Source organism: Nelusetta ayraudi, unplaced genomic scaffold, assembly GCF_046127955.1.
Source record: "Nelusetta ayraudi isolate G7.1 ecotype Tasmania unplaced genomic scaffold, CSIRO-AGI_Nayr_v1 ptg000031l, whole genome shotgun sequence".
NCBI classification, from domain to species: Eukaryota; Metazoa; Chordata; class Actinopteri; order Tetraodontiformes; family Monacanthidae; genus Nelusetta; species Nelusetta ayraudi.
The window spans coordinates 5,348,083-5,478,615 of NW_027466081.1; the positions used below are offsets into that span (position 1 = coordinate 5,348,083).

Genomic DNA, 130,533 nt, shown 5'->3' on the forward strand with positions numbered 1-130,533 from the left:
CCAGAAATGAGGAAAGCTCTTTTTTTTTTTTACTTCGGTGACCTCGTCCGCTTGTCAGCAAGTGTGTGCGGCAACAGACAGTTCTGTAAATCAGCCCTTTGTGATGTCATTAAGAGCAGGCGACAACATCCCCCGCCACGTGTGTCCCCCTCTGCCGCCTTGATTTTTGTCTACTTTCAAACATAAACCATCAGGGTTTTTTTTTTAGCAGGAAGATAAACTCCAGCATTTCAGCAGAAAGCTACAAACAGAGGGCTAACCAATACTGTTTTCTGGAAGTCAAAATGAAGATTCTCCACTGGAGAGAAAATAAAGATCTGAAAAAAGAGGGAAAAAAACACATTGAATTTACATTTTTAAGGTTTTTGTTCTGTGGCGTCATTTAAAGAAGCTACGCGCCTCATCCCAACCACTTTGCCAAGCAGCAAACTCGCAGCATCGTGGCATCTGTCTGCCTTAAAAGCGCGCGAGCCGCTTCATATTAAAGATGATTTAAGGAGGCCACTGATCGGGGCGTGTAACAAAACTGTATTTGCTGTGATGTCATCTGACCTGACTGCTGATAGGCCAGTAAACCAGCCAGGTCATTGTGTCCCCCCCCCACACACACACATACACAAACACACACACATACACACACACACAAATCTTGGCGCTGCGTAGCCGAGTTCAGGCCAAAGAGCTTTTCATGGTCGAGCGAGCATCACAAAAGGCAGAGAGAGAGAGAGAGAGAGAGAGAGAGAGAGCGAGAGCGAGAGAGGGAGCACTGGCATAACCGTTAAGACTCTGTGTGTGTGTGTGTGTGTGTGTGTGTGTGTGTGTGTGTGCGTGAGAGAGAGAGAGAGAGGTAGATGTTGATTTAATCTTTAATCAGTGTTACAGCATCCTGTACACTGATATGGGCACACAGTGTGTAATTACAGCTGCAGTGCGTGTGTGTGTGCGTGCGTGCGCGCGTGCATGTGCGTGTTTGTGTTCCCTGTCTAACGTGACATCGTTATCCCAGTTACTTCAGTTCGGCCTGTTTGCGCGTCTCCGGTTTCTACAACTACTGTTCGGGGGAAATTACTTCAATTTCCATAATCCGTCTTTTCAGTTTTGGAAACGCGTGTCAGCGGCAGATCTCGCCACTGCCAACACTTTGAACTCTGATCGACGGGAAGCCACTTTAAACCGCGTCTCTGAGAAAACGTCAGCGCTTTCGGGGGGAGGGGGGGGCGGCACCGCACTTCCGTCCCAGTTAGGCGACCCGCTGCCGCCTGCCCCACTTCCTTGTCGCCTCGGCAGCAAGTTTGCGGTCCGTCGTTTGACTTTTACTAAAATAAATTGGGGGGGGGGGGAGACAACACTGAGAGGACACTCTGCGGTCGCGTCAAAAGACGAACAGATGTTTCTCCACGGAGAGGCCCCCTTCACCTCCGCTCACCCATCTCCCAACATCGCCGCGCTGCAACAAAGGTGCCACTCACGAGAGTCTGGGCAGACGCAGCAGGTTTATTTTCCTTGGCAGGGTTTTCATCCGCCGCCTTCACCCTGCGCTCGGGTTAGAACGAGGGCAGCGTGGACCCTGGGCAAGTCGCAGTGCATCGCTGGCTGCGTTTACGTTAGCCCCAGAATTGCGCGAAACCTAAATATCGCAATAAAAAACGGGGTAATGGGGACACCTAAATTTCGAAAAAAAAAAAAAAAAAAAACGCATGTGACGTACGATCAGTGTTGGCGAGTAACTACTAAGTAATCCACTACTGTAATTAAACTGCTTTTTTAGTAACAGAGTAATGTAATGGGACTACTCTGGCAAAACTGGTAATTATATCGTAATTACTTTACCAAGTAACAATTGCATTACTTTTCAAAAATATTTTGCGAGCTAAAGAGGATTCACAAAATGTGTGAAAATTTAGAAAAACAACCGAAAACAATGACGTCGCAGATTGATGATGCAGCTGTGCATGCAACATCGCCGATACGGATATGCGACGGTGCACCAAAAACAAGCATGGCGGCGCCAAAAGAAAAAACAGCAACTGTGTTTGATAGCTGGATATACAAACATTGTTTTGAGTTCATCTCGTCTAAGTGAAAGAATATTGTGGTTCGTCGTACGTCATGTGCAGGAAACAAGACGTTCTCAACTGTTACTTTATCTTTTTTTTTTTAAACTAAAGTAATTAATAATTGATTACTTATGAAACAAAGTAGGTAAAGGAGTAATCAGATTACTTAGTAATTAGCAATCGGTGGTTGGATTACTTTTATGGAGTAATCCCAACGACACTAATGCTAAGCGCTAATGCGCTTCACACCATGCAATGGAAACACCTGCAAATCGCAATTGTGCTCTGTCGAAATTTTTGAAATAGAAATATAAATTTCGCAAAAAAAACTGGAATGGAAACGCAGCTACTGACTGCTGACGCTGCCACGCGTTGGCCAATGGGTTGCAACCAGCCATCAAATGGAAACGCAGCTACAGAGACAAACGTCCATCCAACCTCAGATGTTATTGCACCGAGGCAGGTCAAGCAAACAAACTTCTCTCTTCTCCTTTCTGGCAGACAGGATATGGATGAATTTCACGTGACGTAACTTTCAGAGGCTAAAATGATTGCGACGCAATCAGATCAAGTCGCCCCAACCAGCAACAAGGCGGCTCAACTCGTGGCTAAACGCCGCAGCTTACCAGCGTGACGGGCGGACAGGTGTTTGGGCGGAGCTAACTCTCACAGAGGCCACCCCGGGGGCGGAAAAGTGCAGCAGAGATCTGGGTTAATGCGGGGTCACTTTATCTTTTTCAGGGTCAAAATGAGATCCTCCACACACACACACATACACACACACACACACACACGCACGGTCGCCAACCCCCTCCGAACCCTCCCAGAGGGCAGCAGCTGTTGACGACGGATGACGCAAACTCACTCTCACTCTGCAGACCATTAAGGTTCCCCCTGGTTCCCATGAGAACCAGAGTCCTGCCGTGTTGTTTCCAGAAGGGGCAATAGAGTGCTTACTTCCTGCCGTCAGTTTAGAAGCCTGTCAGCTCGAGCTTGGCGCTCACATTAAAGTTTTAGCGGGAAAAAAAACCCAGACAGGAAGTAGAATCGGAAGAGTCTGTGACAGCCGCGGAGAAGGGAAGGAGGTGGTGCTCCTACCTGCAGTGGAGCCGGACGTCACGGTCGTGGTGAAGCCTGGGGAGGGGCCCGGGGTCAGGGGTCGCGCTGCAGGCTGAGACCTGGACTGAGCCACGGCTAAAACCAGAAAATAGAAATGAATCGTAGATAAACAATTTGGATGTTTGTACCGAGAATTCGGCTGATAAAAGTGTTTCTCCTGCTACTTGAAGCTCTTCCAGGCTCAACAAATTTGTTGCGACGTTAAAAGGAGGCCCGGGGCTCAACTCTGATCTCGGTTATTTTCAAAAGTAACTTCTTCAGTTGTGTGGGTTTTTTTGGGTTGTTTTTTTTTTTTTTTTATTGCGTGGCCACCTCATTATAGCACAGACATAGCTTCAGGTTTTGGGTCACAACCCTCCGATTCGGAAGCAGAAGCCAGACTGAATAACGTCTGGATCTGGATTTCTTTCAGTCCTAGTCTGGGAAAAACAATTATTCCCTTCTCCCCAATCCCAAATTTAAGTTTTGATGCTCTGAACAATACAGATTCCCGCCAAGCTCAGCTGTAAACTACTACTGTTGCATCCGTGCTCGTCTTTCATTGCCATTTCAAAATCGTGCACTTTCACAAGTGCTTTCAGATTGTCTCAATCCCAAATGGTTATGTGAAACACATCATCAAGTACATTTTGGAATTTTAGTGAATTAGTAGATCAGAAAGTGGAATTTTAGGATTCATTTCGATTTTAAGCTTTTTAAGTATTTGCATCTTTTATTTGCAAACTTGAAAATGCACTTGACTTCCTCATATGATGGAATGCATCATATATCATAAAAGCTCTACACGTTGACGTACCTGCAGCTCCCGTCTCTCCGGCTTGGAGCTGTCTCACCCTCCGCAGGTGAGACTTGCCATTGTAGTGCAGCTGGGCCTGGGCGGCGGAGGTTAGCTGCAGGTTGCACACTTTGCACAGGGAGTAAGCAGCTCCCTGACCTGGAAGGAGACAAACACGGACAGGTCAGCACTGCTTGTTAAAGAGAGAGAGAGAGAGAGAGAGAGAGAGAGACAGAGAAATACAGCTGAATCTGTTCCCTCAATCTCTCCAATGCGGCGATGCGCAGTTGGATTTGTGGGTTCGACGGCTGGACATTTTAGTGTGATTGAGGGAAAAGGAAGGTGAATAGTCACCGTGGTGCAGATCAGTCACCTGCAGGTGGTGTCTGCTGCATTGAGGGGCTGGTGGTGGTGGGCATGGGCCGCTCCATCAGCTCGTGGCACATCCCTCCAAAGGCCAGGATCGGCCCACCGTCCAGGAGCTGGGAGGGGCCGAGAGGAGTCTTCATCCCTGGGCAGGAACACACGGACAGTTTGGTCAGTGACAGTGGTATACAATTTAGTAAGCATCTCGCCAGAGCAACTTTAACATTGTGTCATGAATATGTTCAGAGGAATGTTATCAACGAAAACATATCATATCATAACATAAACATTTTACTAAGAAACCAGGCCCTTGTGATGTCACAAAGGGCACCGATTCCTCTCACAGATTAGCGACAACACAGCCATCCAGATGCCATGTGGATTGTCAGCCTCAGCAGGTGTTTGTATTGATGTATATTGCAGGGGAGAATGAGTGAGTGAGCGCATGTTTCATATCATATCAATACAATATTGGATTATGGAATTATTGCATTGTATGGTGTGCTCATCATAATCAATGTTTTATATTGCACTGCAACTTTTAAAGCCAAACCGGCAACTCAAGTAGAGAATTAGCATGAGCTATAAACTCTATATGCATCACATCAATCAACTCAATCAATCAACTTATTTGTACGGCGCTAAATCCCAACCAAAGACGTCTCAATGCGCTTTGTACAATCAACTGCAGGCCTGTAACGATGTTTGACTGTGCTGTCCCTGTCAAAGAAAAACAAATGAAATTATTAATAAATAAATAAAAAAAATCAAGCCAAAACTGAGGCAGGCTGCAAACACAGGGCTAAATGTACTGTTTTCTAGAGGGTTTCTCTGGATAACCCATCATGATAGGGCTTTTCAACCGGAGTCCAGGATGGAAAAATTTACTAATTTAAAAATTGGCTATAATAAAACAACCTTTAAATAAGAATAATAATAACCAAAGAAACATAAAGGGTGGATTAGATGCACTAACAATGTCAATCTAAGACATGCACTGAACATATAAATACAAAAATTGGAAGGTTGAGAAACCCAATGATGATATTGTGCTTTTAATTAATGTAAAAAAAAAATTTGACGCACCAGAGCGCAGGTGATCGCTTAGAACCCAAAAGATTTTTTTTTCAAAAAGTGAGAGAAAAAAAAAAACGACCTCGGAGCAGACGGGCGTCTGCGGAGCGCAGAGGCAGATGGACGGACAGGAAGGCAGGAGTGAGGCCCCAGTGAGAGCGGATGCAGCGAGAGGAGGACCCATCCATCGCTCTCAGGGAGGATGATGAAGTAATGAGTAAGAGCAGAGAGCAGCCATGACCGTGTGTGTGTGTGTGTGTGTGTGTGTGTGTGTGTGTGTGTGTGTGTGCGTGTGAGTGGAGGTCAGTCTATGACTGTGTCCATCTGTTGGCCTGGCAGCTCTGCCCAGTCACATGACCATCGACGGTCCACACACACACACACACGCACACACACACACACACACACACACACACACACACACACACACACACAGCACTGTTCATATCTAGTTCTAACACGGAATAATAATAAATGAAATCAGCAGAAGTAAGTCGTCTGGGTCTGTTCAACCAATCAGGAGGCAGCACACGGTTTTGTTGTTGCTCGCAGCAGTGAACAGACCAGGGCTGTCGCAGTTCATCAGTCGACTGAATGTCTAGATGCAAGAAAAAAACGACTTAATGATCTCACAGACGGTACCTCAGTCACTTTACAAGCAGTGATTTCATAATCATCCAGCCAACTTAAAGTAGGGATTTCAGTGTTTTTATTATCATCATCTATGGCAGAAAGAATATTGTCAACCTAGAGCAGGACTACAACACACCCAGAGGGCGCTGTGTCATCGCTCTCTACTGTGCATGTCATCGTGTCACTATTTCTGTGGAAAAGGCACTTTCTGGAAGCTTAATTGTTCCTCACAGTCCTTTTAAATTAATTGTAGCTTAGGTGCTACTGCTAATGCTAACAAGAAACCAATGCTTTTTATTTGAATAAAAGGTAAAAGGGAAGCTGTCTTAACAAAATAAATGAGCAACCGTTTGGTTAGAAGGCATGAATTCAATGGAGGCTGGTGGTCACATGACACACTAAGGTGTCATGTGACCTGTTATCCTTTCAAGAGGACTTGTTTTGAATTTCAGCTGATAGTTGGACTACAGTATATTTCTAAATGATTTTCATCGAGAACTTCTTTCCATGCCACAGAACATATAAATGAACACAAGTACTTCCTGTAGGTCCCCGCCAGTACAAATACATTTGCATGACTTTTCGTGAGAGAACCAACTTTCATTACACACTTTCAGGGCTGCAAGTGTCGATATTTCACCGTCAATCCAGTACAGAGGCACAAGTTTTTTTTTGCACCCCGGTGCAAGGAGGACGAGTCAACAGTGCTTCTTATGTATCATTCAGACCGGGGGAGGCGTCCAATATGCAGAATTGCAAAAAAATATGGAGGCTCCGATATGCCAAGTGAGAAGGTGAGACGTTCTTATCCCAGCCCCCCTCCCCCGCCCGCCACCGCTCTCTCCCTCCTCTCTGTCTGGTGGCTGCTGCTCGCTCCGAGTCGATTTTATGTTGTGCAGACAGCTGGTTAATCTGCCACCGAGATGAATTAGCTGGAAAAAAATGCACGCAAACGGACAGAGAGAGAGCGAGAGAGAGAGAGAGACACACACACACACACACACACACACACACACACACACGCACACACAGCCAGATGATGCTGACATCAGCTTTAGCAAGGAAGGATTAAATATATCTGCTCCATTGAGCTGGGAATTACACAGCAGACACATTCATACACACACACACACATGCAGGCACAGCCAGGTAAATACACACAGCACACGCACGCACCCACACACACACACACACACACACACACACACACACGCACACACACACACGTAGTGAGACACAGACAAAGAAACAGCAAAGCGGGTGAAATGAGTATTTAGCTTCAAAGTGAAATGGAATACGGGTGGGTTTTTTTTTTCTGGTGTGTGTGTGTGTGTGTGTTTGTGCATGTGTGTGTGCGCGCGAGTGTGTGTGTGTGTGTGTGTGTGTGTGTGTGTGTGTGTGTGTGTGTGAGTCTAATCCAAGCTGACCAGGCAGCCGGTAATCAGAGAGGCCAGCTGTGGGTTATAATCCTGCACACATAGACACGCACACACACGTGCACGCACCACACGCACACACGCACACACACACACACACACACACACACAATGTGATTTGTGACTGAAGTGAAGAGAGCGTCTGATGAAAGCGGGTCAGAGATTCGCGGGAATCGCAGGAAGCAAAACGTTTCCATCTTTTTTCGGCGACTTCAAAAAGACTCGGCGGATTAGGCGACGGCCTCCCCGGACTTTTGATTGAAAGGGAGTTTACGGATGACTCAAGAAAAAAAAAAAAATTTTTTTCACCCTTTCAGATGTCGCATTTCCCCGACGAGGGAGGTGCCTCCGGTGGCGACAGCCTCCAAACAGCCGCCGTCTCTTTTAAAAGTGGGAGCCGCGACGCCGCTTCTGAAGTTTAATACGGAACAACGTTATCTCGGTTGAGTTTTTAGGCGGAAGTTTTGCACAGTCGGCCCAGACATCCGTCTGCCTTGATCAAATTCAACAATCTGGCACTAGAAAGAAACGTGCCAGGAACAACTGCAACTGAAAAAAAGTCCAGTTTTCAATATGAAGCAGCCAGTGGAGCCACAAACAGAAGCTCGTCTTCGCATTTAGACTGAAGGCCTGGTCGCACTGAGCAGGCATTACAAGTCAGATTGCATGCAAGTGTCATCAGCCAAGGAGAAGAGATTTGCATGATTAAGCATGAAAGAAAATAGCAGATTTAGCCCTCTGTTAACAGCCAACTGTCCAAATTTTGGCCTTTAACTTCCTCCTCAAACTGAAAAAATGAAAATAAACTGAAGTACAAATGCCTTGTCACACCTTTTACGTGCTTGGGAATGTTGTTGGTATTGGTGCCCTTTGTGACATCACAATGGGCTGACTTCCTTGACTGAGAGTTTCTGCACACTCTATCTGGGATATGGAGAGAGTGAAAGAAGCAAAGGACGGACGCTTTCTCATTTTTGAGGAATTCATTGACGCACAATTGCCACAAAACAGCGATTTTTAATTATTTGCTTAAGATGCTTAAATTATTTGCTAGTTTTCTGCAAAGAACCGTCCACCATAGCTCTTGTCACCTCCCAAATTACGAGGCCATCCACAAGAGGTAGTTTGGTGGGGTCTTGGTTAATGAAGAGAGTCAAAATGATGAGTGTACAGTTACAAACAGGAGGAAACAAAATGGTAACGAAAGATAAAAGATTTTGCACTATGTTGGATAATTTACATTATTTATGTTTAATACAGTTACATTGGCAAAAAAGACCATGTGTTACTTAGCAGGTGTACTGTAAAAAATTGGATGGTCTTTTTAAAAATTCATAAATTTAAAGTATCTACAGCCTGATTTGGCTTCCTCAAAAGTGAAAAATACTGTACTGGATAACAAAGATGTAGCACCGCCTGGTTGTACCTTTGCTGCGGCTGTGACTTAACTGTGCGTGTGGCTGATTAAAGGGGTGACACACAAATCACTGCAGGAGCGCAGCATCGCCGACCTTATCTGGACTTTTGTGGCATCCTGGCCGTTTGTGTGTCAGCGAGCGGGGGGGGAAAACCAAGTGCAGATAAAGAAGAGGGGATACAGAGGAGGGCACTAATGTATGTCCTCGTTCTCCGAGAGGACAACACACACGCGCGCACGCAGGCACACACACACACACAGAGTCTAACCTGAGGGGACGAAGGACAAAGAAACTAATGGAGATGTATAAAGACAGAGAGAGAGAGGTCTCAAAGAGGCTGTCTCTCAGCCTGGGGTCACTATAGCTGGTAATGGCGGTGGTCAAAGGAACACACACACACACACACACGCAGGCACACACACACACACACACACACACACACACACACACACACACACACAATGTCCAGCAGCAGTAGCAGTGATGCAGGAGCAAAACAAGTCGATCCAGTGGGATCTCTGCACGTTTCATCCCTGCAGCATCCAGAGATTCTTGCCATCAGACGAAACATTTCATAAACTCCACTTCTGCCAGGAGATTAATAAGACGGTTAACCATCACACTTGCAGGGATTTTAGGAAGAAAAATGCCCGTACGTGTTCTATTTTGTCCCAAAGAAACCCAGAAAGAAATGAGCCAGTTTATCCTCTTGGTCCTCTCTGTCTCTTCTCTTCAGTCCCGCTCTGTGTCTGACCTCCATCAGCATCAAACCTCATCAAACCATTTCAGCGTTAACCTCAAAACCTAAAAAAAAAAAAAAAAAAAAAAGCAGTTCTGCCCTCAAAGCAAAGCGATAAGCATTTCTGCAAGGGAGACATCATCCAACAGGCTGAAGGGACATTAGTAATTTGTTCCCTTGACAGACTTACAAGCGATGGCTGGAACTCAGATTTACAAATAAGAACGACTTCTGTTGCATTTATAGATTTTATTTTATTCCTTCCAAGGTAAATGACATCAAACTTAACTAAAATTGACGTTAACTCAGAATTTTGTCTGATAAGTACAAAAAAAGATCAATTTCCTGACCAAGATGTTTTTTTTCAATTGAAGCGCATTGCTGCCACTATTTTCATGTTATAACGTGAAATCATCACATTATTTCCTGATAACTTTCACGTTGTAATATGAAACTGTCACGTTATTTCATGATAGTTTCATGTTATAACGTGATACTATCAGGTTATAACGTGATACTTTCACGTTTTTACGTGATACTTAAGTATGATGTTATAACATGATACTATCAGGTTATAAAGTGATACTTTCACGAAATAACGTGATACTTTCACATTTTTACGTGAAAGTATGATGTTATAACATGATAGTATCAGGTTATAACGTGATACTTTCACGTTATTACGGGATAGTATGATGTTATAACATGATAGTATCAGGTTATTTTGTGATATTTTCACGTTTTTACGCGAAAGTATGATGTTATAACATGATAGTATCAGGTTATAACGTGATACTTTCACGTTTTTACGTGAAAGTATGATGTTATAACATGATAGTATCAGGTTATTTTGTGATATTTTCACGTTATAACGTGAAAATTATCACGAAAAACGTGAAACTATCACGTCATAACGTGATACTGAGACCTGTTTTTTTTCTAGGGTGGCAGCAATGCGCTTCCGTACTCTTGCAAGCCAAACTTTAGGTGATGTCACAGTTGCGGTAGAGCCAAAAGGGGATTCAATCAAGGCAAATACCTCAAACTCATTAAAGGGGCTAAATCCAAAAACAGCCAGATTTTTTTCATGTGACACTCACAAAAGCAGCCTGATTAATTTACATTCCTTCGGCTTGAGGCTGCGGCTCCGACCCCGCAGGAGGCCGTAACCCGAAGACGGTGCGAGGACAAATAAAGTGCGTTCCATTTAGCTAATGACGCTTCCCGCCAGGTGGATTCAGCCGCGGTGCGTTCGCTGCGTCTGGAACGACATGAGAACGCTCCTCCACGAGCCGATTCCCCCTTTTTTTTTCCTCCCCAGCCAAGAGCGTTTTGGCAGGACGGGCTGAGGCTGAGTAGCCGACTGGATGCAGCAGCCGTGCGAGTCGCGCGTTTTGGATGCTCCTGTGTCGCTAATTTATTCCAAACTGACATTTGACAAGATTCCATGGTTTTTTTTTCACCCGCTAATGACGCTCAATGAGTCACAATGAGCTGTTTAAATTAAAATTTCCATCTAAAATGGAATCCAGTAGATGCCAGAACTGTTTATGTATGACATGAAGATTTAGTTCTATTCATTTATATTAATATCTTTAAATATACTGACTGAAAAAACAAGTGTTTGCTGTCAAATATGCAAACTGAATTTTGCAGAAAATGATTTGCATGTATCTATCTTTCCACTTATCTATCCATCTATGTCTATATATCTATCTTTCATCCATCCATCTATCTATATTTCCATCTATCTATCTATCTATCTATCTATCCATCTATCTAATCTTTGAATATTAATTCAGTATGTCAGCAATCAACTGCCTCGCTTTCAATTTCCTCAATTGATTCCCAGTTAATCAGGCCCAATGCAAAAGTTTCATTGCAAACGCATCTCTTATAAGCTGTTTACATGAGCGGTTGCAAGAACTCAGAAAGTGATCCACCAGATGCAAGATTATATAGATCCAAACTCGCACACGCGCGCGCGCGCGCACACACACACACACACACACACACACACACACACACACACATACTCTAGGAGGCCCATTGAGGTCGTCCTCGCGTCTCACTGTCACTCCAGGACGCTGCGACTTCTCCTCTGTCTTTAAATAGCAGCTCTGCTCCATCAGGACCTGACACTTCTCCGTTCCAAGGTGAAACCGCGCCTGCTGCGCGCGCCGATCCGGTCCAGAATGGAGACCTCTGCGCTAATGAAGCAGTGCACCGTCGGATAAACGTCCTCGGGAACAGCGGTGACGGCAGTGAGGACGCAGCAAGCAGCGGCTCCCTTCTACAACGTCCAGATTTGGGTGGCCCGTTAGATTTAGACGTTCATTTTATGCAGCAACGATAATGAAATGTTTTAGAAGCGAATGTGTTTGGCTTCTTGCTACAAGGTGAGATGAGCAACAGAAAAGCCGTAAGCTAAAGGAGGTTTAGTTTCGGCTAATTCTCTTTTTCTAGCTCTTTAACAATGAGAAGCGCTGGCAGAGTCAGAGGAGGAAGCCTCAGAGAACGGCCCCATGGGACAGAGACATTACGCACTTTCATCCAGACTTCCACAAACACGTGCACAGCAAGGCCTACTCTGTTTACCTGGCAACCCGAGTGGATCGCTGAGATTTTAGGTCTCGAAACGAAGAGATTTATCTTCGAAACGTCCAATCTGAAGCGGGGTTTCGAGAGTCTAGTTTAGCGAAGGACTCAGTTCAACTGCGGACTGAAGATCAATGGTCTTGGTAGTCGTTGTTGCGGTCTGAGAGATCCCAGGAGAGCTGAACTTGCTTCAGAAGCCGACCAATCGGAATCGATATACCTCACACAATCACTTGTATCGATTCTGCATCTTTCCTAAACGGGAAGCTGCGGTGACGAACCAGATGTTCCTTCACGGCAGATAGACAGGGATTAGTTCACACACCCCCGCACACACTTTGGTTGCCCGGCGGCCTGTGCAGGATTTGGCGGGACGTGATTGGGTGACCCAGAGGGGGATTGTGGGAACTGGGATTATAATCCGCAGATAAGCGTGCAAGCGTGTAGGCACATCAACGACGGTGTGCGCCGCACTTACACGGTGAGTGTGTAATCTGGTGGGTCCGATAATAAAGATTACCGCTCGCAACTCGCCCGAACGTCCACTGACAGCCATGTGACAACAAGAAAAGAGTGGGGGGGCCGGGGGGGGGCTGAACTTCCGTGACCTCCTGGTGACTCAGCCTGCTGGATGCCACCGTCAGCGACTGAGCGTCCCAATCCTGATGTGAGATTATAATAAAAAAAAAAATAAAAAAAAAAGTCAGACCAAAATGCCGCTTAAATCCAGTTTATCCGAACAAAATCTATGATGTTGTTTAAGGAAGACAAAGACAAAGACGAACTCAAAACCCCTGCCGGAAAAGATTGACCCGACCTGAAAGGCGAGAAGACTTTCAGGTCGGCCGTGACTTCGCTTCCTTCTCAACGCGCCGACTCATCAAACTTTCAGCGCCTTCGCCACTCAACTAATGGCAGGAGGGAACATGAGACAGACTTGTTGGGAAAGGCAGAGCATTTCGGCGAGGACCTCACCTGCCGGGAACGTTCAGGGGGAGGGAAAAAAGCAAAAGGGAATTGAGTTTAGAGATCCACTGGTGGCAACACTGTCTTTGCAGTTGGATTCGCATTTATCACAACTTCAAACGCAGCATCTTTCTCACTCTTCACTGTGGCGTAAATCCGTCTTTCTTGCCAACTTTCAGTTGGCCTTAGAACTGAACCGAATGGCATAACCAATAACCAATCAATTCCGGTTTTTATTTCTGACAAAGCCGGAAAGCAGCTGTTGCTAGCGGCCCGAGAAAGAAATCCTGGAAGAAGACAGAGAAGAAGAAAATGAAGGAAGTGACTTCACGCCTAAAGATATTTGCCTATTTTTTTTTTTTTTTTTGCGGCACTTCTTTGGCAAAAAAAAGAATTTAGCAAAATATCACAAGGCATCCAAGTCACACGGTGGTGGTAACGTGAAGCTAATGTTGAGCCGCGCACCAAAAGTCTTGGATTGTGACGACTTCCTCAATACTGAAGCTTCACTTCCTGGTTTGGATCACTTGACGATCGCTTGATGAAAAAGTAGCGCGTGTCTTACTGGCTTACGTCCGCAGAACCTTCTGCCGCTGCCCGGCTGATGGCAGAAAACTTACTAAAGTGTGTGTATGACAGAGTGACCTTGAAAATCCGCAAGAGTGACCGTGCGCGCGTGTGTGTGTGTGTGTGTGTGTGTGTGTGTAAGAGAGAGAGAGAGAGAGAGAGAGAGAGCAAGACAGCGACTGTAATACCTCAGAGACAGAAGCCTCAAGGAGCACTTCATCACTGCCGTCCTATTTACACGCGCACGTGCGCGCGCATGCACACACACACACACACACACCTTGTCAGTTTTGGTTTTTTTTACACTCACCCAAATGTCATTTTTTTCTCTCCAGTCTTTCTACACCTTTCAGGGTGCTAATTGTGTTTTCTAATAATCTCCCGATCACATGTAATGAACATTATTACTTCCTCTTTGTCACCTGACCGCAAGATAATAATAAAACTTGATAACATATTACAAGGGACAGGTGCACTCACGCACACGCACGCACACACACACAGACGCGCGTGCATGCATGCGAAGCTTCATAAATCACAGCAGACAGAATGGGAGTAACAAAAGTAGCTGGCTAGCTCTTGGCTCTCCGCTCAAAAGGTAACGCCTCACCTTGGGCTAACTTAGTAAATTTAGTACACTGTTCACCTCAGTGTGCGCACAACACATCAGTGCTCTCAGTAAGGCAAATAAAAGACAAAAAATAATGGCTACTTTTATTGTTTTCTACCAAAATTTGACATTTTGGTTGAACTGGATCCTGAGCACGGCTAGCTTTAACTTAGCTTAGCATCCAAAGCAGCCTTCCTGGAGTTACAAAGTGCTGTTTAAATGCATATCATGTAATGTTGATCTAATAATATGGATATTTTAGTTTTACTGGACACAGACGCCTCAGCGATAAGTAATCTCCAGCTGGAATTTCTCTCAATCTTTTTTTTTATATAAGTAGAAAGCGCATTTGTGCAAAATCGGTCCACGTAAATGTATGTTTTTCCGGTGCGCCGTTCACTGACGCAGCGACGCGGCTCTCCTCAACACCGAGCGCAGCAGGCCCGCTAAATATCAAAAGACGCCTCATCTCTAATTCATGCTGGCTATTTATCAATTCTGACAGAAAACCGTGCATTGTTTCTGTTGGCCTCCGCTTATGCGCTCAACTGCCCCCACAATGGGAAAAGGTGTTTTTTCGAAAGAGAATCGAACGCTAGACAACCACAGAATTACATAATGATGTATGCAGGAGCACAATACAGACTGACAGCGCGACAGGAATGCGCATTTTGTAACAACTGTTTGTACTTGCATCCAGGATTGTGTGTGTGTGTGTGTACGTGTGTGTGTGTGCTAGCTATACTCTGCAGGTTTCCAAACTAATCTGTCCTGACGTAACAACATGCTGCTCCTCAATCTGCCCACTGCTTGAGTCCTGGCGCACACTCACTCACTCACTCACACACACACACACACACACACACACACACACAACGCACTGTTCGGTAATGTTGTCGTGTCCTATAAATAGGTAAAACGGGTGGAGGGGGGGGGTAAAAAAAAAAATTGATTTGCGTGGAGGAGTGCAACAGAGAAGCGTGTCACACTCGGAAGCAGGTACCTTGGCGGTTACGGCCGAGCGGCGAGCGAGAATGGGCTGCCACCCAACGGAGCACCTTCACTGCAGTCCAGCACTTCATTAAGGCATCATTAACACACTCCCGGCAAGCCAGCTTTGACTTCTTTTTTTTTTTTTTTTTTTTTTTTACGGCCTCACATCTTGTACCGTAACTAAAAAGGGTGGTTAACCGCCCGATGGAATGTTTCCTAAACCCACTTATCGCCCTCGTCCATCTGGTAAAGAGCCCATAGAAAGCACTCACGTAGGTGAGGCACAATACTGGGAGGTGATTCAAGCAGACTTTCCCCCCCCCCCTTTTATTTCACTGCCAGTTGAGCCAGATGTCTACATCAAGAGGGATTTCTATGCTCGAGTGGCCACATTCTGAAAAATACTGAAAAATATTGCAAAAACAACCCAGGATACGTGGAGACGAGCTTTAAATTCAGATATCAAAGGAATCAATCTTTGCAGACGACACTCAACGCTTCCCATCAGTTACGACCTCGGCGAAAAACTGCTACTTTTTCTACAATTCATCCGTAAAACTATATTTGTGTTGAGAAAAAGTATAATTTTTGATAATTTCTTTGACAGTTTTGATCTGACAGCAGGAGCCATCTGGGGGTTTTTTGTGGCATCATCTCGCATGTATGCCAGTCGCCCAGTGCAGCACTCATAGCATAGTCTGTAATGCAAGCTGAACCAAGCCTGGACATTTTAAGGAATTTTATAAACCCCCCCCCAATAAAAGGACGGCTGGTCACTCTATCCTACACTAGACTTGAGTGGAAAACCAGAAAAGGCCTTCAGTGCTGATTGTTTGTTTTTTCCTGGGATTTATTTTCTTTGGCCCTCTTTTGCTGTCAAACTGCAACCCGGTTCTGATCGTTAGGTTTGACCCCAGCGTTCACGAGGGACCGAAGCCCCCCCACCCCCCGTCGTGACCAGTTCCGCCTGTTCGCAACAGAATTCCCGGCATAAAAGAGACACGGTCATCGCTCTAACCCAGCTCATCCCGTAGTAATGACAGAGGAAAAGATCAGGAGAAAAAACCCACTGCTGCATTTCCGTACTGAAATATCAGCAATGCGGCCGCCAGATCAGGCTGGAACTGATGGCTTGCAGCTGCAGGACGCGTTAATCACGGTGAAGCACAACTTCACAATCAAGTCGGTGCCGTCGCTCAACAAGTGTTTTTTCATGCTGTTGTGCAAACATGAACGTGAATGATGAGGAGTGTCTATAGCGGGCACGGGCAAACTACGGCCCCGGGGGCTATTTGTGGCCGGTTGAGCTTTTAAATCCGGCCCTTCTGTCACATTTCAGAGCCCGCTGTGGCCCACAGGTCCAAAAGTTTTCCCACCTCTGCAGTTGAGGACGTTCACCTACGTCTCCTAACAGTGTCTGGTTCAGTTGTGCTGGACTGATATGGGACGCACACACACACACACACTGAAGATTGTCAGCCTCCCTTCTCGCCCCTTTATCAGAACACATCAGCTTTAATTAAGTCAACTCGCATTAATTAAGCTCACGGAGGGCCTGAGAGAGACACACGCACGCACGCACGCACACACACGGACGAACGGACGGACGTCTAAACAAGGCGTGGCAGGTGGGATTTGAACCGGCGTGAGCACGCAAGAGGACGACGCCTCTGTCTGTTGGGAAGGGAGGGCGGGAGGGCATGAAGGACGGGCAGAGGAAGCGGCACGTGGCAGCTCCAGAGGAGGCAGCGTCCACATCGGCTGCGGTGTCACAAAGGAGCAAAGGAGTCGTTTGTAAGGCGGGAAAGCAAAGGAGGGGGAGGGGGGCGGAGGGGGGAAGGAAGGAGAGAATGAAGAGGAAGTAAAGAATGAGAGGAGAGGTGAGTGAAGGATGGGAAAATGGAAAAAATAAGGAGAAGAAATGAATGTTTTCAGGTGTCAAAAAGCAGGGGGAGTGCAATTATTGAGCAGCGCACACACACACAGTCAGTCAGTCACATTGTCACCTATGTGCAAATTAACATCATCTCTGTGACAGAAAAGAGGAGGACAGAGCACTGTGCGCGCGTGAGTGTGCATGCACGTGCGTGTGTTTTGGTATTGTGAGGGATTATCATCAGACAAGAACCAAGCGTGTTCCACGCCGGCTGTCCTCCGGCTGTCCTCCTGCAGCAGCGACAGCCAGTCAGACAACGCAGATTTTACTACTTTTGATTTTCCAGCAATCCATTTTTCACACACTTCAATATGCAACCTGGATCTAAACTGCAAAAAATAAATAAATAAATAAAAAAGTCAAAAAGCAAGCAAACAAACACAACAGAAATCATCCTTGATGTTATCAGTGATGAAAAATAAAGCTTATTTAAGCTTATTTAAAGCTCTCTTTTTATTTAGTTATTTTTTCTTCTTCTTTCTTTCTTTCTTTCTTTCAGAGAGTTTTAGCCGAGAACTACCTCAAACGTCATTTCGTTATGCGCACATAATGACAATAAATAAATAATCTTGAAACTTGAATCTTGAAAGAAGCAGGTTTGGGGTGATAGTTTCCCAGTTTGGGATCAATAAATTACATCTATACCATATTTTGTACTGTTTTTTTTTAGTGCTGCAACAGTGTTGTTTACCAATTTGGGAATGTAGAGTACACCTGTCTATCGCTCTGTCGCTCTATCTATCTATCTTTTCTACATGAGGGTCACATTTTGAGTTGTCATCAGTGTCAAACAGCACGTGGTGTTAACTTAAACTCATTCTAATTCTTTTTTTTCTTTTTTCTTTGTTTTACATTTTCTAAATGTATTTTTGGTAACTTTAGTAAGTCAGATCATGAACGTTGAAAGACAATAACTGATATTTGCTTTTTAATCACGGTCCAGTCGTCCATCTCAGTCACAGCACACAGTGGATACATCCAATAAACAGCGTCTATCAGGCAGAGTCCAGATGTTACTCAGTGCGACTCTAAGATTCTGCAGCCGAGGCTCCACTCACACACATTCTGAATGAACTCAAGTCCTGCCGATCTCCTTCTCTTGCAACACTGCAGGCGTCGCTGGCAGGATGCGGCACACCTGTGTGCGGCCAGGTGGCGGAGGCTCATGGGAAACGTAGTCTCGGTGAGATAATCGTTCTAAAAACCTCGTTTTTGTTTTGTTTTTTCAAAAGCACTATGGAGCTAAAGGAGAGGAGACGGATCGATCAACCGGAAGAAGCGCGATATTGACGTAACATGACCAACACAGACAGGAAGCGTTGACAAAAGTCAGACTTTCGACTTTTTTTGTTTTAGGAGGATATTCTACTTTTTTTTTTTTTTTGCCAGTTTTCCATTCACGCGTTCCTGTCACAACGCACCAATGTCACCTGACAGTTACAGCGGGCAGACTTTCACTGATGATATTTATTTATTTATTTATTTATTTATTCCAAGAAGAATCTATTTTCCCCTCCCCAGTGGATGCAGACCAAGAGAAACTAAATGCTGCCAAGAACCTGCGAAAATATTTAAGACATTTTTTGTTGTTGTTTTTTTCCTTTTTTATTTTTTTTAAAGGATGATTTTACTGGTTGACAGTAGGTTTTGTTTTTTGGGGTTTTTTTGGGGTTTTTTTCTTGTTAATTGCAACAATGGGTCTGAAACGGTGTTGAGGGCAAAACAACCGCAGACGCGCCGGAACCGGGTGTTTTAAAAAATCCGCCTGTTCTGCCTGCAGTGCGCTTCATAACGGGTGGTGTGGGGGGGGTTATTACAAGAGAGGAAATAAAAGCAGACAGGAGGCAACGAGGGGAGGAAGACGAGGAGGAAGAGGAAGAAGAGGAGGAAGAAGAGGAAGGTGCCTTACCGGGGGAGATGAGGTGATGGACGGATGGATGAAAAAAGTCCAGCCCGGTGCGTCTGAAGCGCGGAACTCCAGCTTCGAAACGAAAGACACGAGCCGAAACGCACGCTCGCTCGCTCGCTCGCGCACGCACGCACAAACGCTCGCGCGCTCCGTCGCTAAGTGAGTGATGGACGGATCGATACAGGGGTCTGACTGACTGACTGACTGAGTGACTGACTGGCTGACTAGGGATCCATCCTCCGTCCAGGTGCCGACACACTGAGCTGCAACTCCGGCGGAGCAGCGGAGAGCTGCGCGCTCCGCGACGCACAGCCGAGCGAGTGCGCATGCGTAGGACACACACACACACACACACACACACACACACACACACATACACACACACACGCGTGCGCGCAAACAGGAGGTAGTTCAAAACCAAGTACAAAAAAAAAAAAACAGGGTGAAATTTGGATGGTTTTCCAAGTGTGTGCGCGCGTGCGTGTGTGACTCAGAATTATGTCTCATTTTCTTTCCTCTCCTGTACATGACAGCGAGCAGCAGGTTACGCGGTTGACTCGTTTCCAGTTTCTGTTGGCAAGAAAACAGACAAAGCGCAGCTAGATTCTATTTTAAAACTGTAAATACTGGCCGCACAACACACACACACACACACACACACAGACAGACACACACACACGCACAGGCAAAACACTCACAGCCTCTCACCACGTCTCATTATTTTTCTCCCCGTTCGTCTCTGTGTTTACTGTAAACCCGCCTGGTCCTGGAGGATTCAGGGACATGTTGTCCATTGGGAGGGTCGTTGCTAATTTTCTAGCTAAAGGTAAAAAGAAAAAAACGTTTAATTTGGAACACACTCAGATGTTTTTGCTTTTCCAAAAATACAAATGTGTATTTTTGAAATTTTTTCCCCATCCTGCACACCTGATGGTTCCCAGGTGTAACAGTAACAGATTAAACCTCTAGTACAGCCGCAGTCAACCGTTAAACTAGCAACTCTAAGCTAACAAACAGCTCTGCCTAACTTATACCCATTTTTCGATGATTCACTGACAACTTGGGGTGAACGTTTGCGCCTCTGTTACTCCGTCCATTCAAACTGCACAGGCACGTCATCGCAAGCACTTGCGAGAGGGTGCCGGGCAGGCGACCAAGGTTATTCGGTCCTGTGCGAGGTCACGGGGGTCAGGTTGTGGAAATGAGCTGGTGTGCTATGTCGCATGTCACAAATCACCGAAATAGTAAAAAGTAATTTTGAAGCCATCGTTTTCAGGTGGAAGAACAACAGAATGTCCCTTTAATCTGACTCAGTGTTGATACTCAGCTGTCAAAACCAATTGAAATGAATTTAGGGGATTGTTAAAGGTCAAGATGACTCTGCTGTGGATCTCATCACCTCCGTCTGCTCTCCTTTTGACTCACTCACACCTTCTTTGGCATGATGTCAAACAGCTGAGAAATTCCTCAGCGCCGTGCTGCCCCGTCCGGGACGGACCAACATCAAGCCGATGAAGCGCATAAGAATGAAGCACAACTCTGTTTTAAGCTCTGCTGGAGCTCACACGGATTTGGAGTACCTGTCTGGGCTGGGACTGGCATCAGTGCCCTTTATGACATCACAGAGGGGCGGTTTTTCAGAAGAAAAGTGAAAGCAAGCAAAAGTGGAGCAAGAATGGGAAGTAAAATATGGATTTTCTAAGGGAATTTACTGGATGTTTTTAGAAAACATCAATGAAGTGACTTCTGCAACAAAAGTGCATGTGGATGTTGTAGTTGGCCCCTTTTTGCAGACGTAGGACAAAACAGATTGTCAAAAATGTGCCACATCAAAGAAATGTGTGCTTTGTAAATGTACTGTATATCCCTCAAGACTTTAATTTTTAAATTCATTATTTTTTCATTCAAAGTCACAGATTGAGCAATTTTGCAAAGCCTGCCTGTCTCTCTCGGACTCGTCACTCTTCACCTCATTTCCCCAGTTTCCATTCACTCTCTCACTCCTCCCTCTCAGTGCCTTTTCCCAGAGTTCCTTGCGGCGGCTCCCGGGGTCTCGGTGGATCTGCTCCTCTATTTGCTGCGGCGGGGCCAACCGAGCCAGTTCCTCTACACCTCGGGAGGCCCGGCCAATCACAGCCGGCGCCTGCGGTGACCCACTTACACTCGCACACTTACACGCACACACACACACGCACTTGCTCGCACACCCACATAAATGTATGCATCTAGACCTCTCACCTTGAACGTGACGTGAAGGTTGCTGGAGGATGCAGTGCAGTGAGGGGACGGGGGAGGGGAAGGCAGAGAGATTTCAAAGATTTATGAGTAAAACAGTTTTTCTTGGCACAAACTTCCTCAAGTTCTGAATGAAGCAGGCTGCTGTTGGTTGTTGTTACAGTTTGATATTCGGAATGTGAAAACCAGTCGCAGCGAGGACATCAGCCTTCCCTGATTGCCGTGCTTCACAATCAGGACCGTTCTCAGCGCTGAGGTGCCAGCCAGGAAATGCTTTTGCAATAAAGCTGCAATAACATTTGAGTTAAATGGTGACGACGCGCGTCCGGCCTTTCCCAGCAGGAACCCGCAGTGAAGAAGGCAGGATCGATGGTAATCATTTTAACGGGTGCTGAATTTAATGCTGCTTATATTGCTCAGCGGCTGAGTGAAGCAGGCGTCTGGGACTGTGGACGCGGATCCTTGAATCCTTCGTAGAAGCAGCGGAAAGCCTGTTTGAAGGTCCTCCACTTGCGCTTCCTGACAACAGTCTGCGTTTCGAGTCTTGTTATTTCGATTGTCCAGCTTTATAACAAGTGCACGTTAAACCTTTGACCATTGTGATGTCACAAAGGGCACCTCTACATCCTACCGGTTCGTGACATTGCCCTCAGCCAGATGTCAGTTCCATTTTCCTCAAAACGTGCGCGAGGCCATCCAAGCATCAGTTTTGGCAGGGAGCTAAAATCAAGGTTTTGCAGGAGGCTGTAAACAGAGGGCTAAATATGCTGTTTTATTTTTTTTTCCTGTGCCACTCCAATCTGGTGTGGAGAATAAAGATCTGAAAATGTCTGAACTGTGAGAGGTTTAGCACTTGACAATATGGTTCAGTATTATTACTGGCGATAAGCAAAGATGAATATATCTTTGATTTTTTTATTTTATTTTAATAGCTAATGATTAGCATCGGTTCATTAATAGGAGCAATGAATGAATGAACGATGATGATGAATGATTAAAAGCCCCAAACAGGCATTTGCACATCTTTCTTGCAATTTTCCGTCCAAACTTTGCAAAGGCACCTTTTCATATTCCTCCATTCTTTGAAGCTCTCATCAGCACCGGATCGTCTGCAACTTTCTAGTCTGGGAACAACTCTTTGAGAAATTTAGAAACTAATCATTAGCACGCCGACTCCCTAGATATCACAACCACCGAGGAAACAAGAGAGATTGCTCCTCTGCGTGGAGACACCAAAGCGGAAGAGCTGGGATCTGAGACGAGTGCAGCCGGGGCCGGGGGAGTGAGTGGAGGTGCTGCAGACATCAGCAGAAGCAGGAGTGTTTGCTGTAAACACGGCCTCCTGACAGGCCGCGTTTTAAGTGGTAAAACCTGAAACCACCAGGGGGAAGGTGGAGCAGACGTCTCCAGCAGGCCTGTCTTCTTCACCCATCCTTCTGCAGGTTCTTGTGATCAGTCATCGGGGTCGAAGTGGGCTTCCCCTTCAGAAAGGAGGGTTGAGCAGCGTGCACTTTGAGATGATCGTGCCAAAATATTAGTATTTTTTTTATGATTTTATTTCAGTATTTTATTCAAGGAGGATTGAACTTTAACGTTCCTGGACTGGGACATGAATGAGAACCATTCTAATGTAAAACTAAATTGCTTTTATTTCATCTTTATTAATGTAGTTTAAGCTTTAACGTGTGACTTGTCTCCGGGTCAAGAACAAAACAGAAACAGTTTTATAAAAACATCTTTAACAACGTTAATGATTTTTTTTTTTTTTTTTTAAATCACATTTATCGACAACATGACTCACTAACAGTGAAAATAAGAGAAAAAAAAAACTGAAACAGGGAGGGCAGGAATTTCATCAGTTCATCCCAGCTGCTGCTGGACGGCAGACGATGCTCTTCACCTCCTCCTGCGCTCCTCTCTGTTCCTGTCCTGGTTCTCCTTGTTCCTCTCTCTGTCTCGCTCTCCGTCCCTGCCCCTCTTGTCCTCTCTGTCTCTCTCTCGCTCCCTCTTGTCGTCCCCCTCCCTCTCTCTGTCCCCCTCCCTCTCTCTGTCCCTCTGTCTGCCCCTGTCAAAGGCCTGAGCCTCCACCCTCCTCCTCCACTCCGCCACCTCCTCCTCGTGGCGCTTCTTCTCCTCCGCTTTCTCTTCTCGTCGGCTCCGGTGGCCGTCCTCGCGCTCGCCACCGCCGCCGCCGTCGCGGCCCCTCCTCTCGCTGCGAGCCTTGGCCTCGTCGCCGCTGTCCTCCTCCTCTTCGTTGCGCTTGCGCCCGCCCTTCTTCCCGCCGCCCTTCTCCTTCCGTTTGGGCTCCTTCTCCTTCTTCTTCTTCTTCTTCTTGTCCTCGATGGGCTCTTTCCGCTTCTTCTTCTTGCGGTGTTTGTTGTCCGAGTCTGGCAGGAGGAAGAGGAGACAATCACGTCAGTTACTTGATTGCTTGGTTGCCTTTTTGAACCTGAGGGCTACTTCGTGGGTACAGAGTCATGCGGAGGGCGTAAAGTGTTCTGAAATAGCACATTCTCTCAGTTTGCCTTTGGTTATATGATAATGATACTCGTCTGTGTGAAGACACTCATCCCAATCATGATTTTTCACAATAATTATCAACAATGGCTTAACAAGGTTGGCTACAGATGATATCAAGATTCAACTCTATTTGTATTAATTCCAGTCATTATTGAAATTCTCAGATAGACAGATAGATATATAGAGGTACTTTATTAATCCCAAATTGGGAAACTACATGAGATGAGCCCTTCAACAACATTTAATGAGGAAAATGTGCCAATCAAAGTGTTTGTCCAGGTGAACGAGGCCGTTACTCTGGAGTTCTACAGCACCGGACGAGCGCTCTCACAAACCTGAGCTGCTGCTGCTGGAGGACGAGGACGACGAGTCGGAGGAGTCGGAGTCGCTGGACGAGTCGGAGGAGGAGGAGTCAGAGGAGGACGAAGAAGACGAGGAGGACGAATCGGAGGACTCCACGTCCTGCTTCTGGGTCATGATCATCTTGGGGGCGTTCTTCAAATGCTCCCTCAACTCGTCCCTGGAGCACAGAGACGGAGAGGTGACTTTCACTTTACACTCATTCAATCAGAATGTAAGAAGGCGGCTTTCAAGATTTCGTGAATGAGCTTACGTCAGTCCTCCCAGACCAATGGAGGTGAAGAAGTTGATGGCGAAGCGGGTGTTTCTGGGGTTGTCCCGAGGGAAGAGGCCTTCGAAGAACGGCTGCAGGGTCCTAAAAACCACAACACATCAAACATCAATCAAAGAGTCTGGGTGTCTCGTTTTGGCCTTCGGTGACCACAACAGCAGTTCTTGGATAACATCAGCATCAGTATGGATCAGGAACCACAGCCGCCCCTGACATGCTGTAGTCTATCACAGCCACGGATTTCAACATGGGCCAATTTGCTGGTTGATTTTCAGTTTAACCGTCCGGGTTTGACTCTGAGGTGAAGTGGTGTAACGAGCTCACTGTTAAAGGTCAGGAACAGGAAGTCTGAGCTGGAGCTTCCTGTGACCTTTAAAAGTGTGTGTGGTGTGTGTTTGTGCGTCGTACATGTCCTTCAGCCGCTGGTTGAGTCGAGGGAGACCCATGTAGGCGCAGAGCTCCTGGAAGAGGATCTTGACGAAGATCCTGCTGGAGGACGTGGTGGTCTCCTCGCTCATCTTGACGCACTCCAGCACCTGGTGGACACACACACACACACACTTGGTTAGACTCACACGAGTTGGATTCATCTTTCTACTACCCCAGAGTTGCTCTGACACAAACTACAGTGGCGTTTTCAATGTCAGTAGTAGTTTAGTAGTTTCCATCACGACTAAAATTGTGCAAAACCTAAATATCACAATAAAAATTGGATTTGGTTTGGTCGCTTTAAACTAATCCCAGCACTTGGTGGAAAGAAGGCGTCAGTGTGCGAGTGTGTGTGTGTGTCCTTACACTCCAGGGCACCGAGTCGGTGTAGAGGAGGTGAGCAAACAGCCGGGCCACGTTTCTCAGTTTGTTGGTCTCCAGCCGGTGGATGGTCTCGTACTGCTCGGCAAAGATGGCTTCGAAACTTTCCATGTACTCTTTCTTCAGCAGACAGAACCTCTGAACACACACACACACACAGACACAGACACACACACACGTTAGCGAGGATTTTACGTAATAAATTAGTTTAAAACTGGAGTGCTTCGAGCGTCTCACCCCGGCCAGCAGACCGAAGAACTTCTCGTAGGTTCTCTGCTGAGCGCAGCAGTCCAGGATCATGTTGCACAGCTCTTTCTGTTCGCACAAAGAAAGATGGGATGAGTTGGCACATGAGCAAAAAGTACATACATTAAAACAAAAACTCATACACAATCAGATGAGAGTGGCTCCCAGCGGGATTGATACGACTCGAGGGGGGAGGTGGGCTTTGGAAATGTGATGAAGATCACCTGCAGGGCCTCGGTTTGTTTTGATCGAGTGTGTGTGACGTGTGGAGAGCAGCTGTGACGGTGCCCTCGGATGAGAGGAACCTCTTTAAACCAAATAAATTAGAACTCTTCATGCACTTTTAAAAGCTAGAAACTAGGGATGTTAGCAATTAATCGATTATCGATTAATCGTCGATTAAGAATTTAATCGATTAAATTAAATTAGTTGGAATTAACATTTTTACACGGGCAATTAATATCATGTTAACAGTGTAGTGGCAGGAAAAAGCAATTCACCTGTAGATACTGTGATGGTCATAATATACCTACACTTGGTATGGTCATAATACTTACTTTTAAACACATTTTTTTTTTGAAAAAAGAGTTGAAATGTGACCCATTAGAAGCCAACTGAGAGTGAGAGGATAAATGTTTAGGGTGTTTTTACTGTTCTCTAATGTAAAAATGGGTCACATTGGACTAAGGGTTAAATAACGTGCTCCAAACACATTTTTCATTGTGACATTTAGGTTCTCGGGAAAAATTGCCGCTCATCAATTAATCGTTAAATCGATCGACAAGGTCAATCAACTAACGGATTAATCGATAACTTGCTTCCCTACTAGGAACAAAGTGTTAAACAAAAGGTTTAAACAGAGGGACATTGAGTGTCTTGTCAAACAGCTGATGCGCCAGATCCCGTCCAAAAAAAAAAAAAAAAAAAAATCATCTCTTTTATTGCCAACACTAATATCTTAATCTCCTGCAGTGGGAGCGGCGGCTGCTAATTGTGTTGTCAGTCATCGCTGCGCGGTCGGCCACAACAGAGGGCGCCCAAGCCAAAATTTGATTCTCGGTGAAACCGTTTCTGTGGTTAAATGAGCGAACATTTTCCTCAAAGAAGATCTTGTTTAGTGTGTGTGTGTGGAATGTGCTGGAGGAGTGTTCCAGCTGTTGTATTGAATGATTCACTCCTGATGGTGATGAAAGCCTGGCTGACAAGGTTAGCGACCTTTAGTGCGCGGACACACACACACACACACACACACACACACACACACACACACACACACACACACACACACACACACACACACACACACACACACTTGAATCTTCACAATTTCACCAAAACAGGAAATCATAAACTTTGACACACAAGAGTTACAAACGATCCAATGTGCGCAGCAGAGGACAGCGCAGAGCTACTACACTACGCGGTGCCCTGAACTATTTTTTTTGCAACATGCTGCGCAATGCCTTCTATTCAGGCATTCACTTCCGACGCCAAGGTGGACTCAATACGTCCATTTGTCGAAAAAGTCAAATACAAACTTAAGAGTCAAGACGTTGAGAGAAAAAAAAGTATGTCCACTGATTACAAAGCACATAAGGGCAAAAAAAAGTAATACAACGAATGATAGATTGAAAAACCATTTGCCTGCTGGCGTCTCCAATTCCAATATTCACTGCATTCAACAAAAAGCCAACCTGGCCTTTGTCTGCCATTAGGTTGGAACAGGTGTGTTCGAACCTTTTATTTGTGATACAGAACACTGCCAGCAGGGGTCATGGACGTGATGACTTGACTTAAAGGGAAACTAAAAATAACATTTTTAAATTAAATTAAATAAATACAAAACGGCTGCTTTCTGGGACACAATCCCTGGAATTTGATGTGTGTGCACTCACAAGAAACTGTGAGTGTAAAGAAGTTAATAATCTTACTCTTCAGTGCCCCCCTCTGGTCATTGTGCAATAGTACAACACATTTAAGGAACAGTGTGAGAAATGCTGAGGAGATGCTTGATTTTTTGTTTTGTTTTAAATTGTGTGTGTGTATGTGTGCGTGTGTGCGTGTGCGTGTGTGCTTACCGTCTGGCTATCAGGAAAATCCATCTTGATCAGTTTGTGAGCACATTCCTCAAAATCCAAACTACAAAAAAATAGAAAGGAAGTCCGTCAATAAAAACAAATAATCATCGACCATCCGACTTATTTATTTAGAACAGAGTTTTTCACATTTAAATATTTACTCCCCAATTACCCAAACCCAAAAAGTGTGCCTCAGTTAAATAACCATGGAAACTGGGCCACACTGTTTTAAATATTAGTGTCAGAGTCCATTAATTATACAGGGATCTGTAAATAATTTGCACTCAGAGACACAACTAAATTACAGCATGTGTGTGTGTGTGTGTGTGTGTGTGTGTGTGTGTGTGTGTGTGTGTGTGTGTGTGTGTGTGTGTACCTGGACTGGATGGCGAGGTAGATGGTTCTTCTGAACGCGACGAGGTTGACCTCCGTCTGATCAAAGATGGTCACCTTCTCCCCTGAGACACAGAGAGACCAACTTCATCATCAGCCACTGAGGAGCGGTTAGTCTGCAGTTTCAGCCATCAAAGCTCCCATTTGTGACATCACAAATGTTTTTTGTTTTTTTTTCATGTGTTTTAGGAACTACTTTCAGAAAAATGGGGCAAGAAACACAGGATGAGATGGATTTTTCTGGAGGTGGATAACAGTAGAGACACACATCATAGTTAGATCATGGTCTCTGGTTAAGTTGATTTCACACAATATGAGACTTTCAAAGACGTCTTTGCAAGAAAAGTGACTCTGAATCTAGATTGCATGATTCTTAATGATTTGACTGACATTACAGCTCATTAAAAAAACATAAAATTTTGATTAGCAAAAGCTAAAATTTTAGTTTTTTACTTTTCTCGCTTCTCCTCCCCAATTAAAGACGTTTCTGTCTCACCTTCGGCTTCCTCCTCGTTTTCATCATCCTCCTCATCGTCGTCGTCGCTGCCGTCTCCCTCCTCCCCGGAGTCGCTGCTGCCCTCATCCAGGATATCTGCCAGGAGTTTAAACCCGATTGGTCAGACTGTGAAGGAGGCGATCTGATTGGACAGACACCGGGGGACGAGGGGTTGTTTCGTTCTTACCTCTTTTGATGGTTTTGTACTTCTCCTCATTTTCCAAGAAGTCAGGATCCAACTTGAACACGTCTGATGAAAACATAGAACCGACGTGTGAGATATCACACAGACACACAAACACACACTTCCGAGTGCTCCTCAACTCCTCCCTCCTGCTGCTGGGACTCACTCAGGAGGTCCTCGGGGTCGTACTCGTCATCCAGCGGCAGCATGTGCGTGAACTGGTCCTCCTCGTCCACCAGGTCCAGGCCGTCCTGGACCACAGGGTGGTCCTTGAAACCGTCCTTCCTGATGGCGAACATCACCTCAATCATGTATTGGACCCTTTTGTCGATGGCCGACTCGTGCAGGATGTTCCTGAGGCGCTCGAATATGGCTGGAAAAACAGAGGCAGGCGGAATTAAAACTTGATATTCTGAGAAATCTTCAGAAACAATGAAAAGAAAAGATTTTCCTAATTTAACTGAACAGTTTCGCGGGTTGATTAGTGCAGCTACGACGCACCGTTGATTCCTCTCGGGGACACCTCGGTCAGTTTGAGGCCGCACTCCTTCAGGAAGGCGATGGAGACCTCCACGCTGTCGTCCGTCGGACGCTCCAGCAGAAGCGTGAGCATCTCCAAGCACAGAACCTCATGGGCCTGGATGATGAGAAGAGAGAGTGATGGCGCGTTAACGGAGCCGGTCATCAAAAACTTAAATCCGGCCCGTCTTTGAGTGGCAACGTCAGACAGCAGCAACTTACCACATTCTGGTTGATGAGATGAGCCACAAACTTTGAGGCTGTCAGGCACTGTTGCTGCAAAAACACAACACAAACAGACGCTTATGTGATTAAAAAGTACCACAACTGCTTTAATAAAGCCAACAACGCAACTGGTATGAATTTATACAATGGTTTAAGGGTGAAACACTACTGATTGGTGTTGACAATGAACTTTAGAACCTGGATCTACTTTCTTGGCAAACCACAGACAACAGACAGGTACCTTGAGGTTGCGGCGGTAGCTCTTCCTGAATGTCAGGATGAGCCGCTTGAGGATCAGCTCGCCGATCTGAGGGAACTTGGAGTTGATGATGGAGACGAGGGCGGCGTAGACGTGAGTGAAGATGGGCGACGCCGTCTGGGCCTGGAGGATGGAGCGGGCCAGCGAGCCCCTGAAGGACGGAGAGGGAGGAAGACAGGGGAGATGTGAGGGTGAACACATCATCACCGATCAAAATTCTTTGCAAAAACTACAATTAGTTCCAACATTGATTACTATGAAGACGATATTGTCGTTTACCTGCCCCTGACAATGTTTTCCTGCAGCAGCTCCTGAACGATGTTGGCAATGTTGGACACGTTGACCTTGTTGATGAGACCATTGATGGACTTCTTCAGAGCCTCCCAGCTCATTCTCTGATAGGCAAGACTGCATGGAGGGAGGAGCATCGATTAAAGCAAAGAGCAGTGACTGGAATAACATGCAACTAATATGAGATAATCGCTCAACAGAGACGACGCCGTGATGATTATTACTGGATTAAATCTCCTAGAGCAAATTTTATGTATTCTTAAGAATTATTATTTAGAATGTAGACTGATTATACTGTAGCGGTTTATACTTTTAGTTATATTAAGTTTTATATACTATAAATATTATAAAAGTTCTAGTTTTTGTTTGGTGTTTAAATAAATAAAAAAAGACTTAATATAAAATTTACAAACTCCACAAAGGATGACAAGTATAAAGCTTAGCAACCAAGATTAAAAATGAAACACATTCCTTTGACTCTTCAAGTTATATATATTGAACCAAAACAACCAATGGGAGGACTTCAATCAGCCTGGACTTTATTGGTGCCACCAATGCTGTTGTTGGCAGCCTCACCTGCTCTTGTCAGAGATCTGCTGCTGCATCATGCGCAGCTTGGCAGGGGGGATGTAGGCTCCACCAGTCCTGGTCAGGATGGGGTCCACCTCCTCCTTCTTCTTCTTCACGGGCGGCTCCTCGCTGGGCACTGGCTCGCGGTCAGCCGGAGGGGAGGCGGAGCGACCCCGCCTCCTCTGGTCCCACTGATCGCCGCGGCCGCCCCTGCTGTCGTGCCGATCGCCGTAGCGATCCCTGACCGAGGGAAGAGGAATCAACATGAGCTAACAGTCAACAGTGAGTTTAAAACCCAAACGCGGTTCCTGCGAGTTACCGAAAATTATGTCCTCGGTTGTAGTAATCCCGGTCTCTTTCTCTGGACCTGCGCCCTCTGGACCGGGATCTCTCCCTTTCTCTGGACCGGTCTCGTCTCCTGGACCTGGAGCCGGATCTGTCCCGTCTTCTCGACCCGGACCCGGACCTGTCAGAATCTCTGGATTTGGACCCATCGCGTCCTCTGGAACGCGATCTGTCTCTCTCTCCCCCTCCTGATCCATCTCGTTCCCTGGAAGCGGATCCGTCTCGTTCTCTGGACGCAGATCTGTTGGGCTCCTTGGGTGGGGATCTCTGAGAGAGAGAAATAAGGCCTGTCAGCAGTACCTTCCAACAAGGGACACACTCTGAAGACAAGACAGAGAACATTATCTCAACTTACCCTGATTTGAGCCACACTGCTCCTGATTTTCCTCAGCGCCCCCACATGTTCGTCGTCGCTGCTGCTGGTGTCGTCGTCGCTGCTGGAATCTGACCTGTCAGAGGCGGGTCCACCCGAAGGACTGGCTCGGGGAGATGGCCTCTCTTCAGGACTTTTTTCAACCGTATCATCTTGCTGAGGTCTCTCAGCTGCAGGACTTAGATTTTCTTCTGATGATTCTAAAAAAATAAAACAGAAAGAGAACAGTGACGACCTCTCAGAGCTACAGCTTCCAGCACTCACACCGTAACCACAATATGAAATAATCTCACCCACCTCTCGTTTCACTCTGTACGGGGCCAGGACTTTGACTAGAACCTGGTGAGTCCATATCTAAAAGCACATCATCACAAACATGAGCGTCACAGATGACCATTTCCTGTTATAGTTTTCAAAATATTATCTTCTGATGGAAACCCCCACCTCCAAAAAAAACCCAACCAATTCACAGCAATAAAATAGCAAAAGGGACGTTTTAAAAAAAGTAATCGGAAACGTTTCTGTTTATTTGGCAGCAGGTCGCTCAGCTGTTGCAGTTCTGCTAGTTGAACAGTGGTGTACAACAACGCTAAATCCTCCCCGGTGTAAAAACAGACGACCGCCAAAACGGAGAACACACAGTCCAACTAATTCCCGTTTTTCTCGACAAACTTTTTGTCATTCGGAAGTAACTTTTAACCGACTGAAAACTTAAGACATCCCGTCCACAACTGTTCAATTTTATTTCTTGTTTCACATTTAAGTCTAGCTTGCGCAGGCCTCAGACTTCTTTCCGGATTTATACGGCCATAACTATTAACCCAAAAAAATACTTCGATTTTATTTACTCGACGTGAGCAACGTTTAAAACGGAATATTAATCAATTTGATAATTAAGTACCGCCACACATTTGTTTCAACGCCATGTGTACTTGAGTGGGCTAACGTTTGTTAGCTACGTGGCTAAGTCCAACTTTTCACATAGAGCTGCTCGGATAAATTGGTATTAGTTAGCCAGCCTCTGGCTATAAACGGTGGAGTTTAAACCTCGGCTTTTACGAATGAGCTCCGTTTATTTTATTTTAAATCCTTACCGTCCAGATTATGGCCCGCAGAAAGAGCGTCGTTGTTCTGGCGGAAATCTTACTCCACGATCCACTCCAAGCACTTCCGTGTCACATACGGCTTCCGGATTTCACAATAAAAGGTTGCAAAAATGAATCGTATATTTTGTATCGCGAACTGTTGGCATTGTTTTCGCTCATAAGGGGTTTCTTCTAAACTGTGTCTGTAACGTCCACGTAACATCCTTTAATTTGTAATGTATGACATAAACATCTGATCTTTTCCCAAACAACTCTATTTCAACTATTTGAGACTATGAATTCGATGCAGTCACATAAAACAATACAAACTTCGAGCAGGAAGTACTGCATTGATGTACTATTTTTAGATGAGTGTTTTTCAACCACTGTGTGGTGAGATAGTGTCAGCCATGACAAATTTCACTTAACTCTTACATTTATAATAAATAATCCATTGTTGGTGATTCAAAAGAAATGGAAGCCTGTTTTCCTCCCTCAATTCCTCCCAGAATATCAGCTTCACACTCGATGAATATAAATAAAAATTAAGAGACAATGTTGTCATTATGAGGCTGGAAAGTGTCATTTTATAATAGTTTTGGTTGGTGGTGCACCATGGGATTTTTCTTTTCAATGTAAAGAATGTGGCGTGGCTCAAAACAGGTTGAAAACACTGGTTTAGATCATGTCTTGCTACATGTAACAAACATACAAACACAGACATAACATCAAAAGACAGGAAGGACTCCGCTATACTGAAAATAAATACATCTTTATTATTCTCATCTCTACACAGTGATCTTTCCCCTGCAACGTGCTGACAAGACATCAATAAAAAATACACATTATTATTATCATTATTATTATTATTATTAGACATCAATAGAAATTAGGACACCAACAGTGATGTGTGTTTAAAAAGGTGTGAAAGATTCATGATCCGTTAAAAAAAAAGCAAGAAAAAAAAAAGAAAAAAGGCAGGTGGAGCTCAGGGGCTCACAGTGAGTGTTGGTCCAGCAGAGCAGTGATCAGTGAACATGAAAATAAGGTTCTAAACAAACAACATGTCAATAAACGGTGAAAAGAAGCAAAGGTCAAAAGGCCCAAATTACAAAAGAAGGAATATTGATTTAGACTATTCACAAAATTGAAAATTCACATTTAGGTCACATGATGAAGCATTAGCCAATTTAAATGGCCAATTACAGCCTGGCTTAAGAGCACCTGGCATAAGAAAAAGAGTGCACCTTTGAGCTTAGAATCTTTTCACCCTCTATATTGTCTCCCCAGTAATAAAAATAATAAAACATACAAACACAAAACAAAACAGAACAACATAAAGTCAATACATTTTCAGTAGATTTTTTTGTAGGTGAATCTGCATGAAATTTCAAAATCATTGAACCTTGGGTTACAAATCTAATACAGGAGGTATTGAGGAGAGTGTTTCCTTTGACTGACACACCTCTCAGCCATTCCTACACGGTTAAATGCTTGTTTCACCTCAGTTTACTCCCTCCCGGAATTTCAGATTTTTTTTTTTTTGCTTTGCCCTCCTTTCACAGAAGCGCGTGCCAGTGCCAGTGCCAGAAGCCACTCAAACACCACACGTTTACACTTAAGAGGGCCAACGTGAATACGGACTAATTACTAAGTGACACTTGAAGTGAGAAGGAAAGAAAGTCAAAGCTGCTCTGCTGCAGGGTTGGTTTGCGTCAGGGAGAGAGAGTGAGAGTGAGAGAGAGAGGCAGGTAGACAGTTTGTGCTCAAGTGGTGCAGGATGATCGATCCTATCTTGAAATGTAAGATGCGATTTACTGAGACACTCGCAACTAGTCGCAGTTAATAAGTCTGTCTAGTCGTGTTATTGCACAAAGACACGCTCCCAGAGAGCTAACATGCTAATGCAGCAGGCACGCTAACGTAGTTTAGGTTCGGGCTTCGCCATCCAACAATGCCTCCCACCTTGTCAATACACCACCGTCATCATCATCATCATCATCATCACTGCTGCCCCACAATTTACCTCCGTGCTTTGTCAAGGTACCACGTGACGTCGCTCCCTTATATCCTCACCTGCTCATTGACAAACGGCACACGTGCACAGTAAACACTGTTCGCAAAAAAACTCCCACATTTTCTGCAAAACATTCACCCACGTTTGTTTGTTTTTTCAGCCTCGCTTGGCGGAAGAAGAAAAAAAATGACAGAACAAAAAAATACCTCCTACTACTGTCAGTTGACATTCTGTTAAACCTCTCAAACTGGCATGTGGCACAACAGTGCATTTCAAGCTGCCGTTTCCAATATTTCCTGCGGCAAATAGAGCTTCATAACCTGTGTTAACCAAAGTCTTTCGCCTTTCGTACGAAGCTCATTACATACCAGGAAGGAAGCCTAACTAAGAAAAAAATAATAATAACAATAATCCCAAATTACAACGCTAAACCAGTTTCACTTGATTGAGAATGGCCAGTAGGGGGAGCCTTACAGCAGCGAGCACAAGGAAATTGAGTGACCAGACAGTGCGGAAGGTCTGAGGACGAGCCAGTGGCAGCAGTGATGGTGATGACGAACAAATGCTGACAGTTGTGAGATTGTAGACCTTCCCTAAACCTCGTCAGTGAAGGTGAAATGTAGACGTAGCGCAGAACTTGGAGGCGTAAAAGTAGGCCCAGCAGGCCTAAAGCAGTATTGGTATATCTAAGGTCGTCAATTTTCTTGAGGAAGAAAAATCGTACTGTATTAATCTTGTAAAGTCTGAATTCAGCAAAAAAACATCTCCCAAAAAACAAGTTTTCAATTATTATTTTCTTCTGTTTAGCAGCATACGCCTCTGAGATTTCTGCTCCCCTCCCGAATGGGAGTACTTAGTGAGTTAATGAATTGGAGCTGTGACAAATACACCGTACACAGCGATGTTCAACCTTTGAAACACTAAGCCTTTAGTGAACCCTAATTTTGATACGACTCGTGATCAACATTAAATAACCTTTTACGTGTATTTACAGTTTGTCTTAGCTTCTTCTTTCTTTCAACCTGCTTAAGTTTACAGTTGATGGCAACAAATGCCTGCGTGAGATTCTTTCCATCGACTATATTAGGACATCAGCTGTTTGCTTGCCACACGTCGCAGCAGGGGCGGAACTGTTTCATTAATATCGCTTATGCAATTCTTTTTTTCTAGCCATTTCTGAATGGCTCCTTGTGACAGAGGAAGGACGTCACCGTTTTCCTTTCATAATTCTTGACTAACTGAGGTCAGTGCACCTTCGCTGTGCTCGGGCCTGACACACGCTGCCACTGTCACTGTATTGCGAATGCAGCTGATGTTTCCAAACTATTGTGCAGGAAAGTTGTCTTTGCATCCCGGTTGGATCACTAGTAGTGTTGGAGCAGGTAGAATACTATTCGTTTTTTCTTTTTTTTTAGTAGTAGTATTAAGTCATTAAAGTTATTTATATGGCTACTATTATTATTTATCTGTGCATGTTTTTGATCTGAACGCTTTTAAATTTTGCTTTTGTTTTGTTTTGTTTTTTAAAAAAAAAAAAAAACCTTGTTTCAGACACTGGCAAAGTGTCCGACTAGCAGACTTACAGTGGCGGCGTGAGTAATGACTGTTCCGATGGAGAAGAAGGAAGCAGAAAACGTGAGGAAAAGGCCACACGTCATCGCCGCCGTCCTCGTCACGCTCAACGTCCCGCGTCTGAAGCTCCGCCCCCTCGCTGCGTACAGTGAGGCGGCCCGACGGCCAGGAAGCGGCGAGGTCTCTGTTCGTTTCACGGTCAGCGTTACAGACATACAGTGATACTCATCTATACAGTGTTTTTGCACTCGGGCAGCAGCTGCAGCAGCAGCAGCAGCAGCAGCAGCAGCAGCGGCAGCTGCAGCAGCTCAGGCTGTGGTCGCTACGGCTGAAGAAGGATGGAAGCTGCGGGCGGTTCGGGATGCAGTTCAGGGGTTATTGCTTCGGGGGCAGAAGCGGCTGGCGCGGCGACACGGAGGCCAGAAGCTCGCTGTAGATCTCCTGTCGGACCTCCTGCGCCACGCTTTCTCGAATCTTGAAGACAAGAAGATAAAGTTTCCTTTAATTTCAACTTCAACCGATAAGAAAAAAAAAAGCTGCAGTAAAATGTGGAAATGTGCCTTTAATTATATTTAGGCTTGTACAGTTGGCATGTACAGTGGTGAAAAAAAGTTTTTGGACACTTGATGCATTTGTGATGTATTGCACAGGAATCGGTCTTAAGCCTCCAAGTGCAGTTTATTTCAGTGCTGTCAGACAACATCCATCGCTACATATTCAGAGTGAAAGAGTCCAAGAACTTCAAGAATTAAGTTTTCTTTACTTTATCTTATTAACATCCATCCACGCATTTTCAACACCCGCTTCATGCTAATTTCCATTTGTCTGTTGGATTGAGTAAAATTTCAACGGTGTCCGAAAACTTTTTTCCACTACTGTAAATCCTTTCCACTGCACTGCAACCTGCAAACCCCCGAGATGTTCCACCAATCACCTGCTTGATGAGCTGCTGCAGGTTGTCCATCTTGGCTCCGCCCACTGCTCCGCCCAACTCAGACAGACTCGCTTCTAGTCCTCCGTCCCTCCTGGCTTCCTCATTCTTCTTCTCCTCCTCCTCCTCTCTCTCCTCGGCGTGCGCGTTGGGCCGCGGCGGCGTGGCGGGGGTGATGTTGATGGATGCCCGGTACGTGCCTCCCCTCTGCTCGCCTTCCTCGCCACGAAGCGAACTGGAAGAGCGGGAGGAGTGCCGGCTCGGCGTGTCGCCGCCGTCGTCGGAGATTTCTGAGCGGAGGAGGAGCTGCTCCCTCAGGAGTTCGGATACCTGAAGGGAGGTTTAAATTGTTCATATTTTTCTATATTCCTTGTTTGTCTTGCCGATTTGCCATTGACTATCTGTTTGTTACTGATGCTTCATATGTTTTGCTGTCCACTTTGCTGCTGTACTGGCGGATATTTCTTACTTTCTTACTTTCTCATCTCATCTTTTATATTGCATCTATCCTCAGATCATCATCCCAACCCGACATGTGTTGTTGCTTAGCCAGGAGAGGCACCAACGCCCCTTTCTGACATCACAAAGGGTCTGCTCTAGCACACAGTTTTGGAAAAGTTGAGCGCGACAAGACACCAAAGATAGAGTGCAATGACGAGATAGAAACACTGACAGCTGTTTGAAAAATAGGAGTGAAATGAATTTTGTACAATGTGTCAGTAGCTGCATTTCCATCACAGTTTTTTCGCACAATAAAAGTGATATTTCTAAAATTTCGATAAAGTACAATTGCATGAGAATTACGTTTGCTTTAGTTTGTGAAGGTTTGTTCGCTGTCAAGAATACATAACAAACATAACGCGCCATTTTCACTTGAATTGAACTGGTCACGTGACCCCCAGTACGTCACATCCGGTGACGCGTAAATGCGGAATACCTCTACATCGATACATCTGAAAAACCACCACATGAGAGCAGTGTTTTTCCAACTTTTTTCCATTACCACGGTTTTATTGCGATATTTAGGTTTTGTGCAATTCTAGGGGGAATGGAAACACAGCTACTGTGTGTGTCATTGTGTGTGTGTATGTGTGTGTGAGAGAGAGAGAGTATGAACAGACCGGCTCAATGGCTCTCAGGGCGGAGGCGGTGGACAGACTGTCAATGCTGCTTTCTCGATGGAGGCCCTGCGGACAAGAGACAGCCGTGCATTAAATCTGAGACAATACGCACTTTGCAACGACAAATCACTCTTTGATGGGTGTAAATGTGAGTCGTAAAAATGCCTGTGCGGCCTCTCTGCACAACTTTTTTATTAATGGCAAGTAAAGCAGTTATGGCTGCGCAGACGGCTTGGAGTCACCGATCACAGACAGAGGAAGTGCACAGAGTTTATGCATTCTGTGCTATTGTAGTGTCCATCTATCTTGTGCCGTGTATGTCACTGTGCATACCTTACATATTTCAGTGTGTACATGTTTATAGCATGTCTGCAGCTCTGTGTATACCCCGTATCTCGTTTGATGCGTCAGCTCCACCAGTCGGTCCTCCAGCTGTTGCTCCAGCTCCTGCAGCTCCTCCCTGACGGCCGACCTGAGAGACTGAAGCTGCTCCAACTCCAGCCTGTAGCAAGACAGAGCACACAGCACAATACAAACACCGTCATCACGGCGTAACAACCTCAAAACCCTTGTAACTGAGAAGCAAGGCCCCACCTCTCGCCGGGGCTCAGATGTCTGTAGACGGAAGCCTGTTGTTGGATGATTGACAGCTCCAGGTCCAACATCTGGCTCCGGAAAAGGTTCAGACTTTTCCTCTTCTGCTGAAACTCCTCTGACCAACACTGGAAGCGAAAACATTTGGGACAGACACTGTCAAACATGGCAGCGACAGAGTGCTGCTGAATGCTGAAAATCTCATTTCATCTGACTTAACATTGCCACTCTTTTTCTGTGGGGGCAGTAGGCTTTTAAAATGCTGCCGCTGCGCTGACAACCAAACATCTTGATAGCGTTTGTTACTTTATATCATGATGTACTGTTGGAGATTCCATTGCATTGCATGAGCCAGACTTTGCTGAGTTGCTTTGATAAAGAGGCATCTGCATTTTTTTAACAGAAAAAAACCCCATAATTTTAGAACTGTTTATACCCTTGTAACATCCTCGCTGGTCTAAGCAGCATTTGCTTCCATTTTCTCGTCTTGAGTAGAAGTTTATACTTTCATTGTCAAGATTTGTTTCTGTGTATCAAACACATCATTTTACATACATCTTGACTGAGACTAAGAGTGTTATGAATTTTTGCTTCCATGTGATAATTATTGTCTCTGCCTCGTTGTGAATCAGGGAAACAGAGGACAGAAAGAAACAATTTCAAACTTATTTTAAAAAGGATTTCTCAAGATTTAGACATGCAAGACGGGAAGACGGACAATGTAGAGGAGTCATTCTGGATAACAGTCTCCGGTAGCTTGGCAGAGCCGGTTTGTGCTCAATAAATGAAACACTAAAACTCTGATTTTTAAAATTTCTGAAATTTTCCATGCTGTCTTGAAACAATATGAAACAATGAAACAATATAAAAACCAAAAAAAAAAGTTTTTGGATTGAGGGAACCGACCTGGTTGAGACTCTGCACAGTTCCCCGGATGTCGTGGAGAACTTTCCTCAGCTGCGTCTCGGTGCTGGACTGGACGGGGCTGTGGCCCAGGTGCAGGCTGGGAGCCGGGCTAAAGTTGGAGGGGAGGAAGGCCGGGGCGGAGTGAGGCGGGCCGTGGTGCAGGTTGTGCTCCGGAGCCATCGGAGGCGCCGGCGGATACGGCGGCAGTTGGTGCGGGAAGGCGAAGCCCGGGTTTGGGTTGTAACCCTGGAAGCCGTGGTAGAGCGGGGCGGCCTGCGGGCCCAGCGGGGTGGAGTGGTACGGCGACTGCAGGCCGTGCGGATGGCCGTAGCTCTGAAAGTGTGTGGCCGGCGTTGCGGGACTTGGGTTCCCAAAGCTGGCGTGGTGGTGCAGGTTGGACAGGCTGTGGTGGAGGTGGAAGTGGGGTCCCGCCGACGGGTGGTGGTGGAGGCTGGAGAGGCTGGAGTGGTGACTCATTGAGGGGGCGTTGTAGGAGAAGAGGTTGGGGAGGCTGGCGTAGAGGTGGGCGGGAGAAGGGTACTGCAGGGGCGGGTTGGTCGGGACCGGGAAGGGGCTGGGGCTCGGCCTGGGGCTCGGGCTGGGGTTGAAGTACGGCACAGGCGGGTTGGGGTAAGGCGCCGGGTGGGGAAACATCGGCGTCGGGTTGCCGTGCGGCCAATTCAGCTGCTGCTGCTGCTGCAGCTGCTGCTGCTGCTGAGTGGTGGTGAGATCGGGGTAACTCTGAGTGTTCCAGGCGTGAGGGGGGCCCCCTAGTGACCAGTCGGGAGGAGGGCTGGCGCTCTGCAGGGAGTGAGAGGTGCGCAGCGGGTATCGCGAGGCGGCTTTGGGCTGGACGGGAGCCTCGGATGGAAGAACTGGTGGCTCCTCGTTGGAGGAGGAGGGGGAAGGTTTGCTGGTTACCGGAGGCAGGCTGCTGGTTTCTCCCTCTGTCTCCGCCGCTTCACCCTCCTCGCCGCCGCCCTCCGTGTATCTGAAGGAGAAGCGGGGCTTGGCACTGGAGGAGGCCTGGCCCCGCCCGAACTGTATCCTGACGGAGGACACCACCTTGGAGGGGGAGAGGAAGGGGGAGGGCAGCGACGAGGACCGCTGCATGGGGAAGACGCCTCGCCCTCGGCCCCTGACCCGGCCCCTCCCCCGCTCGGGGACCTGCTGCGCGCCGGCCCGGCTCAGCTGCTGCTGCTTTGCCCTCTCCAAGGCGCTGAGGACCGGGGAGGAGGACACGGGGTAGTTCAGCGAGCCTGGGTGGACGACAAACTCCCCCGGGCTTCCGTCCACAGCGTCGGCCTCTTCCGCCGGCGCTTCAGAGTCTCTCGTGGCTTCAGAGTCTTCGGGGAGATCCGTCGCGTCTTCCTGTTCTGCAGCAGCCGCGTTTGGCGAGAGCTCGCCGACCAGCTCGGCGTCGGCTCCGCCCCCACTACTCCGTACCTGATCCTCGTCTCCCGGCGTCTCCGCCGGCCCGCTGATGGGGATCTGGTGGGCGGAATACTGCGGTACCTCTTCCGAGCCACCGTCAGCCCCACTCTCGTGCACGGAGTCACTCCGCTCATGGGCCTCGGCGGCACCGTCGGGCCCGGCCAGCTGCTGAGGGCAGTCGGGCAGGACAAACTGCGGCTGGTCCAGGGCGAGGGGCGTGGCCACATCTTGCGAAGGGTGTGACGTCACAGTGGTCTCGCTGTCGCAGCTGTCACTGCTCTCCTGCACCTGGTTACAACGGATGCAAATGTGATTGATTGTGGTGAAACGGCTTGAAGAGATTAATCATTACGCTCTGTGTGCATTACAGATCTTTATTATATGTATATTGTCACATCTTCATTTCATCCTCTCCAAGAGAACTCGCTAAGTAATATCAGAATTTCAATGGACAACCCAGTGTTGAACAAGGTCAAGCAACGTAGGAGTGATGAAATCAAGAGAATCGTTTTTACAAGTCATCAAAGAGAAAAATATAGATGCAATTCTTGACTGCAAACAAACAAAAGCAAACGTAATACTCCCATCGAAAAAAAGCAAAAAGAACCAACAAAATTCGACCAGACAAGAACCAAAAGGGAAAAGACAGCTCTTATAAACACTTATAAGAGACTTATACACTGATAAAAGGGGAAGAATATTGACATCATTCAAAAGACCGACCTTGAGGTAGCTGTTGGAGTCGACCGAAGGCTCTTCAGCAAAACCACTGCTGTCCGACTGCTGACTTGTCGTCCTCAACAGGTCTGGGAGACAAGCAGGCAATTACATTGTTATTGCAGTACCTAATCTGTCATATTGGTGGCACAGGAGAGACATTTATGCACACAAATATTGAGTTTTGCCAAGTCTGCGGGCCTGGAATGAACATGAACAGGTCTGCATTGCCAGAAATGACCAAGAAGCTGTGTAACTCTTTTACAGTCAGTACTAAATACTAAAGAGAAAAGTTACAAACTCAGTGTGGCTTCCAGAGGAAATAAACACTATATTTATAATCATATGTGTACTAATCATGTGATGCATAGATCCTTGGTTTGACAAAGCAGAATTTTCTTTGTGGCGGCAGACAGACAGCAAGTACAGTTTGCTGAAGTCATGAGAGACAACAGGTAGCCCTGAGTTGCGTGTTTGATGATGGATTAATTCTAGCCAAACATGCCGGTCACATGCGGGGTTGTTTTTTTTTTCTTTTTGTTTTTTTTGTTTGTGAAATTGAAAGTCACGGCGACAGCAGTCAGGCGGATCGGGGCCGAGGCCCAGCCCTCTGTCACGCAGACAGAATTGAAAGTGAGGCGACACAACCATGTACAGAGTCAACAAAACGAGAGAGATGCAAATTTCCCCTCATAAATTATCGGCCAAACATCACGCTGGTTTGTCTTAGACGTGTAAACACGCAGCCGAGGGATCTTCTCCTTATAAACATTTGTCTGCCGTGGAACAAACAAGTGGCTTCTAGTGCCACCAGCACCGCTCTGTCGCTGCACGTCGATATATGAGAGGAAGGTTTCAGGCACTTTGCTCTACGGTTGTTTTTGTAACAGTGTGAAAATCAGTGACTGTAATAAATCTGGCAACTTGTAATTATCTACAAACTCTATTCGCCCCTTAAGGTCTGACAAATGATCTTGCGACACATAATAAATGATTCTTAAAGCTACTTGAGCCTTTCACATGAGACCTGTGATTAGTGATTGAAATGTTTTTATCCTGGAAAAGCAATCAATTGAGTTAATTGGGACTTGCTTGCGAAGTCTATATTGCAATTTATATATATGCATTCTTTGTCAGATAGACAGACAGACAGACAGATAGACAGATAGATAGATAGATAGACGGATAGACAGATAGACAGATAGACAGATAGATAGATAGATAGATAGATAGATAGACAGACAGACAGACAGATAGACAGATAGATAGACAGATAGATGGATAGGGGTATAGACAGGTTTCATGAGCTACTTGTTGAACTCACCGCTAGTTCTGGAAGGTTTGTGTGGTAAAGTCTCGTCTTCGTTACTTTGAATCTGAAACAAAATAGAGAACAAAATTTATAAATATAATACAATTTTTTTTTTTTTCGTAAGATTTGTTTTTCAGAAATGACAACAGTGTCGGCGAAAATGACACATCAGTATGACTCAGGGAAAAACCGTTCACACCGTGCAGTGGGCGGAGGAATGCGTGTCGAAAGATGACAGATGATAACACACACGACACGTACCTCCTCCATGTCGAACGAGTTGGTGTTTTTGGTGCGGAGTTGCGACAGCTGGAGCGGCGCCAGGCCGCAGGGCGCTTTGTCCGGCGTGGAGGTCAGGTTCGCCTCCTCCTCCACCTCCGCCCTCCTCACCGCCTGGCTTTCTTCTTCGTCGTCTCTCCGGACGCCTGACTGAGGGTCACCTGACTCCGCTTCATGCTCGCCGTTGGCGGCGGCAGGCGGCCCCGTGTTCCTCGGTTCAGGACTGTCGGGAGGCCAAGATATCGGAAAATTCAAATACCTTTGCATTTCACGGGGGACGTTTTGCCCTCTCTGTTCGTCTTTGTCAGTGATGTAACATTATTTTTCAGATGTCACCAAAAAAAAACGTCGACAAGCCCACAAATACAAAACTTTTGGAGTGCATTTGGAAACGAAATCCACAAATCTCTGCACCCTAAATGCACCACCAAAAGATCACAAAAGTATTTGCTGTTGACAAAAATAGTTTCTGATACATCTCATACAGTGAAGCACCTGTTCCAACTGTTTCCCTCTGATCGTTATCGATCTATATCCACCAAAACAACCCAGCTAAGTAGCAGCTTTGTTCCCATTGCCATCAGGCCTCTGAACTCCATTCACCACTGAAGCATTGGCCTCGATCCCCTCTTTGCACTTTCTCTATATGTTGATTCTCTGTGATACTTGAATTGCCTGTGTGTACCCTATCCACACTTTCTATTGTATTTGTATCCATATTTGTATATGACAAACCTCTCTGTGGTATTTGTACCGTCTGTGTATGTGATGCCACAGCGGCCACATGCTTAAAACACATTGTGCCAATAGGGAATTCTGCCGGTAGTTGCAGTCCTTAATGAATGAACTGAGTTGAATTGAGATTAAAGATGCTCAAAAGGAAATTTGCTGTGAAATCATATTTTTTTTCCCACCGTGAATAACTCACAAGCACTGTTATTATAACTGTATTTCCCAACAAAAAAAATGTACAAAGATGCAACTGTACCTTTCTTCCGTCTCTGCATCCCCGTTGGTTTCCTCTGTGACCGTCCCCAGAGAGCAGCCGCCTTTCTTGCGGTTGTGTTTGGGGTTGACCGACTCCGACGGATGGTCGGAATTGGAGCTCTCCTGCTCTGCGCTGGCGTGCGGGTCCCTGTTGGCGTTTTCGTGAGGAGAGGAGGAGGAGGCGGCTGCGGCGGCGTGTCCATTCATCCCCGCGTGAGGGTTGGCGGCAGGTGACTCTGCGTTGGCCACGGCGAGCAGGTTGTGCCTGCTGATGTTCTTCTTGAGGAGTTTGGCGACGTTCAGGGCCGAGTTGTTCCTCTTCAGAGACGGAGGCTCGCTCTTCCCTTCCTCTACTCCTTCGCCTTCTGAAAGACACCGACAGAGGGGAGTCAGGAGACCGGTCTGGTTATTTTTGGGGAAGGCCCAAAGCGGTTTTCGACGGGCACCTTGATCCCGGCTGATGCGCTGAACAGGCTGACCAGAAACCTGACTGTAGAGCTGGAAGAACTCGTTGGCAACCGTCGTCAAGACCTCGATCTGACGGAAACGGCCTGGAGAGACAAGAAAGGCGACTGGTGAGGGAAACGCAAAGAAGCCCCGAGGATCCTAACAGACAGAATAGACGGATTTTAGAAATTGAAATTTTTGAAAAAGCTGCAGAATCAGGGAAGTTTTGGGGCAGAAGGAATATAATGTGAATACAATTTAAACATCTGAGCGACAAACTAACTGACCCATGGCCCCTTTTGATTCTTTAACAATAATAAAAGAAAATCATTACATAACAGCTATCAGCCATGCAGAAAAGGAATTATGAGTGGATTATAAATCACATTGGGAATGGGCTCAGCTCAGAGCCAAATCACACCTTCCTCCTTCTTCTTCTTCCTCCTTCTTCAGTTGTGTAAGTGGAACTGTCAGTCTTGTCTATGATGACTTGCACACATTCCTTCCTTCCGTACAGGCGCCCTCACCCCTCCTCCACTCATCTGTCCATCCTTCGCTGTCTAAATACTTGTCGGCGTGTGTTATGAAACGCGGACTTCTGTCTTTTGTCATTCACTCCGCAAATGCCACATTACTCAACGAGATGCGATTATTATGAGCTACAGCATAAACCTGCCCACTCCTCATTCCTATATCTGGGCCCTGCTTGACCTTTTTTTTACTCACAAAAAATAAACTGGCTGCCTCAGACTAGTGCCGTTCAGTTACGTAAGTGCGGTCATATGAAAATCTCGAACCAATTTAAATCGAGGAAATAAATTGACTTCTCGGAATGAAAGAAAGCCATTGTTGAAACACTTTCCAGAGACGTTTCATTTGCCGGAACTGAAGAGCATTTGCTAACTGGTGGCCTGATGTTGATTAAGTTAGTTTGCTGCCGAGGGAGCAACAGCAGTGACACACAACGCAGCTGAGTGAGCGGACCAGACAGAAAGAAAACCGCCAACAGCTGGGGAAAAAAAAAAAAAAAAAAAAAAAATCACTCTTATGTATACACACCAACACATCTGCCACAACAAGCTGATGCCAAAGCACTCGCGAGGCTCGTCCATCCGTACACAAGAACAACAACAGGCCTGCAGCCAGAGAACACGTGCTGATAGAAGAGATTACGTGTTGAAAACAGAGGTGGACCCATTCATCGCTTGGCTGATCAACTGGGCCAATTTTGGGGGAATTTGACATAATTGGATTGGCCAGCGCTAGTGCTACGAATCAAGAGTGAGACCAAAAAAAAACTGATATTCAAATGAATGCTGCTAACAAATTGATGTTTATTCAAGGAGACACTATATGCTTTATGGTCTGGATTACTTGTAGAAATGTATATTTAAAAAAACAAGAAGATTTATTCAGGGAAAATGAGAAATATTACTTTTACATTAGGCTATGAGACTGTATAGATTTGCATAAAAACAAGTCATCAAACAGAAGATAAGGGCGATATTTTGGCAATACCATACAAACTGGGTTTTCTCTCGCAGGTTAAGCTCAAAATAACAATCATAAGTCAGTAAACTAGGGCTGCCACAAATGATTATTTCTGTTGTCGACTAATCTATCAATTTTTATTTATTATTTTTTAGATTAGTTGATCAGTCACGATGGTCTTCCTTATTTTCACCACCTATTTTGTACTTCTGTTTAACCTAACTTGCTTAAATCTTTCCACCTGTGTACTGTTGCACTCTGACAGCGTAATAATAATGACACACAAAGCATTTACCTGTGACATAGTTCTATTTGGAACGTAAAATATCATAGGTATAATAATTCACGATGTAAAGGTTATATGCAATATTTACCACAGTTAAAGAACATCAATAGATTTCTCACAACTTAAATATCGCATTAATGTGCCGTAAATACCACAGTTGATAAGCGAAAGAGTGTTACAATTCAATACTGTATTGACTGTAATTCCCTAATTACTGCCGTAAATTAAAGTATTTACTTAGTAAACTATCATTTGCTAAGCAAGCTTGTTCCGTGATGCACTTGCGTCACAGGCTAATGCTTAATTAACAGACAGGCGTGTCATTTAGAAAACATCTAGCCTTGACGGTTTTTGGGAACTCCTCACTACGGTGCGTGATGACACAGCTACTCTGGGGTGTCGGCGTTTAAGGTGCTAGCGTGGAATGCCAGTGTTTCGCTGCTTCATTTTCTTCGAAACATTCCCAAGAAACCTTGGGTTGGTTGGGTTTCCGAGCCTCTTCTGAGAAGAATTTTCAGAAACGGAGCCGTTCTTCTTCTCTGTTTTTTGCAGGATGTAAGAGCGACACCACCCCCAGCGCTGAGTACTGCACTTCAGGTACAAATAAGCGCGGAGCAGCTGCAGTGTCATTTTATCATTCTACAATTTACTATAATAATAAAACGACCCATCGACTCTTTCATTCTCGTGTCGAAGAATTCATGTCGTCCACGGAATCGATTATGTCGACTAATCGTCCTATAGCCCTATAGTAAACATTAAAAAGTTACCAGTGGGTTGTTGTTTTTATGCGTCTGCTGGACATGAAAGTCGGCTGCTTTTTGCAGCTGCGATTGGGCCAAAGGACGTCCACGGACGAATATTTTCAAAGTGCTCTACGGGCGAGCTGGACGGCTCAGTCGCGACTGTTTACATCAGGAAATGTCTGCGAAATACGAACCCCTAATTTCAAGCAGCAGCACTTGACGATAGTAATACTGTACGAGTCTGTTTCCTGCTGACTCTGCAATTGGCGCTCATTCTCAGAAGGCTAAAACAGGAAGAGAAAAATAAGAGAGAGCTGCACACACTGCCTCCCTTTTCTCTATTCATCCCGAGAGATTCGCTCGGATGGTGAGAACAGGGCTTACATAACAAACAACTACACACGCAGACGCACACACGTGTCTCGAATCCAGGAAACCAGTGGAACGGCATGAGAATGTTCTGGAAAAGGAGAAATCTTCCAAGAACCACAGGCAGACCGGAGGCCGTTAAAGGAATATTTCACCTCAAACAGTCTTTGAAACCCGACGTGGAGAAGGCAACTTCATGCAGACGTCTGAGGAGATAGCCGTTAATGTCACTGACTTGCTATTTCACCTTTGGCTTTTGTGCATTCTGTGAATGTATGAATTCCTGCGGTGATTCTCAGTGTCTTAGATCAGAGAGAACTCTGTTTTTCTTCACGTCCTTTTTTGATTTCCTTCCCATTCATTCCTCATTCGCAGTCTTGCCTTTTACTGTTTTCAATTCTTTAAAATAAGAAACTTTGTATTGGCAATGGGCCAACGCTGCACAACAGTGTGAAGATGCTGCGCACCAAGAAAACTTTGTGATACCAACGGCCACTATGGCCCGTTATCCAAAAACTTCCACTATCAGGCAGATAATCTCAAAGCCAAACATTATCCTGCATTTCAAGCTTTTGAACATTTACAGCAACAGAGGCCGTCATTAATTTCAAACAAAGTGGGGCCAGTCATGAACCTCAAGCGCAAAATCCATCCGTGAACTGGACCCACTATTTGCCATGGAGTGATTCATCTTCTCAAGCCAAAAGGATCTTTGGTTCAACTTTTTCTTTTACTGCAGCAAGACAGTTAAGCTGTCAAGAAGAGGAGAATCAGCCCTGAGTGTGTGTGTGTGTGTGTGTGTGTGTGTGTGTGTGTGTGTGTGTGTGTGTGTGTGCGTGTGCCTGTGTGTGTCTGTGTATGTGCCCGTGCGTGCACATGTGCAATTATAGAGCCCAGTACCTTCATGCAAACATGAGGTTTCACAACAAAAAAGAGAGGCCAGGATGTTAGAGGAGCAGGTCTATCTGTGTGTGTGTGTATGTGTGTGTGTGTGTGTGCGTGCGTGCGTGCATGCGTGTGCCTGCGTGGTGCACTGCTGTGCGTTTCTAGGACAAACAGATCTTTGTCCCTGCCAGCGAGTTGGCAGAACAGCGCAAAGAGCTGAAAGACCCCACAAAACGCTCTAACAAATTACTGGGAGCGGAACGCGCGCATTCTTAGTCCGGGGCTTCGCTTCCTCCGTCTTTCTCCGAGTTTCAGGACATGAATCTCTGAGCCGCACGGCACAGATCTAAATTTAACCCTGCATCTGCAGGAGCAGGTGTTTCGAGGTTGCGTTGCCCTCATGAAAGTGACGAGTCAACATGCCGCCGGAGATAAGGGGAGTAAAAGAACGAGATAATGCGCAAAAAAGCATGAGAAACAGCGAGCAGGTACGTACTGGTCAAGGCATAGTTGGGATTTTCCAGCTCCATCCTCTGCAGCTGAGCTCCAAGGTAGACCTGAAAGTGGAAGCACAAGAAAGAAAAGAAAAGCATTAAAAAGCAGGGCACTGATAGTACAGAGAGTTTTGTTATCCCGTGAATTATAATTTATGCTACCATTTTAGCAGCTATCATTAGCATCGCCTCTGTCTCCTACTTTTAAGGTTAATTCATACAGTAAAGGGGGGGGGGGCAGAGCAGTGGATGCAAAAGCAAGGAAGAAGAGATTCACACACGTCACGTGGTCGGCTTGGCAGGTGAACAACGAGCACAACTCACCACAGAGACCACTTCCTACTCTTTTAATACTCTAGAACCGTGGTTCTCAACTGGCGGAGTCTAAGGACCCACATTTTTTTTTCCCTTATCATGAAGTCGCGACCCACATTTGTTTCACAAAAATAAAAATGCGAGCCCACTTTCTGCCACGCCTTGTAAATAAATTAAATCATTGAATGGAATTGTGTGTCCTGCAAAATAAATGAGCAACAGTTTCTCTATGAGTACGTTGGTGTAGTCTACGTGATAGGCAGGTACATGCTGTACAACCACTAGAAAAGGTCCCAAATTACCGTACGACCGCTAAAAAATGCGCAAAGAAACGTATCATTGATTAAAATTAGGTTTTATGTTCTGATCTTTTTGAGAGTCAGCAAATGCTTTAATGTCGCTTCAGAAAATGTGTTTGTGTTTGCATTCGATTGCTGAAACTTTACTTTTTCATATAAGTTCATATTACTTATTTATTCTGTTTTTTTTAATTGTTTTTTTTTTTTTAACAAATTAGTCATGCGATTGCTGTTCGTCCGTTGTTCCACTACCTTGATGTCGATGCCTCGGGCCGACGAAGCGCTGTTGATGAACCTGGAGGGAACCCGGGAGGACGGGTCGGGTTCTTCTCGGCCAAATCCCAGATTCAGAAGGATCTCTTCGGGGTCCTCCTCGTACAGGTCCAGCAGTTCCGACACGCTGCGGACACACAAACGTTCAGTGAGCCGCATAGAGTCCACGAGCCAGGCCGGTCAACAGGGTCACACAGGTTAGGTGATGAGTTAGTCTGCAGGTTAGTTTAGCCAGTCTAACCGCAGGTTAAGCAGGGTGGCCTCGGGTTGATCTTCTGTCTGCCTCGACTCAACTGAAACACTATGAAGACACAGACAGCCAGTTAGTTGGTCGCACGCACGCACACACGCGCACGCTCGCTTTTTTGTAGTTAGTTATTTAGTCGCCGTGGTAGCGAATGAGGCTCGTGACTCGGCCCATCCCAAGCTCCTTGACAGCGCAACCTAGAGGAGGAAGACACCTGCAGGAAACCTGGCCGGCAGCAACACACCAGCCCCTTGAGGAAACTATTCTAGGCCACAATTACACTGTATTTTGCAGCAGCATTGGGAAAAAAAAGGAGGATTAGTTTTAATTTATAAGGCAGATTGGCCAAAAATATTCACCAATTTTTGAATTTATATGACTGAAGGTGAAAACCATTTTCACAAGTAGCTTCATGACATTCATGAGGGACGCGCAGAAAAAGAAAAAAAAAAAGGGAATTCAACGCTAGAAAAACTGCTGCAAAACCTCTGAACGCTGAACGCAGCCCAGTTTCTCACACCTTGTATCAACAACGTGGATTAGCAGTGACGCACCACACATTGCCCTTTATTAACTACCACACACACACACAAACACACACACGCAGAAACCCATTCACCTCCCCATTGCGCTACCCAAACCCAGGAACAGGCACCAGCCCCGCCCACTGCTTTAAACGGTTCACCTTCACTGGCTCACACACACACCATCACCAGCCATCAACCTCACAACAGACCAGGATCACATCAGCAGGAGCTGAAAGCTCATCGTGCATCCTGGGCATTCGGGTTCGATTAGTTTACTGGCACACCTACCGAAATGATTGAGAAAGAAACAATTCTGCCCCCCTACCTCCCTCTTTTTTTTTTTTTAAGAATAGCACAAAATAAAGCAGCGACACTGGGAGCTGTTATTATGAGCTGTTATTATCATGACCGGTCAAATGACAATTTGAACTCATTTCGCATTATTTTTAGCTGCTTTAGATACATTAGATTGTTATGAAGAAGAAAAAAATCACATGCATAAAGGTTTTATAAACTATTTAAATATATATTTTTACTATTATTATCCAGTGGCCTTAAATACTTGATAACAGTGATGTCGAGCCCTCGCTGTGTTTTTATGAGACTTTTTATTGATACTAACCGTAGCTTAACAGAGAGGTTGAGCTTCATGTGAATAAACTATAATGGCTGTTAAAATGTGTTTGATTGAAATAAATATAGAACAAAGGCGCACTTCTAAAAAAAATATATATATATATGATAATAATATCACATTTCGTCCAAGACACTGCAAAGAAGTAGGAGTCAATTTTGTTTTTTTTTAAAGTAAATTTTTGACCAAATCCACAGAAAATTTAACAAATCGAAAAGGGAAACTGAACTAATTTGTAATATCACTGTCACTGCAGCGAAAATTTGAGCCCCTTTAAAAGGAATCATTTTAAAACATGCACGGGCATCTAAAATATTTGCACAGGCACAAACAAATTGTCGGCTTTGTCACGTTACGGCTCGGAAATTCTGCCGGTCTTCTAACAGCTCTCCGTGTCGCTGCCAGCTGCGCCTCTGTCTACCTGCAAACGCCACGCCGCTAACCGCGCACCGGCAGGGTGAACTGACCTGGACACAGTGCTGCTCTTCCCTGACCCTGTGGAGTTCATACTTCTTCCTCCTTCCTTAAACCGACTCCTCTTCTGATCCGCAGCGAGACCAAAGCTACACACATACATTGACAAGCACGCAGAGAAGTTAGCGTAAGGCAAAAAAAAAGGGGAGCTGGAAGTGCACTGGAAATAGCTCCAACTATTTACAGTGGCGGTACGATGGTATGTGGTGATTTTTTTTTTTTTGTCAAAGTCTACTCACCAGGATTCAGTTTTATTGTTGGCAGACAGAAGATGGTTGGCTGAAAAAGAAAGAAAGACAGATTTTTGCATTATTTTCACTATCAAACCGACTGGAGAAATGTTTTCCAGGTCAACAGATCAAAGATTTTGCAAGCCAATGTAAGACAAAGCAGGTGAAAATTAGAGTAGTCAGTAAAAAAAAATAAAAAATACAACAAATACAACTTGTTTACCCTTGGCGTTGCCAGTGTGCCGACCAACAATGCAAAAGTGAAACTGTGAAGAATTGACTTGGAAGGGTTTTTTTCTCTGCTCCAACACGCGTGGCAATCGCTTAGCTACGTTGGAAAGAGCGGCAACCGAGCGCATCGGGAACTCAGCAAGGCGTTGTTTGGGTTTTTTTCTGAAGGGATACTGAGAACAACGCTCTCAAGATGCCAGTGAGAAAAACCGTTGACTATGTTTGTGAGGCACGAGGGTTTAATCCTTAATCTCACTGTGTCACTGTGTGTCTTTCGTAACATTAAAGAGTGAAGCAGGAACAAACATAGGAAAAAGAACAATGCGAACCAGAGCAACCAGGATTAACAGGATTACATGACAGTGCATCAGGAATCTGACACTACACTTTCATGAGCAGTGCCTTTAAATAGCAAAAAAAAAAAAAAATCTCTGTTTGCACGTGGATTCAGACACTTTGAAGTTTTCCCGCCTTGAACGTTCTGGAGGAAGCGTTCTTTCGACCGACCAGCCAATCGGGTTGACGTCACCTTCGACGGCTCCCTCGTCTCAGCAGGTAAACACCTGTGAGTGAGAGTGAATCACTTCAAACAAAAGGGAGTTTTCAGTCTAGCCACAATCATGCCCTTCCACACAAATCTGAAACTGGTTTGAAGCGATTGTCGCTGGCGGCAGGGGAAGGTGACTGTACGAGGGAAACCTGTCGGGACCTGTAGCCCCGCGACTGGCAGACCAGTCGACCGGCTTTCGCTTCTCCGCCTTCGATTCTTTCCTGAATTCCAGCGTTTCGAGGCGGGCCGACGAGAACGTGACACCAGCAACTTCCTCTGGACCGTTTCCACCGAGCTCACGTCCACCCTATTCAAGCAGAAGTCGCTCAATAAAACTAATTGACTTCCATTCAATTCACACTTCCACCCTCTAATTCCTCTGCATTGTCCTTCAAGGACATCTGGCATCGTTACTGCCCACGAGGGATCTGCTCATACATGAAACCTCGAGGGCGCCGCTCCGCCGATGTCTGACATCTGAACAAAACCGCTCTTCACATGATTAAGGCACTTACTGTCAGGCCGTAACAACACTAGCGGAGCTTTTAGCTGATGACAAGAGCTCGAGGGCTACTTAAGTGAAGGGGGCTTTTAACGTGCTAGTCCAAACAAATGAAACTTGGGAAGGCTGCAAGCCCTTAGAAGGTGCAAGAATGAGCCAAATTTAGTGGCATTCAGGATGTATAGGGACCTGAACGCAGGAAAACACAGGCGTCGGCGATGATGGTTTTCTTTTCTTTTCTGGAACCTCTTCAGAGCAACACGCGCATAAGTTTTCCATCTGTGTGCAGTTTGCCTCCGCTCCACAGAGCCTCCTGTGTGTCTTTAAACACGCTGTTTTGTGTTTGATTTTTTTTTTTTAACATGGCAGAAGAGTTCGTTTCCTCCCTCCCTTTACTCGTCTTCGGTTACCTGGAGCAGCTGTTTGGCCCCCGAAAAAGCTGTTACGAGCTCTTCCAAGCAACGTGCAAAAGCAAAGGAGCAGCAGGCGGACGCGGTCGGCAACGAGGATACAAGCGCGGCTCCAAATTCGCGAGGGGAGACGTTTAGGAGGAGGATCTGAAGAAATGCACATGTCATTTTTCTGTTAAACCAGCTTCCCTTTTCCAAACATCTGTCTCCACTAACATGAACACGGTTCCACGTTTGCTCCTCGCCGCGGCCAAATGACTAGATTACAGCAAGCCAGGAGGAGCCACACGGACCGCTCGTCACTGAGTGGATGGAGTGATGTGAGGTGTTTGAATCGGTTCTTCTTCTCAGCTGCTCGTGAATATTAGAGACGTTAAAACAAAAAGTCGGGAAAACGTGCCTGAGAAACGTTGGCAACTGTGAATCAACTTCAAAAAAAAGAAGAAAAAAACAGGAAGAGAAATAGGATGCAGTTTTTAAGGATGGGTTTTCAAGGTCCCAGATGTAAATTGGACACTCAATAAAAATAATAAAAGTATATATAAAGAATTTGTGGACTAGCCTATGCGTAAAAAAACCCCCAATGTACACTAATGTAGACATTGATGTGTCATAGCAGAAATGTATCACTTACAATTTCTCATTTCAATTAAACTTTATGATCTGAGCAGCAGACGTAAATGCAGCAGATCCATTCGACACACAACATTAATTCATTTATCCCATCGCGGAAACGAGCAAGCCGAAGCCCTCCACAGTTACTCAGCAAAAACCACAGACCGACCTCTTGTCACGGCACCGCGCACGCAGCAGTCTGGCAACGTGCGCCTTCGGCGACACACTTGTGCAGGGAACCCATTAACGCCCTGAGCATATACCATCAGTCATCAAACGCCATTTATTTGAATCAAACCCTTCTGGACACCTTGACAGGTGCAGCGTCAGCTCGTCAGCGTCCATTCACTCCCCGGCATTCCGAGATTCCCAACCCAGAGACCACACAGTGCTCGGCATTCCTGCGCGTCGCACTCGATCTCTCCGAGGTAAAAGTCATCACACCCCATTGTTCATGCTGTGAGACGCACACACGCACACACACACACACACACACACACACACACACACACACACACACACATTCTCGTCCCTGGCACTCATTAGCGACATGCTTGCAGCAGGTCAGATTAAGGGTGAAAACACACACACACACACACACACACACACACACACACACACACACACACACACACACACACACACACACACACACACACACACACACACACACACACACACACAGGGGTGAGCCAGTCATGCATGCAGCCGCCTCCACACCTCGGCCACTTTTTGTTGACTCTTTCCTCGTGTGGAAACAGGAATAGGAGGCTTGGGGGGAGAAGGGGGGGGGGGGGTGGCGGCAGCAGGCGACGCTCTGTTGATTCTGCCGACAGCGCCGTTCTGTTTGTCATCTGCCCCTCGTTTACATTTTACCACCATCAGAGCCCGCGGTACGATCTGGAGAGCGTCGGTGCGCTCGGCTGTCAAAGCGACGCCAACGAAAATGGAATTGCGCTTTACTTTACTGTTGTGTTGTTCTTATACCTTGCTTATATTGTCTTTATACGTCTTTTTTTTTTTGTGTACGTTGTGCGTCCAACACGCTGAGGAAACGAAATTTCATTGTGCAATCCATCAATCTTCAACCGCTTAATCCGGAGTCGGGTCCCGGGGGCAACAGTCTCAGCAGAGATGTCCAGACTTCCTTGGCCCCGGTCACCTCCTCCAGTCCAGCTCATCCGGCGGGACCCCAAGGCGTTCCCAGGCCAGCCGAGAGACGTAGTCCCTCCAGGGTGTCCTGGGTCTTCCTCGAGGGTCTCCTACCGGCAGGACACGCCCAGGAGGCATCCGAAAGAGATGCCCGAGCCTCCTCAACTGACTCCTCTCGATGTGGAGGAGCAGAGGCTCTACTCCAAGCTCCTCCTGGGTAACTGAGCCCCTCAGCCTGTCCCGCAGGGTGCCTTAGCCCAGCCACCCTACGGAGGAAACTCATTTCGGCCGCTCGTATCCGCGACCTTGTTCTTTCGGCCATTACCCAAAGCTCATGACCACAGCTGACGGTGGGAACGTAGATCGACCCGTAAATTGAGAGCTTCGCCTTTTGGCTTAGTTTTGGATTGAAAAAAATCCCATGGCATAGCCTAATAATGACTATACAGTCTTTCTTCATAGTCACTCAGTGTGACACCTGGGCCTGTTTAGATGCATACAAAGCTGAAATCCTGGGAGGAATTGGGGGAGGAAAACTAAACAATGGAATGCTATTTTTCTTAAGACTAATTAAATGAAATTAGATCATTTTTTTCACGGCACACGTGTCACAATCTCACGGTACACGAGTGTGCCGCCGCACGGTGGTTGGAAAAACACTGATATTTTCTATTGTGTGAACGATCTTGCACCGCACGCTACAGAGTTTCTGCTGCGTGTCTGCGAGCCCTCCGATTCATACCGATATGCTAATGGGCACCGCAGCATCTTCTATAATGAGTCGCCCCTGCCATGTGACCCAGTGACTTCGGAATCCACTACAAATATTTTCGCTGGGCCTCGAGACGCGCCTCTCAGTGTTTGTCTTTTTCAACCGCCTCTCTCATCCAATAAGGCCTCTGTTGAAAGGTGGGGATTCGCCTCAGTGGCTTCTTTTGGTACGCTGCCTCGGTCAACACGTGGCAGGTCCAACTTTCAGTTGAGGTTTTCATGTGATCCGTGTGACTCATGTCACCCCCCCCCCGCCCCCCCCTCCGCCGCCGCTGCTGCTGCTGCTACACTCCTCCACCCAACCAACCCCACCCGCAACCCCACGGAACTGGTGCCGCCAGATGATGATTCTGTTGATTGCTTTGGAAGTAAGTTAATGAGCGCTGCCGCAAGATTTGCCCAGGGAGCAGCTGGAGGAATGTGACAAAGGGCTCAAGGCTCGAGTCCCAGTTCTGACTGCCTGCTGGGCACTCACCTGTTGACCTGTTTTGCTCCGAATGTGCAAAAATCGAAACGAACAATCGCAGCTAATCGTGATTTCTAAAAAAATTTGTTTGGGCAAATGAAATAATGATAGTGAACCATCCAGGAGGAGCATCTGGCCATAGTTCAATAATAAAGTCCTGGGCAGAAGTGTCGTAAAGAGGTTGAAACTGGGCACACGCCCTCTCACAAGGTTAAAGATTTGCAGGGAAGAAAAAAAACACAAAACCTCTTCAAATATGTCGTCCGGAGCCTTTCGCAACTCCGTCCATGCAGGCAAAAAAAAGACATTCTAATGCAACCCGTGGATTTAGGGGGCGCAAACTAAAGTGTCTCTGCTAGCGGTCAAAAGCCTTTTTTTCTTGCCAACAAAAAGCTTCTTTTTTTTTGGTGCCTAATTTGAAAGTATTTATTTTACCATTGTCAAAACAAACGTTTGTATCCCACTCAGTATCTACATGCACTGAAGCGCACTGTCCAATAGAGACAAAAACCAAAGAACTGCAGCGAGAAACAGACTATTTTCCCTGTCAGAGACTGAGCAGCAAAGCACGGCCAAGTCCTTCACTTTGGCAAATGTTTCTCCACATTTTGGTCTTCACACAATGAGGCGAAGACCGATTCATATCGAGCACAGCGAGCCAGAAAAAAGAAAACAGAGAAACAAAGGTCTCAGTCCATCCGAAGTCTGCTGTGCCACATTTCTCACTGCAACGCTACGACCGGTCTGTGTGCATCTCAGTCGGACCCAAACTGTCCGCAGTGCCACGAGGGTCCTCGAGACCTGCTTGTCGTGGTCACGGACAGGGAAGTGAAACAGACACCTGAGTGATACCTCCACTGAGTACACGTTGGCTCCTCCAGCCAGGTGCTGCTCTGTTCCTGCCTCTGGGAACACCTTGTTTTTCTCTCCTTCCAAACATGTACAAGGTCCAACAAAGCATGAGGGGCGTTTGAGCTCTTAAATAACATTGTGCGATTTCACTGTAGTCCACAATGTGAAAACAATAAATGGGTGTTGAATGGGACCTTTTAAAAGGCCCTGGTCGAGCCGTAAAAGTGTTGTTTTTTCTGCTCGTATCACTTGGACCATATAATTCGCAGTCAGGAGGGGAAACTGCGAACAATTACCAGAAATTTGTAATCTCGCTGGCATTTTTTTTTATACATTTTTTTCTGCACTGACCTTCTGCTCCCAGTGAAAGGTCATCTTCAAAGCTGCAGCCGTTCCTCAGAGCTCCTGTTCTCACATAGGCACAAAGTGCACACACACACACACACACACACACACACACACACACACACACACACACACACACACACACACACACAGTGTTAAGACTACAAAGTCCCATGGTGACAGAGTCATTGCAATGAGAGTTAAATTTTGCCAAAACGCATTTATATTTGTAGAGCAAGATCAAGTATCTAGTTAATTAATAAAAGCTAAAATTTAAAAAAGGCATCGGGCTACACACAGTACACCATGAAGAAAACGCTGAATACCTCTGCTGGGAGAAGCACTTTGATCATCCAGTGAGGCTCCCAGAGGAGTCCTGGAAGAGACACAGAGAGACAGTGTGCAGTTAAACAAAATAATAAAACAGCGATCCAAATTCTGAAAAAAAAAAAAAATAATGTACTAAGCCGACTGTTCAGAAGTCAGCTTAGTTCACTGGAGAGAACACTGGACAAATGGCAGCAACTACACACTGCCTTGATGTCCAACGGCACAACAGATGCGGCGCATCCTCAGATGGGCATCTTTACTGGTAGCCGCGCCTGATAGCTTACATCAAACAATGAGAAAAGAATTACGGTGTGTTGAATCCTTAATCCTTAAAAAAAACATTTGTCCTGGCGGCAAAAGTAAGAGTTCTGTCGACGCCGAGCAAACTGAAAACAAACCGGGGAACAGAACCAGCCTAAATCCCACCGCAAGTTAAACTGTTGGATGAAATAAAACTTCTAACTGAGAGTAAAACAATCCAACACGAGGCTAACACAGCGAGCGCAAGGTCCTGGTTTCTGTGCATCACTTGCTGTAAAAAAAAAAAGGACTTGACCCGGGCCGCGTTCACTTCCAGCTGGTCCAGCTGGTCCACCCTGCAAAGCGAAAGGCTCCGGCCAACTCTCACCAACGCAGGTACGCATCCCAAAATAACTGCACGGCAAACAATGGCTAACCTTCCCCCGCCGCTAATTCACGGCTAAATTTAGGGAAGGCGAGACAAAGTGCCCGTTGACGGAGGGTCCGTCCGGGCTGCTCTGTTGCGTTTTCCCAGGTGGGGGGGGGGACAAGTGTGTGTGTGTGTGTCGTACTGACCGGTGCTGTTGTTCAGAGCTAACCAGCAGCAGCAGCAGTGAAAGCTGGCAGGTCCGCAGCCGGACACTGGAAAGACTGAGCTGTTGCACAAGCTTCAGCTCTTATCAATGGGACAAACTTCATGCCGCCATTCAATGTACACACACACACACACACACACACACTAAAGTTGTATAACAGTGTGCACCCACAGTGTTTGCTATTCCTCCCCCTGTATTTTTTTTCTTTTTAAGGAAAGTTTTTTTTTTGCACCAGCACGCCATGCCGGCCCTCTTTCCTTCTGATGTATGTTTGGCTGCGCGAGATATGTCACAAACGCTGTACAGCGAGAGTGGTGTGAGTGACGGCGGCTAACGCCAGTGGCGCGGCTGCACTGGGCAGATAAGTGTGTTGACACAGCAGCAGCAGCAGCAGCAGGGACCCCTCCTCTGTTTGCTATCCGTTCTTTTTTCCGGCCCCGATTTTCCTTCTTTTTCGCCGCGGCCCTCAGCGACTCCTGAGTGCCGTATCTGCAGGGCGTCGGCCCGCTCCCTCCGCCGCCTATGTATGTTTTACGTCTGGGCGTCAGCTATATATAGGTCCTGTGCCTGCAGCTGATAAAACTGCATTCGAGGGCATGCACACACACACGCGCACACGCGCAACGCTTCTGAGTCAGCAGAAAAAACATACAGCTGTTGATCATATATTTTATCTCCCAACCAGTCCGTCGGGATTCGGAGATGGCCAGGTGTGTTTGCTGTACTTTCCTGACAATCTTTTTTTTTTGTTTTTTTTTACTTCCTTAAATCAACCACCGCTGTTTTTCGCGCGGCTCTTCCAGGAAGTCGACTTGCTCGGTTCTTTCCAGGGTAAAAGTCTAAAACGAAGGTCTCAGGAAAGCGGGAAGTGAAAAACCTCGCGTTTGGCCTCAGCGAACGCCGCGCACGGCAGACGTGTTGCAACAAACCGGCGGTGGCTGCATACTGTACCTGCATTCAATCAGCCAGTCGGTTATCTTGTTAGGATCTTGCCCTGACAAGACAGACAGACGAGAATGTTAAAAAGTGATCACAACACTCCTGTGAAAGATACACAGCGGTGTTGGCCGTTAGTTCCTGAACACACACACACACACACACACACACACACACACACACACACACACACACACACACACACACACACACACACACACACACACACACAGGGCTGGGGGTACCATTGGCTTTTGTGACATCACAAGAGGTTGAATTTGTAAGCTTACCTTTAGCACACACCCTCTTTAAAGCACAGCAAGTAAGAGAGGTTGGAGTTTTCTTATTTATTTTCTCTTTTTTTTTTTAACAGAAGCGAGATAAATATTTCTGTACACAGGACAGTTTTACCTAATAAGGGGCCAATAACAGTAGTATCCATCACCCATCAAAGTACCAGCAGTCAAATTGAACAAATGGAAAAATAAATGGATAAATAAATGGAAGCACGCAAGTGGATACGATCACTTTGGGGTGACAGAATTCCTGCAAAAATATGCACGCAGATAAAGCTTGACTGACTGCCGCGTCAGGTTGTTCCTCCGCCAGGAGCTGTGAGCAGTTGAGAGACCGGCTAAAAACTTTTTGGATTAAAAAAGGGGGATTTGTGATTTCTACGTATAAACAACCTGTCAGAAGACGGTTCTCGCTGGCCGCTGCTTTTCTGGCCGGAGGCTTTTAAGACATGTGCCTAAATCAAACTCTTAGAACGTTTACAACAATTATCCAATATCTGTGACCCGTCCAACTGGTATCAATTAAAAACCAAACACAAAAAAACCCCTGTGACGGTGATTGGAAAACCCCCCCGTCCTGCCTTTCTTACAAAAAGCAGGTCAGTCTGATCCCCCCCCCCCCTCCGCTACCAGATCCAGGAAACAACGTGCTTCCACTCATCTCTTGCCAAAGCCAGTTGGGAGGGAAGCGAAAACACTGAAAAAAGCCCCCTCCGCTCTCCTCTGCTTCTTGTGAAGTGCAGAAATGCCATAAACGTGTGATAAACGTCTGCGGCATCCAGCGGCCGAGGTCGCTATCGCTCCCTGTGCTCCTTCATCAACTAGTTCCTGGTGATTTCTAAACAGCAGCTTGCAGCAGCTGCTCGCCGGTTCTTGCTACAAGGACGAGGGAGCCGCCTGATTTGGAAATGCTGACACTAACTGCAAAATGTCGCAGGACTGAGCTCAGTGAGACGGATGAGCGAGGGCGTGAGACTCGAAAATCTCAGCGCTCCAGCGGCCTTTAAACGTCATACAAACATCTGTCGCACCAGCCTAATTGAATTTGTCGGATTGGCGAAAATTAAACATCCCACGGCCTTTGAGAAAGTGATGGAAAATTTGTAGCATAATAAAACCTCCTGCCACAACAAGGGTGGAAAGGGGAAAAAAAGAGCGAGAGATGTTTTCATAGTACAGCAATGAACATTAATGTGGTTGGTGTTATGTAACACTTGCATTGAGTGAAAGCCGAGTAGCACAAATTATATTCAAACTGGGATTTTACTAAAATCAATATTAACATCAAGAAGTCATTTGGTTGGACATGATTGTGTAACAAATGAGACGCACTTGCTAAAAACGTGGGGAAATGTGAAAAACGTGCATGTTGAAACAAACCCAACCTAGTGTTCGCCCAGTCTAACCTGCTTCTGCTGAGGGCCTCGGCTTCCCTGCCTCCATCTGGTCCGCTTGGGCGCCCTGGGGACGGTGGCCCTCTTCCGATTCTTGCCAAATGGAGTCTTTGCTGTGGGCCCAGGCCCGGCGTCGCAGGGAGGCCAAGTTGCGGTCTGAGCGAACTCTGGGATCTGAGGGGGGGGGGGGTTCAGACGGGACGACAGTCATCCGTCGGGTTTGACGGGTATTCGAACCGACACGCGGAAACTGCGAGCGATTGTATGGATGTAAACACAGCAGGAAAGTTCAGCTTCAGAGTCACCACAAACACACAAACACACACACACACACACACACACACATAACATCATATCATATTAGGACATCATATCACATTAGGGATGCAAATGATCGATTAATTCATTATAATCGTTAGTTAATTGACCTTTATCGATCGATTGACGATTAATTGATTCCAGAGAACCTTAATTTCACAATGAAAAATGTGCGAGGAACACATTATCTAATCCTTAAATAATGTTGAGGGTCCGGAGTGACAGGTGAATTGGTCTTCACTGCCGCTACAATGTTATAATGACATTTACTACCCGTGTAAAAAATGTTCAATTAATTGCGACTAATTTAATTTAATCGATTAAATTCTTAATCGACGATTAATCGATGATCGATTAACTGTTAACATCCCTATATCATATGGTTTTGGTCAACAACTGCTCGTGCAAACTTCTTTTTTTTTTTTCCTTGTCCACCGTCATTTCCAGCTATTTCAGATATTACGAGCGCTAAACCAAATATTTGAGCAGTCTAAGCATATACTGCTCACCTGGAGCAACGCTCACATCCATCCCCAGAGGTTTACTCTCCACGTCAGACTGCATGTCCGCTGCGTGTCAGTCCGTCAGAGAAGACCGACAGTCTCTACAGCGGCATCAGCAACAGGTAGACCACCTGCAGACAGAGAGAGGAAGGGAGACACACATCAAAAGTTACATCCCAAGAGTTGCACTGTCAATGCCGCCGCCGCCTCGCAAGCTGGAGAAGTCGGGCGAACGCGCGCAGGCCGAATCCAAATGAGAACGTGTGAAACAGGATACAAGTGTTTAGAATGAATAACAGAACAACTTCCTGTCCGGGAGAGGGACAGAGATATGGCGGGGGGGGGTTGGCGGTGTTTATTTTTAGATCTCGGTCTAAAATGCAAAACAAGCTGGACCGCCGGAGAACAACAGCGCACACACTCCCACCCGTCCCCCCGTGCGCCCTACCGAATGGGACTCGACAGCCGCCGGGACTTTAAAGGAGTTTCACCTTCCGCGACGGCCCTCTGAGGGCAACACAAACTACTTTCCCTTTCTAGGCTTTCAGTAAACAAACACACAGCAGATGTCCGTCCTCCCTACAGGCAAAAAAATGTGGCTGCGCTTTGTTTGGACGACTTCTAAAAATAAGAATCAGCTTCTTTTTTTTTGCGGTGGATTCAAGAGTCTAACAGAAGAAAAAAAAATGATTTGTGCAATGACCTACACGATTCTTAGCTTAGTTTACTCAAAATGAAAGAAAATTAAATTATAATTCCTGGCAACATATAACGTAAATAGCAATATACATCACACACTGTAGAATATAACACCTTGGGAAGTCGAGCTCAATGTTCTTGTCTTTTCCGTTTAACATTTACTCTGTCCTGTCTTGTTTTGTTCTTTAGCTTTCGATTTTTTTTTAATCAAGTTTCAAAGGTGTGAAAAGTGTAGGCACAATGAGCCTGACCGAGCAAGCTGACCAAATGAATGTAGAGTACTATGAGGGGAGCTGTTGTACCAACCAAAATAAACTAACTAATACCACTATTTTGTAGTTGGAACCTTCAAAACCTCCAATGAGTTTGAAGAAAATTTGCACAACGTTACATTATTAGAGCGGCCTGCAATGCACAGCACCGCAGTGATTACCACTGTATCATCATTACACAGACCGCAGTATTACCACTGTGCTACCTGACCACAGATACTGCGCTAGCCGCTGCACTGGAAAGTTCCCGGGCAGCATCAAAACCAGGCAGGGTTCCGCGGTGGGGGTAGTCCCACGTAATTAGCATAACAGGACACTCCGTGCACCGCTGGGTCTTGTTTGCTACATTGACTTTGTTTGCGTTGGAGTCGGATCGGCAAGGGACAGCGCCGCGAGCAAAAAAATAAAAGAAAGAAAGAAGAAAATTCGGCCTCGGCGAGCTGACTTCACTGTGGCGAATTTTGGACACCGGCTGCAGCGAAAACAACTACGGCAGGAACTCTGCGGTCAGAAAAGGCACACGCGACAGTTTCTTCTTTGATGGTCGTTACTCATTCATGCCTGCCCGCTTCTCTTTTTCGGCGCCATGCCGGCTCAATTTCATTGCAGCCGCTCCCTGTAAACGTTGCGGATTTAAATCTGAATCGGTATTAAAAAATATTCGGGAAGTAGGATAATAAGGATAATAACACACGAGTGTAAGAAGACATTAGGTGAGATTTTGAAAATTAAATTGAACAAAATTACAGAAATCACCGGGATTAAAAAATACAGTTCTATCATGTGATTTCAAAGCTCTTTGGGATCTAAATTGGGCCACTAGGTTTGTTTTCCCACCTCCTTGAATGTAAAACCGCGAGCATCCGCAGCGACTGTCATTCAGCAGTTACGCAACGTTATCATAAAGTTATAAAAGTGTGTTGAGGATTTCTGCTGTTTAACATCCTGGATGTATTTTCGAGAGGATGACCCACTGACTGGATGTCTGACTGAATACACAGCCTGTCCTGGGGACAACCGGTCGCCCCTGACAGAAAGCAGAGCCCGAGAGGTCACGGCTGCGTGGACCAGGCAGCCTCTCTTTCAAACTTGCAAACTGAACGCGGCAAAGGCATCTTTTGCACGAGCACTGGAGTGCAAACAGAGCGTGCCGAGCTGTACTCGCGTCATCCTTACGGCATACGGCTGCCGATAAAATGGAAGAACAAACAGATGGGACAAAAGCCAGCATAAATTGGGAGCACTTGCACTGTGTGCTTAAGCAAATCCATCGGATGCGATTGTGTACGTCCACTTTCTTGCGTTACCAGTGCGATGAGAGAACCAGAAAGTAGGCGCCGACTTACTTCCAAATGTGCTCCAACTGTTTCAAGCCAAAATTCAAAGGGTGGAAAAAAAGACTCTTAGCTGCACAAACTGAAAACCATAGATTTTCATGTGTCAGCCAGATGAATACCACCTGTCTGCAAGCCACTGAACAGCCATATAAGGCTGCCTGGCCAGGTCCAGTTCAATCGTACGCTGTCAAAGAGTGGCACTGGAAGAATTTCCAGTGCCACTCAAGTGTTCACTGTGCAGCGAAAAAACAACAGTTTCAAATCTGTAAACAAAACAGCCACATTTTGATCAGCAGTTGACGGTTGAAATCCCAATTTGATTCCGGCATGCCAGACACCCTGTTCCCAACTCCATTAAAGGTCAGACTTTGTATGTTTATAAGACAGTAAACAGAATATATATTGGGTTTACTTGAGGTGTCAGCGCGGACTTCAGGAAACGATGGTTAGCATTTTTAGCATTGCGCTGCTTTGGCGACAAAATAGAAATGATCCAAAGACCCACATTTTCAATGTTATTAGTCATTTCCAGCACAGCGCATCTTGGAATTGGAAAAAGGGGCAGCATGCAGCATGTCGATGACATGGTTCTGAGTGGTGAAAGTTAAGTTAGTTTTTGGTAGTTTCTTTTTGTGAAAACAGTATGTTGAATATTGAAATTGAATATGAACAGAGTGGAAAAAAGGCAAGTGCGGTTTCCAATGTTTCACTAGCGTAATGAGTAAGCTTAAACAAATGCTCTGTATTTATTTGAAGACAAGTTTTTTTTTCTAAAATTAGATTTAAGGATTTTATTTTTTTATTTTTTTTATTTTTTTTCCCCCAGAAACACGCAACACAATCTTGTCCAACGCAATGCAAAATGTGGAACTCAGACCCTCCCTGTAACTAATATTCCTCTGTTTGGACAGACACAGTACACAGTTCAGTAAGGAGTAAAAGTAAGTAGGACCCCTTAACTTGGAAATACTTTCAATCATTCGTCCACAATCTTGCTCGTCAACATGCCTCAGCAGAAATAATGCACGCGCGCGCAAACACACACACACACACACACACACACACACACACACACACACACACACACACACACACTACAGACAGATGCTGGCCCGAACCTGTCACTTCTTTAAACTTCTGCTGCGCGAACATCATTCAGAATTGCGTCCAAGTCACCAGTGAACACCCGTAACGCCACCGTTTTCAATAAATAATTGTTCCGAACAAATAATTCACCCTTTTAAAGGTAACCTTGCGAGTTATTTCCCTTTAGTTTCTGCTCAGTTTGACACCGCGGACTGGACTTCAGAAGAAGCAGCCGCGGGAACTGAAAACAATCACGAATGCGAGCAAAGGACGAGTGAGCAACGTTACGGGGAGAGACACGCAGCGTCGTCCTCGGCACCGGGAGCATTTCGGTAACTCACCGTCATGTTTCTCCACTGTTTGTCTCCCTGCTGTCAAAGTTGTCAAACTTTTCTGAAAACACACCAGCATTCCCGCTTCCGCTTCCTGAAACCAGCAGCGTGGAGGAGGCACAACCGAGGGAGAGGTGGAGGGCGGAGGCGTGTCCTCGCAAGGCCGCTTGGAGAAACAGCGACCCCAAGCGGCGTGAGTCAGTACGTGTAGCCTGTTTCGAGCGTTTAGAAAAAAATAAAAAAATAAAAAATGGAATGCCTTCGTTAATGGTTTGCATTTCTGAAAATGGACAAACAAGGATGGATTGCGCGCATGTTTATAGATACTTGGCTGTTGGCCTCATGTGTCATTTTAGAGTGCTTGTACTTCGCGCATTGTAACGCAATGTGTGTGGTTGTTTTGTTTTGTTTTGTTTTTTACCTTAAAATGCATCAAAAACATTTTTCTACATTAATATTTGTGCTGCTACTAATTCATTTATATGCAAAAGGGGTGACATGTGGTGTCAACATGCAAACGAAACACAAATATCTGGCTTCCAAAAACAAACCTCCAACCTTTTTGCTGTAAAGTGTTAACCATTGCATTACCATGTAAAACATGTTTTACTTGTTTATGTATGTCAATAAAAGACTGTAATGGGGAAATGACTATTATCAGCCCAAGTGACAGCACTCGGTCCACCAAGACTAAGCTTTGTGTCGGAAAGCCTTGCATATTATTGAGGGGTGAGCTGCATTACCATATATGACCTTCTTGGTCTTTTCCTGTGGGATGTTCCCTTCAAGGGGTGGCTGCAGTGAAAATCATCTGAGTCCATCTAACCCTGTGCTCCACATCCTCTTAGCTCACACCAACTGACTTCATGTGCTTTTTCCACTAGATCCATAAATCTCTCCTCTGCCTAGGTCCTTTTCAGCTTGGCCTCTCCGGCTTTATCTCCAAAACATCTACCAGACGCTGTCCCTCTGATGTGCTCAAAGAGAAGCTGAACATTTCAGTCTCTGTTACCGTCAGCTCAGCCTCCTGTCCTCTCCTCAATGCCACTGTTTCTAAATCATAAGGCATTGCTGCTCTCACCTTTCTAATCATTCTTCATATCACTCGTCCCACCTGATACTGTCCTCCGCCCGTTCCATCCTATTTGCACACATTTCTGCTTTTACACACTCTCCATTGATGCTAATCACACTTTTTACCTGCCCAGCAACTCAGACATACAGTAATCGGCCTAGATCAGGGGTCACCAACATGGTGCCCGTGGGCACCAGGTAGCCCCCCAAGGACCCCATGAGTCGCCCACAGGCCCATTCTAAAAATAGCACAACTTGGTGAGCTGCATCTAAAGTTTCATTTTTGTCTGTTGTTTTTCTTTTGTAATCACACTTGCATTTATATAGATTAGAAAATAACAATATCTTGAAAATAAAATAATTAAAAAATGTATAATACGTGAAGTCTTTGTGGATAAATATTGTGAGAAATTAACATGATTAGTGTCTTCGCATACATGAGTATCATATATAATGTATTACATAATATATAACTTAAGGCTGAGAAAACATCTTATTTTAGGAAAGTGTAGCAAACTGGTAGCCCTTTGTATCGCCCAGGAACCACGCAGTAGCTCTCAGGTTCAAAAAGGTTGGTGACCCCTGGTCTAGATACTCCTGATCCAAAGTACTTCAAATCTTCCATCTTCTTCATCTATCCTCTCTGTAACCTCACTGCTCTACTTCAAATCTGCAGGTAACCTTAGCTTCCTATCCTTTCAAGGACCTCCACCACCACCACCTCTGACTACAGATCACACAGTCATTTAATAACTGCATAGCCTGTGGAGATTACTGTCTCACCTCTCACCACAGTAAATGAGAAAAAAAAAAAAAAAAATCTCTGAGCTATACCACGTAGGACCACTAGATGGAAACCGAGGACAACTAACCGAACGGTCACCAGGGCGTCCGCTCGAACGGTACAGGTGCTGATGAATCCACATTGGCCAAATCTATTCATCGAGATGCTGTTGGAGGTGTCAGAAAAGTAAATTAAACAAAAGCCGTCCATCAGCCGACCCCAGTAATCTCTTTATGTTATCTGAAAGTATTTTCGAGTCACCCAATGTATTTTATTTAGGTCATTTTAAATGTGGTTCTGTTGGTCGTTTCATCCTCAAGTTGATGCCATTTTAAAGTGTTAATAATTAAGTTAAAAGCAAAAATTGTGGTACACGAAAATATGCGTTGGCATTGTGTGTGAGGTCATATCAATCCTACTCCTAACGAGAGAGAGGGAGAGGAAGTGACAGAGAGAGGGAGTGAGAGAGAGAGAGAGAGCGAGAGAGAGCAGAACGACAGTTGTTATTCAACACTTTTTGGTGTGCTATTACTTCACTTTAGCTTTAATTAAATTGAACCCTTCCTAATTCCCTTGCTGCTATATTTCAGAAATTGTTGACACAATCATGCAGTTCCAGACCATGAAACAAATTAAAAATGATGTGCTTTAAAATATATCCTTTAATTAAACTCAACAAGTAAAGATGTCTGGTTTTATTCGTAAGTTGATATTTTAAAGGGGGTAATATCAACATCATTACCTATGCAACTCTCGCCTCATAATTGTTGAAATTCAAAAATTTGTCTGTCTCATGTGTAGTTTTATGACTCCTGATTTAAACTACAGGAAGACAAAATGAATTGATTTCACGTTAACCATTAGCCAGGCCAGTCGACAAGCTATTTTTGTTGCCTGGTCCCCTGCAAGAGACCACTCCAACATCACCATATCAACGCCCTCATTGGAGAACAGTCTGACCAAAGTTCACAGCCAAAGCCTAACCTAATGGCTAAAGTGATCAGCATCTACCACTTAAAATCATTTTTCACTTCTTTGTATTTCCTTGCAGGGCTAATTGTAAGGTTGGTGGTTTGTTTAATTGTTGGGATCGACCTTTTAGCAAGATTTGAAACACTGTCCAGCAAGAAAATAAAATAATGACCTCTTTCTTGCCAGTTATTTTTTCCCCTGTTGTAATGAGTGCATAACTGATTAATCAATTGATTATTTTCTTTCAACACTAATTGTCATTTTCACTTCAAATGATAAAAATAGATCTTGTATTGAACATCAATAAACAGAAATCGACATAACTTCTTTGGACAGCAGCGTTGGATGTAATTCTAATATCACAATGCAAAGAAACCATAAGACTTCTTCTTTCAAATTCAATTTAAAAAACCAGCAACCTGAAAGAGACATTGCCTTGTATTGATTATATCTAAAACGTAGTGAGTTATCTTTTTAAAACCAACAATTATCTGTACTTACTTAAAATGTGAATTAAATCTGCGTGCATTGCATTATATGTCAAAAGTGAAATGTTCCATTGGGACACTTTCTTTAACTTTATATGCTGATCATCATAAAGCCACTGCATATTATCATCATCATCATCATCAATTATAACCAGTCATCACTTTCATCATCTTCACTCTTGCTGAGATCCTCCACATGTTAAATCCATGATACATAATAAACCTACATGGGCAATATAAAGATTAAATATCTAAATATCACACTCTGCACACCCAAAATTGCTGTGATTATTTTGTGCAGATGCCTGCGAGTTTTGCTGTGTGTGTGTGTGTGTGTGTGTGTGTGTGTGTGTGTGTGTGTGTGACAGATGGTCAACTTTCCTCACAAAGAGGGACAGGGAGAGAGAGGAAGAAGAAGCGAGAGAGAGAGAGAGAGAGAGAGAGAGAGAGAGAGAGAGAGGAATGGAAGACCGGTCACGTGATCCCGGGGGCCGTTTTGGTGACGTACGCACCATATGGCGCGTGCCGGGAGGGCGTGGCTTCCTATTCTAATTTCGCCAAACCTCTTGTGTGTGTGTGTGTGTGTGTGTGTGTGTGTGTGTGTGTGTGTGTGTGTATATAAAACCAGCATCATCTCTTGCACACGCACATACACACAGGCACGCACACTGTCCAGCTCAGAGCGGTTCTCATATCAGGCGGGATGCTGGCGATCTGACGGACAGCGACCCATCACAACAGGTAGGTTTCTTGTTCTAATTATTCCACTCAAATTAATTGTCACTGAGACTCTGGGGGGAAAAGCTAAACTTATTATTTTATTTTATCTAATTTTCCTAATATCGCAGACTTGAATCGTCAGTAGTTGAACGAAGCAAACATTATTCTGTTTTAATTCAAGGGATTGAGCAGTTTTGATTTCTAACGTTTTCAGCATCAGCGACACCTTTTTTCATCCTTAAATATTTGAAATATCTTTTTTTTTTTATCTTTGAATTTTAAAAACTTAAACAGGCAAACATTTGTCTGTACATTATGAAGGTATGCAAAATTAACAGGAGCGAAGTGTATTTCATTAGCTGCATTGTATGTCTGTTTCGCATTCAAAACTCCAGCCATTAAAGTAAATTATAAATTAACCCATTTGAACTAATTATTTGATTTTAATTTGATTGGATCAGTTTTTAAATGAAACAATTAAAAATAATTAGACAGTTTTAGATAAGTAATATGGAAACGATTTCCTTGTCAAATAATAAAAAATAGTCCGATGGATTTGGGAGAATTATGATACTTCTCTTGTCGAAAGGAAAAAAACGCTTGAAAAGTTTCCTATAAAGAGGAATAAAGGCATTTATTTTGGTTTCCACGGACATTTTTTCATCTTAATTAATTTCATTTTTTTTTTTCTATAGTTGCAAAGGTTTTTCTTTGGGTTTGCTTGTTTTTAAAGTGCGTTAATAATGAAATCAACTTGATTCATCATGACAGGGAGTAAAAGCTTGGGAATTTATTTCACTGCCCTCAATAGACAGTTATTTTTTTCTGAATCAAACTTCAATCAAAAAGTTAAGATGACAAGTTATTAAAACAATCTCTGAACTGAAAAAACGGATAAAAGAATCAATATGTTTGTTTTTTTTTCAAATTAAATTATTTTCACTTTACTTTTGATAGTTTAACGCCATTAGGCACGGGTCTTTTATTTTAGAACATATTCTTCATCACTTTGTTTAAAAGCCTGTTTTCCCTCCTCCGCCTTTGTCTTTTTGAGCAGCAGCAGCAGCATCAGCAACAGCAGCGAATCAGCATCATGACCAGGTCTGTGCGGGAGGATCAGGTGGAGTCGGTGGAGTCGGCGGAGGATCAGCAGGAGCTCCGCAGCCCCGCCGGCGAGGGGACGGAGAGGGGGATTGGAGTTGGATTGGGAGGATTGGGAGGAGGTGGAAGCGGAGAGGAGGAGGAGGACGACGACGATCAGCTCCACCGCATGGAGGAGGACGAGGATGACGACGAAGACGAGGAAGAGGAGGAGGAAGAGGAGGACGGAGAGAATAAACCCAAGAGGAGAGGCCCCAAGAAGAAGAAGATGACCAAGGCTCGTGTACAGAGGTAAATAGTGTGGCGTCGATAGCGTGTAAAATAACCGGGTCGGGGTGTCCGCTAAACTCGTAGTGGAGTCAACAAAATCCTCGTAGCAGCGATGGAAGAGCAGCAGGTGGCGCGTTTTTGGATGATTGACATGTGAGCAAAATGAATGCCCCCTGTTGGCTGGCAGAGGTATATGTTTTGAAGCGCACGCGTAAACCTTGTCAAACGGGGACGTTCCCAATTAGCCAAAAAAACTCTAAGTATGGGTATACTTTAAAAGATTCAAAAAACAACAACAACAAAAAAAAAAGGTGAACTACTGTCGTATCAAAATACCAGTTACGGAAAAATGTATCAAAATACCTTTGCCAAAAAGAAATCTTCGGATTTCACATTATTTTTTTCTTGGCCTTTGGCCACTTTTTGTATCCACCAGCACGTCTCTGAAGGGCTGGACTTACCTTTACATTCGCTTAATCTGAAATAACTAAAGATCTGCCGACTCATAGCTGAAACGTAATTGCTATTTACCTCAACTACGGTGTGACCCACAGAGAAAATAAAGAAATTAAAAAAAACAAAAACAAAAAAAAACAGCAGTGAATGATTACAATGAACCTCCTCTTTGGCTGTTGCAGATTTAAAGTCCGCCGGATGAAGGCCAACGCCCGCGAGAGGAACCGCATGCACGGGCTGAACGACGCGCTGGAAAGCCTGCGGAAGGTCGTGCCATGCTACTCCAAAACCCAAAAGCTGTCCAAGATCGAGACTCTGCGCCTCGCCAAGAACTACATCTGGGCCTTGAGTGAGGTCCTGCGCTCCGGCAAGGCACCCGACCTCATGAGCTTCGTCCAGGCGCTCTGCAAAGGTCAGACACTCCCTGATACCGCTCCAACTTGCATTAGCATCAATAGACTACGTTTGAGAACTTGATGTCTTTGTAATGTGTTCATTACATTTGCAACTAGAGCAATGAGTCGTCCAATACAAAAATTAAACTTCATAATGCACACATGCAAAATCCATCCATCCATCCTTCCATTTTTAATACCGGCTTATTCCTGAACTCAGATTTGCGGGGGCCACATAGAGACAAACTAAGACGTACAACTATTCATACTCACATCCACACCTACGGACAATGTAGAATTTCCAACTCACCTCACATGAATGTTTGTGGACTGTGTGAGGAAGCTGGAGAACCCGGCGAGAACCCACGCAGACACAGGGAGAACCATGTAAACACCACACAGAAAGGCCTAGAAATCGTACCCATGACTGCACCCATATTACAATGATAAAATCTGGTAAAAGCTGGTATTCCTCTTCATATGCCAGAGGTTGAACCAGGAATCACAGTGTTAAACGGTTTTGGTCACGCCCACGTGACGCTACTATTGGTGTTGGCTTGTATTGACCAGCATTACCGGGAACAAAACAGGTATTGACAGCAGTCCTCTGTATTGATCAGCCTCCCCGCCGTCTCGTTCTGCTCTTACAGGCCTCTCTCAGCCAACCACCAACCTGGTGGCGGGCTGCCTGCAGCTGAACCCTCGCACTTTCCTGCCGGAGCAGACGCCCGACCTGCCGGCCCACCTCCCCCCGGCCGGCGCCGTCCCCTACCCCGGACACTTCTCCTACCAGAGCCCCGGGCTGACTGCGGGCCTCCCCAGCCCGCCGTACGGCACCATGGAGCCCTCGCACATCTTCCACCAGGTCAAGGGTCAGCCCTACGGCCCCCTGGAGCCCTTCTTCGACGCCGTGCTGGTGTCGGACGGCCCGGCTTTTGACCCGCCGCTCAGCCCGCCGCTCAGCATCAACGGGAACTTCTCCTCCTTCAAGCAGGAGGGCGTCACCTCGGCAGACTACGACAAGGGTTTCTCCTTCAGCATGCACTACGGCGGGGGCGGGGGAGGAGGTGGAGGTGGCGGCGGCGGACCCGGGGCCCACGGCGCCATCTACGGCAGCGGGGGGCCCAACCCGCGGTGCGGCGATCTGCAGATGGACGGCCTGATGGGTTTCGAGGGACACTCGCACCACGAGCGCATGATGAACGCCCAGCTGAACGCCATCTTCCACGACTCCTGAGGAGGCGGGAGGGCAAAGGACTTGAGAGGCCGACGAAGACAGAGAGACGAAAACGTCATTCTCCTCTTCCCGTGTTTCCCTCTACTTTTTTCTTCTGTCTGTCTGCGTCAGGCCCCCCTCCTCACCCTCACGTAGTCGGGGGTTGGGGGGGGGGGGGTTTAACGGCGTAAACGTCTACATAGCGCTTCATATTGCGGGAGACACTTCCTGAATGTCATGTTATAATTATCCATACTATCGTTAAAAATTATAATAATAATCAACAAGCAATAATAATCTGAAGTAAACTATGCAATTTTGTTAAAGCCTGAGCTACGCTCGTCTGATAAATCCAAATGTAAAAGGAAAGTGAGATTTCTCTATTTTTGGGGTCCGTGTGTCAGGCAGCGCTGAGGCGGCGGTGGGCCAAAGTGTTCATGTTGTTCATGTGATTTTTACTTTTTTTTTTGCTTTTTATAACATCCCTGTAGCTTTCTGTGAACATTTCATGTGACTCATTTTATAAGATAGATGTTTATAAAAAGGCCTTTCATTAAAGGAATTCAGCGCCATGCATCTGAGTTGTGCGTTCGTCAGCGTGTTTGTGTCGGTTTACTGTGGCGACGTGTGTTTTGATCCACGTCCGGTTGATTCCGTCAGGATTCAAATTTGTACACCGATTCTTTGGGTTTTCAGCAGACATTTTAAAACTTATCATTGCACTGTAGGTCTAATAGCCACAATATGTAACACTACTAAATGAATTAGATCATGAAATTGATCAGTCAAAACACACTTAATTTAACCTTCCATCGCGTAACATGACGCAACGAAACGCAACAATACTTGACGCAATGAAACTAACGTGACTTAACTGAACATAACTTAATATAACATGGCAAAGCTTAATGTGACATTACATAACACAACGTAACTTTGTTTTACTTAACATAACTTAACTGAACATAGCATAACATAACTTAACATAACTTAGCAAAGCTTTAGTTGATTTAACTGGACTTGACTTGACAACGTCCCCTTTCTGTTTTCTTTTTTCCTACTTTAGGATAACAAATTATTTGTAAGTTATTTGATAATAGCCACAAGAGCCTTCTGAAATGTCCCTGCTGATGTTTGTTTTCATTTTTTTCAAGTTTTACCTGTTGGTAGGAATCCAAATCCTTTACGTTCTCAAATTCATCAAAAGTTTATCAAAAACCTCTAAGATCCCCATGTTTTCTGGTGTGGAGATGGGTTCAGTCAATCTAGACTAAAAGTTATTTATCTGTCTAGCAGTCAGGGGGAGTTGTTTAGCGTTAGATTATGCAGCAAAAGCTCACAGCCAGGGAGGCTACATCTGAGAAACCCACAGTGTCCATGTGATTAGATGTTAGTTTGATTATTGGCTTTAATTTTGAAAAGAAAAAAAAACGCAAGGTGGCAAATACATATCTCCTTACTGAGAAAATGCTGTTAACACTTTAATAATATTAGCACGGCGTCTGAAAGACAAAACCAAAGTTAAACTGTCTTTCTGGGCATGTGAGCATGTGTGTGTGTGTGTGTGTGTGTGTGTGTGTGTGTGTGTGTGTGTGTGTGTGTGTGTGAAGGACACAGATGTTCGTTCTGGAGGCTAGATTTTAATTTATGAAAATGATCTCGTTTATGCATGAGAGGCACCCCCCAATACTTACTGTCCTGCTGTGTGTGTGTGTGTGTGTGTGTGTGTGTGTGTGTGTGTGTGTGTGTGTGAGCAAAAGTCAACAGGGACAATATGGTGGCCATATCCTGCTATTTAGGTTCTCCACTAAAAGGGAATAATCAAAATCGAAAGTCATAATATATCAGGTAATCCAGGAAAATCCTGGAAAAATTACACACACACACACACACACACATATATTTACGTAAATGTGTATATATATTTATATATATGTGTGTGTGTGTGTGTATGTGTGCGCATGCGTGTATATATATCATATGTCAGGATTTCTTATAGAAATAACACTAATATATAATAACACATGACATGTCATGCATGACATGTAGTTTCTTTATTGTTTTAATCTTTACAAATAAAAAAAGAACATTGAAAAAAGATGTTTCATTGTCACGTTTTATACAATATGCTAGGGCCCTTAACTACATGGGTTAGCTTTAAAAGGGGGAAAAAAACAAAACAAAACAAAAGAAAAACTTGCAGATATTTCCCTTCATGATGTCCTAAAGAATCAGGTGGTGGTTTTGTGTTTCATCCTGTTGGCTGATCATAACACTGATTAATGCAGCTTAAACGCAGCCATCTGCCATCGACACACACACACACACACACACACACACACACAATGGTGTTTATACCACAGCCAGAGCGCACGCTACCCTCTCATTGGTTGGCAGGCGTCTATTTCAACCATACAAGAGGTCACCTCGACCAGTCAGTGAAAAACCCCATCCACTAAGCCTGCTCAGGTAGGACTGACACCGACTGGGGAAATGAGAATATTCATGGATTTGATTTGAGTAGCCCACAGAGAGCCTCAGCCACCTCTGGGGCGTGTCAGTGGATTCGCCAGCATTCGTTTTCGCCAAGGCCCCAAGATCCAATATGGCGGCCCATTCATTTGAATGTAGTTGCTCACCCAGCGCGTACGCCGAAAAAGTCATGCTGGGAGATTTGGTGCGATAGAGATATGTAAAAAATCTAACTAAAGTGAGTAATAAATACCTTTAAATAACTCACACACACACACACATTCATATATGAACTAAACATTTTTAATAATAAAATTATTATTATTATTATTTATTATTATTATTATTATTATTATTATTATTATTATTATTATTATTATTATTATTATTATTATTATTATTATTATTATTTTGTGCGGTGTGGAGTTTTGGCTGCAGTACCTCGAGTGGCCACTGGAAAGGAATCGCCGCGCCACCATATTGCAAAGTCCGGCACCCGGTTCTTATAATACGTCCGTGGTTTTCACGCCGAGAGGTCGTCTTCCATTTCGTGATACAACGCCGGCGACAAAAAGTGTTATATTTTTTGGAGAATTTTGGAGCAAACATGACGGCGGCCTCTAAACTCGGAGAGCCAGCAGGTACTGGAAGCTATTCGCTTCCGGTTTACTGGTGCTGGCAGCCATGCTGGCAGCACCCAGTCCACCTCGGCTTCATTCACGCAATATGCAGGAAGCGGTTTAAAAGCCGACTCGGACCGTCTAAGCTAACGTGTGTGAATGCAGCTGGCGTTGCGGAGGAAATTACAATAAGACCTTGTTGTTTAGAACTATCTTTATAGTTATTTTTAATCTTTTTTTTTTTTTTTTTAAATTGACCAATAATATGAATTAAAACGTTCATTTATTTCGCATGTTTACGCAAAATACGTTCATTCACCTTTGAAATAACCCGACTTCAGTCACTTTACGTTCCTCAAGCGTATTCCTGCCTGAACGTGGACGCGCCCGAGCTCGAGTCGGCCAGTAAAGCCGCCAGCCTGTCGCCATGGCGACGGTACCCGGAAATAAACCGCGAACCGTCCGCAACCTGCCGGCGGTGATCAGCTTAGAGCGAGTGCGTCCATCGCCCGGAGCGTTTTGTTTATCAAACAGAATGTGACACGCAGCCGCCGCGTTGCTCTGCGCGTTTTATTGGTTGTTGGGTCAAAACCAAAACATGTCGGATCCGGAGGAAGAGGTGCGGAGGGAGGAGGAGGAAGAAGAGGAGAGGGGCAGCAAGAAGAAGAAGAAAGAAAAACGGAGCGGGAAGAAGAAAAGGGAGGGGGATGGGGAGGGGGAGAAGCCGGGAGGTGAAGGGGAGCAGCAGGTGGAGGAGGAGGAGGCGGAGGCGGAGAGGAGGTGAGTGCTGCTACACAGGCTCCTCTCATTACAAGACCCCCCTTACTTCAGCAGTCTTTCTCTTCAGAGTGGGCAAAGATACTGGTGCAGGTTTTCACAATAAGAGCATGTAACTGTCACACTGAGTGGTTGCTTGTAATGGCTTGAATGTTCAAAACGTCCATGACAAGGTTGCTTTTGAGAATAGGAAGATGCAATGACACTGTCAGTCCAGATTTCACAGGCAAATCTGAAATTCTGTCACTGCTTGACAACAGCACTGTGGACCCACTTAGTGAACAAGTGATGGATTGTTTGACTTATTGGGCAAATGTCATTCATAATATACTTAGCAACTTTTTGTTGTCAGTAAAATTTCCAAAACCGAGAAAGACCATTCTTTTCTTCTTTTACCACTTTTTACAAAGTGTGCATCCAATGACATCATGTGACAACATGGAAGATGACGAGCGAGTGACAAAGCTGCCAGCCAGATGTTGTCAACTAGCTACCATGTGCATAGCCCAACAAAGCATGAACAGGATGTGAAAATATTTTTCCTGCAAAAATAATAATAATGCAATGCTGCTCCACCAGAGTCCTGAATAATAAATAATAATCAGAAAAAATACTTAAGTTTGTTTGAATGAATTGAATCTGATTTCTGGCCTAGCAGTAGCGCTAAAATGTCTCCAGCATCACATTCATTGCAGTCTGATTTCTAAAGGCAGGGCTAAACAAAGGCATCAGGCGCGCCAAGAAACATGGGAAACAATTATCTTCATATTGTCCATCACATAATGGTCATGCATGACTTTGCAACTAACCCCTTCTTTGGCCACAGCTAAAAGGTAAACTTTATTGCACACTGTACATTTTACTATTATTGAGGACTTACAGTTGTGTGTATCTGCCTTTTAAAAAATTTAAATCCAGACTTAAGCAGCTGAAATCAGATTTTGGGAGACATTTGCCTCTGGGCACAACAGTCCCATGAGTTTAAACCATTCTAACTGGTAATGGACCGCTGTCATTGTTTTGCAGTGCGTCACTTTGAAACAGCAGAAAGCATCTTATTTCTCTGAGAACAGAAGCACAGACTTTGTAGGTTCTGATATATAACACTTTGGCAAAGATGTTTTCTTCTGACATCTTAACTCGCTCTGAGCGGGACCATAACATTCCAACAATCCGCTCTATGAAGGGACAAAAAAACGCTTGTATTCAATTACAATTGGCTTCACTTTTACTTTTCCAAAGTGAAAGTCAATCTGCCTGCTGCATCACAGTCAGTGTACCAACCCTGTGTGGTCTAACATGTTCCCTGCGTGTTTGGCGCGTGGCAGCGAGAGCGTTGTGCTCCGCGGGATCTTCAAACTGGGGAAGAAGAGCCACGATGTTCTTCTCACCGGAACCAGACTGACCTGGACTCCCATCACACCCGAGACCCCTACAGGTACTTCCAAACACCTTTGCTGAGTTTTAGAGACGACCGGCGGCAGGTTGATACGGGCTGCGTAGGGAAAGATTGATGCTGCGATGGACACACGACACATGACAAGCAATCACACACACACACACACACACACACACACAATCAAGCAAACGTAGTACATACACCTTGTGCACGTGGACATGAGATCACGTTCTTCTTCAAAGACGCTTGTTGACACACGTTTCGGTTGTTTTGAGCGTGTCGTCGTCCACAAAGCTGAACTTTTGGATGTTCTTTTGGCCTTTTCTGTTGTTGTATTTTATTTTTGTTTCGAATATGCAGCATTCCGATCAAGCCTTATTGTGAAAGAATTGTCTTTCCTGCTAAACCAAAAATCTCAATTTTAGCACGCAGAACTTTCATAACTTGTCTTTCAGAACCATCATTGATTTTAGAACTGTATAAATTATTTAAAATACTCAGCCAGCCGTGACTTTCAACCCTCCCCCCTCTTTTGAAGGTGGGGGGTTGTTTTGCTTTAATTTTAATGTAATTTTCAGAAACTTGCTGTTGACACAAAATCTATAAAATAAGTGCTTGAATTGACATTTTATTAAATTTCTTTTATTCTTGTCTTGTAGATACGACATTACCAATATATTACCTCAGTTTGCCATGGTGTGATAATGTTGAGATGAAGCGGTGAGGTTACAGCATGTGTGTTACTTTTTTGGATGAAAACCATTCAGTTACTGACTACTGAAACCGGATGAGTGTGCGAGTGTGTGTGTTTCGAGCCAATCTGTTTTGCTGTATTTCTTCCAACCTAATGTTATTAAGCCAGCACTCAATGTGTGTTCTGTGTGTGTGTGTGTGTGTAAGCTGGCAGTAGTATAGAGCAGTTGGTTCAGCCCATGGGGGGTTATTAGAATCTCTCAGTGTGAAGAGATTAAGGCACACAGTCATACGCACACACACAGAGCAAGCCTTCCAGCTCGTGTGTGCATGTGTGTGTGTGTGTGTGTGTGTGTGTGTGTGTGTGTGTGTGTGTGTGTGTGTGTGTGTGTGTGTGTGTGTTTCTGAACATTTTTGCACAAACGAATCAGCTGTTGTTTATTTCACATAAATTTGTCCTGTCTCACCCAGGAACCTGCTCTTTTTTTTGTCAGAGGTGTAATAATCAGACCCGGAATCTGTGAAAAAAGAGGCACAGAAAGCAAATATGGAAGACTAGTTAGACCCAAGTGGAACATAACACTGTGATATCTTTCATCAATGAGCTCTCTGGGGGTTTATGTAATAACTGAGTTGCGTTTCTATGACACTGAAAGATACTGTTGAGTGCTTGTATAGATGTTATCACTATGGGTCAACAGCCATCGTCGTACAGTTTAAGATTCGCCAAGGTGTTCTGTTACTGTAACGATGGCGCAAATAATGGCCAAAATGAACATTCTATGATAAACCTTATAAATGATACCAACGTTTCATGGTTAATTGCTGTAATTAAACTGAAACATTTAACCAGTTTATTTACTGTAGAGTGCTCCAGTCAGTGGTAAATAATGACAAATTAATGCCATATCCTTTTAAATTCTGTGTGTGTGTGTGCGTGTGCGTGTGCGTGTGCGCGTGCGTGTGCGCGTTCAGATTATGATCCATAACTCCCACAGTGAGCCACATGGCCCAGACTCCACGGGACCGGACTGCCACTGTGTGTTTGTGTGAGTGTGTGTGTGTGTGTGTTGGCACAGTGGGTCAGAGAGGCCTTGATGGGGGTGGGGGGGGTACCCATCTCCATCTGGACGCGTCCAACACACCTGTGATGGGCGACACTGTGTGCGCACGCGGCGACTCGGCGGGTTCCATCAGCTCGTATCAGATCAGAGTTGTCTTTATTGGAGTGGAGGTGGGGGGAAGAAAAAAAAAACACACACACTGTCCTACAGGTCATTTGGATGCCGTCCTCATTTCCTGTCAGTCACTTTGATGTGAAGCTGCGTTGCTGTGTGCGTCCGTCTTCAGAACAGTCGCACAACGGCAGAGGCCGACGGCTTCACTTTATTAGCTTTGTCGGTACAAAACGTGCCCGGTGTGTGAGGTGTCTGTCTGTCTGTGTGTGTGCGTTACATAACTCTAAGTCCCTGTCTGAGCACTGCTGACAGCACCCTTTGAGGATTACCGCCACTCCGGCCAATCGCCATTCAGAATCCCCCATCCGATTTGGCCGTCTGATTGGCAAGGCGCCGCTCCGCATTCTGCGGATCGGCATTGTTATTGATTAATGCAGTTGAAGGATGTTATGTAAAGTGGGATCATGGGGATGAATCAGAGGCAGGGAGCTCCAGCTCCCGTGCCTTGAAAAGTTGCAACACGAAGCCGCTTTTGCAGTAAAGTGGCCCAAATGTTGGTTTTGTAAATTTGCCCCAACTAAAGATTTTGAAAATGAAATTTGAAACCTGATTATCATTACCAGGGTGATACAGTTTAAGAAAATTGTCTCACCGTGGGACCACGTCTTGCATGTGAAGTTACTCCTTACAACAAACTTTGTTTTGACAAATTGAAAGGAACAAAAACATATTGAGATTTGCTTCTTTTTTTTTAAAGTAGTTTTTGATCCATTGACCTTCACGCACAAAGATTACTAAGCAGGAATTTTAATGGCTTTAAGTTCCTTTTATTCATCTGTATAGAATAGGCATGGGTAAACCACGGACTAGGGGCCTTATGCGGCCTGTTCAGCTTTTTAATCCGGCCCGCCGAACTTGAAACTATATTAATAAACCTTATTAATATTTTAGTTTCCCTGCGTTCTTGTGTTTTCTGCCACAGCAACGATGATGATATCCTGAACATTAACACAACTCTAAATTCAATCTGTTTTACCGCGTTTTAAACTGTATAAATGGCGATAAGCTCTGTTCTATTCTTTTCGGTCCCAGTTTTAACTTATGGTTTCACCAGTTTCAACTCACATGGTGGGACTCATGCCTGCGTCTCTCACCCGCAGGCGAGGCCGCCTGCGCACCGCAGCCGGGCGTGATGCTGCTGCAGGACGTGTTTGCCGTGAAGGTGAAGCGGCGGCGGACGGTGGGCCAGCAGTCGGGGGGCGCCGTGCTCGGCGTGGCCCTGTTTTGCTGCCGGCGGAGGGGCAAGAGGCTGGAGGAGGACACGCTGCACCTGCACAACGCCTCCGCCGAGCACACGCAGCTCTGGTACAACAAGATCAAGGACCTGCTCACAGGTAACGACGCACCGAGAAAGGGGCTCCGCAACTACCGATAACCAACAGCGGTCGCTCGCAACAGCTTTGCCAGAGTGGATTTTTTTTTTTTTTGTTGCGAGATGTTTTGGGTTATTTCATCGTCTACACTTCAGGGGTGTCAAACTCAAATACGCAGTGGGGCCAAAACTTAAAACTTTTACAAAGGCACGGGCCAACATTGATATTTATTGAAAAACAGCAAACCTTTTTAAATGGACCCAAATAAGTTTCGCTTCAACACTGAAGATGGAACAAGAAAAGCTTAGTACGATACATAAATAACTTCATAATGCACACATGCAAAATCAACTTTCAAATCAAAAAAGTCATCAAAATAAAGGTAAATAAAAATCATCAGCTTCTGTTTTTATTTGCAGTCTCAAGATTTAAATTTCAACAGTGACCTGACTGACACCCCAAAATACCAGCAGAGCATTCTGGGATTTGTAGTATTAGCAGTACATGCGCTGTATGATACCGGCGGGCCAGCGCTAGTCCTGATTTTGTATTGCCTCGCCGGCAAAATATATAATGACACTGCGGGCCAAATTTGGCCCGCGGGCCAGAGTTTGACACCTGCGCTCTACTTGGTGCCCTTTCAGACCCCATGTGTTCCGTCTGGGATGACGGCGACATAAAGCTCCCTCGTCTGTGTTACATAACAGCCGATACGCGCCGCAGAAACGTGACTCGGTCCTCGGCGAGCATCATACGCTAAGATGATTACACACGCACACGCAATTCTGTAAAGTAATGCTGTTATTATTAGCGCTGTATGTCATGCTACTGCTGTATGGCATTGACTAATCCATGTTTAAGTAGATCCCATCTATGAGAGGGCCGTAGAACGACTGCTGCAGAACCCATAGGTTATCATAATAGTACTGAACTTCTTACTGTCGATTGTTGTTTTTGCTCGTGGTTGTGATGAGAAACAGCAGGGTATATGAATGAGAACCCATCTGCCGGAGATTTTTTTTTTTTTCATCTATCTTTCAAATCAGAAAGATAATGAAAAAAACAGACTGAGAGTGAGTTGTTTTGTTGCCCCTGGCGCTGCGGCTCATTAGATAATATTTAAAGCGGTGTTTTTCGCAGCCCCACTCAGCTTAATGAGGTGAGTCACATTTAAATCAGACAATAATACGGAGCTAATCTGCTTATTCACCGGAACAAAGTGACAGATTACACAAACGCAGCCCCCCCCTACACACACACGCACATGCACCTGCACGTGCACACACACACACACACACACACACACACACACACACAGCGTGTCAGCAGTTTGAATGGTCTGCGAGAGCGATTAGCAGAAGTGCTGTTTACATCTGCGAGAATGAAACGGAACCCGGCCAAAATACCAACGTTCACTGGGAAACAGTTGGTTTAACTTCACCTTTAGCTTTTCTATTTAAAGTCTTGCCACTAGTTGGTTCTTCCCTTTCAAACAGTGGTCATTCAGCCAGTGAAAGGCCCCGTAATACACTATATGCCTTCTTTAGCAAAGTCTGCGATGAAGGGGTTTGGTCAGGATCAACTGTCCAGAAAAGTGCTTATTTGGCTTCCTGCTAAAACTGAAGCTTTTTCAGACCTTCTGTGCGTTTGAAGGGCTTTTTCCCAAAATGTGCTAGTTTTTAGCACACATTCTGAAAAGCAGAGTGAAGGATGGACTTGCGGGGGAGTTCACTGAGGTCACTCTCCCCCCCACCTCCCATTAATTGGCAAATTGTAAATGAAGTGCAGTGATATCGCACTTTTCTGCACTTTCCTTAACGGTGGCCAAAGTGCTTAACCAAGGCCTTTCATTCAACGCATTCAAAGACACACACACACACACACACACACACACACACACACACACACACACACACACACACACACTGCTCCCATGCGAGGAGCTTCCAGGCCCTTTGGGAGAAATTTTAAGCTTCAGCATCTTGACCAAGGAAAGATTGACGTGTGGACAGTTGGACTCGAACTTCGGACCTTTTCCCTTCGGTCATTGGTCGATTGGTCGGTCGCCACCCTGCAAAGGTCGCCCCGGCCATTATTGTCTTTTGACTTGTTTCCCACAGAAAAAAATAAATAAAAAGAATCGCATAAGAACCCGCCCATCGCTGAACAAAACGTCGTTTCTGCCGAAGTTCCCAGACGCCGTTGTCCAGGTGCACTGTAGCACTGGGGTTGGGGGAGGGTCCGGCAGGGTCCGAGGGGGGCGGTGCCCGGCTGACACTTAACACACAATGGGCGACGTCGAGGGAGCCTGAGTGCGTGTGGATTTAACTCCCCGCACACGCTCCTTTCACTCTGCCAATTTTCGCCCCCTCAAACAGAGATGTTACCGCCACCGCGGAGGTCAGAGTGGCCCCCCGGGGGGGCGCCGTCTCGACCCGTCACCATGGCATCGCCCTGACACGTTATCGCCCGTCACCTGTCCGTCCGCCGGGTCCGCACGTCCGTCTGCCCGCTTGTCCGTCCGTCTAACCAGATTACCCGCGAGGCCCACTTTCAAAAAAAAAACAACCCCAAAGTCACAACTTCTTTACGCGGCCCCGGGCCTCGGCGCTCGCAGCCCCCGCCGGCCAATGAGAATGCTCCTCGGCGGGGGTCGCGTGTCAGCTCGCGTGGTCACACCGCACGTCAAGCCGCGACGGCTTTTGTGACTTTTTTTTTACGACGCGCGGAGGCTCGCCGCGGACACTAAGCCTATTTTCCGGCCTCAGGGGGTCAGCGTGAAAAGCAGCATTGTCCCCCCAGCGCACCACCGCCGCCGCTTCTTAACCGCGAGGTCGGAACGTCTCAGCCGGTCACAATGGGCCGAGCCGAGAGCCGACACTCTCACAACCCGGTTTCCTGCTCGCAGCTGCACGGGGGCCCTGCGGCGGGACAAAAGGTGACGCCGATGCTGCCGCAGCGCTGTATAGAGTCCGTGTCCATACGTGCAGCCGCTCGGCCCAGGACGGAGTTGTTGAAACGGCACAACAGACTCAGGAGGGAGAAAGCCGGCCAGGGTCCGTGGAAACTATACACTAGGGGTGTCAAACTCGGACAAAGTCGCTGGCCAACATTGATATTTAATGAAACAAATCTTCCTCAGGATGTAACAGTAAAATCTTTTCATATGGACCCGAATACGTTTTTTTCTCCAACACTGAATATGGAACAAGCAACGCTATACAATAAATAACTTCATATTGCACACATGCTAAATCCATCCATTCATCCATCCATCCAGTTTCAATACCCGCTTGGTCCTGCACTCAGGGTTGCGGTGGTTCTGTTGGAACCTGTGTCACTGTCGTGGGACGAAGGCAGAGTGACACCCCGGACAAGTCGCCAGTTGGCATTGCATAATTGAATTTTAAATTAAAAAAAAAAAAACTAATCAAAATAAATAAAGTGTAAATAAAAATCACCTGCCTCTTTTTTATTTGCAGCCTTCTGATTTAAATTTCAATGGTAACCTTTTTTTTCCCACGGGCTTATAATACATTTAAAAACAAAATAGCAACAATAAACCAATGAAGTCATGATAATAACGTTCAACGAACGCTCCAACATACCAGCAGAGCATTCTGGGGCTTGTAGTATTAGGAGTACATGTGGTTCTCGACATTTTCCTAGTGGGTCACAGAGCTTTATTGTCCTTAACACAGTTAAAATTACAATAGGGACGGCATTGCAGGTCATAGTCCTTTAAAAAAATCTATTCATTTAATCACAATGTTTTTGTTTGCCTCAATCTTTAAGTTGAATTAGTAACTTAAATGTTGAAGAGACCGTTGGCCCAGAAATTATAATCTCACTCACTTTCCCTCCTTTCTTTCAATTGTAAAGAAAAGAAAATTCCACCCGATATCTATTGAACTGGGCTCCTGTGGTGACCATGTACTTGAGAATAGAACAAATAAAACAAGGAAAACACTTGATACGCATGGATGTGGAGTCATCCAGGTGTTCGGAAGACCCATCAGTCCATTTTGTCTCAAAGCTGAAATGACACCATCATTACAATGAGAGCTGTAACATCATCACTACGAAATGTAACTAAATGCTAATAAGCTGATGGTTTGCAGTTTATCTATTCAGTGTGACTGAGGCGTGGAGTTGACATCTGTAGACCTTCGTTAAAAAAAAACCCTGCTCTGCCTGTTTTCTGTTTTTTCAAGATTCCATATTGTGCAAAGTTTACCGTGCTAGTCTTTCATTAAAAAAAATGTGTATATTATCCAGTCTGTCCCTCCAAATGTAAAAAAAAGTCCATCCCTACATTTTTTTATTGCTGCCGGAACCACTTTTCAGAAAGAATATGCTTAAACCCGCAGCTCTGGAAAGCATATGTGATGTCACGAGGGGCACTGATACCTTAGTGACCCCCTGCACACCCAGGCAGGTGTTTTTTCCCCTCTCTCCCTCCCTCGCCTTGTTTGTGTCCTTTTCCAACACGCGATAGGTCCAACAAACGATCGGTCTTAGCAGGAAGTTGAAACCCAGTGTTCTGGCAGGAGGCTGTAAACAGATGGCTAAATATCACATTCACTGGAAGCCTGTGGTGATTTGGGTAGAATTTTTTCCAGCGCGTGTATGTCCTTAAAATGGATCGAAATTCTACCCATTAAAACGAACCACAATTTCAGGGTTTTTTCTGAAAGCGGAGCCGCATGGCTCCTCTCAACCCATCTCTCTTCTTTTTTTTTTGTGTGCGTGTTTGCCGCGTTACAGCTCTTTGTTTGCGTACGTGTGTTTGTCCGTGCCGGTGGAGCCCCGCGTTACATATTAACCCGCCTGTCCGAGCAGTCGGCCTTCGTTTCCATAGAGACGCCAAGAGCCGGACCCTCTGCCTCCTGCCTTTCATATTCAGCTCGAGAGCTTTATGGGTTTGTCAGGAAACAAAGTTTATGGTTGAGCAGCACACAGTGACACCCTCGCTCCCTCGCTCCCTCCGCCCGGCCAGGGAGCAGCCACGGCCGCTCCAAGCCTCCCGAGACTTGTTCGGTCCAGTCCGTGTCCGCGCAAACCTGGAAGTCAAAGGAAAATCAGTGATGCGAGTGGGCTAAGTCAGCAATCTCTATCCATACAGAACAGATGCGGCATAAAAAAACATATACTTATATCACTGGTCATTCTCTTTTCTAGCCTATAACATTCAAATTTAGTAAACCTGAACCCGACAAGACTGAAATCAATTTGTCACCATGATCGGGATCACCAGGCTGCCGTCGGTGGTGTAATGATGTGGAGGATATTTTCTTTCCTACACTTTATTCCCTTTTAGTACAAACTGACCTTCATTTAAACACCACGGGCAACATGAGCGCTGTTGCCGACCATGTCCACTCACTTATCAGTGTACCGGTCCTCTCCACTGCGTCACAAAGCTCAGATCATCTCAGAGTGGTTTCTTAAACGTCACTATTGCTGTGTCTCAATTCAGGGTCTGCATCCTTGAAGTACGCATTTTGAAAGGAAGTTGCGACATAGCACTGCGCGAAGGCTTGTCCCAATTCCCAAGGGTGCTGAGGACGCTCAAAATGCGTATACTCGGAAATACGCACTCATTTTAGCTGATTCCAAGGATGCACCGCTACTATCCTTCGCGTACTTGTGTATCCCATGATAATTTGCGCTTGGCTGCAAAGCATCGTGGGATCCTGGGAAGTCAGCTGAAATTAGCGCCATCTAGTGGCAAAGACACTTTGTATAAATTTAAGTATTAAATTTCACATAAAATATTCAGTTTTAACATCGGGTTTTTATTTATTTGAACATCCAACGCCATCGTTAGATGGCGAACCAATGGTTAGCTTGATGTTATGAAAACGTCACTTCCAGGGTTGGCCAGCAGGAGGGAACGAGGAAATACGCCAAAGGATGGACTGTCCCGAGTGGTTACCGGGTAGGCGGGGTTTGGTCCGTCCTTCTAGGCTGGGTACTCAAAGAACGCTTCCTTCAGACGGAGGACACTCGGTCTGAAGGGTGCAGACCCTTGAATTGAGACACAGCACGAGTTCACTGTAACTCCAATGGCTTCCACAATGGCCTCTGCAATGGCCTCCACAGCCACCAGATCCAACAGTGAACCTCTGGGATGACGTAACAGGACATCATGGAAGTGCAGGTGTCAGATATGGAGCAAGAGTGCTAACTTAGATACATCGGTGTTTCCAGCAGCTTGTTGAATCAATGCAAAGAATTTAGCAGTTCTGAAGGCAGAACCCATTACTAGAGGGCTGTACCTGATAAGTCAGGCCACAATATTGTATTTCGCAATCTCTTATGGAATCGGTGATCGTCTTACTTCTACCTTCCTCTTACTTCTAACTCGTTTCGGATGTATTTGTACCATTTTATAAGTGTTTTAGGCTAAAATGAGAACGATGCTCTGCTTTTTAGGGACAACCGTGCATCACTGTGACCTGTGCAACCGAGGCAATGTCTTTTTTTAAAGTAAATAAACGGTGTGGCCCAGCAGCCCTCAGTCAAATGGCAGAAACTCTACCCTCCTTCTGGACGGCTCTGGGATTGTTTGCCATGGCAGCGTCTTATCAATGTGTAGCAACCTGCCGCTGTTCCTGGACTGTGGGATGATCTGATGGATAATTGATCCCTCACGTCTGCCTGGCTGCCCTCGTTTTACACTAGGAAAAAGACCCGCGAGTGAATTGTGCAAATTCTGTTTGTTTGCGGCAGGTAAACGGTGGTTACTCTCTGTCAGGAGAAACTCAAATACTGTGTGATTTTCACAGCAAGACCCAAAGGATGAGCGGCAAATAATCCTATCCATGCGAAAGAAAGGTGACAAAGATGATGTGTGATGGACGTGCTTTTAATATTCAATTGTTCAGACCTTGTAATTGTAGCCCGAAGACTAAAAGCCTGAATCGTTTATGTTTACTCAAAAAAAAAAACACATCACATTATTTCCAATGCAAAGTGGAAGCCGCTCTGCCAACGTCTATCCAATCCCAAGTCGTCAAAATCACCCAAAGTGATTTAGCGGGAGCAGCGGGAGCCTTATACAGTTGGAGCACGCCAAGGAAATTGGGTTAGCCAGCGTGGGGTCAGGACTAAATTTATTGGGGGTGCAAAAAAAAAAAAAGGATAATAAAAAATCGTTTAGATCCTCTGGAAGAGGGGGGGATCCAGATCCAGCGTGGAGGGTGTTGGGTAACTCCTGACGGAAGCTCCTGATATCCTGGCCAGAGCTGTGGGGCGGAGTGATGGCGGGAGGTGCCCCGTGTGTGTGTGTGTGTGTGTGTGTGTGTGTGTTTGTGAGGTCATTAACAGGGCGAGGTCATGGCCTTTTGGGAGCAGATTATAGTAATGAGCTGGATAATGGAGCTGGTGTGCGTGTGTGTGTGTGTGTATTGATCTGTGCCTGTCCACGGGGATTTATAATGCGGTCTCTAAATCTGCCTAGTGATGAGCTGTACAGTGTGTGTGTGTGTGTGTGTGTGTGTGTGTGTGTGTGTTTGTCTGCCTGCCTGCATGTGTGTGTGTGTTTGTAGTTTAAATTCAACACCACGTGACCCGCAGACGCAGCCGTTCATCAAGTGCCTGCGATGCTAATGCCGCTAATATTCTGCTAATATAATGCAGCATTAAAAGCGCTTCCTCCTGCCAATGTTTTGACACCATTCATGTGGCGGCAGTCAAGGGTAACAGCTCCTGTGGCTCCCACATTGTGGCCGTTAACCCGAGATTAACACGAAAGGAACGTTGGATCTTTGATCTTGATTTTACAGCGATTGCACCGACAGGATTTTTGGATATAAATTGGACTCCCACGTTCTTTAATGTTAGAGTTAGGGATGCACCTTTCTCACGGAAGGAGTAGAGTACAAGTACTCGCATTTTACCCATACCGATACTACTTAGTACTTAATAGGGCAATACACATTGACTTTGATTTTTTGGGGGGGGTTTTCCACAGATGTTCCTCAGAAAGATGTTCTAGAACAAATTTCTCTGCAGTACAAACTTGAATTCAACAAAATAATAACACATACACATATAATATAGACATATATAATAGATATAATACTGGTATTGGTGTCATGGTATCAGCACAGATTTTACAAGTACGACTAGAGTACCGATACCTGATATGGTATCAGTATTGGTGCATTCCTAGTGAGAGTCTTTTGCCGAAACAGGCTCCCAATTGCATGATTTCCCACCTATGTTAAACTCCAGCGTGGTCCCCAAAACCTCCATTGGCATTGAGGTGGTTAGTAAATGCATCAAATTTTCATTTTGAGTGACTCCTCCCTGTAAGTTATCATTGGACAAAGCAAATGTTTAGGTGAAACATGTTAAAATTTGTTATAGATTTTATGTTATATGTGTACATGTTGTCGTTTTTTTTTGTACAGTACTGCAGTATCCACGCTGTAAGGCCATCATATGCTGTGTGTGTCTATGTGTGTCCGTGTGTGTGCGTGTGTGGGCACATCGGCAGGGTTCAGCAGCCGTCCCAGGTACGTGAAGGTGTTCATCAACCCCAGCAGCCACAAGAAGGAGGCCGTCCACATCTACAGGGATCACGTGGCGCCGCTCTTCAAGATGGCGGACGTGCGCACCGACATCACCGGTCGGTTCCTCCGTCCGTTTTCTCCTCTTTTTTATTGTTGTGTTTGATTTTTGTTGCTTCTGGCCTATAGACAAATAGAAGGAGAACAGAACGTTGTTCTCGCAAAGATGTGCCTCACGTGTTGAGAAGAGGATGGAAAATCTGTGTGTGTGTGTGTGTGTGTGTGTGTGTGTGTGTGTGTGTGTGTGTGTGTGTCTAGAGAGAGAGAGAGTAGGTCCAAAGGTCACAGTTAATGGCAGTCCCCGGTCGCTAGGTAACCTGATACAGGGGGCGGAGCTTCGTACATCTGTCCTGACAACCTGCTCCTCTCCTCTCCTCTCCTCTTTTCTCGCACCCCTCTCCTCCGCCTCATCACTTCATCTCCTCCTCCTCTCCTGCGACTCCCCTTCTCTCGTATTGCTCTCCCTTCTCCTCCCCTCCCGTGCCCTCCTCTCTCCTCTTTTTCCCTCTCCTCCCTCTCTCACTCTCCTCTTTTAGCAGATGGTATGATATCCGTTGCCCCACTTTTTCCCTTTTTTTTTTGGCATCCATCAGACACACGTGTGTGCATGTGACCACACACACACACACACACACACACACACACACACACACACACACACACACACACACACATGCATGCACGCACGCATGAACAGTCCGTCCGTCTCAATGTCTCTCCATCTGTTCCTCCCTCCCTTTCTTCCTCTGGCTGTCCCTCTCCCTCCAGTGACGGAGAAGAAGGGTCACGCTCTCTCCGTGATGAAGGAATGCAAGCTGGATGAATATGATGGGTCAGTCGTTTATCACCGGCAACCTTTTCTCCCAGTGGTGCAAACTGTGACTATCTGCAAACTGTGAATAATGAGTCCAAACTGCAACTCCCCATATGATGTAATAATAATAATGATAATAATAATAATAATAACAATAATAATAATAATAATAATAATAATAATAATAATAATAATAATAATAAAACTTAAAATTATATATTGTGATGCTCGATTGAAGGGTTCCAGTACAAATAATCAAATGAAAATTCCAAGTGTTGAGAGAAACAGACTAATGTTCAAAATTTGGCTGTATTGAATAGTGAAATTAAATTAATTAAATGAAAACTAAACTATTGGTGTACTTGAAATTTAGCTGGATGAGTGTGACCATCACTATAGATTGATAGATAGATAGATAGACAGATAGATAGATAGATAGATAGATAGATAGATAGATAGATAGATAGATAGATAGGCCTAGATTTGTGTTTAGGTCAAAGTGCACGTGTAACTGTTAAACTGTGACATAATTTTCCATAACAGACTTAACTGAACTAGATAATTAAGTAGCAGTTTACTGTCAGAGACTGACACGAAAACACACTGACCCAGACTGATTATGTGCGCTCACACACACACACACACACACACACACACACACACACACGCAGGTAAGTCCAAACAAACTACTTCTGTAATGTAAATAAAAATGATAAAAAAAAAACAATAAAATGAATACATACATACAAGAACGATTTGTTCTTTTTTTCTATACCAGTTTGTATATTGGTCTGCGTCTGTGTGTATGCGTGCGTGCGTGCGTGCGTGCGTGCGTGCGTGCGTGTGTGTGTGTGTGTGTGTGTGTGTGTGTGTGTGTGTGTGTGTACGTGCGCATGTGTGTGTGTGTAAGCAGCTTTTGTGCTCAACCCTCATAAAGCTTAATGTGCTTAGAGAAGATTAGCTTTGTTGCTAAGCTAGCTGTGTGTGTGTGTGTGTGTGTGTGCGTGAGTGAGTGTGCCAGTCAGACTACTCGGGTGAGGGTTTAGTTGAAACCTACATTTGCCAATTACGCTGACTGTCACCGTGGCGACCGGAGCTTCAGGTAATCCCATCACCACCCCCCCACACCCCACCTCTTGGGGGGTGGGGGTGTGGGGCAGGGGCGGAGCCTGTTTAAGTCACAATTACAGTGAACCTGAAGTCTGACGATGAACCTTCTCGCCTTTTCCTGGAGCTTCACTACATGTGAATCCACCTGTTGACACGTCTTGATTTTTATTTATTTTCTTTAAAATCATAAGTCACTCAACCTAAAATCTAAAATATCAAGAAAGAAGGCTTCAGTGGATATTCTGGGCTAAAATTAGAGTACTCAAGTAGTCGAGTAGAGTACTCAACCCAGGTATCAATACCGATACCGGTACTCGGTACCGATATCTGGTACTGGTATCGGTATCAAGTATTGGTACCGATACCTGATACTGGTATCGGTATCGGTATCGGTGTATCCCTAGTTAGAGTCCTTGACCCCAACAGGCTCCTAATTGGATGGATTGTCCCCTCTATGTTAAATCCAGCATTCTGACGGGTTACTTCGCTCCTATCAAAACAGGAAGTCATCGTCGTTGGTCCTTGCAGTAGTGCCACTCTACATGCACGGTGAAATGTGTGTGAAACTCACCACACCGGTTCTCCTCCTCCTGCAGGGTGGTGTGCGTGGGCGGGGACGGCTCGGTGGCCGAGCTGTGCCACGCCATGGTGCTCAGAGCTCAGCTGGACGCCGACTCTCCGGTGAGGCCGGTGAAGCCGGTGCTGCCGCTGGGAATCGTACCGGCCGGTGAGAGGAGTTGCGGAGACGCCACTGAGTCGGTGGACGTCGTCGGAAACGTGTCAAAGTGTTTCGGTGTGTTTCCCGTGTCTTCAGGTTCCACGGACGTGGTGTCCTGCTCGGTTCACGGGGTCAGAGATCCAGTCACTGCAGCCCTGCACATCATCCTGGGTAACTGTCACTGTGTTCACAACAACTCACTCAAGTAGGGACAAAATTCAAGACCTCAAACCTAAAATGAAACTGGTTTCCATTTCCCATTTGGTTTTCCATGTAACTGGACCCAAGAGTTTATATGTTGACTAAGAGGTGGGAAGTAACACAGTACAAATACTTTGTTACCGTACTTCAGTAGATTTTTTTTCAGGTATCTGTGCTTTATTTGAGTATTACACAGTAGGTACACATTCAGTTCAAAGTGATCCACTTATTATATTATGGATGCTGTTGCTTGAAGTGGAGGATTTGAACTCGAACGTATTCAGAAGTGATAAAAATAGATATGAATAAAATAAAACTGGTTACTGTGATAAAAAGTGTAATCATCCAAAAGTCGTTAATTGGTCATAAATATAGCTAATTATAATGTGGTTAACCAGCAGTTGAAAAAAGTTGAAGAAAAACATATAGTTTTCAGAGTAGCAAAGCTCAAATACTCTAAAATACGTCACAATTTTTTTATTTTTTTCCCAAAATGATCATCAAATGTATTCATTCATTCATAATTCATTAATGGTAAAAAAAAAAAAAAAAAAAAGAAAAAAGGAAAAAAAAGAAGTCACATTTGCTTTTTTCCGGTGACAGTTCCTACACTTTCTTACTTTTACCTCAGTAAAGGAGTTGAATCAGTACTTTTACTTTTACCATGGTACTTTTACTTAAGTACAGAACGTGAAAACTTTTGCCACCTCTCCTGGTACCGCCCACTTGTTGTTTTTCGCACGAGGCCAATCGGGCGCTCGCGTCGGCGTCGCGCCGGGCCGTGATTGGTCGGGCCAGCGAGCGGCGGCTCGGGGGAGGGGGTGTGTGTCAGATGTGCGAGAGTGAGAGCGGGGAAGGCACTCCTGAGGGAGGCCAGGGACAGATGTCCCACCACAGGATCGGTTTCAGCTTAAATCATTGACTCGCCCCCCTCTCCCCTCGGCTCAGCCCTCGCCTCCCCCGCCCCTCTCCTTCCCCTCACCTGCTCTCGCACCCTCCCAGGTGGAGCCGGCAGCCAATCAGCCGGCAGCGAGGCGGGACGCTGCGCGTTTGAATGATAGGTTGCTGCGACACGGTGTTTCATTAACACTAATTAACGCCGTGTGCGCCCTGCGTGTGTGCGTCTGTGTGTGTGTGTGTATGCGCACGTGTGTGTGTGTGTGTGTGTATGACAGATGGTTATATTATGAGGAACAAATAAGGCAGAACAATAGCAGACAGGTAGGAAGCTGTTTCCCACAGTCACTGGTGGTGACGACTGCAGAACCAGGGCAAGATCAGTGTTTCTCAACTGGTGGGTCGCGACCCAAAAGTGGGTCGTGGAGATGTTTTGATAGAGAAAGTGCACATGATTCAATTCATTCATATGATAATTGTGACTGAATGAAGGCCTCAAGGGCAGCATTAGCGGCGACACATCACTGCTACGGGTGGAGCAGCTTTGCATCGCAAAGTTTAACTAAACACTTCATGGGTTGGAAGTTAGAAACATGTTGTCCACCAACAAAAGCCTCAATTTCATTTTCTTCATTCGTCTTCTCATCTGAAAGTGATCATCTAGTTCTGATAGAACCTCAGCTGCCGCAGCGATGCCGCTAATCTCTTTAGCATCGACCGGCCCAGCAAGTCGCTTCCTGAATTATTTTTTTTGCTTCGTCTTCTTCTGGGGCAGCTAACAGCAGTCACTTCCTGTTTTTTTCGGATTGGCTCTCTCCTGGAGGTCGGCACTGGCGATCCAGCCACAATGAGTGGGTGAATTTAAATCGGGGGATTTTGCAGTTTTGTGTTGGAAAGTCACACGTCTCTTGACTGAACGTAAAAAGTGGCTAGTCTGGCTTTTCCTGAGGTTTCACCTCCACCTCCGGGAGCAGGGCTGGGCAAATACAGCTATGATATCACTTACTATTAATCTAATTTCTTCAAGCTCAGCGGGCCAGATTAAAAAGCTTGACTGGCCATTTATGGCCACCGGGCCGTAGTTTGCCCACGCCTTTCAAAAAGTTATACAGGCAATATTGTACCTGTCAATGCATGTTATAAATCTGGCTAAAAAAAACCTCCCTCCCTAATACTACCCCTAATAGTTTACTGGCAGCAATGTTTTTCATTCATTCATTCATTTTCCATACCCACTTATTCCCGAGCTCAGGGTCTGCTGTCTTAGGGCGAAGGCAGGGTGACACCCTGGACAAGTCACCAGTTCATCACAGGGCCACATAGAGACAAACAACCATTCACACTCACATGCACACCTACGGACAATTGTTCAATTGACCTCAAATGCATGTTTTTGGAGTGTGGGAGGAAGCCGGAGAACCTGGAGAGAACCCACGTAGACACAGAGAGAAATGCAAACTCCACACAGAGTTTGCATTTTTTGCAATTCCCCAGGCCCGGAATTGAACCCGCGACCTTCTTGCTGTGAGGTGGCAGCGCTAACCACTGCGCCACCGCCACTGCGTCGCTGCAAAGGTTTTTCACTTCCTCCAAATCATAAACTCAGTGGAGGGGACTCCGTTTATCGCTGCACCTGGTTGGCTTTTCCATTTCCTCCACCTCTTCCATGGCACCGGTGATGCTGGAAGGGTATGTGAGCATCAGCGCAATGGAGGGAGCTGGCAGCCGGACATCCGGCAGGATATTAAAAAAAAAAAAAAAAAAAAAGCTCAACTTAGACTCATGATGGAGATATACTTAAAAAAAATAATAACCTCAGAATTCTCTGCATACAAAAATTGCGGCGGTTTTGCGGAGGCACTTCAGGTTTGATCTCGCGCGCGGCGCGCTGACGGAGGATTGGTCTCAGGATTAGAAACGGTGGCGGCGTGGTGGCGACGGTCTCTCCAACCTGTGCGCGCGGGCTCACGTGCACGCGCGCAAACACACACACACCATATGGTGAGGAAATCAGATTCTAGTCTGCGGAGCGACAGACAGGCAGTTGAGGGAGACAGACAGGTGGGGAGGAGAGAGCAGTTCAGTAGGTTACAGCAGGTATTTGGCCAGATGGCAGACTGTGTGCGTGTGTGTGTGTGTGCTTGCGCTTGTGCGCGTGTGTGTGTGTGTGTGTGTGTGTGTGTGTGTGTGTGTGTGTGTGGCATCTTATTCCCGCTACTGGCGGATTCAGGTTGACTGTCTTCGTATTCTTGTTTTGTTCTGGGCTTTGTGCTGCGTTCAAAGACCTCGGGAAAATAATGGCGTCAGATCTATATGTAGCCTGGCAGTGGCGCCTGGCGCGTTTTTGAGATCCCCGCGCATCAATATGAAAATCTGAAAAGAAATTTAAAAAAAAAAAAAAAAGCTGTTGGAAACAGTGGGGGTGGAACTGGACCAGCAGAGCAGGGATGGAGCCAAACTGGCTCAGACTGGTCAGACTGGAGTTTAAAGAGTTTGTTTCTATTTTTAAAACGCACACACACACACACACACACACACACACACACACACACACTCATTCCTGACCTCGTTCTAGTCTGGGACGGCTGCTTCTTATCAATATTCATCACCTTCTTACCACATGACCATGTGGCCTTCTCATGAGCCCTGTGTCTGGGTCTAACAGACGCACAAATTTCTCGGAGCGTATTTTCTCATCAACATTTTCTCTCCCCCCACCCACACCCCACCCCCTCCCAGGTCACCTGCAGGAGGTGGACATGTGCAGCTTTTCGTCCCTGGGTCAGCTGGTGCGTTTCGGCTTCTCCGCCATGTTTGGCTTCGGCGGCCGGAGTCTGGCCCGGGCGGAGAAGAGGAGGTGGATGCCGTCGGCGCGGCGGCGGGAGTACGCGCTGGTGAAGACGCTAGCGAGGCTCAGGTAGAGAGAGGCCTGACTGGTGCGCGCGGATAGAAATGACCTCAGTGGTTCTTTACCATGTGACTGTGTCTGTAGCATGTCATTATGATTCATTATTCAAAAAAGCCCGGTTATGTTGTTCCAGAAAAAAAAAAAAAAAAAAAAGCATATTTAGCCCTCTGTTTGCAGCCTCCAGCTAAAATGCTAACCTTTAGCTTTCTGCTAAAACTGCCGCTTTTTGCAAACCAATGCAATGCAAACCAGGATCATCTTGCCATCGCATGCAAAACCAACCAGCAGGGCGGCTAACTGGGCGATTCAGTCTCTCCCTGATCTGTTCTTCCCTTCTGTCTGCTGCAGACCTGAACACTGTCAGCTGTCCTTTGTACCAGCGAAAGAGACGAATGGGATTTTATTCGAGCAACGGTGAGACACAGTTTCACACATGCTGGAACTGAACACAAACCTTCAATCAATATCAATATCAGTGTTCCGTGTTTGACTCTGCTCTCTGGATCTCCTCTCTCCCAGCGACCAGGACCAGGACTCAGGTGAGGCCGGAAAATGTCTTTTAAAATATCTTTTAAATTGTTTATGACTTATTTTATCTCATTATATATCGATTTAACCTGGGTTTGTCCATCCAGAGAGGGAGGAGTCCTGGACAAGCAACCAGGGCCTGTACCTGAGCATCAGCATCATGTCCATCCCCTGCCTGAGTCCACACACGCCTCAAGGACTCGCTCCCAACACCAGGTGCCAACCACACACCTGGGAAATGTAGTCTGCCTCAGTCTTGCCAGCATGTCAAGTGTGACCCCACAGTGCGCCGCTCGACTCCGCCTTAAGGTCCCCCGTTCAACGCTTCCTGTTTGCCACAGCTTGGCGAACGGCAGCGCGGCGCTGACGGCGGTCAGCAACACCTCCAGGGCGGAGTTCGTCAAACACCTGAAGCGGTACAGCGGCTCCAGCGGCCAGGTGAGCACCGTCAGTAGGTCAGCCAGTCAGTCAGTCAGCCAGTCAGCCAGTCAGTCAGTCAGCCATGACACATCTGACACTTATATATGATGTGTGGGTCAGAGATGTTTTTGAAAAGTTAATAGTTGGGCCCCCCCCTAAACCCATGAGACCCCCTGAAGGCCCCAAAACAGAATTTAAAGGGGTCTCTCTCTCTCTTTATATACATATATATATAAATGTGTGTGTGTGTGTGTGTGTGCTTGCACCCATGAAATATTTGAAGGTCCTTATAGGCCTCCTGCATTTTAAGGAGGATTTTAGATTGCTGTTGAGTAACGATCAGGAGGATGGGGACCCCCCCAAGCCTCCTAGAATATTGACGGGTAGTTGGCACCCTGGTTGAGCCGCCTTAATTAGAAATCAAATTGAAATCCAATATCGATGATTGAAATTGGATCGCTTTAGCTTCAGCACTGACCTTCCTCTTCCTATAAGAGTGCAAAGAATGAAAACGAGTTGATGCGAGGAAGGACTGACCTGGTTCCGTTTGGCCTGGCCTGGCCTGGCCTGGCCTGGCCTGGCCTGGCCTGGCCTGGCCTGGCCTGGCCTCGCTTGGCTCGACTCGCCATGGCCTGGTCTCGCCTGGCCTCTGAGACTGCACACTAACCCACTTTCTAAATATACAGCGAGGCGCGGCGCGCTCAGGTTGTTTACTTGGCTGGCCTACATCCTCTGAGCCTCTTTTCCTGACGGAGACACGGCGGCTCAACGTCAAACACGCCAAGTCACAGTCGAGAAAGAGAGAAAGAGAGGGAGAGAGAGAGAGAGAAAGAGAGAAAGAGGGAGAGCGCGCCCCGCTGGAGCTCCTGCTTCAAGTCAGGGCCAGCAAAGAGCTGCTGGCTGGTGTCCATCCACTCATGAGTTGTACCAAAGTTCAGATTTTTTTTGTATACTCAGAATCAGGAAGTATCAGTAAAATTGACTTTGACAATGAAGAACTTTGTTGACGGTAAACCGACTGCACTCATGTAGCGCTTTCCAGCACCGTCATGGTACCCCAAAGCACTTTACAATGGCCTCTCATTCAATGCAAGGTTCTGTCAGGCCCATTGGGAGCAACATAGGGTTCAATGCCTTGACACTTCAATGTGTGGACAGTTGGATCTGGGATTCAAACCGCCGACTGTTTACTCATTGGACAACTTGCTCCACCAGCTGAGCCACAGCCGCCCCTGAATAAATGTATTTGAATAAATACTTCTCCAAACATCTTTTTTTTTTTTTTTTTTTTCTTAAAGATACATTATCCACATTATAATGCCCTGTTATTTAGAAGCCATTCAAATTTTGAGGTTTTGAAAATTATTTGGCTTTCAAAAAATGATTGTACTTAAATAGATGCACTTGGAATCGTAAAAGAAACCAAGAATCAGAAATAAAGATCAGGACGCCAAAACAAACCAGGAAAAACCTCAGGTCAGTCTTTCAGTCCGTCTTCTGGCCTTTGCTGCCCTCTGTTGGCGGCTAAATGAACTGCAGCCCAGACAACACTGGCCCATGAACGGAAGAAACGGAGTCACGCCTTGAGATCGACGTAAAGAAACTCTTCAAATGAACTGTGCGCGCCCGCACGCACGCGCACTCCTCTCTCAGTTGGCTTCTGTCTCTCCCCTACAGTTCAGCTTCTCCTTCGTGGAAACGCACGCCGTGTCGGCGGTGAAGATCCGGCCCCAGTCGCTGGTGGGCTGGTCGGAGGAGGAGAGCGACGAAGAAGGAGACTCCAAGACGTCGCCCATCATCCAGGCGGAGGGCGTCACCTTCCCCTGGAACATCGACGGGGAGCTGGTGGAGATGGCCAGCGAGGTGCTCGTCAGGTTAGTGGAGAAGCATCACGTCCGAGTTTGGTCATTGTAGCAAAAACAACAAATAATCAAATGAATATATTCCTCACTGCTGATTAGAAGTGGCTTCACGTCTCCTGGTTGGAGGTTCTCCTCCTTCAATCACACGATGATCAGTCTCACTCAGAAAAACAGTGTTATGGTATCATCAGGCTACTGTTGCAGTCAGTCCGCACCAACCGAGACCAAGACATCATCAAGACTCGAGAGTATTGAGACCAAGACAAGACCAAGACTGCGTATATCAAAGAAAATAACAAGACAGAAAAAGTTTGCCTCTAAATCTAACAGCAACAGCAAACATCTCTCTCTCTCTCTCTCTCTCTCTCTCTCTCTCTCTCTCTCTCTCTCTCTTTTTTTTATTTTTTTTAGCAAGGTTTCTTTAAACAAATTTCTTTCACATTATTCTGCTTTGCCAGTTATTTTGAAGCATTTTCAAAAAAAAGAACTTTGCTTCAGAAAATGAAAAATTAAATGAACCAGGAATAAGGAGGATGTGTCACTCTGGGTGTCACAAACGGAGCGTAAAACGGCAGCAGCTGGATTCTTTTCTGTTGCTATCTTGTCATTGCAGTGTTGGCTAAGTCATAAACCCCAAGTCTGTCCGGTCTGAGACCGAAACAAGACCAAGTAATAAAAATGCCTCTGAGTCCGAGACCCTTACAAAGTGGTCTTGAGACCAAGACCAATCTCGAGTACTACACCACCACCTCAAGTCGAGTTGATGATGGCAGATGATGCCATGGTTACATCATGTGCAGGCCTGCGGTTCAAACCTGAGGATCTAGATATATCTGTCTAAATGCCTAGATGTTGATGATGATGATGATGATGATGATGATGATGATGATGATGATAGAAAAGTTTCACTCTTTTGGTGTCGGTGGTCTTTTGCCGTTTGTGTTTTGCTGCTAAAGACGTTTGACGGTTGTGCTGCATTCAGGGTCCACCCACGGCTCATCACTCTGTACGGGGAGGAGGTGCACGAGGCCGAGTCCACCATCTCCTGCAGCTGCATCTGAGTCCGGCAGAGGGGCCGCGAGAGCGACGTGCTCCCTGTGTGTGTGTGTGTGTGTGTGTGTGTGTGCGTGTGTGTGTGTGCGCGCGCGCGCGCCTCAGATTCAGGCTGCACCTGCTGTTTGCTCCCCCACTGCTCGGCTGATAGCTACATTATCAGTGAGCGTCCACGCAATAAGCTACCTGAGCACCATGAACTGCTGAGCAAAGACGACGGCTGTTTACACTTAGTTCCAATTTCCATCCTCTCCGAGTTGACGCGGCTTCGTTTGAGTTGCCTGCCTTTTTTTTTAATCGCAATGATTTTTATTCCGCAAATGTTGACGTCAATGTTTTTTTAAGTAGCGACGTCGAGCCAGGGTGCTTTTGATAGACAAGCTTTTTGTATTTAGAAACTCCTTTAAGCTCCTTTTTTGTGCCTGAAGAAGAAGAAATTGTACATTTTTTAAATGTGTAACCTCAAACGAACAAAACAAAAACAAGGTTCAAGTCGTGTTTAAATATAGAATCCTTTTTTTTTTTTAATAGGAATGTGCTGATAAAAAGCAGTGAGACTCTCCAGTGCAGAACAAACTTCACATAAAAGGACAACATTTATTAAAACAACTCAAATGTCTGTGTGTATGCGTGTACGTGACTCGTATGAAAAAATACCATATATATATAAGCAGCTGTTTTTCAGCTTCAGACCGAAGACCGCTTAAAAACACCGCTTTGAAACATTTCAGATCATGTTGAAACATTTTTCTTTCTTAAAACATAAAAAAATAATCCTATTTTCAAGTAGTCATTCAACCCTGTGGCTCTTCACGCCGCTGCTGGCCGATGCATCCTTCTGGTGCACGTTCTGACTGACTGGTCTCACCCTGCACCTCCAGGCATCTCGCAGCACCTTCATATAAATTAAACCTTTTGCTATTAACTTAGAACATAAACAGGAGGAACCTTTTCAAACGGCAGGCAGCATTTTAAACTCTTCTGTGACGTTTTATAAATATATCTTTCGATGTCTTTCCTCTGTTTTTTTTGCGCTTTGGAGAATATTGGAAAAAAGAAAGTACATTGGCTTTCTTGTTTAGTTTAGTTTTTTCCTTGTTTGTTTGTTTTTATAATCCTGCCTTTACTGAAGCCATTCTCATACAGAGGAGTTGACCAAACAACCAAGCAAAGACAATGCATAGAACCATACATAGGTGTGAATTAGTTGATTAGATAAGGCACCCTGCCTTATACTGCCTTATGTATGTATGTATGTATGTATATATATACATATAATTCAAATATTTGTTTAAGACCATCATTCATCATTGCTCTCTGAGAACAACTTTTTAAATATGTATTTTTTCATTTTAAGCTACTTTTGAGCATCTTCCTGATCCACCAAACTCCTACTGACATCATCACTCTTGCAAAAAAAAAAATAATCAAAAATCAAAAACTGAACAAGTCAAAAATGTAATAATCAACTCAACTAGCCAATCCAGAGACCAGGAGCCGAGCAGCTGACTCTGAACTTCACAGTTTAAAATGCCGGTGGAGCCTTTTAAGACAAATAAGACCCAGCTCAGAGTTCCAGGGCCAAGGGAGGAGAAGCACCACGCGGGGCAAACGCATGAAGATTGTTCCCAGCAGCAGCAGCAGCAGCAGCAGCAGCAGCCTGCTTCCTGTTCCAGTGAACCACAGTGGGAAGTGGATGAACTCATTCTCCGCCTGACGGATGGCAAACCGCTGATTCAGCAGGTAAACGCAGCACGGAGACAGAGAAGACGAGGCGTCAGCCAATCAGAGGCCAGGTTGTTTTGTCCCCCTGAGATCAAACGTTTCTGCCTCCGTTGTTTCTTCCACTTGAAGGAGTCTCGATTGAATGTGATTGGTCCTGTTACAGGTGTGCATCCCTTTTTTCCCCGTTTTTTCTTTCTTTCTTTTTTTTTTTTAAATAAAGCACCAATCCGTTCCACTCTCCGATTAGTTTTTTCAAGTCTCGCAGTCGGAGGCGCGGCGAGGTGCACGGGACCTCTGTTCTGTCCGTCCATCCGTCCGCTCGGCTCCTTGAATTGTGCACAGGAGCGAAGCGCGGCCCGGAGGTCGGAGGTCACGGCGGCGGCTAGGAAGTGCTCTCCCTGGCGTCGTTCCTGGGGACGTAGTCCCAGCTGTCCCTCTTGAACTCCTCCTCCGTCTTCGCCTTCAAGTCCCTCTTGAAGAAGCCGGCCTGGGGAGACACAAAACACCTGCTGAGCTCTGTCCAACTACAGCGTGGTCGTAAAATATATATACCGTAATATATTGGGAGGATATTTGTTCAGTCACGGTTCACTGATTATACTGACACCTCGTACCATTTCCTACAGTTCACACGTAAGAGGTTAATTCACGACCCCAAAGTTGATCTCTAATATTACACAGCAATAAACCACCACTGTGTACTCAGTACACACAGCATATTGCGCAATATTTTACCTTACTGTGTTGATTTATCTTATCTAAGCCGCAACGCTGTAGTAAAACGCTGCCGTTTTCAATATCCCGTGTCGTAATAACCCGTGGAATAAGTCAAACATTGATTTTTCCACAAAGGAAAAGACGGCAAATTTCCCAGCAGAGCAACGTCAGTCCGGATTAAAAAAATAAAATCTTTTCAAAGCTGAAGAACATGCGAATGCCGTGCACGTTTACCTTCCACAGGCACCAGATGAGAGCGGCCAGGATCATCAGACCCAGGAGCAAGCTGACCACGATGATGGAGACCTTGACCAGTGTGGAGGGCTTCTGGGTGAAGAGGGCTTCCACCAGCACCTGGAACACAGAGCAGCATTCACCGCCACATTAGGAACAGGTCGTCGTCACCAGGCGGTGCGGCCGGCGGTGGAGTGAGGTGCGTGTTTTCGACCTGGGCGACGGGCTGCCCCTGGATGAGGACGGTGTGAGGATCCTCCTCTCTGGGGTTCAGCATGGCCACCGTGCTCTCCAGCTTCATGACGCCGTGGCGACCCTGAGGCAGAGACCAGGTCTGTGAAGCAGCTCGTGGCTCAGGACGTTCAAGGTGGACACTACAGACTCTGACCAATCAAAGAATCCCCCCCACCCCCTCTTTTACACTACTTATCACTACCTCAGGTGCAGTATTTGTGTAACCACACCAAGCCAAACCCTTTTCTAGCTCTTAATTAATTGGCTTTTTCCCTTTTACTTTTGTAATATATGTAATGTAATTAAGCATCATGTGTTTACTAGTGAAGCTTTATGCACTGTCTGCACCTTTACCGTACAGGCACTTTGTGTGGGTTGTTTTTTTTTAGACTAACAGTATCTTTACACTGACTCGGGGAAACACACAAGAATTCCAATTTACCTGTTTTAACCTGTTTTTAACTCTCTAATCTAATCTAATCTAAACTGATCTTTGATTGGAGATCTGAAAAACATGAGTGAAAAACGTGTGTGTGTGCCATTCCTTTCTTCTAAAAAGATTTTAATATATATATGTATATTTATATATATATTTATAGAGAAAAAAAGTTGGGCAGCTATTTTGCAGGACACGAATTTCAATTTAATAATTTCCATAATTTGTTTATGACAGAAAGCGCTTTTATTTCTGTGAATAAATTTGGGTTGCAACTTCATTCTAAAAAAAACTGTGGGGTCCTGAGACTCCACCAGTTGAGAACCGCTGGGTTACAGCATTGTTTGGAAGAATTCACTGAAGTTTTAGACCAAGTGAAGACCGTTAGAAGGATAGAGTTAGGTTTTCCTTGAGGTGAGGATAAGGCTTAAGTTTAAGCATCCACTTGCGAACTTGCGAACAGACTGGGAAATACACATTCATTTGTATTTTTTGCATGCAACATTTCATTTCCTGTTTCCTTTATGTTTCAGTGAGTGCTCTCACAAATGTAGCTCTGTGCGCGTGTGTGGTGAGTGTTTGTATCTTACGGGAGCCTGCAGCAGCACTGCAGGGTTCAGCCTGGCCTCCAGCTGGATGACAACCTCCCTCCCCACATCCAGGTCGCCGATGTTGCACACCAGGCGTTCGCACAGGCCGTCCTCGATTCCACAGAACTGCGCACAAAGCAGTCAGACGTAAGAGGAAGCTCGTCGACGTGCCGTAGGTTGGAAGTTCTCCCCAGGTCAAGCGCTCATCCGTGTGTGTGTGTGTGTGTGTGTGTGTGTGTGTGTGTGTGTGTGTGTGTGTGTGTGTGTGTGCACGTGCCATTCTGCGGGGGGAGGTGGACGAGAAGAAGAAGACGAGCTGCTGGATGAAGGACGCCTGAGGGACCTCGCAGTCCTCGATGACGCCGATGGTGGAGCCGTTGATGGAGCAGACGCCTTGGGACGACTGCACACATGAAGAAGAACGGGTGAACGGCTCATCCTGCTAATTACTGTCTGACAAATCAATTGGTTCCAGCACCTGCATTACCAGCAGCTGAGACACCCCCAGACTTAATGTACCTGCCAGTCGACCAGCTGCAGCAGCCTGTGTCTGTGAGGCGACAGGATCTTGGGGAGAGCGATTTCCACCACCGTGTTTAACGACCTGCTGGGACCCGAGTTTAAAACCTGCAGACATAAACAAGGAGGAAATGCATCGGGATATATTTGATTAGAACAGATTTTACCAAACGATTTCCAAAAGCTTTTTTTTTTTTTTTTCCCCCATCATTTTGACAACTGGGCTGATGGTGGAAATAGGAAAATAAAATACACAATCACTGCGAGAACTGGCCCGCCGGTATTATACATCACAGGTACAGCTAGGACTACAAATCCCAGAATGCTCTGCTGGTATTTGGGCGCGTCAATCAGCAGGACGTTCATTGAAGGATTATTATGACTTAATTGGTTTATTGTTGTATTTTCAAATGTATTCTTCGCCCATGGAAAAAGGTTATTGCTGAAATTTAAATCAGAGGACTGCAAATGAAAAAAGATCCACAAGATTTTTTATTTACATTGTATTTATTTTGAAGAGTTTTTTTTTTATTTGAAATTTGATTTTGCATGCGTGCGATATGAAGTTATTTATTGAACAGTAATAAGCTTTACTCGTTCCATATTCAGTGTTGAAGCAAAACTTGTTTGGGTCCATATAAAAAGGATCACTGTTCTACCTGGAGGAAGATTTCCTTTTTTTTTTTAATAATTATAAATGTTGGCCTGAGACTTTGTCCAGTTTTAAATGTCGGCCCCACTGCGTGTTTGACTTTGACACCCCTGCACCAACACAAACACCAGCCTTTATTCAGATTGTCTGTTTATGGGGTTTAATTGCAAGGTTCCGGCACTGAGTGCAAATTTTTAGAATGATGACTGCTTTTTTGCTTTTTTTGGGGGACTTAATTTCTATATTTTTTAGACATATTACAGTTTTCTGACTGCCACAGCGCCAGACTCTCACCTTGTACGTGTAGTTAAACCTCTCAGTGTAGCACTCAACTGGAGTCAGGTCCTCTTCCCCGAACACAAACAGCGTGGGAGAGACAAAACTGCGGGGGCGGCGAGACAGACGGTGAGCGACCGCTTTCGCACACACACACACACACACAAAAAAAAAAGTAGTTTAAAAGGCAACTTGAGTTTCACATGCAGCCGCCTCACCCGTGGACGTTGACGTTGACCCCGTGCTTGAGGGAGAACGGGAGGCTGACGGAGTTGTCGTGGACGGACTCCTCGCTTTCGTAGTTGTCGCTGCGGCAAAACAACAAAAAGGAGGTTTAGTGAGCACAGCGGGCGACAGATGGCTTTTTTTCAACCTTGCACACAAACATCTTATTGACACAAATGTATTGTCTGGTCCAGGAGTCACCAACACAACACAGGTAGGCCACCAGGGCCCACGTGACTTTAATTTTAACCACCCTTGTTGAGTCATAGTTGATAGTTATTGTATATTATATATCGTAAGGTGTCGTTAATGTTAATATCTAACTGAGAAAATGTGTTATTTCAGACTGGTTGCCCTTCAAATGACTCAGTACCCACGACGTCGCTCTCAGGTTCAAAGAGGTTGGCGACTCCTGGTCTCGTCTTTCAATATCAGATCAACGGAAGTTGCCCAAACCCGCAGTTCATTAGAACAATAACAACGAGCAGCTGTGTATCACTTTAGCTGAAACGGTAATGAGTTAGTGAGCTGTTCTGAGAACTGGGGTGGCTTCCTACCTGCTGGTGTTCATGTGAATGATGATGTCACCGGCCGTGCTGTTGTGGTTAACGTCTAACAGGAAACTGATGTTCATCTGGCGGGAAAAAAAACAAAAAAACAGGAGGTGTTAGTGGCACGCTGGCATCCTGCTGGTGCTTTGTTTACCTTCAATATGGGCAATGCAATGACCCCCATCTTCTTTTTAGCTGGATTTCATGCATGTTTAAAAAAAAAAATCCATTAGAGGGGAAGCTTCTTTCACAGGATTCATTCCCAGAAATGGCTGAGATGAAAGGAAATTTGGCTGCTGACTCCACGACAAGCTTAAAGTACCTACAGGTCTGGTGCCGATGTTTGACCTCTAGACAATGATGTCATCTTAGTGGAGCATAGACTATGATGCGGCCTTATTCTCTTCCTGAGAAGCATCTGCATTACACGCAAACCTGGTTTCTTGCTTTACTCTGCCTACACCGAGGACCAACACATTGATAAAAAAGTAGTGATGTATAGAGCGCACCAACACCGGAACCATCTCCCCCCCCCCCCACATCCAGCAGCAACAATTAAAATGTCAAGTTTGAAAAAAAATGACTGAAGCAAGGTGGAGTTAGAAAGGAAATTGTGATCGCTCTCAGAGAAACCTTGTATTTTTTTGTATTTATATATGAATACATGCTTCCACTGGTTCTAAAACACTATCAGACACACTAGCTGCGTTTCCATTACAGTTTTTCGCAAAGTAAAAGCGATATTTTTTTAAATTTGGACAAAGTAGAATTCCAATAAGCAACCTTTTAGCGATATTTGAGAGGCTTTTAGAAGTTTAGGTCCTTCTATTACAAGTTTTTATTGCGATATTTAGTTTTCGCACAATTCTGTGTGGCTGTGTTCAATGGCTGAGACTTACCTGGCCGTGTGCCGGGAGAAGCAGGCTGGAGACGCTGCAGTCGACGCCCGCGGTGGTGCCGTTGGCTTCCTGCGTGACGTCACAGCTGACGACGCCGTCTTCCTGCAAACACAGGCGGCGTCAAACTTTTGGTTTTTTTTTCCTCACGCTGCCCGACGAAGGCGACGTGCAACTCACGTTCTGCAGCACTTTGATGTAGTGAATGTCGGCAGGGAAACGCAGCGTCAGCCGTGGCAGGAAGGCGTCGTCGCCGGCGTTCAGGAGCCGTGTTTTCAGCAGGATGTTCTGTCCGGACCCGAGGGCAAAGTACGACTCTTGGCTGGGAAACGTGGGAGGAGAATGAGAAAGAAAATCAGACTTGTAAAACAGCAAGTAATTGTTCGATTCATGGATTTACAATTCTGATAAAAAAAAAAAGACTTTGGAAGTGGCCTCCGTGCGCTAAGCCCTGAAAGCTGAACACTCCCCAAGCTGTATATTATTTCTAGGCTGGCTTTTCCTTTCACAGCCCAACACGAGTCATCCCTGCTCTGATTAGTGTGAGGCCTCAGTGTATTAGCGGGCTAATAAAATACAGCTGCTAATCCGAGCCCAAATGAAAGGTGTCCTTGTCTTAAGGCTAATTTCTAGTCGTCCACTGTGATTCACAAGAGCGCCTTTGTGCGTCCGTGTGTGTGTGCGCGCCTGTGTGTTTTCTTACCGGGGGAGCACCAGCTCAGCTGACAGCTGCATGTCGGTGGAACAGCGCGGCAGAGAACAGGAGCGGGCGAACCAAGTCTGACAAAAGAGAGGAGGGAGAGGGGGGGGGGGCGAGGTGAGGCAAAGAATACATGACGTCCTGGTGACTAACTTCCTCCTCGTCAAACTTCCTGCTGCGCTGTTGTTGTTGGTTAATGTGTTTCAGCTGTAAACACATCTGGATGGGCAGGAAGTCATTATCTGTGTGTGTGTGTGTGTGTGTGTGTGCACACGCGCGTGCACGCTGTGGATCTAATTGTTAGCCGTTTCACAGGCAGCAGATTAAGTCTAAGGCCGGACATCCTTTATAAATAAATTCAAGATTATCGACCAATCAAGCTCACATACAGAACTAACCGACCATTTTTTTTTAAGACGGTCGTTGGATTACAGGTCCAGTGTGCAAAATTTGGCTTGACTTATGATTTTTATATTGGTAAAAGCCCATAAATACATTGATAAAAGTGTACACTCGCAGCGCAATGAAAGTCATTTGCTTTTCTTAGCCTCAGAATGATTCTCACATATATAAGAATATACATAGAGCAAATGTCTTGCACCTAGTTAGCTGCCTTCTTGCACCAACTGTTTTTTTTTTAAGGAAGCCCGCCTGACAGTTGGCCTAAATATGACACGCGATGTCAGACGGGCTTCCTTAAAAATTTTACACACTGGACCTTCAAGTCATAAAAAAACAGCAATGAAGAGTTTTTCCTCTATGTGCTAAAGGTCAGGCTCTGCTGCTATTCACACTTCATTATATCCCTTCTTAAAAACTGAAAAACAGTGAAAATCACACAGCCACAAACCACACACATTGGTAACACTGAGAGTTCATAGTTACATAAGTATTTTGTTTGGCAATGAGGGTCTCACTTCTAGTTAGCTGTCATCTTGCACAACCATTTTTTTAAGGACACCACGTGGGCCTCCTTAAAACTTTTACACACCGGACTTTTAAACCGTGACACTTATCTAAAATGTGTAAGCTGTCGCCCAGGACCCACTGCTGATGAAACTAATGGCAAACTGACCAGGACATAAATTTGACTCGGAGATCCATCAACATAATGTGAACAACTTTGCTAAATGCTAAATGCTAAATGCTAAAGACCATCGTGATGAAAAACCTATTTCAAAATAGGACATTTCAGCGTCGCTGGTGTCGTTTTATTGGCTATTCAATAATTTTTCATGGCAGTATTTGTGACAGTTAGTTAAAATTTTGATTTTTTTTTTGCCCAAATTGCACTAATCCGCTGTGAGTACCTGGCTGCTGATGGTGTTCTGGTGTCCGGCGCTCTGCTGCAGGATGGGTTTGAGCGGAGGGAAGGTTTTCGAAGAGCCCCGTGCGTGGCTCGTCTCTCGGTGGACGTACGAAACCTCGAACTGCACCGCCGTGAAGATGTCTCTGACGTCCTTCTGCGTTTGGACGCAAGCACAAACGACAGAAACGTGATGCTACTCCCCAAAGTGGAAGCACCGGTGGTGTTTGGTGGAAGGCGAGACGGTGCGTCACCTTCTGGTACGCCACGTGCGTCGTGCAGGTGAGCTGGCCCGGCCTCGCTCTCACGCGCCCCCTGGTGCTGTCGGAGGAGCCGTTGCCGTGGAAGTAGAAGCGGTGAGAAAAGGACGGTTTGTGGAGGAGGTCGGCGGTCAGATTGTACTGAAGATCTGGGAAGGAGGAACCAGAGGAACCTCTGACATGATCTTTGATGGACAAATCAGAGCCTGTTGCCACCGAGAGCCGATGGTGCCGTACCTATGACCCCTTTGAAGTGTCTGGAGGTGACGTTGAAACAGACGGTGACGTTGATGCAAACGGTCGGAGTCTTGTGCTCGTTGCACAGCGCTACCTGCTGGTCGATCTGATCGGGCAGAGTCAGGGACGCCTCCACTTGAACCACAGGGCGGGTCCTGAAAGTACATTTGGACAGAGGTGGGAAGTAACCAAGTCCAAATATTGTGTTACTGTACATTTGTTATGTATCACTACTTGACTTGACTATTTTCTGGCAACTTTTTACTTTTACTCAATAGATTTGTACTGGAATATATGTACTTTCTACTCTTTACACTGGAAAAACACACTTGTTACTTTAAAAAGAGTTTAAAAGTGTTATTACTGTTGTTGCTTGAAATAGAGCCATTTGAACTAAAATAAAAGTGAATAATATTTCAGAGGGGGACAAATGTGTTGTTTCATTAATGACAAAAAATTTTACTAAAGTACATTTCAGAAACTATTTTACTTAAGCAAAGGAGTTGAATCAGTACTTTTACTTTTACCAAAGTATTTTTTTTTTTTTTTTTACATAACTTTTACCTGAGTACAGAATGCAAATACTTTTCCCAACTCTGCATTTGGATTTGGATATAAAATGACATTTTATTACCAGCCATCATGAATAAATAACTTTTTTTTTTTTTTATCAGGTTTTGGGCCCTTTTGCAGAATTTTTTTATGTATTTTGCAGAAGCTTTAAGACAGCCGGCAGCAATCACTTTGCACACTGGAAGACCTCCGCTCGTGTTTTACCTGAGCACGACGGCCGAGTCCGAGAGGAACGCACCCACGGCCACGTCTGCGGGGGAGAGAGGGAGTCAGGCCTGGTTTAGATCACATCTAATGAAGGTGGATACGAGTCCTAAACCTCCGTGTTTATTTGCGGTGGCCGCGGCGGCAGCTCCAGTTACCCCGGTAGCCGTTGAGATCAACGTCGATGCCGGAGCTCAGCGACTGGCCAAACATTTTCAGGTCGCGGCCCAGCGTGGATCCGGTGATCCTCTGCAAACACGCGGCCCAGGGTGAACGTCAGAGGGGGAACATTTCTCTGCAGGCTGCTGCTGACTTTAAAAAAAACGCCACTGGGTCGTACCTGAGACGGAGTGGGTGAGATTCCGTCCCGTCTGCCGTTGTAAATGTAGACGGCTCCCTTCAGCTCGTCCTCCTGCGGGGCACCGATGGCCACATCTGCGAACGAAAAACACGTTTTTTCACAGATTTGCTTATTTTGCAATCCCCGTTCAGCTTTTTCCAATTTGGCATTTCTCTGTTCCTTTTTTTGATTCTGCAGACAGCACACAGGGGCTACACAAGTCTCGCTTTGGCTGTTTGTTTTTGTCCCAGTTCATCAGCATAGAATAATCTCTTCAAGATGATAATCTTTAGTTTTCTTTGGTGTGTGTGTGTGTGTGTGTGTGTGTGTGTGTGTGGCTTGGCTGCTGTATGGCTAAAAGCTTTGACGCGTGACCTGATCCAGGATTGTGACATCAACCTGAGAAAGTAACAGCATTTCATCACATAACATCACAGCTTTTAATATTTAACCTCTGCGCTTTGAAGATGCGCAGCTCTTTTTCTTTTTGAACAAGGAGGGAGCAACTAGAACACCCACACACGCACACACACACACATACTATAAATCGCTGACGCAGATTAGAAGGAAGGCTCGGTTACACTTTGTCATTACAGATGTAATGAACTTAATAACACACTGTGCCCCTCCCCCCCTCCCCCTCCATCCATCCTAACACACACACACACACATACACGCAGACGCACGGAAACAAGCGTTTAGAGGCCCGTGTGTGTGTGCCTGGAGGGGAGGCGTTGTGTTCGAAGTGTGCGATGTTTCTCTGTTATCACTAAGTGGCAGTTAGTGCTGGTGTAACTGGTGGTGGTGGTGGTGGTAGCAGCGGTGTCGCGGGTGTGTGTGTGTGTATGTGTGTGTGTGTGTGTGTGTGTTAAAGTCGAGCCCCTGTGGTAGGAAACCTCGACGCACGAGCAGCGTGTTTGAGTTCGGGTACGACGGGCCGCTCGGCGCTCCGCAAGCAGTGTCAAGCGGCATTGTGGGTAAATCCGTGCGTCACTGGAAAATAAAAAAAAAGTGAAAGCGCCATCCTGACGGCTCTTTAATCAGTGGTGCTGGGAGGCACTGAAACCAGAGAGTAAACAGCTGCCCAGTGGAGACAGCTCATTTGCGACGACGGCAGGTCCCGCTGTTAAGCAACTAGTGTGACTGACTTATCAAAACCTACAGGGACAACATGTGGGGACGGTAGAGAGCAGCCAAGTCAGGAGTCTAGCATTTCATGTTTTGAGAGCTTTTTGTACTCAGTAAGTAAATGTCATGGTGGTGGTTTTAGGAATTTTAGTAGACGTAGTGTCAGTAGTAAGAGTTTTATTTTGTAAAACTGGTGGTCATAATGGCAGATGAACTTGTAAATCCAAAGTCAATAAAACTAAGGTTTTTTTTTTTTTTACCCCATGAATTCCTCAAGCCCAATCAGCAGGCTAGAAAATACTTTTCAACCCGCTGATTTGTGATGCGGTGTAGTTTGGCATTTGCACACTTCCTAAAAGCTGTGTAATAAGAATCTAAAAGAACTGTTCTGCATTGCAATTGCAATGAAGGCTTCTGTACTGATTGCGTTGTGAAAGAAAGGTGGCAGTAGGCTGTAAAATTGAGGCGTGTGCTCTTACCGGGGTAGCCGTCGTCGTCAAGGTCACCCAGGTCGGCGATGATCTGTCCAAACCGGGCAGCATAGGCATCACTGCCCTTCAGCTGAAACTCCGCCTCCAACAGATTTGCCTGGCAAAGGGTCCGTTCATAAGAACATTTATCAGACAGACAGACAAACGGCTTTCTTCATTATTCACTTTAAAGGTCCAAGTGTGTAAAATTTGGCTTTATTTATGACTTTTTATTGGTAAAAGCTTAACATACTGCCAATAAATATATTAATAAAAGTGTATATTTGCGGTACAATAAAAGTCATTTGGTTTTCTTACCCTCACAAAGGTTTTTAATTTATATAAGAATATACATAAAGCAATAAGGATCTTGCTCCTAGGTAGCTGCCATCTTTCGGCGCCATTTTTTAAGGAAGCCAACTTGACAGTCAGTTTCCCTAAATACAAAACCTGCTGTCAGGTGGGCTTTCTTTATAAATTTTTACACACTGGACCTTTAAATCATAAAGACGGCAATTAGTGTGCTAAAGGTCAGGCTCTGCTGCTATTCAACGCTTCATGATGTCCTTGTTAAAAACTAAAAAAAAAACGTGAAAAACACACAATCACAGAGCGACAACAGTCACACATACAGGAAGTAGTGCAGTTCATAGTGAGTTCATAGTTCCATATTTTGCTGCGCGCAGAGCAGAAAGTGTGAAGCCCAGTGCGTGACCCACCTGCCCCTGGTTGATGTACACGTGGACTCTCCCCTCCTCCCTGGCCACGCCCGTCGCCATGGGGGCGCCGACCAACAGGTCGGACAGGCCGTCGGCGTTCAGGTCAACGGCACACACGCTGGCTCCGAAGTACGACCCGAGCTACGCACAAAGGTACGAGTGTAGTCTGAGTATTCCATCAGCTCTGAAGAGAGGACAGCGATGCCGAGTGCGGGCTTCCTACCTCTGTTCCCGACACTTCGGAGACGACCCGCAGCATGTTTTTGTCAACCGCGAAGACGAAGACCTGCGTGTTGGAGGGGAAACGCACAGCGTTGCATCACGACGTGCACCGTCAACAGTTGGGAAGGGCGCAGCCGGCGGGGACGGACGGGAAGTGTATCCTACCTTTCCCTTCTGGTGGTACTGCGGAGCTCCGCCCACCACCTCCACTGAGGCACGGCCCAGAAAGTTACCAGCTCCAACTGAGTAACCTGAACAGCAGCAGCACAGAAAGCGGAATGTTTTTTTTATCAGATTAATGTTTTAATACGATTAAAATATTATGATTAATCATGATTAATCATGATTAATTTAATCATTAATCATGATTAATAAATCATGTCAATTAATCAAGATTAATAAATCATGTCAATTAATCAAGATTAATTAATCATGTCAATTAATCATGTTGATTAATCACCAGACATCACAGTACTAACAAAAGCAATAGAAAGTCTTCAATGAAGGAGTCATTCCCACAAGCAATCACAGGGCAAGAATAAAAACATCTCAATCCAATTTGCTCCTTTTCCTTGTTTGCTTTAAAGACATTTAACTATCAATCTATGAAACGCCAGCCAGCGACAATCACAGGTGTTAGTACGGGATTATTTTTGGGTCCCTTCTCGCTTTCTATCTTTGCTACAAAAAAAAAACCCAAACTAAAACAGGAACCTACAGCTGTTTTGCAACTGCACAGAAGATGTCAAACAACCCATGATCACACTGACTGACTGACTATCAAAACTGGAGCCAATCAGTTTTTACTAAACTATGACCACCACGGGTTACGGATTGACTTTGGTTTCACATGCAGCGGTAGGCAAGTGTGCGGCAGAAGCGTACTTGCTCGGTTTCAGACTAGGTCGTCGTGTTAAAACCAAAACCTCAAACCGCCACTGACACTCACAACATTCTTTACTTCCGGAGCGGTTTTATTTGAGGGACGCACATGCTTTCTCTCTCACTCTCTCTCTCTCTTTCTCTCTCTCTCTTTCTCTGTCTCTCTTACTCTCTCTCTCTTTATCTCTCTCTCCTTCTCTCTCTCTCTTTCTCTCTCTCTCTTACTCTCTCTCGCTCTCGCTGAAAGCCCTAATAAAAGAGAAAAAGCTTCAGCCTCCATCATAAAGGACTTGACGTCTCTGTCTATGTTTGGAAGTCTTGTGCCTGCTCATTAGCCTCACTGCTGTCAATGTTCTCAGCGCGTCTTGGCACGGCGTCAAGTCGGGTTTTTTTTTCCCCCCTCTCAAGGCACAACAAAGACAAACACCTCTCACAAACCACCTAGGAACCTCTTCGCACCTCTCGTTCTCTCTCGCGCTGTCACTTTGAAGCATCCTGTTTGTCTTTATCTGCACATGTGTTCGGACGGCTTCCGTTTTTCTCAGTAGTCACATTTGAAGTGTTTAGTGCTTCAAATGTATCTGAAATGTTTTTTCCCCAGTGCCGGCCCCAGTTTGAGTGACTACAATCTCAAGCTCAGGCAGTTTAAAACATGTTTTCACAGCAATGTGAACAGAATTTTGAACTGATGTGCTAGAAAAGATAATAATAGTTGAAAGTTCTTTCCAATCAAACACAGAACAGCGTTTTTATCTGAAGAGGTTATTTTTCAGCGAGCCAGTGGAAAAAGCCACCGTGTACTTCGCATGATGTCTGTTTTGAGTTCCAGCCGAGTTCAAGAAACTAAATAACAATTTTCTCACGCAACCATAATTTATGCAGATGGATCATGGGAGTCATCACTGATTTTGCGTCCAAGCAACACGTGGACCACGACAAAACGGAGCAAGTGTGGAGGACGGCGCTATATTTATCGGCGGCGCTTCACTTTTTCTCTGAAGGGAGCCAGATGACTGTAAAATATTTAGACTGAGGCACTTTCTATGTTTTACTTTTTGGCGTAGCGTAAGAGATCTCATAAAAAAGACACAGAACAGACAGATAATGCTGTTAGTCGTATATAAAACGACAGACTGGGGGAAAAGGGACCAAAATAGGTATGAATAAACCCTGCATGTATTTACCGAGGTAGCTTCCAAAGCTGACAGTTCCACTTTCATCGTCTAGATACACAGACATTCCTCCACTGGATGTATTGAAGACCAGGACCGAGCCCGTCCAGTAAGAGGTGCCTGGAGCTCCCATGATGATCAGATCCTGCGGAAGGGCAGAAGACACAATGCCTGAGTGAGTTTTTACAACTTTACTTTAAAAAAAAAAAAATCTAAAACGAGAAAAGTTGGATTATAGCCATGGAAACGTCACGTGCTTTTGTCGCACATGATAAACAGCGTGAAAAAAAGCAGTAATCTGGAGGTTCCACACCACGCCCATTTTCAGATCCTCCTCAGCAGTCACACGGGGAAAAAATACAGATGTTGAGAGAGCTGCACATTTAGCCCTCTGTTTACAACCCCCTGTAAAACTGTTGGGTTTTAGCCTCAAAATACGGATGTATTTTTTGGCCTCCCACATATTTGGAGGAGTACCACACTGATGAGGGCTATCAGTGCCCTTTGTGACATCACAAAGGTGTAATTTCTAAACTTTTGTGGGTTTGGGGAGTGCTCACACTTTATATATCTTTTTTTTTTTTTTCTTAAAAAAGAAAAGTACAAAAGTAGGTCCGGGCTGAACAGATGAACATTTTCAGAGTCTTGTTGCTGTTGCGCTCACCTCTGTCAGGAAGTTGGAAATGCCGGCCTGACATGACCCGTAATCTTCACCAAACTTCTTCTGGTGGTCTGCGAGAGCGCAGTGAGAGGCAAATGTAAGCAAACAAAATGCGATAAACCCTGAGAGGTTTTCCCTCCCGCAGCCAACAGCTGCTGCTTTCACACACGTGCGTGCACACACACACAAGAGGAACTTGACTAAAATACAGAGGTCAAAAGCACAAAATGTGTTTTGAATCACTAAGAGAGAAACTAGCATTTCATAAAATAGCTGGAATTTGTGGGAAAGTTACTAAGTGACTGAGCATTATTAGCATGATGACTCATCAGTTTCGCCACAACATCTTCTGTGGTTTCAATTCACCTTTTCAACAAAATACCACTGCCACTGTTATACGGAGCCTCGAAATATTTTTCCCAACAGTAATGACCATTTTAAAGACTAGTGCTTGAGTAAATTTGGCCAATGGGCCAATGTGAATTGTCAGAAGAAAACATATTGGGTCACTTTTCTTATTGCAAAACCTAAAGTATTCAGAAATCGTCAAACTGGAGGTACGATGCCGAAAGCCTTGTTTGTGTCTCTTTCTGTTTGTGAACGTACCTCTGTAGCAGGGGATGATGGACTGAGCGTGCCTCAAGTCCTTGGAGTAGCGGTAACACACTCCGTTAGGCAACTTGTGGTTCTGACTGTCTTTTTTGGAGTAGAAGACGTTCTTCCAGCGGTGAGCACATGCCTAAAACACACACACACACAAAAACAGACAAGACCATTCAACACGCAAACATCATGTGACGCGCCTTCATTAGTGACAAAAACACGGGGGAGCAAGCGCGGCGTTGTTGTTCCCGGGGCCCACATGACAGAGGCCGAGACAGAGTTGTGCGTTTGCGTGTGAACACACACAAGCAGGGGACAGCGGGTGTAAATAGTTCTGCTTAATCACTACATTTAAAAACATTTTTACAGTTTAGGACAGCTTTTTTTTTTTTTAATAATAATCATAATTATTGTTGCTTTGCTTGATGCAGTGCTAAAATCCAAGTCATGCAAACAAGGGAAAAAAAATAAATATTCTGATGTCTTTATTATTTAAAATGGATGAAAGCTTTACTGCTGTTAATAACAGCAGCCTCGCTGCCATTAAACCAGACCAAAACAGTGTGGAACTGCGAAACTGTTACGTAATAATAGCATATGGGGATTTTGGAGTGGACGCTTTTGCAACACTTCCTCCACCCAATTGTGCTGAATGCATCGAAAGTGCATCTCAATCTAAAAAAAATAAAAATAAATATGCAGCCTAATGTTTCCTGATTTGTTGGTGTGTGTGTGTGTGAGCGCGTTTAAGAGTGACTGAAGCGTTTGTTACCAGCACGTGTCCTCCGTTGTCTCCCGGTTGTCTGGACAGGCTGACTCCCAGCCACTGGTGATTGCCGTCTGCCTCGCACGTCTTCCCGCAGGACTGCACCTCTGCGCGCAAAACACGTGGGCAAATTCATTCACCGGTGCCACAAGTGCAGCTTTCAAACGTAATGCGGCGGCATGTCGCCGTCGAATGGCGCACATGACTGTCCAATTGTGTGAACATGGGGTTCGTGGGGGTGGGGGCAGGGAAAGGACACCTGAGACCCTCTCATAAGCTACCAAACACATTTAAGCCAGGGTGAGATGATACACTTACACCTACAGGGGTTTTTAGTTTAGCAAGGCCCAGAAAGAGCTGTAATTTTGTCCTCCCTCTCCACGAATCAGTCATTTCTTTAATTGGCTGACAGAACGTGTGGTTGGATTACGTTGCATTATTGCAGGCTGCAAAGTTGAGTCTGGGTCAACTTCAGCGGTAAACATCTCAACCATTTCCGACGCAGCAGCAGGATGTTGAGCAAATTGCGCAACGCGTGCAGAAAAAAAAAAAAAAAAAAAAAACGGAAACGCACCAGAGTGCATGAGGTGGCAGGCGCGGGGCTGAGCGGTGATGTCACAGCGGTAGAGCGCTCCTGGAGCAGTGAGCGAGGGACTGCTGGACGTGTTGGCCACGGGGGCTCCAACCACCAGCCTTAGAGAGAGAGAAAGACGGAGAGAAAGAGAGAGCGAGAGAGAGAGAGAGAGCGAGGGAGAAAGGTTCACTAAGTCTGTCTCCAGAGATTCTGAATGGCATCAGTGTGCGAAGCATCAAAGACAATCTCTCATTGACCCCGACGAGGCGAAATTAGCTTGTGTGCACGGACGCACGAGCGCCGACAACAGAGGTCCACTGTGCGGGAGGCGGCAAAAAAAAAAAGACCACTGCAGATACAATGAATTTGTTTTTCTGTTTGGTTTTTAAGTAGAAAAATAAACACAGAATGATTCACTCATTAAATGTTAATAGTAAAGGTCACGATTAAGCAGACCATGACACTTTTAGTTTATGACTCAGCATATATGTGTTTCATTAAAGTTCCTGTTTTATATCAGTTGTTTATATCATTATTTTTCTCTCCTGGGCAATGCCAGTAGTGCAGCGTTGCGCAGTTAATCAGCAAAATGCATACAACTCCAGAGAGCTGTCGGCTTAGCCCTGTGTTTACAGCCCAGCACAAAAACAGTGGGCTTTTGCTTCTTGCTAAGCGTGGTGTTTTGTTGATTTTCGAAGAGGCAACCTGCAAGAGAGTAATAGAACACATTCATTTTTTCCAATGGAAAATAATTTGGCACAAACAGGGGATAAAAAAAAGGATGAATGGCAGATTATTAGTTCAGATTGTTTAATTTTACCCTATCGGTAATGGATGAAACACAAATAAGGCCGTGTTTACTTTTTGGATTCGTCGATAATAGAAGAAATGGGTGTGACTAGTAGTGAGTCAACACAGGACTGACACCATGGCAATGGATTATCCACACACCAACATCATCACCCAGTCATCAAAACAGCCATTAAAAGAACAAACAAATGTGGAGAAGAAATCCCATGAATGTAGAAGGGTTGAGTTAGGCCAGCTGGACTTGTTCCTGTCACAAGACCAAGTCCAGTTGGCCTAACTCAACCCTTGTGCCATAAGATGACCTGGATGACTGAGAACCTTCACAGACAAATCCCATGAATAGCAGAGGAGAAATAACCAAGAAGCATCAGCAGAAAACCAATGGACCGTATACGTAGATGATGCGAAACATATTGATGGATCAGCAAAACAAGATGAAACAGAGACTTTCAGATCAGTACGGCCAATCAATCACAAATCCAAATAAATAAATAAATAAAAAAGCAAGTAAAACAGAACCAGACCAGTTGTGAGCTCCATGGTGATGCAGCAGGACCGAGTATCCAAACATGGAGGACGAGGGGCCCGTGAACTCTAGACTGTGTTCCAGGTCCAGGTTGTACCCAGCTGCCAGCGGACAGACCAGGACCAGGAAGAGGACCGGGACCAGTCGGCAGCAGACACACACGCTGCCCACTGTGGGACGCATGATGCTGAACACACTACTGGACAAGAGAAAGAGACACATCAGCTGTCGACCAGTGTGAAACGCAGATCTCCCACATGTTGACCATCTGAGCGCTTCAGTCCAGACTCCTTCAATCAGAAAGACCACAACCCAGAGAACTTTATCCCACGCTCTCATATTCATACTCAGAGATGCGAGGAAGCAGCTGCTGGGTGTAACTTCATATTTGTCACCGACAGTCATAACAAATTCCCAAAACTGCAGTTTGCAAGGAGCGTGTTTTCGTTTCAAAACAATTGGTGGAACAAACTAAGGAGAACACATTGCGCCCTTCAACCCCAAACGCGCGTTGGCGTCGTCGCATCAATTCTTGAATTCGAATCGGGTGGCAGTCACACTGAAGAAAAGTTAGACGTCTTTTCATTCATTTTTTTTCTGTTCTGTTAGACACAAAAACTAGTAGCCCTTCAACAAATTACAGTAGTTCAAACTAAACCACGAAGAGAGTGACTTTAAAAAAAAAAAAAAAAAAAAAAAAAAAACAGACTACGTACAACTAAACCGGTGATTCGACCGTCCCTTGTCCACCCACTTGTTAACCCACATTAAGTTCGGGTCACCGGAACCATATAGCGACAAGAGAGGCGAAAACAAACCGTTCACAGTGCAGTTATCCCGGCTCCAGGTGCTCCAACAAGGACAGGCTCCGGAACCGAATCCCACGATAAAAAAAAGAAAGAAAGAAAAAAAGAAAAAAAAATGATAATAAAAGAAAAAGCTCCCAACAAGAAAAGAAAAGAACTGGTGAAACACGGTTAGAATCCGGCAGCGCGCGGTGTCTCCTCGTGAAACGCCTGTTGCTGAGTGGAGCGTCGCGAGCGCGGCGGGACCGGTGTTGCGCGGGGACCCTCCCTCAACTGCGCGCTCGTGCCGGTGTTTCCTCCCCACTACTCCCCCCTATGTGTGTGTGTGTGTGTGTGTGTGTGTGTGTGTGTGTGTGTGTGTGTGTCCGCGCGCCGGGTGTTTCCCTCTCCACAGTTCAGTTGAGACTATCAGCAGCTCTGTGTGATTGGAGGCGGTTCAGACCGACCGAGGTGAGATCCGATCTGACCGTTGCCACCAAACGCGGGTAGAGCACAAAACAGGAATGGTTTTTTTTTTTGTTTTTTTGGGGGGCGCTCGTGAATCTTTGCGGACAGTCTACACTACACACATGTTGCATGAGATGACACCGAACCCGCAACATGAGTAGGGCTACATGCGGGGAGGCCTATTTGTAGCTTCTGCCTTTTGGCTTAGCCGTTTTGCCACTTGTCTCTCTCTTGTGCAGCCACAATTTCACAACAAGCAATGTGGCAAGTCCTGTGTTTAATGTCATCCATTCACAGTTCAGGAGCGTAAAGGTCTGGTGCTCAAGAATGGTTTGCTATAATATACATACAGGGTATTATTTTGGTGCAGGAGTTGGCAAACTTTTTGACTTGTGGGTTACAAAAGTGTAACTAACCAGTTAAAATGTGACAGAGGGGCTGGAGCAGGAGCACATGGATGGAGTGTTATGGTGACCCACCTCATAGGAGAAAAATATGTATCATGGGATATGTAGAAAACATGTCATTTATGTCAATTAAATAATGATCAAAAGACAAAATGTGTCTTAGAAGCCAGACAATATTTAGCTCTTTATTGAAATGACTCTTTAAACACTGAAAAAAAAAATCGATGAAATACATCCATTTCATCACTTACTTACTATCAGTATCATTTCTTCAAGTTCGGCGGGCCGGATCAGAAAAGTTTCATGTGCCACGTGTGGCCCCCGGGCCGTAGTTTGGCCATGCCTGTTCTAGAATATGATCACACTCAAATAATCATCACTACGTTGTTTGTTAGCTGCTTAAAAGGAAATTTCTGCGTATATATAATGAAGAGTCAATCTTTGTGTCTCTAGAGCCGCCATCCTTCTAGTGACTTCCAACCAAGATGAATGGCGAATTCGTGGTGATTTTTGTGTGATGATTGGTCGTGTACGTCTCATCGGTGATGGAAATATACAATTTAATGTGTTTGCTTGTCAAAGCTATTGAGCACAAATGGCAAGCACATTTATTTTGAACGTCCATCCATAAGACTTTTAAATGGGAGAACGACAACACGTGCTCATCGAAAGTGAAGCCAAACCACCGTAGTTGCTTCCCTGAGACCCCCCCCCCCCCCTCCCTTCCCAGTGGTATCAGATAAGAGAAGGGTCAAAGTGAATTCTCAGGTTCTCGGGTCAAGTCGTAAACTTTCAGTGTTTTTACGAAGGTCTTTATTGTTACCTGATGCTTTAAAAACACGATGCTGCTGTTTTCCTAGTTGTCCTAGTTAGATTATTCTATGCTGCCGTCATTCTACCACACATCAGGCTAACTTCAACAGGAGCAACGAGGCCTCGGTAACCTTGGCAAAAATTGTAATTTGACAGTTGTAGAGCCTTTTTTTTTATTTTTTTATAAATCTTTATTTTTGAACCAAGACTTTGCTGAGTGGACCCTCAAACACATATTTAGCCCTTTGTTTACTGCATCTGGCTAAAATTGATGCTTTGTTTGACCTTCCATGTGTTAAAAAACAAAACAAAAAACAAAGCGGCCTCAGTGGGAGGGACCAACATCAGACTGGGGTGTTGTCGCAAAACTGCAAGCGGTTTTTATCCTGGAGGAATGAGAGCCCTTCTTGACATCACAGTGAGCTGATTTTCAGCACACACTCGCTCCCAAAATTGGACGAGGCAAAAGATGTAAAAGATTTTTCCCATTTTGGGAAGTTCACTGACAGGTTATATTGATGATAGAGCACATCATCGGTAAGGTTCATTTTGCGAATTATGCTACCTTTCAGGTAGAGATTCATTGTACATCCCATAATCTGATCGTTGGAAATTCAGTGGAATTTTTGTCTCTTAACTTACCATTAAAATGCCATAAGATCCAGCGATGGCTATCTAAGTGTGGCAGAGAGATTTATCTAAGAGGCCTCTCAGGTTCTGCGCCGATGACACGCACTCCAGGAAGTCTGCAATCATGTAAAGATCGTAAATAGCAACGATGCAACGATGTTTGTACTCAACGGAAGTCCTAGATTATGCAAGAATCCTCAACAATCTGTCTCGCTCTGTTTTGTTCTGCTGTGTATCCCGGACAACAGCGATCCTCGTCGATGAGTCTCCCATCATCTCCTGCAACGACTGGAAAAGTGTGAAAGCATACATCTTGCTGTGTGTGAACGAATGAACGCTGCTGTTGAACATTGCGTGACTCAGCCAGTTACGCTTGAGGTTTTTGGAAGACTCGGTAAACAATGACTTTATAAGTCGACCAGAGTTCGTCGTGATAAATGATCGACGTTCAGATGAAGTTTTTTTTTTTTGTGGGGGGGGGGGCACTGAGGGGGGAGAGAACATTTCTCCTTAAAGAGTCATTGGAGAGCTCAAACCGGCTCAGTGATTCATTCCAGACCATGAACTAGCCGTCGTGGCTAAACAAATCAGAGGTTCAGAGAAAAAAAAAGAGGGGAGCTTTTTTGTTTTTTGTTCTTTCTTGTAGTTTATTTATCTGCGCGTCTGTTCACAGAAAGCTATTAACGCAACGCCGGCCTTAAAATCTTTAAATAAAGGAAGAAAGAAGCTCTCCAGAGTCCCAGGTTGCCACGACTTCTTGCCGCTTTAAACTGCTCTTACAAAAATAGCCCCAGACAGAAGGACAGTTGTGGAGCAGACAGACTGTTTGGATTTAATGCTGGATAGGACCTTCTGTGACACACACACACACACACACACACACACACACACACACACACACTCACGCACGCATACATCCATGCTTTGTGTTTGTTGGTATTTCCTGTTAATGACCCAGCGGTTACTATCCTGGAATCTGAATAGCTTCTGTTTCTTGACTCCCACTCACTCCCACAGCCTTTGTGTTGTTTACTTTAAAAAATAAAGGGGAAAAGACATGAGTGTCTCCTCTTTTAACATTGGTTCTTTAACAAAAAATCACTTCAATCAAGCACCAAGAAGCAGAGATATTGCAGACCACTCACTGATTTGGGACATGGGAGCTTGAGGTGATGTTTTAGGCCGTTAGTCAAGACTCTCGTACTTTTCTATTTACAGACAGACATTTTTTTTATTTTTTTTTTATTTTTTTACGTCAAATAAATTCAACTAATTCACAAAACATTCACATTTCATCAGCCTGGCGACAGGGACTAGCTGCTGTCTCGCACAGTGTTGCTAGTGTCTGCAATGCACACATCACCGGCGGCTGTAAGCTGTTTTTTCATGCTGTCATGTGCTTTCCAGTGCGTGTTTGCTGCTAATGACAGCTTCAAATCATACACTTCCTTTGTCCCCTTTCATTCCCCCCCCCCACACGCGTCCACGCTCACACTTAAACTCTGAGAACTCTGACAAACAGACTGTGAAAGGATATACGTAGGCTCCATTTCAGGCTTGCGCAGTGTATTTCTACTTCCCTCTTTAATAAGAATAACTGTATAATATTCGTACATTTTCCCCAGTCACAAGTTTGTCGCGGTGTTTTTGTTTCTTGAACTCGAGCTTTTACTCATACATGAACACTCGTGTGTTCATGCCTCATGTCACTTCAGTGTGGAAGTGTAGTGAGGTCATTAGGAAACCACAAACACGCTTCCTGTTGTACAACATCTTTTTGAGCAGAAATACTTACAGACACAACGCTCTGTTCCTTTTAAGCCACACAAATATTATATTGAATATATGAATATATTAGATGCCTACAGGTGTTGGATTTTTGTTCAGATATCAACGGTATTTAGTTTTTTATCATTTTTTCTAATAGATATTTTGAGGTATTTTTATGTTTTAGTGTAGATTTTTGTTGAGGCAAACACTGGGGCTTGTCTAATTTCATTCACATTAGTTGAATGCTGAGTTTTTACTTCATTTTAGGGTGGGTCTCTTTTGTCAAGTCACTTAGTTTACTCCAAGGGGGTCGGGCGCTGATCTGTCTGTCTGTAATTGTTAATCAGGTGAAAGACCTGAAGTATAAATATGATAAAAGGTTTAAAAGAACGACAAAAAGAAAACTAAAAGGCAAGCAAAAACACAAACTAAACCTATGAATAGATTAACAACACACCACCGATCAGTTTGTTTTTCTGCATAGATTAAAGAGATGAGGTGTGTGTGTGTGTGTGTGTGTATGTGATGTGTGTTCTCGTTGCATCTTGTTATCTGTGGTATGCTAATACACAGCTGATCCCCGCTGTGCTCGCATCCACTGATCGCAGATCAGCCTTATCAGATGAAGAGCTTTGAAGTGTGCGGCAGGGAGACGGGGTGGGAGTCGATGAAGGTGGTGGGCGGGCCGGCTAACGTCTCTGAAAATGGGAGGTAATTGCTGTTTATGTCTGTTGTGCGTGCACGCACACACACAGGCAAACACACACGAGCGGACAGAGCCTCTACACGCGTGTTTACTGTATACATTATGCCTTGCTCCCGATCTAGCAAACTCGACACGACAGAAGACATGTCATTTACCAATTTTGTTGCATTTCCCCCCCCCTAGTATCCATCTGATAACAACACCAAAGAAAACATTTGGAAAGGAGAAGCCCATTTACCAAACTTGACCCTTATCTCCATCTTGGCTTGGCAGCAACTGCTTCTTGCGTTCATCGGGACTGGCAGCACATAACTAATAGTGTGCTACTTGACCTTTGAACTCAAAATCCAGAGTTAGAAATTACATCACGGTCGATTTGGCAACATCCCACTTTTAACTTGGAAAGCTATGGGACGGAGTTACTGTCAGCGTCACGCAGGCGATGCTAACAGCAGCCTGACTTTGCAACCGGCCTAACTTTGCAACCGGGCAATTCTGACTTCTGAGCGTCATGGAATGCACCGCAAGACTAACTCAATATTCTCTAGGTTTTACAAGACTGGTGAGATTTTACCACTAAAATATACGCAAACCAGCTGTGTTGTGAAGTAAGGCTAAAACACCAGCCAGTTTGAGTTCCACTCAGATGGCGTTGCCGCAGTCCGTGACAGGACAATTTTTCAACTCATTTCAAATTTCATTGAAAAACAAATGACCACATGCAGGACTACGCCCCAGTCTTCAGACTGGCAAAGAGAACCCGTCGGAATACTGACTCATGGTACGAGCGTCCCGTCATTGATGGCTGACCTTACCGCCCGCGAACATCTGAAACTCAAACTGCAGGTCAGACAGAAAGTGACAATGTCCGCACAGCACTGGTAATAATGCCTCACTGTACGGGAAGTTCACGACAATGATAGGAAGTAAAGTATGTCAAGGGGGAAGCAGGAAGTGAGACTGTGTGTGTCCACCGCCGGCTTGAGGGGTCATCACTTGCTGGCTAACTCTTCTGGATGAGTTTCAGTTTTATTTTTTTCTCACTTCCACCAGCATGTGTTAAAATTATTGTCAGTGTTTCTTGACGACAACGGTAAACAGACCCGCAAAGAAGGGGATGCCCCGCCCCCCCGATGAGGTCACTGACAGTTAGCCATGACATCACTCGCTCAGACTAATGTAGGTCAGTAATATAAACTGTAAAACACAGAGGACGGTAAATATTTTAGCACTGATGTATGTGTAGGCGCATGCATGCACGCACGCACGCACACACACACACACACACACACACACACACACACACACTCACATCTACTGACCCCCCAGGGAGAGGGAGGAGGGAGAGGTTGGCTGAACAGCTTGTGACGTCTCCAGGCCATGATAACGTCTGCTAATTGGTTCCATCAGGCCTCTTTGTATGCGTGTGTGTGTGTGTGTGTGTGTGTGTGTGTGTGTGTGTGTGTGTGTGTGTGTGTGTAAACACAGTTACACTCAGCCTGTGAGGAGGATTCTTCTCATCTTGAAGGAATTAGCAAATGATGCTGTGGTAGACGCGGGGGAAAAAATATCAATGAGTAACATTTGCGTTCTTTGAAGTCCTTTAAGTTCCCGTTTCACACGCACAGGGAATTTTTTTCCCTGAGACTAAAAGAACTGTGTATTTTGTTTATTTTATTCCTTTTGTTTATTTATTGAGGTTATTGTGTGATTCGCCTGGTGTTAACTTAGACACAAAGGCCCAGTTGGTTTTAAGAGTGGCCGTGAACTTCACACACCGGGGGGGGGAGTTTTTCTCAAATCATCTGGTTTTGTTTCATGTGTCCTTCTGGGAAGGAGGCCATAGAAAATGCTCCGGCTGGGGAAGCCCATCAAGGCGGAAGCAGAGGCTTCTGGGCTTCTTATAGATAAAGGATACATTCATTGTTCCTTCCACGTTAAATAGTGCAGCAGAATTGTAGATTAGAAAATTGGAATCAGTAAAACATACATTTGTGCTGCCAATAACAGATTCAGTGAAAATCTGTTAGTTAGAGGTTCATACAATTATAATTGTTTATAAATTGTATGCACCTCTCTTGTATTGTATAATTGTAAGTTTAGATTGCTTAAACTTCTGCTATTAAAGGTATACATGACTAAGGACATAAAAATAAATCTGGCAGCCATAACAAGAGGTGCTTATCCATGACAGCAGTGTTTATAGTGCAGTAATGTTAAATCGTCTTTTCTTTTGCTAGTCCTTTGCTGCAAGTCGGCTATAAGTCACAACCTGTATTTCTTCTCGTCGGTCAGCAGCCGTTGTTTACAAGCTCACTGTCTACATATTGTGCTTCTTCTTCATCTTGGCATCCCGTGGTGCATGAGGGCATCCTGTTGCTATTTGTCTCAACAAAACAGACTCGGACTGGTTGCTCAATGTTGAGACCATCTGAGAGTGTTTTACATCAGAGCTTCTCAAGCCGACCTAGTCAGAATCTAACCCTAAAATGAGATTGCAAGACTGCGGATCAGGTATTAATGGACCCACAGATTAGAATGTAACAAGATGCAATCACCCCACCGGGAGGTGGCCCCGTTTGCGAGTGACCTCTTTATTTCAGTTGAGTTGTTGGCCGAACTGTGGGACAGCTCACAGAAACGGCGTCATCTGTGACTCCGCATGAATCACGTTGCTTAACTCTTGTGTTCTGGCAAAAGATCCTGACCTACGGGGAAAACTGACAGACCTCCCCGTTAAAAGAAACACATTTTTATGCGATGGTGAGGAAAGAAGAAATTGAATCATCTTTGCAAAACGGTCCCAGTGGTTTTATTGATCACTCGGGCCTTTCCGGCAAACTTGGCTTCAAAAGATTGTTCACATTGTTGATGCTGTATCGCTACACTGGTCAATTTGATCTCTTTTTAAACGATTTATGTTAGATAATATGTGACACAATTGAGGAAAATTCTCAGATTCCCAAGTTCAGAATCATGCTTTTGTTTCAGATTAAGGTAAAAAAAAATTTCCCAAGTGTAACAACGGCATGGAACAAAGGCAACAAGTTACGATGGTTGTTACTCAAAACCAGCACAAACGCAGTAATGCAGCACTCACCGGCCACTTTATTAAGCTCAACGTCCAATTGCTTGTTAACCTAAATAGCTAATTAGCCAATTACATGGCAGCAACTCAATGCAGTTGGGCGCGTAGACGTGGCGAAGAATGACTTGCTGAAGTTCGAAGCCAGCATCAGGAAGGGGAAGAAAGACGATTGAAAGTGACTTTGAACGTGGCGGACGTGGTTGTTGGTCCCAGATGGGCTGGACTGAGTGATTCAACTCAACTCACTGCAGCTGATCTACTGGGATGTCAACACCGGCACACCCATTTCTTTAAGGTCAAAGAAAAAAAAAAAGGGAACATATCCACTGAGCTGGAGCTCTGTGGAAGATGATGTCAGGGGTCAAAGGTCAGCATGGGCAGACCAGGCAACGGGAACTCAAATAACCGCCGGGTGCAACCAGCATATGTAGGACAGCATTGATGGCATTAGGCAGTGTGTGTGTGTCTCGTGTGTGGAAGCGGTGATGTTTTCAAAAATAAATAAAATAGGATTGAAAAAATCAGATTCATGTCACAGTAAGCAGTGAAAACCATCTGTAATAGCGGCTCCTGGCGTAGCACAGAAGGAAAAAAAGAGGTAGTTTATGTCATGGAACAAGAACTCCTCCGTGCATGAGCGCTTCCACTCCCTCATCCGACACTCCGCTCCTCAAACACGCCTTTGACTAAAGTTGGAATACTTTTAGCCCAAGTGTGGGAGCGCTGCCATGACGAATTTGCTCGACCCGTCGCTTTTTCTTCTTTTCTTTTTTTTTTTTTTTTTTTTTTTTTTGGTGCGCAGAGATTTCACAGACTGTCCGCAGTGACAAGCGCTCCCAAGATATCTGCCGTCGCTGTGTAAACAGAGCCGTGCGCAGCGTCCCCGTTTTCGGACGATATCGGGTCCTTTTGGAGAGACAGCAGACTGCAAACTGTGGAGACAGGGCTGGATGAGAAAGCAGTCTGTGGGGGGTCGGTGGGGGGGCAGAGCAAAACTGAAGACTGAAATAGAATTTCGACAACATGTCGGACCGCTCGCAAGCATGCTGGAGGCTCTGCCGTTCCTCTCTGATAAAAGTGCAAGCCTCACGGCCCTTTAGATTGAGTTCGGAGATATTCTGCAAGAGGAATCACTAGGAATCTTTATCTGGGACGTTTCCTGTTGACATAAAAAATAAAAAATAAATAAATAAAAACCTCAAGTCAACTCGAAGGAGCACACGATGAGCCCCAACTGTGTTACACCGCATAAAAAATCCCGGGCCAGTGAGCTTGTGGGTCAGCATCACATCAGTTTGTGTTAT

The 130,533-nt window shown here is 45.4% G+C and overlaps 6 protein-coding genes and 1 long non-coding RNA gene across 12 annotated transcripts in view; 3 read left to right on the forward strand and 4 right to left on the reverse strand.

The window, feature by feature from the left end:
* The window catches only part of znf385b (zinc finger protein 385B), a 42,173-nt gene extending 22,732 nt beyond the window's left edge, over positions 1-19,441 (reverse strand). For 2 of the 3 annotated variants that reach the window (XM_076031044.1, XM_076031043.1), the window contains exons 1-4: positions 18,346-18,635; positions 4,325-4,462; positions 3,973-4,110; positions 3,156-3,251 (exon numbers count right to left, since the gene is read on the reverse strand). In XM_076031044.1, coding sequence (XP_075887159.1) covers positions 3,156-3,251; positions 3,973-4,110; positions 4,325-4,462; positions 18,346-18,454 — 481 coding nt within the window. In that variant the 5' untranslated portion in view covers positions 18,455-18,635. Of the gene's footprint in view, positions 1-3,155; positions 3,252-3,972; positions 4,111-4,324; positions 4,463-18,345; positions 18,636-19,196 lie in introns of those variants that run through there. The other variant, XM_076031045.1, reaches the window with a different exon arrangement.
* A 3,621-nt stretch (positions 19,442-23,062) lies between these two features.
* Positions 23,063-32,598, reverse strand: cwc22 (CWC22 spliceosome associated protein). Its single transcript, XM_076031046.1, has 20 exons — positions 32,466-32,598; positions 31,669-31,725; positions 31,354-31,571; positions 30,973-31,265; positions 30,660-30,893; positions 30,072-30,200; positions 29,775-29,943; positions 29,531-29,584; positions 29,291-29,426; positions 28,956-29,162; positions 28,793-28,855; positions 28,606-28,701; positions 28,093-28,174; positions 27,717-27,777; positions 25,630-25,707; positions 25,378-25,530; positions 24,991-25,118; positions 24,565-24,666; positions 24,287-24,471; positions 23,063-23,818 (listed from the first exon to the last, which is right to left on the reverse strand). The coding sequence occupies exons 2-20, from the start codon at positions 31,721-31,723 to the stop codon at positions 23,328-23,330; spliced, it is 2,934 nt and encodes a 977-aa protein (XP_075887161.1). The 5' UTR covers positions 31,724-31,725; positions 32,466-32,598; the 3' UTR covers positions 23,063-23,327.
* A 3,407-nt stretch (positions 32,599-36,005) lies between these two features.
* Positions 36,006-66,415, reverse strand: itprid2 (ITPR interacting domain containing 2). 3 transcript variants are annotated; one of them, XM_076031049.1, is made up of 21 exons: positions 66,286-66,415; positions 62,557-62,681; positions 61,742-61,903; positions 60,055-60,097; positions 58,264-58,313; positions 57,944-57,997; positions 52,053-52,092; positions 51,807-51,902; positions 49,911-50,058; positions 49,047-49,107; positions 44,773-44,877; positions 44,328-44,688; positions 43,322-43,562; positions 43,073-43,124; positions 41,755-41,837; positions 39,598-41,319; positions 38,692-38,819; positions 38,485-38,599; positions 38,098-38,163; positions 36,980-37,306; positions 36,006-36,519 (listed from the first exon to the last, which is right to left on the reverse strand). In XM_076031049.1, exons 2-21 carry the CDS (start codon positions 62,609-62,611, stop codon positions 36,421-36,423), a joined length of 4,008 nt encoding a protein of 1,335 aa, XP_075887164.1. In that variant the 5' UTR covers positions 62,612-62,681; positions 66,286-66,415; the 3' UTR covers positions 36,006-36,420. The 3 variants fall into 3 exon arrangements, with proteins under 3 accessions (XP_075887164.1, XP_075887162.1, XP_075887165.1); XM_076031047.1 differs by having other exon boundaries at positions 44,328-44,691; XM_076031050.1 differs by lacking the exon at positions 51,807-51,902 and having other exon boundaries at positions 44,328-44,691.
* LOC142891483 (uncharacterized) lies at positions 63,865-66,309 on the forward strand. The gene is made up of 3 exons (XR_012927279.1): positions 63,865-64,027; positions 65,685-65,799; positions 66,132-66,309. It is a non-coding gene; the product is annotated as an uncharacterized LOC142891483 (long non-coding RNA).
* A 3,831-nt stretch (positions 66,416-70,246) lies between the features above and the next one.
* On the forward strand, positions 70,247-74,333 carry neurod1 (neuronal differentiation 1). The gene is made up of 4 exons (XM_076031051.1): positions 70,247-70,335; positions 71,375-71,706; positions 72,324-72,553; positions 73,187-74,333. Exons 2-4 carry the CDS (start codon positions 71,408-71,410, stop codon positions 73,771-73,773), a joined length of 1,116 nt encoding a protein of 371 aa, XP_075887166.1. The 5' UTR covers positions 70,247-70,335; positions 71,375-71,407; the 3' UTR covers positions 73,774-74,333.
* Positions 74,334-77,167: 2,834 nt separating this feature from the next.
* cerkl (CERK like autophagy regulator) lies at positions 77,168-102,115 on the forward strand. The gene is made up of 14 exons (XM_076031054.1): positions 77,168-77,624; positions 78,950-79,059; positions 82,052-82,285; positions 90,771-90,902; positions 91,612-91,675; positions 93,364-93,494; positions 93,582-93,656; positions 97,323-97,500; positions 97,840-97,905; positions 98,011-98,030; positions 98,127-98,235; positions 98,361-98,457; positions 100,117-100,313; positions 101,284-102,115. The coding sequence occupies exons 1-14, from the start codon at positions 77,443-77,445 to the stop codon at positions 101,360-101,362; spliced, it is 1,674 nt and encodes a 557-aa protein (XP_075887169.1). The 5' UTR covers positions 77,168-77,442; the 3' UTR covers positions 101,363-102,115.
* On the reverse strand, positions 101,848-121,627 carry itga4 (integrin alpha 4). 2 transcript variants are annotated; one of them, XM_076031053.1, is made up of 29 exons: positions 121,381-121,627; positions 120,561-120,761; positions 119,227-119,345; positions 118,659-118,759; positions 117,890-118,022; positions 117,287-117,354; positions 116,635-116,767; positions 114,734-114,819; positions 114,570-114,632; positions 114,347-114,487; positions 113,637-113,745; positions 112,030-112,124; positions 111,848-111,938; positions 111,690-111,735; positions 110,913-111,067; positions 110,670-110,824; positions 110,420-110,572; positions 109,113-109,189; positions 108,590-108,731; positions 108,413-108,514; positions 107,520-107,596; positions 106,956-107,045; positions 106,756-106,843; positions 105,810-105,917; positions 105,568-105,693; positions 105,291-105,416; positions 104,245-104,346; positions 104,031-104,150; positions 103,314-103,566 (listed from the first exon to the last, which is right to left on the reverse strand). In XM_076031053.1, exons 2-29 carry the CDS (start codon positions 120,743-120,745, stop codon positions 103,462-103,464), a joined length of 3,096 nt encoding a protein of 1,031 aa, XP_075887168.1. In that variant the 5' UTR covers positions 120,746-120,761; positions 121,381-121,627; the 3' UTR covers positions 103,314-103,461. The 2 variants fall into 2 exon arrangements, with proteins under 2 accessions (XP_075887167.1, XP_075887168.1); XM_076031052.1 differs by having other exon boundaries at positions 101,848-103,566; positions 105,291-105,693.
* Between the last annotated feature and the right edge of the window lie 8,906 nt (positions 121,628-130,533).

Bases quoted from the DNA above. Each gene is read 5' to 3' on its own strand.
- cerkl (XM_076031054.1), top strand. From the start codon at position 77,443: ATGTCGGATCCGGAGGAAGAGGTGCGGAGGGAGGAGGAGGAAGAAGAG. The intron at 91,676-93,363 runs GTCAGTCGTTTA...CTCCTCCTGCAG, and splicing joins AAGCTGGATGAATATGATGG to GGTGGTGTGCGTGGGCGGGG. The intron at 98,458-100,116 runs GTGAGCACCGTC...TCTCCCCTACAG, and splicing joins ACAGCGGCTCCAGCGGCCAG to TTCAGCTTCTCCTTCGTGGA.
- neurod1 (XM_076031051.1), top strand. From the start codon at position 71,408: ATGACCAGGTCTGTGCGGGAGGATCAGGTGGAGTCGGTGGAGTCGGCG. The intron at 71,707-72,323 runs GTAAATAGTGTG...TGGCTGTTGCAG, and splicing joins ACCAAGGCTCGTGTACAGAG to ATTTAAAGTCCGCCGGATGA. The intron at 72,554-73,186 runs GTCAGACACTCC...CTGCTCTTACAG, and splicing joins CGTCCAGGCGCTCTGCAAAG to GCCTCTCTCAGCCAACCACC.
- itprid2 (XM_076031047.1), bottom strand. From the start codon at position 62,611: ATGCAGTCTGACGTGGAGAGTAAACCTCTGGGGATGGATGTGAGCGTT. The intron at 58,314-60,054 runs GTACAGTATGCA...TGTCTCTTCCAG, and splicing joins GACTGGCTGATTGAATGCAG to GACTCCTCTGGGAGCCTCAC. The intron at 43,125-43,321 runs GTACGTGTCGTG...ATTTTGTTTCAG, and splicing joins ACTCGTTCGACATGGAGGAG to ATTCAAAGTAACGAAGACGA.
- itga4 (XM_076031052.1), bottom strand. From the start codon at position 120,745: ATGCGTCCCACAGTGGGCAGCGTGTGTGTCTGCTGCCGACTGGTCCCG. The intron at 110,825-110,912 runs GTACGGCACCAT...CCTCCTTCCCAG, and splicing joins ACACTTCAAAGGGGTCATAG to ATCTTCAGTACAATCTGACC. The intron at 108,515-108,589 runs GTGAGTTGCACG...CTGTGTTTGCAG, and splicing joins ACATCAAAGTGCTGCAGAAC to GAAGACGGCGTCGTCAGCTG.
- cwc22 (XM_076031046.1), bottom strand. From the start codon at position 31,723: ATGGACTCACCAGGTTCTAGTCAAAGTCCTGGCCCCGTACAGAGTGAA. The intron at 28,856-28,955 runs GTGAGTCCCAGC...TGTTTTCATCAG, and splicing joins CGACCCCGAGGACCTCCTGA to ACGTGTTCAAGTTGGATCCT. The intron at 23,819-24,286 runs GTTTGTGAGAGC...TCCTCCTGCCAG, and splicing joins CTCCAGCAGCAGCAGCTCAG to ACTCGGACAACAAACACCGC.